This window comes from Leptosomus discolor, chromosome Z, assembly GCF_034619465.1.
Source record: "Leptosomus discolor isolate bLepDis1 chromosome Z, bLepDis1.hap2, whole genome shotgun sequence".
NCBI classification, from domain to species: Eukaryota; Metazoa; Chordata; class Aves; order Leptosomiformes; family Leptosomidae; genus Leptosomus; species Leptosomus discolor.
In genome coordinates, this window is record NC_141419.1 from 80,652,943 (window position 1) to 80,797,121 (window position 144,179).

At 42.6% G+C, this 144,179-nt stretch overlaps 5 protein-coding genes across 5 annotated transcripts; 2 read left to right on the forward strand and 3 right to left on the reverse strand.

The window, feature by feature from the left end:
- Positions 1 to 1,269: 1,269 nt before the first annotated feature.
- AGXT2 (alanine--glyoxylate aminotransferase 2) lies at positions 1,270 to 14,193 on the forward strand. Its single transcript, XM_086479542.1, has 12 exons — positions 1,270 to 1,370; positions 1,684 to 1,807; positions 2,908 to 3,002; positions 4,144 to 4,237; positions 5,328 to 5,421; positions 6,467 to 6,567; positions 7,672 to 7,764; positions 8,586 to 8,718; positions 9,400 to 9,488; positions 12,280 to 12,429; positions 12,778 to 12,876; positions 14,083 to 14,193. The coding sequence occupies exons 1-12, from the start codon at positions 1,285 to 1,287 to the stop codon at positions 14,191 to 14,193; spliced, it is 1,269 nt and encodes a 422-aa protein (XP_086335668.1). The 5' UTR covers positions 1,270 to 1,284.
- Positions 14,194 to 16,070: 1,877 nt separating this feature from the next.
- DNAJC21 (DnaJ heat shock protein family (Hsp40) member C21) lies at positions 16,071 to 28,239 on the reverse strand. Its single transcript, XM_086479191.1, has 12 exons — positions 28,143 to 28,239; positions 27,693 to 27,786; positions 26,625 to 26,748; positions 25,655 to 25,777; positions 23,287 to 23,591; positions 21,822 to 21,973; positions 21,373 to 21,460; positions 20,984 to 21,142; positions 20,277 to 20,316; positions 17,559 to 17,746; positions 17,084 to 17,159; positions 16,071 to 16,348 (listed from the first exon to the last, which is right to left on the reverse strand). The coding sequence occupies exons 1-12, from the start codon at positions 28,237 to 28,239 to the stop codon at positions 16,184 to 16,186; spliced, it is 1,611 nt and encodes a 536-aa protein (XP_086335317.1). The 3' UTR covers positions 16,071 to 16,183.
- Positions 28,240 to 32,847: 4,608 nt separating this feature from the next.
- BRIX1 (biogenesis of ribosomes BRX1) lies at positions 32,848 to 37,709 on the reverse strand. The gene is made up of 10 exons (XM_086479262.1): positions 37,548 to 37,709; positions 36,479 to 36,590; positions 36,041 to 36,084; positions 35,391 to 35,461; positions 34,961 to 35,010; positions 34,783 to 34,856; positions 34,634 to 34,684; positions 34,251 to 34,352; positions 33,561 to 33,689; positions 32,848 to 33,246 (listed from the first exon to the last, which is right to left on the reverse strand). The coding sequence occupies exons 1-10, from the start codon at positions 37,707 to 37,709 to the stop codon at positions 32,977 to 32,979; spliced, it is 1,065 nt and encodes a 354-aa protein (XP_086335388.1). The 3' UTR covers positions 32,848 to 32,976.
- Positions 37,710 to 37,910: 201 nt separating this feature from the next.
- Positions 37,911 to 46,487, forward strand: RAD1 (RAD1 checkpoint DNA exonuclease). The gene is made up of 5 exons (XM_086479422.1): positions 37,911 to 38,105; positions 42,039 to 42,147; positions 44,507 to 44,765; positions 45,117 to 45,215; positions 45,518 to 46,487. The coding sequence occupies exons 1-5, from the start codon at positions 37,911 to 37,913 to the stop codon at positions 45,699 to 45,701; spliced, it is 846 nt and encodes a 281-aa protein (XP_086335548.1). The 3' UTR covers positions 45,702 to 46,487.
- A 10,177-nt stretch (positions 46,488 to 56,664) lies between these two features.
- Positions 56,665 to 90,224, reverse strand: RAI14 (retinoic acid induced 14; the record flags this gene model as incomplete). The annotated part of the gene is made up of 16 exons (XM_009946711.2): positions 56,665 to 56,787; positions 57,046 to 57,111; positions 58,672 to 58,821; positions 59,567 to 61,093; positions 61,605 to 61,723; positions 62,065 to 62,122; positions 62,839 to 62,925; positions 63,577 to 63,663; positions 64,629 to 64,657; positions 65,347 to 65,525; positions 67,831 to 67,937; positions 69,292 to 69,362; positions 69,860 to 69,917; positions 72,540 to 72,604; positions 74,265 to 74,353; positions 90,088 to 90,224. Coding segments are annotated over 16 exons (2,907 nt in total), but the record flags the coding sequence as incomplete, so codon positions are not given.
- Positions 90,225 to 144,179: the final 53,955 nt, after the last annotated feature.

Here is a 144,179-nt window from a genome sequence, read left to right on the forward strand (position 1 = left end):
AGCTCAGCCCTGAGCCTTCAGCCCCTGCCCCAGCTGCGCCCTGAGTATCGCCTTGACACCAGCCCAGCCTTCGGCCCGGCCTCCTGGACCTGTGTCGTAGCCTTGTGTCCAGCCCTGGCTCTGGCCCCATCTGCCGCTGCTCCTGACTGGACCGCCTGGGTGGACCCTGAACCTGACTCATCGCTTCCACTTACGCGGGGCGTTCTCAGTGGACCCTGCTCTGCCCACTTTGTTTGAGTCTGTTGGGACTGTACCCTGGTCCCTGAGAGCACTGCCTGTGCAGCGGTCACCCTGGGCTCCTGGCTGACGCCCTCGGGGAGGATTCCTGCTCTCCCTGCTCCCAGATAAGAATTCCTATTAGAAGCTGATTTTTATTTTTTTGTTTGAGTCTCCTTCTGTCAAAACACAAGTCCACGTGAAACTGAAAAGTGAGGTTTAGCAGATAAGAGAAAAGCACTTTTTTTCGAAACTACGTGGTTTTTGCATTTACATTTGCATCTTTTTCCCCCCCCCCAAATTTGCATTTTTTTGCCCCAAGAAAATCTCTCAGACAACAAAAAAAAATACCAACCAAACTTTGACTGTAGCTTGTGTGTTCTCTGAGCAAGCTTATTGAGAAATTCTTTCAGACGTGCACTTTGATGAGTGTTTGATGATTCTCTTGCTGTTCCGTAGTTGCCTTTAGGCAGCAGAAATGGAAAAGCTCCGCCTCCACACAAGCAAAAATGCCTCCTTGTGATTTTGTACCTGAAAAATACCAAGTAAGTCACACGTACTGCACTGAATTGAAGTAAGCTGCATGACTAGATTTACGTGATAGGCTCGTCTGCTATAAACAGTCGGTGCCTTAAATATGAGTCTAAAATTCGCTTCTTTGGGAAAAAAAATCGTTCTGTTATAACCAGGATGTAACCTGCAGATATACCTGGGTGGCAGTTCTGTAACTTATGGCTAAACTGTCGATTTGGAAAACTTTAAGGAAGAGATATGCGCAGAGCATCAGTCTTATTTCAAAAGCTGTGTTTCAGAGGTGTAGAGAACCCTCTATGTGCCAGAATTGGTTGAAATCTTAGTTCTGTGAGCAACTGCTGTCGAGAGCTGTGGAATCTCTGTGATCCACTACAGGTCCATTAGTCTGGATCTTCAGAAAGTATAAATGGATACTGACTTTTTTATTCCACTCAGTCCTATCCATATGAACGCATGCAGAAAATTCGTGAGCAAAATGTTTCTCCTTCACTGCGAACGTATTACAAGAAGCCATTGCTGCTGCATCAAGGACATATGCAGTGGTTGTTTGATTATGAAGGACGAAGATACCTTGATCTCTTTGCTGGGATCGTCACTGTCAGTGTTGGTCACTGCCATCCGTAAGTATGCTACTCTTTGGTTCGTGCTATAAAATACTGGAAGGGATACCTATGTTGGTCTTGTTCTTCCTTAATCCGTTGCTCTGTGAGCCTAAAACCGGAATACAGTTCACTAAATTGTCACGTATCGCTTATATTAAGGTCAATTTCCACTACGTTTTGAAGAATGCATTAATTTTGTCTACTTTTTCACCCATCTGGCACATGGCATAGGGTCTGCATTTTCAGAATCAATAACAAGAAGGTGTGTGCCTGTGTGAGTGCGCGTGTGTGTAGAATTGAATCCCTTTGTCTCTTCTTGTGCTACATGCAGGAAGGTGACCGTGGCTACCCAGAAGCAGCTTGCTCGCCTGTGGCATACCACTAATATCTACATGCACCCGTCAATCCAGGAGTATGCTGAAAAGTTGACTTCCCTTCTTCCAGATCCACTTAAGGTACTTTGCTTCTGACAGCAGCAGGGGCTGGTGAGGGGGGTGTCTGTTCATAAGAAATATTTAATATAAAAATTAAATAAACGAGAGCCACGATACCTGTGGAGAGAAAACCTGTTTGGGGACTACAGGCTGTTAGATGAGGAGAGCGTGGTGACCCTTAAGGCCTTTTCTTTAGACCCAGATGTAGACAAGCATGATAGCCCAAGCTCCTGTTCTGTTTGTTCTCTCCCTCCAGTTGTCACTGTGAAGGGGCGTTGTCAACTTTAAAATTACCGCAGGAATTAAGGTGGTGCTAACTGTTCTCGTATGTAGCCAGCCCTAGTTTGCTTGATGTCATGAAAATTCCCAGGGAAAAGTATTTGACAGTCCTTTGTGTGGTGAGCTTTACTGACTTTAAATAAATAAACCACGTAAACGTCGTGTTTCGTATGCATAGAAACAATAAGGCAAGTATTGGTTTTGGGTAAAATAAACTGGAGATAAAATGAAGTTGGGCTAGCAGGGGAGTGTGAAGCTATTGCCATCTTGAAAATGGAAGGAAAGTAAAAAAAATTAAAAATTTAAAGCGTCTGCATAGTTTAAGCAGTGGAGAATCTCAATCACTTCTGAACATTAACTTTAAAAGAGGTGACGCCAGAATTTGATCTGTTTTCAAGTGTCAGGACTTGTATTCAGGATGTCCCCTTAATCCTCGTTTGCTCCCAAAACGCAAACTCCTCTCCCTTCTTCTGTTCCACCGTTGTGCCTGTCTTTGTCACTCGTAGTAACTCACATGCAGGGAGATGGCACAGCCCTCTTTACCTGTGTGAAGGTTGTTTCTGTCAGTCAGTCATGCTCGGTTTGACCCAGACACTTTCATTTTGCTTTGAATCTCTGTTCCGCCTTAGGAAAGCCCAAAGACTCAGCAATTTTTTCGGTACTCTCCCCGAGCAGATCAGCTTGATCTTAGTTCTCATCCGTAGTGTATGGGCACCACTAAGTTTATTGCGGTGAAGTCACCTCGTGGTAGTGGCAGCTTATAACTCGTAATGTGTCTTCAGTGACATGGTCTGATGCTGAACAGGAGGGTGGTGGTCCTGACCGTAAGCCTTCTCTTGTAGGTGGTTTATCTAACCAACAGCGGGTCAGAAGCCAATGACTTGGCTATGTTCATGGCAAGGCTATATACTCGTAACTTCGACATCATCGCTCTCAGGTAATGGTGATAGATCTTTACAAAACTCCTTTGTGTATGTGATCAGTCTGTCTGTGTCCCAGTCAAGAAATAGTAGAGGACCCTTTAGCCCCGGATCTGCTGGGGAAAATGCTGTAAAATTGTTTTGCTGGACGAAGAGGAGTAAAACAGGAGACGAAGATTCGAGACAGTATATTAGGACTAGTTTGCGTACAAAACACAACCGGCAATTTTCGTTTTTGTTACTCAAAAAAGGGTCTAGTCTCTGTGTTCAGGGTGTGCGTTGGTGGACCTCCTTTCACGCCAGAGCAGGTTTCATCAATTGCTTTCTTCCTTCATTCCACCCCTGCAGCAGCCCTCGTTGCGGGGATACAAAGGTACATCTGGACTAGCGGTGCAGTGAACTGCAGCAGGGAGCTGCCCTGGCTGAAAGCTAACCTGGCGGAAGGATTTTTTTGGTTTGTTTGTTTTGCTGCCTTATTTTTCTGCAGGATCCATGAACCATGGTTCACGGCATAGGTACACAAACAGTTCTTCTGGCTTAATGACAGAGGTGGTGCAGGGGTAAGTGCTAGGGAAGCAACAGTGTAAGCAGTTCTCTTTACTATGCAACCCAGGTGGCCTCAAATATTAGAATAAAAGGCCTTGTTACGAAGAGCTGTATTTTTCCGTTGTTCTGTTCGGCAGAACATTGGGTACCCACCTTGCTTGTGTATTCTCATTAACGAACTTTGGATTTGTATGTAGAACTGGCAGCAAACAACCATGTAGTTTAACGATTGGCAGCATCTGTTGGAGAGAGCAGCCGTTCCCAAGGTTCAAAGAACAGAGGCGTTTGCTCCGTAGGGCTCAGGTGCTCCGGCAGAACTTCACGAGGCACTGTCTGAATTGCTGTTGGTTGCAGTCATTGTTCTCTTCTCCGTGCAAACATTAGCTGACAACTTGAATGTTTTAAATTTCAGGAGACCAGTGAAGTTGGGCGGTCGTGGATCTTCCAAAACCAGAGCAAAAAATGGCAGTAGGAATCTTCTTGTTTTGAGTGTTAACAATGCACGTTTTCCCCGATAAGCTGTATCTCGGAGGCATGCCTTCTCAGAACTAATGTTGCTACAGTCTCTTCTTGGAAATGAGTGATGTCCATGTGCTTTGTTTGTCTGCACAGAGGAGCATACCATGGAGGCAGCCCCTACACGCTGGGATTGACGTCTGTTGGTCTTTATAAGCATGGTGTTGCCAATGGCTTTGGCTGTTCAACAGTGAGATTTTTGTTATTTTTTTTAAATAGTCTGGGTGACTAACACTTTGTCTGAATGTTTCAACAATTGGTACATTTTCTACCCTCAAAGCGCTGTGGTCACTAACTGGACTGCAGTGTAGCTGTTCCTGCTGTGTAGGCACAACAAGAGCCAGTCCCCTTTCCTTCTCCGTTTAGTTGCTTATGCTAATTTGGAGTCAGGACAGCCATAGCACAAGTGGTCATGGTTTACAGTTCTTTAGTCGTGCTTGGTGCTTGCATGGAAGTGTATGTGAGGTGCAAAGTAATAACGCTGAGAACCCCTTTTCTCAAGTTTGTTTTGGCAAATCTGTGCAAAGCTACTTTACGCTGGTCTGAAGTAGTTCCTCCCCTGGAATGAAGAACCAACCTACAGTGTCCCTCCTTTCAGGAGGAGACAGGAGACACATCTGTTAAGGAGATCCACTGGGGGTAAATGGCCATGCGTTGTCTCCCTGCCCTTGAGCAGATGGGTGTGACTTTCTGTCTACTAGAGGCTGGCATTGGCTACTCTGATCCGCACTGGTGATAGCTCAGCCGCAGCACTGGCTATAGAAAGGCTCCTTCATAGCAGCCTCCCAACCTGGCACAATAAATGAGTTGCCTGAAGTCGTGGTGTTTCGTCAGCAGTCAGGATTAGAAGGCTAGAGCCCCCAGTTTCCAGCCTGTACTTAATCTACTAAATCTGCTTGCCTCCCTGTGTTTTGCGGATTTTTGTCGTACTTAGGAAGGTTGAAGTACTACCAGCAACTCTGAAAATGTTGCTGTTGGTCTTAGATAAGGAAAACTGCTAGCTAACTTAAAGAACAGAATAAAGGAAATCATCAGTTGAGTGACTATCGCTGGAATAGTCTAAACTTGTCGGTTCCAAAACTGCCTGTTCACTATTTGTTGAGGGGTAGGTTTGTCGTTATGCCCCCAGTGTTCTTCAGACAAGTTGCTTGAACTAGGTATGCCCTTTGACTCTTAGCAGACTTTAAAACGTTTCTTTCATTAGTTATCCCTAAGTATGATTAAAACATCTCTTAGCGAGGTGTCATCAAATCTGTAGCTATTTCTCTTACGCTTGGCAGACAATGTTACCAGATGTTTTTCGTGGCCCGTGGGGAGGCAGCCATTGCAGAGATTCTCCTGTGCAAACCATTCGAAAATGCAGCTGTTCTGAAGGTTGGTCAATGGCAGGAAGTATTTACCTTTTAGATTAGGGAATACTAGAGGGCTGCGGAAATAGGTTGTGTTTACCTCTCGAGAAAGGTAGGCCTCTGGGTAGGATTTGCAAGGGCAACCAAAGAAAATATTGCGGAGAACCTCAGGAACCTGCTTCCCACTGAGAAGAATTTTGAGCAGGTGACACCCCGTGTTCTCAGATTCCTTCTTAAAATCCCAGCCTTTGTCTCCGGCATTTGTCATGGTCAGCTCCGGAAGCTGTGGAACTCAGTTGGGCACATCTGGAAGAACAGCAATGTTGATTGGTGTTTTCTGCTGTTTCTGAAGTTTTGACCGCTCTCCAGCTTTTGTTTTGGAATAGTATGAAGAGTAAGGACAACCTGAAGCCAGTGATAGGCAAAAAGTCTTAAATGAGACAAAACGTTCCACACGCAGCCCAGTGTGAAAGCTCCTCTACTGCTCGCCTGTCAACAGCAGTTTCAGTAAATTTGTTCAATGTTTCGGCAGACGCTCTTTAGTATTTTAATTCACATGGATACGTAACAGGATGTTTTCTTTTTAGCTTTCCCCTACCTAGTGAATGGGAGCATTAGCTATACTAATCGCTCTGTTCTTTGTTTCGGTATGGACTGATAAGTTGGCTTTGTTCTCCAGAAAATCGTCATACCTGCATTAGCCTAACGATTCCTTAGGTCTTATGCCGATGTTTATTAGCCCCTGAGAAAGTGTCCGCTTATTCCTTCTGCTAATGCAGGTGATTCACGGACACTTTCGCTAACCTGTAGCTTACTGACCTCTGTAACGTGTAACATCTTACCGTCTGGCAGCTTTGCCTTGCTGTTTTGGAACTGGCGTTCCTTAGAGTATAAATGGTGTAAGAGAAAATAAGGGACTCTCTTCTTTAGCCTTTCCTTGTGTATTTGAAAGGTGGTATTTACCGTGCGGTCAGATCATACTTGTTGCTTAGATGTGTAATTTCATGTTTTGAAGCTAGTTTTGTGTCATTTTAAGTAAATTCGCTTTCAACTATTTCCCCTGTAAACAGGCGTGTGTCATGCAAATGACCAGTACCTTGAACAGTTCAAAGATACTCTGAATACCTCAGTGCCAAAGACAATAGCTGGATTTATCGCTGAACCAATTCAAGTGAGTAGTTTGCCGTTTCTCAATTGTGGTAGCACAAATCGCGTGCAACGCTCAAATCTGGTATTCTTTAGCTACATCCTACAGACTTCCGCCGATTTTTATTCCTTTTTCGGTGCTTTCAACACCTCAAATATTTGAAGTATTTGAATGGGTGCATTGTCTTAAAATGTTGGCTTTTGACACAGATTTCAATTGAGCTAGAATGTTGCTCATGAAGTTAAATTAGCGCATCATGATTAAACATACAACGTTTTGCTGCGTTGAAATAGCGTGCAGCATGCTATTGTTTAGTTTCTAATGCTTTCTAGAGTTCATACTGCTTTTCTCCTAACTATTTCTGCAAACTTTAGTTATCTCAATCCTCCTTCCACCTCTTCCCAGCCATGTTGTCCACTGTATTTTTAGCACCTCTCCAGCAAGCGGTGGCTGCAGGATTCATTCCCTTGGTGCTTCACCCTAGTTTCAGAACGGCTGTATACATGTTTCTTAAATAGAAAGAATGGAGAGTATATCCCGGGAACAGGAAAGGCGAGGAAAAAAATGATGCAAATTGTGACCACAGAGAAAACTGGAGCTGTTCTCTGGTTTTGCTTCTTCTAAGCCATTGCATACTTAAGTCTAGGAAGCTGTTGCAGTCCTGGTGTAGAGTGGAATTTCTGATGCAAGTGAAAGCTGGCGAGGTGAACAGAAATTGAGGAAACAATGTTTTAAACAAATTAGCCAGACAAGGAGTGTGAATTCTCTGGTTAACTTTGTCATGAAACACGGTTTCTGGGTGTCTCAGTGTGTGAGTTTTCAAGGTACCTCTTTTGGCAGTTCGTCTTTAATTGGCTCTGTCTTACAGTGATCCACTTTACAGTATGACCTGACAAACATTTATATCCGCCCAACTAATGGAACAGCAAACTGCCCTGTGGGATGGGGATGAGTGACCTGAGCAGCAACTTTTTGAAGCAGTTCCACTCCTGAAGCAAGAAACTTGAGGCAACAATCTTGCTATTACCTGAGGGCTGCTGGTATTTTTTCTTCTTGTAGGATAGTCACACAGTGAAAGGCCTGTTTCTGTGTCTGTTCCTCAAGACATTGTCTCTTTTGTCTTGGCAGGGTGTTAATGGAGCTGTTCAGTACCCAAGAAGTTTCTTAAAGGAAGCTTATCAGCTAGTACGGGAAAGAGGGGGCGTTTGTATTTCCGATGAAGTGAGTTTTTTATTTACTAAGAGCTCTACAGCTTGGGGTACCTCTGAAAGTCATCTCAAAAGAATCAAAGTGAAGGCAAACTGGAAGCCTGGAAATAACATAAATGAAATGCTGCACATTTCATAGCTTGAGTGTAGCACGGTGCATCTTTGCGAGCAGAGGAGCCTCCCAGTTTTTACTGCCTCTCTTTTGCTATGTGGTGTTCTGATTTTAGACGCGGGTAATGTTAGTAGCAGACTTCAGCCCTTACCTTTTGGGAGCAGTAAATTTACACAAATACACAGCTACCAAATGCCAGCTGTGATGGGATATTTGTCACAGTAACGCTTCCTTTCTGAGTGTCACTGGCATACATAAACTCTAGAAGGGAGTTGGTTGCTGCACCTTTGCAAATATGTTTTATAAATAGAATTTGCTTCGCTACAGCTGTTTTTTGAAATGGTAGCAAATGCTTCAAAGTGACAGTGGTATGTAGCTCAAGCGTCGCAATAGTAGACATAAGCAATTATGGGGTTGGTTTTGAAATGTGGTAAGCAGCTGCATTTCCTCTCCAGTTTGAAATGGAAGCTGCAGCTTATTTATGCATCTCGCCATGCCTAAGGCATGGTGACATGTTATCTCTTTCAAATGAGAAAGAAAAACCCGATTACAATCAGTAGTATTTTGCGCAAAGCCGTGCGAATAAGGGTCCTAATACGAGTCGACTCCAGCTGTAGTTGCAGTTTAATGCAAGTCAGTAACAAGAGCAAGACAAGAAAAAGAAACCATACTGTAAAACGTGAGAAAGTGATGGGGATTTCTCGGGATTTTTCTTTTGAAAGGTACAGACGGCATTTGGACGGATGGGCAGCCATTACTGGGGATTTCAAACGCATGATGTAGTCCCTGACATTGTGACTTTGTCGAAAGGAATCGGTAATGGCTTTCCAATGGCAGCTGTTGTTACAACAAAAGGTATAAGCGTTCTGTTCTGCTAAGACTTCAAATAGAGCAATTACAGAATACGCTATACAGTAACTGCTTAGGGGAGAGATGTGTGTTCAAACAGCCGAGCTTTCTTAAAAATCTTCGTCTCGGTCTGTCTTCTGACAAATCAGTCGGACTCTCATGACTCACTTATTTTACAAAGTGCTGTGCCATACCAGTGCAAAGCTTTATTTAACTGGGGTTGGTTGTATAACTGAAGCAGGGATGACCTTGTGAGGCATTGGTAGAGCTGGTAATAGATCCTGGAAATCCTCACTGAATTCACCGTTTTACAAATCAGTGTACTGTGAGTATATAAGGCAGCACGTTAACCAGGTGCTTGATTCGTACAAATGACTGGCTGAATCTAGTGAAGAAAACTTGCAGATGTCAGTTTCAGTGGACAGCTGCCAGTGTATGGCAGGAGTGTGACATTTTTAGAAAAAGTCTGGGTTTAGCATCTGCTGGACACTGTAATTTTTTGAGATACTCGTATTTTGCACAGACTACTTGCAGGAGCAAAATAAATTCTTCCTATTGCATTGTCTCCGGTAGAATCAGGGTTGAAGCACGGCAGATGTAACTGAACGGTTAAGTTAAAGTGGATAAGTAGTGTTAGCAAACATAAGACAACTGTAAGAGTAATTAGTGTTGTTCTTTTGCTTCTAGAGATTGCAAGTTCCTTGGCTCAAAACCTTCACTTTAATACGTTTGGAGGAAGCCCTTTGGCCTGCGTAGTTGGAGCTGCGGTTCTTGATGTAGGGAGAACATTATATAAATTTATGTATTCGACAGTTTTTCTTGTAGCAAAAGATGAAAAATGTTTACATTTATTCTTACTATAAAGTTATAGGTGGGCAATGTTTCAAATAACTGTATAGAAAGGCATAAACATAGGTATGTATTATGCATACAAGGCTGATGGGCCCTATGAGTAGGAAAGTTCCAGGTTAGTTCCGTTGCAAAACTTTCATCCCTCTAGCAAGAATAGAGTCCTGTAATTATGTTTTCAGCATCGTCTTCCTTTGTCTCCTTGATGTTCTTTCCTTTAGAATCTTAGAATCGTCAGGTTGGAAAACACCTTTGAGATCGTCAGGTCCAACCCTCAACCCTACTCTACCAAGTACCCCCCTAAACCCTATCTCCAAGCACCACATCTAAATGACCTTTAAACACATTAAGGGATGGTGACTCAACCACCTCCCTGGGCAGCCTATTCCAATGTCTGACAACCCTTTCAGTGAAAAAATTTTTCCTAATGTTAAGCCTAAACCTACCCTGGTACAGCCTGAGTCCATTCCCTCTTGTTCTATCATTAGTTACCTGTGAGAAGAGACCAGCCCCTACCTCTCTACAAAGCCCTCTCAGGTAGTTCTAGAGAGCAATAAGGTCTCCCCTCAGCCGCCTCTTCTCCGGGCTAAACAGCCCCAGATCCCTCAGCCGCTCCTCACCAGACCTGTTCTCCAGGCCCTTCACCACCTTCGTTGCCCTTCTCTGGACACGCTCCAGCACCTCAATGTCTTTTCTTGCAGTGAGGGGCCCAAAACTGCACACAGCATTCGAGGGGCGGCCTCACCAGTGCCGAGTACAGGGGCACGATCAGCTCCCTGCTCCTGCTGGCCACACCACTTCTGATACAGGCCAGGATGCTGTTGGCCTCCTTGGCCACCTGGGCACACTGCTGGCTCATGTCCAGCCGGCTGTCGACCAGCACCCCCAGGTCCTTTTCTGCGGGGCAGCTTTCAAGCCACTCCTCCCCAAGCCCGTAGCGCTGCCTGGGGCTGTTGTGACCAAGGGCAGGACCCGGCACTTGGCCTTGTTGAACCTCATCGCATTGGCCTCAGCCCATCGATCCCGCCTGCCCAGGTCCCTCTGCAGAGCCTTCCTGCCCTCCAGCAGGTCAACACTCCCACCCAATTTAGTGTCATCTGTAAACTTGCTGAGGGAGCACTCAATGCCCTCATCGAGATCATCGATAAAGATGTTAAACAAGACCAAGGTCCCAATACTGAGCCCTGGGGGACAGCGCTGGTGACCGGCCGCCAGCTGGGTTGAACTCCATTCACCGCCACTCTCTGGGCCCGGCCACCCAGCCAATGTTTTACCCAGCAGAGCGTATGATCATCCAAGCCATGAGCAGCCAGTTTCTTCACTAGAATTCCGTGGAAAACAGTGTCAAAGGCTTTACAGAGGTCGAGGTAAACAATATCCACAGCCTTTCCCTCATCCATCAGGGTCACCTGGTCGTAGCAGATCAGGTTCGTTAAGCAGGACCTGCCTTTTGTAAACCCATTTTGACTGGGCCTGATCACCTGGTTGTCCTGTAAATGACTCATAAATAATTTTATTAACTTTGTTAATAGAAATGTAGGAAAGCGCTTTTCTCCAAAGCCTTAGCTAACTTTCGTACGACTAGCAAATCCTCAGCTAAACCGAAATTATTCTCTGGCGCACATTAACAAAATTGTTTGAACTCCACAGCTTTTACCTTATGCCTAGAAAGCCTTAATGACCAGATAGTTAAAAATATTTAATGTCAGAATTCCTTTGGGGAAAAAAAAAATCCTTCATGAAAAAGACAACAGAAAAATTTGCAACACGTTTCACTTATTACCCAGCAGAAAATCAGTGGCCAGTAAGTTGCTATTTAATATGTCTTGATGGTGTACACGCCATTTGTCCTTCAATCTCACTCCATTACAACAGACACTGTTCCTGTTTATGTTACTTTCCTGAGTACTGGGGCGGGCAGTGATTAAGCTATTTTTTAAGACGGTTGATCATATCAATAAAAAGATTTTGAAAAAATAGTTTACAAATAAGAACCCACGTTTTGGGGTTTTCTGGCTCTGAAGTAACTTGGGAGCCTGGATCTGAAATAAGTCCAAGGAGGTTGCCTGAGTCAGGAAGAATAAAACGGAATGAGAAGAGAAGAGAAGAAACACCCGCTTTAACTGCTGCAATTGTATTTTGGGGGGGGCGTTTCGTGTGAATGTTCTTAATGCAAGTCATAAAATGGTTTGTGTGTGTCAGTGCTGATAGCTGGCTGCATGTCAGAACTTTGATTCAGGAGAGCACGGTGACGAACAAACAAAAAGATGCGATTAAAAAGCATGGTCTTGATTAATCTAGTTAAAACACTCAAGTTGTTCCCTAAAAGGCTGCCTAGCATACGCAGGCATGCCTTCTCAAATGATATTCTTCTCATGATACTGAGAAAGAATGAAAATAGTTCTGGTAAGATTTTGAAAATAATCTCGCTGGTCAGGTATTTTTCAGTTATGGCTACATGTGAGCGTGAATTACTGGATTGTGTTTGTGAAATAATAAGTAAAATGTGAAAAACACCACAGCAACATCAAAACACTATGTTCGATTGTCCTCTGATGCCGTTAGAGGATTGTAACAGGAAAAAAGAAAGGAAGGACAGCAGTAGTGAAGGAACATAGTCTGCGAGGAAGTGAGATAAACGTTAACGCGTTATCAAGCGAAATGGGGATTAACTGACTGTATTAGAAGGTTTTCCTGCAACGCTGTCATTTTAACCAGGCTATTGAAGAAGATGGTCTACAAAAAAACAGTGAGGATGTGGGAACATATATGCTTTTGGAGTTGGCTAAACTACGGGATAAATTCGAGATTGTTGGAGATGTCCGTGGCAAGGGACTTATGATTGGAGTAGAAATGGTGACAGATAAGGTTAGTGATTTACTTTATTCCTTTCCATTTACAGTGCCATTGAAAGGCTCATCAGTTGAAATAATAGGCAGATTTTCTATTAAAAACTCTAGTGTAAAGTGAGAAAACATTGCTCTGGCTAAAAATGAGCCAGAACATTCCGGCATTTCAAGTATTTCCTAAGCTTTGAGTAAACAGTGGCTTGTGTACCTTAATTGCATATGCTCATCTTAGAAAGCAGATAAATTATGCAGCCACTGTTCTCAGCCAGAGATGGGGGTGGGATTTATTGGAGAAACTGCAGTATACATCTTTTTCATAGAACTAGTTTAGAGTATCTGAGAGACGTTTAATGTTCACTTTCCTTAGCACAGTCGCCACCCGCTTCCAGCTGAAGAATTCAGTCAGATCTGGGAGGACTGTAAAGACATGGGGGTTCTGATTGGCAGAGGAGGACTCTACAGCCAGGTACTGAACCTCTCTGAGTTTTATGTATTATTTATTGTATTATAAATAATATTTATTATTTTAGTATTTAGTATTACCTTTACCTGTAGGGTAATAAAAATTAAGATCTGCTAATAGCAAGTTCAGCAACGCGGCACAGAAGTGAGGATTGCACAAGAACGGGCATCAGCCCAGCCCGCACCAACTGAAGATGCGCCACGCTGTACCCAGGGCCCTGTGTCACCAGCTTCTTACAGCAGGCGGGTTAATAGCAGGGAATTGCCTCCGGGCTGGTCAGGTCAGTGAAGCCCTCTGGTGTAGAGGAAGCCGCTGAGGGAGATGCAGAATGGCTAAAATACCTAGGATGCTGCATCTGCCCCCTCAGCAGTTCTTGCAGAAGTGGTAGGCCAGAACACGGGTAACAGGCTGCAGCTCAGAGAAGAGTAAAATCTGATTCTGTCTCACGAGAGCGTTGTTTATCTGTGAGTGTTAGCTTCAGCTGGGGCTGCGGGTGGGAAAGACCGCGACTGCACTCTTGCTGCGTAAAGTCCTGCGAGGTGATGACAGAAAAATTTAAACGGAAAGTTTAAGATTCTTACGGAAGTTAAATACTCTTGGAAACGTTATAATACGGATCAAACATTTTGATTTCATAACCTACGTTCTTGACAAGGTAAACTGTGCATGTATCCCTTTCTGATCAACACGCTACAGTACCCTAACTGAAAGTTAGTATGTAGTGATTCTTTCGCAATACATTCTCTTAGAAGCTTTTAAAAAACCCTATAATGTAACAGCAAATCAGCTGACACAATGCAAGAGGCTGCCGTTGGGAAGAGATAGTACTTCTCCCTGTGGCAGAGCTGCCAGAAAGGAAAATACACCTGTGTCGTTGTGGTCCGAACCCATCCAAGGTTTTGTACTACCTCTGTCTGGAATAACAGGGCTGCAAACAGGACCCACTCCAGGCGGGTCTGTTTGGGAGGCGGTTGCTTTGTCATGACAGCGGAGCGGGGAGTTGGATGCAGTCAGGTACAAAGTTGCCCCACTTCAGAGAGCATTTATCAGAAGCCTCAGTCCATGCTCTGCTGTTCTCCTGTAATACTATTTGTCACGCTTCGGGTTAGATATTTTGGGGCAGAAGGTGAGTGCTGACCTAGATGAGCTGCTAGAAACGGTACTCTTTCCATACAAATTTAAGGATGTTTTTTTTTCTTTTCTCCTCAGACATTTAGAATTAAACCTCCTATGTGCATTACTAAAAAGGATGTCGACTTTGCTGTGGAAGTATTTCATACTGCTTTACAGAGACACACAGACAGAGCAGCTGCAAAATAGACTTCAGTTGTTTCCTTACACGAGGTGCACACGGAACCCCTGATACTTGCCACCTGGACTGGGCGCTGATTTCCAATGGATAAGAAAATCATAGTCTGAAGATGAAATACTTGTTCAGCAGTGTAAGAGCAGTCTGACAGATCCGGTGTTTAATAAAGCATACGCTCTAATCTGTTTTGTAAACATACTCATACCAAAACTGGTAAATTTTAGGAGTGACAGGAAAATTATAATAAAAGTGTTTGGGGGAAGTACGCTGTTTGGACTTCGTAGCACCCATGGTCCCCTCGGGGGTGGTGCCAGTGCTGCAATGGCCTGCCTCCTGCTGCCCTGCCCCTGTTCCTCTGTACCGCAGCCTTTACTGCCAGTTCTTACACACGTTTCCGCAGCGGCACCACGCGCTCCCCGAGGGCTGAGCGTTGGCGTGTGGTGGGGCAGAGCTGGCTGGCACCAGTGCAGGGTAGCCCCCAACTGCCTTCCGCAGCAGCCACCACTGCTGCTGCCCCCACCCCTGCTACCAAAACCTTGTCATTTTTACCCAACACCTACAAGCATTTGTAACACTCACAAATGGCAAGAGTATTCGGGTTTGTTTCAATAAGAAAAAAAAAAAATTGAGGCCAAAAGTAATACTGCAGGGTTCAGTCGGTGAGATTTCACTTACAGAAGCATAGTTAATCTCTGGCTGAAAACCACCCTGAGCAGAACCTCCAGTAACTGGAGGTTTTAAACAGTTAAAACCGTTTACCCTTACCACAAGGATACACTGTAATTAGAGCATAAAAACATATTTGCACAAAGTTGAAAAGTTTCCAACTACACTAACTATTTTTGTCATGAGGCTCTAATGCAGTCATCATCCTCTCCAGAATACGCTTCTCTTTTCCTCCTGCTGCTTTTGGGATTGCACAGCGCACCCATGAGTCACTTAGCAAAGCTGCAAACTCTGGCTGGTGAAATAAGATGCCATGTTTCTTTCTCACATAATCACTTCTTTTAACATTTTTGTTCACGACTTCCTTCAGCTTCCAACTAAAAAAATGGACAGTCAGCAAGAACTGTACATTCAAATTTTAACATTTGACTAATTCCTCCACCGTGTCCGCTTGTGGGGGAAGGAGGGTATTCTGCCATTTTGTGTCATGAGTTGAAACGTTAGAGGAACTTAGTTAATGCAAGACCAGTGCTTCTGGAAAATTTCACTCTAGGGGCTTCCTGAAGAACATACTGCAGCCCTTGCTGAGCGCTGCCTTGGCCAACTGCATTGACAATTCCCATGTAAAATCCACTTACACTCCGCAATCAGGTGTTTGTCACCACGCCCTTTTTTTTTTTTTTTAAGTTCTGCTCAAGTTCAGGTAGATTATACCTTTAACCATATGCAATACCAATTCCCATATCGTTCTTCATTAGAACATTCGTGGGGTTGTCTTTGCTCAAGGCCCTGGGTGCACTTGGTGGGGAACGCGGAAGGATGGGGAGACCCGATGCGTGCCTCAAGGAGACTTAACCTCTGCCGAAAAGTAAGTTGTCCGTTGTAGGAAGTAACGTAGCAGGAGCGACCTGAACTGACGAAGAGAGAGTTTCGCAAGGAACCAGACGAGTGCAATGACGACCCAAACCAAGCTGGCGCTGGTGCCCAACAATCGAACATCCTGCTGCTCCTGTCCTGAACACTCATCTTGGCAGATGGGACCCAAGTTTGGTGGGCACGGGCACCTGACACCTACCCAGGGTCAAACCACCACAGCAAGGCATCTCTGAATTACTGTTTCCCCACCCGCAATGTGAAAGCTGCTGAGATGGCAGGTCAAACCCAGTCACAAAAGAAAGGCTGAAAAAACCAAAAGCAAGCACAGGGTCCTTCACAAGAGGAGTGTGAAAATACTACTTTTTATCTCTGTTTCACTCTGAACACAGGCAATGTGCACCTTCCAGTTCTGGGAGAGTTGTCACGTTCGATTCTGAAGACTGTCACTGTAACACAGTTCTATCTGCTTTTACGTTTTTCTTTTTTGTTTCTGGTGTTTACAGCTTGACTTACAGCTGGTGCTTGTGTTGCTTTTGCATGTCCTGTGGCTTTTAGGTGTTCAAACAGTTTATTTCGGGATGGAAATGCACAGTTGCAGGTTACGCACTGGATGGGAACTTCACTCTACAATGAGGGGAAAAAAAACGCTTCACGTTTGTATGGAATCTGTAATAAGTGCCATACACCCATTTGACATACATCAACCATTCCCTTCGACAATGAAGTGCCAATAAGCCGTTTGTTTCTATCACAGGTATTCCATTACAGATTAACAACTAAATACATACATATTTTTTTAAAAAAATAAAAAAATCACAAGTATTACTTCTGGAAATTTCAGAGTACTAAGTGGAACCAAGAACAAGAACGGAAGCCCTGCAAATCTAATTCAAGATAAAAAAATACTCTTGATCTCACCTGACTGTACATACAACGCTGGGGGCTCTGAGATTTAGTGAACTTAGTATGTCTTAGCTGTAGTTATTACAAGATTGTGCTCTTTCTGGGGAGCATCCCTGTTGGGAAAGATGCAAATGGTTCTGCCTGTCACCTCTCTGATGACAACAGCTCTTGTCTTCGGTCGTTTAGTTTATTTGGTTTGAACTGCCCTGGACACAGAGCTTGAGTAACTCTCTCAGAACTGAAATGCAGTCCTGCTCTTCTCTGCGAGGACACAAGCTGCTGTTCCAGTCTCCTAGCTTCTAATAAAATCACAGGGATAGAAATACCTGTATGACTAAGAAAAAAAAAACGGGAAAAAACTGAACAGAGTTGGTGGACTGGAAGTCATCAGCCAACCAACCTTGTTTGTAGTAATACGACCACCAGCTTTTAAATAGCGTCAGTAATTTGACCTACCGTTGTCAGGTGCTCTGAAGATGCCTTAGCAGACTTTTTTGCATCCTTGGCTCTTTTCCCTTTAGGCTTAGTACTGCTGATAGACAAAGAGACACCAAGATCAGTGCACAGCAACATTCAACATTTAAGACCTTCTGATGGTTTTGAGTCATCAATAGCCCCGCTGCTTTCCCCTGCTCTTCCCTCACGCAACACCATGCAAGTGCTTCCAGCAAAAACTAAAGCAATTAAATATACACGATTAATTCTTCGTCTCTCGATTCAGCTAGATGAATCGGCTGAGGCGGCAGGGACCTACAGTCAAACACCATTTCCAAAGTAGATCCTAACGCTCCTTGCTTAGCATCATATTTCTTGAACTCTGATTTAGTGGAGTAGCCCCGAGTTCACGTCGCTGTGTAAATCTAGACTTGCATGACAGTATCAGACGTGACACAGGATGACACGGTGACTACATTATTGCAGGTCAGCGCACCTTTTTGCTTCACTTGTTGCTTCATTCACTCGGCCGACATCTGTCGCACTCGCACCCTCTGGCACCGCACATCCTGGGCCATCGTTTACCAACTCCTCTGCTGAGCCACTGTCCCTGTCCATGCCAGGCACCTGCTTTTGTTCAGCTGTTTCTTCATCAGCATTTTTATCAAATGAGTCCTCGTAAGCCTGTCCAAACAGAAGAATTGCAAGTGAACTATTTTAAGTTTATTAGTGATTCCGTTTACAGTATTACCCTCATTTACGTCAAACATGGGTGGGTGGGGAGAACGGGAAGCCATGGACCCCCTTAATTTTACGGTGTGTTTTTTCAGTGAGATTGTAACAGGTAAAACCCTAGTTCTCCTGTTTTGAAAGATGAAGCCACCTACGATGCAGGAAAGAAACACCAATAAAACAGCCTCTAAAACTACCGAAGAGGAGAACGAAAGTAGCTTTAATTACACACAGGACTCATTCTCTTCTGGCTACCATTTCACATTATAACATAGTGGCTTTCCTTGTAACATTGCAAAATGTTAATTATTTGGACGGAAGTTTTCTGTGACAGGCACCCGCATCAGGACACTTCAGCCAAAAATAACCGAGCTGACGAAAGCTAGACAGACCCGCTGTATTTTCCCTCCCTACCATTACAAACACTGCAGCCTTTTCCATGTACCAGAAGACAGAGTAGGGTCATGTTGTGGTTTAACCTCAGCCAGCAACTAAGCACCATGCAGCTGCACGCTCACTCCTCCCCACTCCCAATGGGATGGGGAGAATTGAAAAAGAAAATTTGTAACTTGTTGATTGAGATAAGAACAGCTTAATAACTCCAATAAAATAAGAGTAATGAAAAGGAATACAATGCAAAAAAAAAAAAAAAAAAGAGAGAGAAATAAAACCCAAGAAAAGACAAGTGATGCACAATGCAAGTGCTCGCCACCCACCGACCGATGCCCAAGCAGCGATGGGCCCCTCCAGCCAGCTCCCCCAGTTTATACACTGGGCACGACGTCCTACGGTACAGTACATCCCTTTGGCTCGTTCGGGTCAGCTGTCCCGGCCACGCTCCCTCCCAGCTTCTCGTGCACCTCCTCGCTGGCAGAGCACGGGAAACTGAAAAGTCCTCGCCTTAGGATAAGCCCTGCTTAGCAACAACTGAAACACCAGTGTGCTGTCGGCGTTGTTCTCACACTAAATCCAAAACACAGCGCTGTACCAGGTAAAAGGAAGAAACGGAACTCTCTCCCAGGCGAAACCAGAACATCTCAATACGTTCTGTTTGGCAAAAGATCAACCCCTAAGCATGTCTGAAGCAAAGCAGCTCAGCTCCCAAAAGCAGGATAATGAACTTGACCCAGCACTACATTGAGGCAACTCTATCACCTCTAATATCTTTCACAGAGTCCCAGCCACCTGAAAAGCCTGGCTGATCTCTCTACCTTCAGGAAAAAAACAAAAATCGTGGCGATTCCCTGCACTCCATACAGCTTGGTAGAGGATGCAGGTTATGTTTGCAGAAGAACCTCTCTCCACAAGATTCCAGCTCATGCTACACAAGAGTGGCACCTACTGTCTGGGCTACAGAAGACCTTGTGACCAAACTGAAGGAAGAGAGACACATCGCCTGTATGCAACCCATACACTGAGAACAAGGCCTTCCGCTTTCAAACGGAGGTGGCAAGAGTTGAACAGGAGCCTGACGGCCTGCATGAAACAACACCGTCCAGACGATACTGACTTGGACTCTGCAATACCAGCCAAAGTGAAGCAAGAAAAAACTCAGTTCCTTGAAAGTCTAAGGGAAGTTTCTTGAGGATGAGAGATAATGACGGTGTGGCAGAAGATGAACACATAATAAGAGACTAGAAGGGTTAGGCTGGGGGAAGAAGACAGACGACCCTCTCGGGCAAGGACGGAAGAGGCAGGGCCTGGAACAGATACCTCACCGGGACCAAGGCTAGTATTGAGGTAGTAAGTAGAGAAGAGGTAAGACTTGAAAAGGCTCAAGCTTGAGGCAGGCAGACAAAAGAGTTTGCTCACTATGGCACTGCCGCCACTCAAGCCTGAAACAGCTTGCAGTTCCTGAATTTCACCCTGCTGCTCTCAGCACGGATCTGTCGTATCACACACAGACTCGGATCCTGGAGTACAACAGATTGGTGTTACTCGTGTTTACAGCTCAGGTGAAAGGTGGAACGGATGCATTCATTCCAACTACTGTGATGGCAGGATGCCGATAATGTACGACCAGTTTTCTTTTTTTCCCTTAAGTTAGAGATTATCAAACAACACACGTTACCAACTCTACCAACCAAAGCAGAAAACAACCACCAAACAACTGAGCTACTAATGCACTAAGGCCATTGCTGATCTTTCTGATCAACTCCTTGCATTCAGCCTACCCGCCCGTTTCCATCTGTCTTCCTTACACTTCAGACGGTAGCCCTTTTAGAGCCAGCACCACATTTATTAGGCTCTGCGCAAACAGAACAAAGCGAAGTCTATGAGATTATCATCATAAAATATTATCATGATAGGTGTTAGAAGAATTAGTTTCCAGTCAAAGAAGAATTAAAAGCATCTTAAAACAGTCTTCAAGTTCTGTAGAGCTGCAAGTTCTCTCTTATTTTTCAGGACCAAAAAAAGTTAAGTTAGGAGATCACAAAACAGGGTTGTAAAGTTCCCTGCAGATCATTATATGACTACACACCATCATTGTTTTCTGTTTCTTCCTCTGCTTCTTCGAGAGTCTGTAAAGACAAGAATTTAAAATTATCTTTTTTCAAGCAAAGAGAAACAAAAAACAAATGAGTACAATTTCTAAAAAGGTACCAAGTTACATTTTTGCTTATCCTCTTAAGGCGATTATTAGGGGGAAGGCAGCTGCAAATAGAAAATTACTCATGCCTGAAATGAAAACAACAGTTCTCTTAAGCTGCTCATTGCACTTAGTAAAACATTTATTCTGCTGAGCTTGAAGATGCTAATGAGATACGTCGGTACTCTGCTTTGGCCGTTCAAAAAATGAAGTTGTGCATCTTACTTCATCAATTCTGACTTTAAGCGCACCCCTTTTCTACGTATGCCAGCACCCAACCAACAAGAAGTACCACAGAAGCACCAAACCAATAAACCCTGACCCTGCGCAAGTTCCCCTGTTCGAAATATAACCATCGCTGCTTTTCCTCAACATGTAACTCTAAGAAGCAGGGAAAATAGAAGACTACTACCCTACCACATTGAACCGAGTCAAACTAATGTCTGTATTTTACTGGAACTCTGACGTTAAGAAATATCTTAGATTGCACAATACTGGGGGTTCCAACGCAACTACAAATCATCAGACGTTCCCTCTGACAGCCTCCCAACACTTATTAAATCATTAGTCAGGGTAAAATTAAAACCAATTTAAAGTACTTCTGCTTGGGCATGTCTTCTGTTTCTTCCTCCTCTTTGATATGTATTCCGTCTGCATCATCCAAAGACACAGGAAATTTCCCTTCTTCTTCTTCCAGTTGCTGTCGTAACAGTGCTACCATCTCTCGATGCTTCTTTGATTTTTCGTGATTCTTCATGCTGTGAAGACCAGCAGATCGTTACTGCATGTAGCTCTGAGCAAACGCTGTTATATTTACGTCTAAATTAATAACGGGCCCATTATCCATCACCACCAAGTATGGCAAATTCTGCCCTGACAACGTCTCTACTGGAAGGATGACGCTGACCATTATGGGAAGTTAAAACACTTCTTTTAAAAAGTTAAAATCCAACACCCCCACCCCCAAATCCCAGCCACAAGCACTTACGCTTTCTCAGTTTTTAAGACTTTGTCACAAGCGGGGCAGTACAGATCATCAACAAATTCAGCTTCTTCAGTCTCAGCATTCAGTTTGTCTGAAGAGATCAGTGGGGATCAGAGAGACAAAGTCAGACGAGCAATCTCTGAGCAAGCTGCTCTTAAAGCCCCAGCAAGTAGTCACAACACCGACGTTCAACTTCTTTATTCTTACTGACACACAGACGGATCAAGACCATCTCACGAAATCATACGTTAGAATAAATTAACAGCTGTAGCTTGGTATCTTCTCATGTGCAACGGAAAACACCAGAGAGGGCCAGACTCCAGCCTAGCACCCTACAGCTGGAGGCGGAGAGCTGCACGACACTCAGAACTGTGAATCTGGGGCTTTAAGTGCAGCGAGCCGATACTCAGGCTGCAACAACTCAACGCGGATCACTCCCCCGCACCCCGTACCTTCCGTGAGTTGGGTCGCCTCTTCTTCTAATTCATCTTTATCACCTGATCCGTCTCCAAATTCCCTTTCATATTGTGCCTCCATCTGTTGCAACTCTCTCTCCAGGTCGGACATAGTTATCCAGCTCTGCTCTTTATACTGCTCAGCCAGCCTGTACGCAGAATACGGTAACTTCTACATTGCGTCCACGAGACGGGAATTACAGAAACATTATTTAAAACAGCACTTGTTTGTCTCTGCTATTTTAGGAGGAAAGTCCTGAGCACATTACGATGGAGCAAATAAATGTTTGTAGGGCCTGGAAATCTGAGCAGTTAACCTGTGATGTGAACGGGCACATCTACGCTGCAAGTAAAGAGGTATTAACGCAGGCGGGTCCTGCCTGAATTTCAGGCAGGAAACGCTACGCAGCGTGGTCAATATCAAGCCGACAGCGGGAAAGTCAGCTCAATCCTTAACAGCACAGCTGCTTTTACCTGCTGCAAGATCCAAACCCACAAACAGTACAGGACCACAAAAGCCACCAGCACGTTGCTCGTTGACTCTGTGCTGTGGGAGCGTACCAGCTCAGTTGGCCAAATCTAAGCGTGGCCCAAGTTATCAATCAGTGTACCACACTACGGCTGAATTTTGCTCCAGCTCGCTCCTGGACTCAGAATTATCAAGCCATTTGTCAGTAAATGCATTAAGTCCGCTTCATTCTCCCTTTAGAAAAAAAATAAAATATATAAACAGGTTAATTGTACATAATACATGCCATATCTATTATCATTATATCATTTTAATCATTACGCAATTATTTGGCAAGTGCACCCCTACTAAGAATTTAAGCTCCTTCCTCCCATTTGCAGGCAAAAAGCTCTTCCAGTTGGAAGAACAAATTGTGCTTACACTAGGGCGATCACCTCTTCCTTCTACTTAATTTTGGGAACAATAAAAGCATAAAAAAAAAAAAAACCAAAAAAACAAAAAGGCATTTGGTCCAATGAAGGGGTCCTCTCTGAAGTGTTACAAGGAAAAGTAAAACTAAGTTCGTTTTTCCCGCTTCCTTTTTGGCGGGTACAGTACCAAGGCAGATGAAGCTGATCTAAGCCCAGGTTGTCATAGTCCTATTCTCCCTCATTCCAAACCAAACTTTCTGGTTTCTTTAAAGCCACGATGATAACCATTAAATCTTACTTCCCCAGGTAAGTAAAAGCACACTGAATTCTGTGGTACTACAGCCGGTTACCTGCAGCACACAGATAACTATCCTCGGTTACCTTACATCTCTACACGTCAGTACAATGCAGAGACACTCAAGTTTTAAAAAGCTCAGCCTTGAGACCAAAACTAATAGATAAAATTTCCAAGGATGTTTAAAAGAGCAAGTGGAGCTACTGTCAGAATCTAACTCTATATTTCGTATCCTCATGGACAGTTTCTCCAAGTTTAAAAGAAAATATTTGGTCCACATGTACATACTTGGCTTGTTTCAGCTTCTGCTGCCTCCGAAACTCCTCTGCTTTCCTAGTTTTTTCTGCATTTTGTTCTTCTACAAGTTTTCTGTGAGCCTGTACTCTCTTATCCCTTTTACGAATAAAGGCTACGAGCTGACGGATGAGTTCATTCCTCTCTTTCCTTGCTTTATCTCTTGTTTTCTTGTTCTCCTTTTCCATAGCTCGTTTCTCCCACCGGTTTGAGGCTTTTCGTGTATCATATTCTTCCTTCCAAGCAAAGTTTTTCTGAGTACAGAAACTCTGCCAATATGCATAGAAAGGGTGGACTACCTGTAAGAAAAAAAAAAAAAAAAAATTAAACAAGTCACTTGTTTAGAGTGGGGGTCAAAAACCACACCAAATAATTGAGGACTTTTGTAGCTGTTTTGTGTCTTTAAACAGGCCATGGTTTTCCCTCAGAGTATGAAAAAAATCACAAGAAGTTTGAGAGAAACCTCTAATACCATACTTAAATTTTCAAACCAGGCCACATCAACAACCTTGTCTGAACTGTTCCAAAATGCAACTTCTGAAAAATAATCCCTTGCAGGATTGGATCATGCTGACACTAATGCCCAGTTATTTAGGTGTGCTGTACTTTCCCTGTCAAACTGAAAAGCACAATCAGAATCAGATATGCTGTCTGCAAGCAGGGATATCTGCACGTTATTGCCTAAAAACCACCACACTAAATTACACCAAAGGTCAGCCATACATTGCCAACAGCAGCCAATGACCGGCACAAAAAGAGCAATAAAACAAGCACATGTACATAATGCTACTTCTTCTCTGTATACTCTCTCTGCTTCCAGGGCAAGACAGAAATTAATAACCCTTGATGGATTTTTCTGTCATGAATTTGTTTAATGTTTCTTTTATTAAACCAGGTAAATTGTTGGCATATACAACAGCATGGAGCTGTGACTTAGTTTAACAAGGGGCTGTGTGTGAAGATGCACTTAGCCCTGTTTTGTTAGCAAATCATATGACTGCAGGTTAAAATGATGTCCTCTACCTCTCACATTAAAAGAAACAGTAGATGATTTTTCCTTATTCTCTCTCCTTTTACTATTCATGAGTAAATGTTGAATTAATAAGATGGCATAGTAATATTTTCTTTTGTTTTGTTCTCTATTCCTCTCCAAATAATTACTAACATTTGCATTTTGTATATTCAGGAAAGAAACTGTGCCTAAACTCCTTGTATTACTTGCCCCATTAACCTGCCTTTTTACTACTTACTCCTACGTGCACTACTGTTTATTTGTATTTTGGAATACCACACAAAGTACTTAACCTAACAGTTCAGTATCTCCTCATCTAGTATCTCCTGTTCTCCTCCTTCTGCCATTGGTATTCACATGGACTACAACTATCAACACCTCAACACTAATTTTTAACAGCCTATCTACATGCAAAGATTTGTGGCTGTGGTCTCTAGCAGGTAAGTCACTACAATTTTCTCTGCTATCACAAAAACCTAGCTCTACAGTAACTAAGAAATATTCACATTTAATCCAATAACCTAAGTGAGATTAGACTCCCTGTCTCAGATTCCTGCTTCAGAATGGGCTTTCTTCTGTGGAAAAGGATGAGTACCCATCAACTGATGACAGGGAGAGTACTCCCCTTCACCAGCTGCATGAGCTGCGGCTTTCCTCCTCCTCAGCAGCTACCTGAAATACAGGCACATCTCTGACATTCTCCAGAAGACTGTACAGCAGCTCCTGCTGAACTCGCAGCTGGATTTTGTTTTGCCTACTACTTATAATTGGAGCTGATCACTTGTTTCTGCATCTAATTGACCTACAAGTCTTGCGAAGTCACAGACTTACAAATACCTTTCCTGGCTCCCTGGCATCGACTGAGGTGTCTCTCAAGCTCCTTGTGAAATATGTCAGTAGACTGAACTGAGATCATTCACATCACAGGTTTTGAAGCCTCTGCAGAGTTTTTGTATCTCCCTTCTAAAACCCTTTTCCCACAATACTCCCACTGAGTAGAGAAGTGGGCACTCCATCCGTTCTTTTGTTCTACAGGCCTTGCACTACATCTAAGTTTCACTGGCATAATTGATGGTTAGCCCTGTGACGTGTTTCTCTGACAACCTACCCTAAAAGCCTGGGCAATAATATTGCCCAACAGGAAATACCAATTTTAATTAACCTAAATATTATGAATCAGAACACAAGCACTTCCTTTATAGTAATGGTCTACAGTACTAGAAAAAACAATAAATACATGGTTTTGTATTCACCTCAGAGATCAGCAGGAGCCTTTCCTTTGATTTCAGTGTGGGACAAAGCAGTATCTTAACTGTGTTACTTTCAGTTCAGATTTACAATTGATCTTACCGTATCATAGTCACTTTGGGAACACCCAAACATAGGGAATTCCTCAATATCTTCCTGTGTCATATATTCCATCTCTTCTTTTGCAATGTTTTCAAAAACTTGACGATAGACTGTAAAGAATCCCTGCAATAAAAAAATTGTTTTTTGCATGGCTCAATAGTCAATGTACAAATGCTCAGCTACAGTAGTGTATTTCAGAGAAATATTACAATTCTGCAACAGCAACTCAAAATCAGGGTAAAGGCCTTGTAAGCACTTGCTCTAGATAGCAAGACCCCTCTGTTTAACAAAGTTCCCGTTCTCTCGCATTCCTTCATGTAGCCTCTGTCTCTCTCACCCATCAGGCACCTGTATTAAAATCTAAACAACAACAAAAGTTTCAGCATGCTGGAGATGTTGATAACTTTCTGGCTATGTAGGATCAAGTTTTGAAGAAGTTCCATATATAAAATTCATTATTAAGTATCCTATCTCTTTTTAAATTAAAATGTTACTAACTCCTACTATAGTAACACAAAGACAGACAAGGATTTTTCTCTGGCATAGGTTTTTCTAACCACCTGGAGCTTTTTAAGTTATGAGTATCTTAAAATCCAAGACTGAATTCAAATACAGGCAGCACATTTTCTCCAAGAACTGTGATTTTTTAGTTTGAAGCATTCTAGCTTGTTAAAGTTACCTCTGAGTAAGCAGATGGTATTGCAAAGCACTGGAATGCTTCACAACATAACATAAATAAATAATACACAGACACTCTGTAGTTGTACGGTATAGTTGGAAATCAGGACTAAGTAATTGTTGGACAATAAGCAGGAACTAATCCAGCATAAGTTTTGTCTTCAAAAGATTCATGTAAGAATTATTACTATCCGTGCTCAACAATTCCACACGTAGCTTTTCAACACATAGCAAATGCCAACGCTTCTCATTAAACGTAAATTGACGCATTAAAGATTAATTAATTCATTACCCTTTCATCATCTCCATATCCAGAGTAACAGCTAACGGTGAAGTAGTGGAGCAGATCTAAACTATCATCTTGATAGTCTCCATCAACTCCTCCTTTCAGCAGAGCCTCCCTGTGATTATCGTACCTAGAAAAAATTCACAGTATCAAAGATGTGAGACACAGCACATGTTCCCCAATGCAGGTAAGCTAACACAGTACACCTATCACGTCAGTGTATAGCTCAGCCCAGTGTCTGGAATTTGTCTCATATTTGGATATGAGAAAAAAAAGAAAGGCTTAATAAATATTCTCTCTTTGACCTTTAGTTTACTGTTACTTTATCTGCAATATCTATAGCAGCAATTTCTTAACAGGCAGCTAGCAAACACATCCGAGCAAGATGCTTCAATAAGCTTTCAGAAATGGGTAGGACATTATTTAAATCATCCAATACTCACATACACACAAAAACCCCAAATAATATATTAGCATATAAAAACTGAAAAACAGTACTTAAGGAGGACAAACTTAGTACAGGTCCGGTAGATGCTTCAGCTCATTTGAAAAACAAGCTACACTGAACATCTACAGCAGCAATCTCAAAAAAAAAAAAAAAAAATGTGTGCACGTATGTCAAATTAGGACTGCTACAGAAACATGACGCTATGTCTGTCACTAAGGCTTACCATCCGCAGCAATCAACAGCACACTAAACGCCTGCGTGCACTCAGAGTGGTGGTGCTGGCGCTTTCCCCTAAGGCAGGGAGGACCGTGACAGAGGAACACCCATGCTGAGGTGTGAGCTGCCCCCTGGTCTGGGAGGAAGAGGAGAGGCCAACGCTGGCGTGTCCCCAGAGCACTCCTCAGCTCCCAGACCCCCAACACCTCCCGAAACACTGCGAGGAAGGTGGGGGTGCACAGCTGTGCCTCCCCGGGAGGCTGCACGGCTCTCCCAACGCACGACGCCAAGTGGCTGCTCCTGCCCCAGAGGCCCACGCCGACTTGCAGCAAGGCCCCGCGCTCAAAGTCCTGGCTGAGACAGGATTTAAAAAGCCTTTCCCGGGCCGCTACCAGATAAACGCTGCTCACCAGGCTCTCTCCTGGGGGTCGCTGAGAACGTCGTACGCCGCCTGGATTAACTTGAACTGCTCTGCTGCTTCCTCCGCGTTCTCTAGGTTTTTATCTGTAAGACAAATTAATGGCACGACGGCAGCACCGGCCACAGCGCTTCAGAACCCCGAGGCAGGCACGCCAAGCCGCGGGTGCTACCGAGGGCGCCGCCACAAGCACCGCCGCGCTGCCCGGGCGCCGCTGCCGGCCCCGCTCCCCGCAGGCCCCCGGCGGGGGGCAGACCCGGCTCGGCCCAGCCGGCACCACCACCGCCGCCGGAGCGCCCGCTGCAGCCGCCTGCGAGGGAAAGGGGCTTCTTTCCCCTGCGGATGGGGGCCCGCGGGGCCAGGCGAGGCCGAGGCGGGCCGGGCCCCCTCCTCAGGCCTGCGGCCGGGCCGGGCTCGCGGAGGGCAGGCGCCGCGGCCGTACCCGGGTGCCAGCGCAGCGCCAGCCGGCGATACGCCCGCTTCAGATCCTCCTCGCCGGCGTCGCGCTTCACCCCCAGCACCTCGTAGTGACACTTCATAGCGGTGGGGCGGCCGCTCCGCGTGGTGAGAAGCGCCGGCCGGCTGGCGGCGCGGCCAGGGCAGCGGGCGGGGGCTGGGCCATCGGGAGCCCGGGCCGCCGCCGCCACCGCCCCCCGCCGGGAGGAGCTACGCGGGCGGGGCGGGAGGCGGGCGGGCCCCGCGGGGCGCAGGCCCGGGGCGGGGGAGCGGGGAAGGCGGCCGCCGCTGCCGCTGCCCCACGCGCTCGGCCTCCGCGCCGTGTCCCCCGGCTGGCTGGCGGCTGAGGGGAGACACGGGGGGCTGCTGTGTCCCCCCGCGCTGCCGGAGCTCGGTCTTACCGTCAGCCGGTGTCAAATAACCAGGTGCCTTGAGCGGAATTCCCGCGAATGCTCCGGAGCTCGTGGGCGCAGCTCCCGTGTGATCCGTGATCCCGGTGATCCGTGTCAGCTTTTTTTTTTTTTTTTTTTTTTTTTTTGCATACCTGTGCCCTTCAGGTTTGGCCCAAGCCACCTTTTTCTCTAGGTTAGATGTGTATCAGTTGGCCCTGCGTGAACTGGACTTTGGATTAGACAAGGAGATCTGGGGGTTCGGGTTGATGGCAAGTTGGACGTGAGTCAGCATTGTGCCCTGGCAGCCAACCTGTCCTGGGGTGCATCGAGCCCAGCACAGCCAGCCCGTCGAGGGAGGTGATTGTCCCACTCTGCACTGCGGTGGTGCGGTCCCACCTCGAGCATTATGCGCAGTTTTGAGCACCTTGGTGTGAGAAGGACATTGAACTAATCGACTGTGTCCAGAGTAGGATGACCAAGATGGTGAAGGGCCTCAAGGGCAAGACTTACAGGGAGCAGCTGAGGTCACCTGGCTTGTTCCGCTTGGAGAAGGCTGAGGGATGCCCTTATGGCGGTCTACACCTTCCTCACGGGGCACAGTGGAGGGAGAGGTGCTGATCTCCTCTCTGGTGACAAGTGGCAGGACACGAGGAGATGGAATGAAACTGCATCAGGGGAAGTTCAGGTTGGACATTAGGAAAAAGTTCTTCACTGAGAAAGTGGTTGCTACCCGGAACAGGCTCCCCAGGGAAGTGGTCACACCACCGAGCCTGTCGGAGCTCAAGGCACATCTGGACAATGCTTTTAGTCAGATGGTTAGTGTTAGCTAGCTCTGAAAGGAGCAGGGAGTTGGACTCAATCCTCATGGGTCCCTTCCAACTCAAAATACTCTGTGACTCTATGTATTAGACTAGATGAACTGAACAAATGCCTGTGTTCACCAGTCTCTTTCCAATCAGATGGCATACAGACCACCTTGTTAGAGAGGTGACACTAAATTTCCCTTGCACTGCCAGGTGGGATAACATCTAGCACTTAACAGGTCAGCTTCCTCTTGAGCCAGCCGTGTGTGTTCAGCACTGACACCAGAGGCTGTAACCAACAGGGGAACCGAACCGAACAGAGCATGAACAAGATGTTGAAACACAGGGAAACTGGGGGAGCGAACAAAGACAGCACTAGAGTCAGTGGAAAAGCCAGGTCTGGAACTGGAAAGCAGGTTAAAGAAAGGTAGTGCAGAAATAGCCCCAGAGAGGACTGTAACTATTTGCTAACATAGTCAAGAAAAGTTTCTTGAAATCAGACTTTTGCTGAGCACTATACAGAAATTCTCACCCAATTAAGGTTTAAATTTTTTAGTCTGGTTGGAGGTTGATGCCGTCAGACTTTCTGTGAGAGAATAGTTGCATGCTCCTTTCACCAGACTCTTTTAACTGCATCTGGCAAAAGAGCACACTCACAAACAGCAATTTCCTAAAACCTTCATGAAAATGCAGCACCAAATTAAAGCTGACCTCATGCTGCAGCTGAGGCAATGTCAGCAGTCATACAGCGGGCAAGAACTACAGTGAACCAAACTCTGGACTTTCTGCTGCTCATCGGCATGCAATGAACACTGCTGCATTTAAAGTACAGGCAATACCCATGAGCAAGATCAAAGCTTTTGGTTGTAATGACTTTTAAATGATATTGGAAGCTTATTTGCCAATTTTATCTGGAAAAATCTATATGGACTCCCTGTACTTTGAAACACAAGACCTTACAATTGCACTGAGGACAGCATTTTTGTAAAAAAAAAAAATATATATATATATATAAAAAAAAAAGTTCCTTGCATGTGCAAGTGTGTAAAAGTGTGGAATTCTGTGCTTTTAGGCACCATTGCTGTAACAGAGAGTCTCACAGGCAATTCTATTTCAGGCTACTGTAGGTGTACAGTTTTGATACCAAATTACACGTGGCTTGTACCTCTTGACTTTAGGAAACTAATCCCAAGTTAGCCTGTTTCTCCCCCATATCTACATTTCACGTCCTAAGAACCTGTTTAGGCACAGGAGCTACCACGGGCAAAAAAGTAGCCACTTTATTCTGTCAATAAAAAAAAGCAAGAGGCTGTAACCCTTTGCATTCCTAGGGATTATGAGGAGAAAAAAGTTACCATCACTCCCCAAGACAGAATTCCGATAAAGTTAAAACTTTTAAAAGGATTTTCTACTGCTGTCAGACTAGGAAAGCTGACTTTTGAATTCGCAGGATGTATTGAGTTGGAAAGGGCCTCTAAAGGCCATCTAGTCCAACCTCCCTACAATGAGCAGGGACGTCTCTAACTAGGTCAGGTTGCTCAGAGCCCCATCAAGCCTGACCTTGAATGTCTACTGGGGCTTCCACTACCTCTCCAAGCAACCTGTTCCAGTGATCCACCACCTTCACATTAAAGAACTTTTTACTAATGTCCAACCTAAATCTACCCTTTTCTAGCTTAAAGCCATTACCCCTCGTCCAATCACTACAAACCCCTGTGAATAGTTCTTCCCCTGCCTTCTTACAGGCCCCCTTCAGGTATTGGAAGGCTGCTATAAGGTCCCCCTGGAGCCTTCTCTTCTCCAGGCTGAACAACCCCAACTCTCTCAGCCTGTCTTCACAGGAGAGGTGCTCCAGACCCCTGATCATCTTCGTGGCCCTCCTCTGGACCTGCTCCAACAGGTCCACATCCTTCTTCTGCTGGGGGCTCCAGAGCGGGATGCAGCACTGCAGGTGGGGTCTCACCAGGGCAGAGCAGAGGGGCAGAATCACCTCCCTCGACCTGCTGGCCACGCTTCTCCTGATGCAGCCCAGGATGCGACTGGCCTTCTGGGCTGCAATCGCACACTGCTGGCTCATGCTCAGCTTCTCATCCACCAGTAGCCCCAAGACTATTTCCACAGGGCTGCTCTGCAGCATGTCTTCTCCCAGCCTGTATTGCTCCAACCCACATGCAGGACCTTGCACTTGGCCTTGTTGAACCTCATGAGGTTTACCTGGACCCACCTCTCCAGCCTGTCCAGGTCCCTCTGGATGGCATCCTGTCCCTCTGGCACACCAACTGCACCACCCAGCTTGGTGTCTGTAACAGTTGGTCCGAAAACAGACATGTCTCAACCTTGTCATCAGGGACATGGACCGTAAAGTACCCCGAAAGTTCGGCTAACATCTTGACATGAGTCTGCAGCGGTCTGCCTGAGACGCAGCTGCTGATCCTGGGAATGGAACGCCAGGCTTGTAAGGTCATTGTGCCCAGGGCAGAGCAAGGACGAGAGCCGCATCTGGCCGGAAACAGCAAAAGGATAGAGATGCTGCTCTCTGCTTCTCCCTTCTAGAAACCTTGTGGGGGAGAGAACAGCCAAAGGAGGGAGCCTTGCGCAGGCAGGACGGCTCTGTTTTGGCTAGAGAGTGCTGTGTCGTTCTCCGGTGCCAGGGATGAGCCCGAGAACCGTTATCAAGAAAGACTGATCAGCATCGATGGAGCCAAGAAGAGCTGGAGATGCAGAGGAGGAGCAAGGGGTGCCCCTTGGCACACAAAAGGGCTCCTCAGCACCCAAACTTTGGAAGCTTTCCCCACCAAGGATCACGACGATCGTTAGGACTGGCAGGACGCTGCCTGGACCTGGGACCATCGGGACGCCTTGGAGCCATGGTGGTAGCTATCGACCTCTTTCCTCTTCTCACTTTACTTTCCCCTTTCCTTTCACCCTCTTTACCCATTGCACGCCGCTTTACAGGCAAAGTTTCACGGTTTGATCGTGGCAAACCCCCTTGGCGTGGTCGCCTCAATTTGGCACTTCGAGATCACAGCAAAAGAACCATCGCGAGTCCACTGAATGGACCGTGACAGTGTCATCAGTAAACTTGCTGAGGGTGCACTCAATGCCACTGTCAGTAACATTAATGAAGATACTAAGCACTGGTCCCAGTATGGACCCCTGAGGGACACCACTTGTCACCATTTTCCACCTGGACATCAAGCCATTGACCACTACGCTCTGGATGCAACCATCCAGCCAATTCCTCACCCACTGAACAGTCCACCCATCAAACCCGTATCTCTCCAACTTAAGAGAGAAGGATGATGAGCAACAATGACTACCCAGTTACTTTTATTCCATGTATATGTTACAGCGAGTCATTCCCCAGAGGTATTCAGGTGGAAGAGGCCAATTCTCAAAAGCAGAAATATTTGGAGTATCCTATTCCCCCTTCCCCGTTGCCATGTTGTTTTTCAAAACCCAGAATCCTCTCAAACGGACGAAGACAACAAAAGAGTGCAAACTCAATCTTAATAAAGAAACTGGTATTTTGTTTACTCAAAACTGAAGTCCAGTTAGTTTTGCCTGTAAAAACAAGTATTTACAATTACTATGTCAATATAGCAAGCTTCATCACTTGTAACATTTATGCTGATGCTTCAGTTCTAAAAAGCTTTTTTTGCTTCTTCCTCTGAATTTTGCGTAGCTTCTTTTTATCTTTAACAATTGGCTTTGACTCTGGTTTCACAAGCTGTATTTCTACGGGCTTTTCTTCAGCTGGAGTTTCAAAGACCACTTCAGTGGGATCTTCTTCCATAAGCACCTTACTCCCTTTTTTCTTAATCTTTTGTACTTCCTTCACTTGCTGTTTCTCTCTAAACTTAGCTGCCACTGACAATCTTATCAGCCGTCGATGCTATAAAAACAAGAAGTTAAATTACATCAGGTTTCAAATAAGCAAGATGGAAGAAATCAGGTATTAAAGTAACTGGTGGTCATTTATCTGCTTAATTGTCAAAATCCTCAGTGTAATGCCATCTTTTCAGTGACATGAATTTTGCATTCATTCCATTTTCACAAAATTACTCTGCTCTCAAATTGTGGTCAGTTAGGGCACTCTTTTCTACAAAGGGTCCCAGGGAAAGGCCCATGTGATTCTCCTGTGCAGACAGACTGCAAGATCGGTTTTCAAATTAGTTGCCAAATGAAAGAGAAGATAAAGCTGCTTACCATATTTGGGGACTGGTAATGGGGATTTTCATACAGAGTTGGACCTCCAAAACTACCTTGGAAGATTTTTATGAGGTTCAGGACAAAACGAGGCCCAATTTCTACTAGAGATGCATCTTCTTCTATTATCTGCAATAAAAAGAATACTTCCTTCATTTCTCATGGATCGGATTGAAGTATATGACCTAGTAGGCACCTTGCATCCAGTGATACACAGCCGAATTTAAATCCAAGATATGATGCCACTGAAGCTGGTAATATAGACTTGTATAAACACAAGTCTGTATATAAAGCAGTTCTTTTAGGTTCAAGCAAGCGCTTGAGAGGGTACTATGTGTTCGTTAATTCCTCCTTTAAAGAGTAAGCTCCAGCACACTTGGGGCCTAAGCAGCAAGTAAGGCTAAAAGGCAAGCAAAGCTTAGGCTTTGGCTAGTACTTCCCACTACAGAGACAACCGCCACAGAGTCACAACTGACAGAACGCAAGCTCCAGTACGCAGAACCTAAACCAGCTCTCTCCGGAGATACGGGAGAACGTAAGTTGTTTTAGGTCACTGCAATTACTTTGCGCAAGTGCTAGGAGTTGGCACATCCTGATAGCAATGATTCTTCTCATTTTATTGTAATTATTTGATTTGGCATGAAATTACTCCACAGAGCTCCTATTGAAGAGCTAAGAGAGACCACTAACCTGGTAATTCCGAAACCAGATCCTCTCATCTGTAACAGTGAAGGTGAAAACGTGATCTACAAAAGGCTGGCTTTTGGGGTGATACTGCGGTGTACTAAATATCTGTAATAAAAGGCAGTGTTTCTAAATACCTGTAATTTAAGAAGCGAAACACAAACACCTGATTTTTAAATTAAATTTCCCAAGATCCCGATCCCAGGTTACAAGTCAAAACTCAAAACTTATGAACAAGTGTCCCTGTATTTTAAGCACTTGGCCCTAATCCATTTTTGCAATTTCAGAAGTGTAAAACTACTTAAAAAAACACTTGATATTTTTAAATGTGTTGCCAAAAAACATTCCCAATGAGGAAGGAACACTGAACAGCAGAACTACAGACTGACCTGAATAAACAATTCTTTCAGCAGGGCATAGTGCGGCTCCTTGTCAAATGTCTACAAAGAAAAAAAACGTAATTTTACATACAAAGCTAAATTAAATAGTCATGAGAACAAAACAAAACCATACTCAATGAAATAAAATCTATACTTACTGGATCAAATGACAAAAGGGGCCGTGAGCCCCTTAGGCAGTTTCCTGTCATCTTCAATTCAGCCAGTGTGTGAACTACGGAGAATTTTTTAAAAAGGTCATTTAGTCATTTAGTCACATACACATTTAGTACAGACAAGAAAGCAAGAGTCCAAACACAACCATTTCAACCAACTTACTGTTCTGCACTAAGAATTTAGCTGATGGTCCCTGTGGTGTATTTGAAAGCCTGCAGAGAACAGGTAGTTGGGAAGACAGAAAAGAAAAACGTTAACAGCAGCCAGAAGGTATGCTGGATTTCTACAGTACACTCCCACCAGTTACTTCTGTACTGAAGAAATTCCAGTTCCTCTTACAGCATTGCTGAGTTCCTTTAACACACTTATAAATACTTGCTTTTAAACAGTCTCGTAAAATGCTTCTGTAAACAGTCTACAAAAGCTAGCCACACATCGTAAATTTGCACTGCTCACAGAAGTGCAAGGTTAGTACAGGTTTACCTAAGCAACACCATTTCACGCATCTCCACTATTACAGTCAGAAACTTCAGATAGGCAGAATCATCCCCAGCTATATACAGAAGTGTAAGAAAATGTAACATTTCCTTACCACATATAGAGATCCTGTTTCTTTTTTGCTTCAAAAAAGATGCACTTATTGCAGTTTTTCATTTCACACACCTACACAAGACACATCAGACACTTTCAAAAGCTTTCCACATTAACCTCTAATATCTTCCCCCTTCCAAAATATAAGTCCAAAAGCAAAGGTCCTACTGATCCCCAAACATAAGCTAAAGCACTTGTTATGCTGAAAAGTCTCACTTATTTGTTACAAGGAATAATAATTTCACTAGAGCTACAAGCAAACTGATAAGCTCTCCATGACAGAACATTAGAGGAGGAGCTGTGACATTAGGTTCTGGCTTCAGAACCACCAATGTCCTACCACATTGTTTGCCCTGGCTGCCTATTTGTTCCCTGCCTTCTTCAAGTGTAAACTGTGACACACCTTTCACCTACACAGAGAAGCACATTCTGTTTTATTTCTTGAAGCAAAAGTCTATGCTTAATTAAAGGTTTTATTTTGTTTTTATTATTCAAAAGTCAACTTTCAGGTTTAACGTGAGCACCTTTTGAACATCACTAATTTCCATCTATGAAGTTATACAACTCCTATAACTAGCATGAGATCCTTTGAACGTGGTTGCCCTTTTCTCTTGCACATTGAAAAGAAGCACTAGTTAAATCCTGGATTACCTCATTAATCACAAACAACTGGTCTTTACGGTCCATTTTAGTATCTGGAAGACAAGAATGACATTTAGAAGGCTGGAAAACCAATTTAATACAAAAAGTTCTTTAACAGTCAGCCCTTTTGCAAAAATTTTACTGCTTAACTATCTAAATAACTCAATATTAAAGATTAACAATATCAATTTGATTCAGCCATTTTATGCAGTAAATAAACATACCAACAAAAGTATCTGGGCACTTACAGGACTGAGGCCACAGGAGAATATTAAAATACTGCAACAGTCACTGTATTTGTTGGCTCCAAATGGGTTTGGTGTTTGTTTGTTTAAGATAAAAGTTTCATTAAAAGTTATGTACCACATTTTTAAAAAGACCAGTTTGTTAGAAGTTTTGCTTAAAACTGTTCTGAAAATGTAAGTTAGGGACAATGCCTAACCTCACCTGCTTTAGAGTGAGGCATCAAAGTCCTTAAGTCTTGCATTAGGTGCCTTGTTCTGAAATTAATTCCACGAGAAGAGAAAATAAGCACTCGCTCCTTGTTTTTCCATTTACCCTAGGAAAAAGACACAAGAGTTGAGCAGGAAGTTTCTAGCCTTAAAACTACTACAACACAGCAATAATAAACGTTTGAACCGTAATTACAGAAAAACACAGTGAGAACATTTGTTATTAACACCATCTGCTCATCTGCATAGTCACTCTCTCAGCAAGAGTAATGACTTCCCCACAGAACACAGGAGCGTAAGTTTTGACAGGAAGAACTGTCATCCATCCTACTTCAGTGTGCTCCCACTTTCGCTGTACAAAACACAAAAGTATAAGGAAGCCACATGCGTTACTTGTTCGCAAAATGAGCTGAGCTACAGTCTCAGAGCACAGTTCAGCTTTTCCTACAGATAAGCGTGTGACGAGACCTCAAACTTCAACGTGCTGCTTTTGCTTTCCCTTTTAAGCAAACTACAAGGCAACTATTGAAGCCTTCTCAAGATGACTCCTAAATGAAACGGGCAACATTTCCATAAATCCCTTGTACATAACAGAATTATCTAACTCCCTAAAATACGTTTGAGATTAAGGTAACGAATCTTATTTACATCAACCAGAGCAACGGTCCCCGTGTATTCCACAAAAATAACACACCCTTGCATGTTACTTTTCTTTGTGCTAGGATTATAAAAAAACTACGAACAAGCCTCTCTATTCTCGCTGAGCACCTGTGTTCCCCCCAGACACTCCGACTCCCGGTGCCCTAGCCCTGGGAGCAGCCAAGGCCGCAGAACCGGCCCTCAAGAACCACGCCGGCTGACCGGGCCACGGCACCACACCGTACCGGGCGACTCGGATCTCTGCCGCCCGCTGCAGACAGCGCCGCCTTCCCCAGGGAGGCGGAATACCTCCCTAACGCACGGCCCGGGCACGGAGACGAGGTGCCCTTCCGACGGCCAAACGCCGGCCCGGGCAGGGGGGGTAGCGGGGTCGCCCGGCCGGCGCGGCCCAGCCCGGGAGATACCTGGGAGACCGGCGGCGGGATGCTGTACTCCTCCGGGCCCGCCCTGTCCGCGCCCGCCTCGGCATCCGCCTTGGCGCCTGGCTCGGGCGCGCCCAGGGCCCTCTTAGCTCGCTTCTTCGGCCGCGCAGCCGGGGCATCGTGCTTCCTCTTGGCCGCCGCCATCTCAGCCGCGCCGCGCCGCGCCCACGGCCTCCCGCACTTCCGCCTGCCCGCACTTCCGCCTGCCCGCACTTCCGCCTGCCCGCACTTCCGCCTGCCCGCACTTCCGCCTGCCCGCACTTCCGCCTGCCCGCACTTCCGCCTGCCCGCACTTCCTCCCGCCACCACTTCCGGTTGCCCCCGGAAGCGGGGCGGGTGGCCGCCATGCCGCTCACGGGCCAGCCGCCGGCCAGCGGCGAGCCGTACGTGCTGGCCGCCAGCCTGGACAACGCCCGCCACCTCTCCAGCCTCCTCAGGGCCGTGCACTTCCAGGACCACGCCACCTGCTTCGCCACGGCCAACGGCCTCCGGGTGACGGTGGAGGACGCCAAATGCATCCAGGCCAACGCCTTCATCCAGGTGGGGGCTGCGCCCCCCGCCCGGCCCCGGGCCCGGCTCCTGTGGCGGGGCAGCCCCTCCCCGGCGTTAACGCGAGGAGGGGCCGGTACCGCTGTTATCAGGGCCCCGGTCCCGTGGTGGAGGGAGTTCACCCGCGGGGCCGGGGAAGCTTTGCTGAAATGGCGGTATAGCTGCGGGCGCTGACGCGGAGGAAGGCTGCGATGAGGCTGTGGGCGTTGGTGGGATGGATGTCGGTGCTGCTGAAAGCCCCGGCGAGCTCGGAGCCTGGTTCGGTACTGCGTGCCTGTTTCCGTGATGAGCTTGGTGCGCCCTTGTTTGGCGTGCTGGCACCTGCTAAGCCCGCCGCCCCTTCTGACCACACCGTTTTGGGATGCATGAGCGACTTCATAAAGTATCTGTCTGTCTCTTAAGTGTGTGTAGTGTGTTTCGTCCCAAAGCTGAAAAGGTGACTTTAAGTGAACTCTGAAAGAGAGCACAGGTTCACAGACACTCACCTACAGCATATCTGATGGGCTAAGCTGAGAGCTCCCACCTGCAGGGCAGGAGAGGCTGGAGCGGTGGTCTGCCCGTTTTGCTCTCTGACTCTGCCTGTGCTGAACCTTGTCCAGAAAGGGTGCATGAGAGGTTATGCACAGACAGAGGGTCTCAGCTGCACTGAACTGTCCATATAGACAGCTTTAAGTAGCAATCTAAATAATTTCTTCTTAACTTGCATTCAATATAAGAGCAAAAGCAGCCTCGCTCGCTTTCCTGCTCCCTCTTTTTGTAGCTGTGTCTGCTGGCTTTGCTTCATTTGGGTTTTTAAGGTGCAGTTTTAATTTTTTTTTTTAGTGGTGGGTTACTTTCTGAATGGTTTTGTTTTTATTTAACGCATATCTAACTTATAAATGCTTTGTTCGTAAGAACAGGTGTCATGGTGGTTCCTGGTTTTGAAGGTGTGTAGGACACTGGGGATGAAATGGAAGGGGCGAGGATTATTTTATGGTAGTAACTCAAACCCAGCTTTATGTTGCTTCTGTCCTTTAGAGTCTGTGTCTTTGCTATCTGTGAAACTGCAGCCTGAGCTGTGCGTGAAAGGGGAGAAGCCTGAGTCTGCCTGTTCCTGCATCTCCATCTTGCTTGCTGCACAGTCCTTCTTTACTCTAGGGCTGTATTTGTTTGGTTAGCTTTCTGCTATTTGAGTGAGTTAAGCTGGCTCATGAAGTGGCCAGCATGTGCTAGTGGAAGTTAAGCAGTGGACATGTGTGGGCAGGAGCAGAGGAACAGTGACTGGAGGTTCTTTTGAGAGTGTTGAGCTGTTAATTACAGAATAGAATATCTCAGCTGGGAGGGACCTACACCGATCACCTAGTCCAGCTGCCTGACCACTTCAGGGCTGACCAAAGCCTAAGGCATGTTACTGAGGGCATTGGCCAGGGGCCTCTGAAACACTGACAGGCTTGGGGCATCGACCGCCTCTCTAGGGAGCCTGTTCCACTGTTTGACCACCCTCTCGGTAAAGAAACGCTTCCTCATGTCCAGCCTAAACCTCCCCTGGCGCAGCTTTGAGCCATTCCCATGCGTCCTGTCACTGGATCCCAGGGAGAAGAGATCAGCACCTCCCTCTCCACGTCCCCTCCTCGGGAAGCTGCAGAGAGCGATGAGATCGCCCCTCAGCCTCCTTGGCTCCAAACCAGAGAAGCCCAGACTCCTCAGCCACTCCTCCCAGGACCTGCCTCCCAGCCCTTTCACCAGCTTTGTTGCCCTCCTCTGGAGGCGTTCAAGGACCTTCACGTCCTTCTGAAATGGTGGGGCCCAGAACTGCACACGGTGCTCAAGGGGAGGCCGCACCAGCGCTGAGTACAGCGGGACAACCAGCTCTTTAGGCCGGCTGGCCGTGCCGTGGGTGATGCACCCCAGGATGCGGTTTGCCCTCTGGGCTGCTAGTAAAAAAGTGTAACTGCTTTTTCAAAAGCAGCTCACATCACCCTGCTTTGTTTCTGAGATACTGTGTTCCTGCTGTTACCACAAAACAGCTAGTGCCTAGTGGCAAACAGGGTAGCCTGCAGTAGTTTACCCACAAGCGTGTTTCACTGTGGTGAACTGACTATTCTGTTCTGTTCATACATATTTTTATTGCTTGAAATGTTTATTCATGCTCCGAGTGAAGAAAAGTAAGTATTCTTTCTGGAGAAGGGTGACAATTACACTGTATAGTTGCACTGGTGGAGTTCACAGTCCTGAGGGATATGGGTCAGGTGAAGAGTAAAGTCCAGACGCTGAATTGTAGGAAAGCAAACTTCCAGCTGTTCAAGAAGTTAGTCGGTAGGACCCCCGGGAAACTGCCCTCAGGGACAAGGGCACAGAACAGAGCTGGCAGATCTTTAAGGACACTTTCCATGAAGCGCCAATCCCCAGATGTAAGAATCAGGAGAGGAAGGCAAAAGACTGGCATGGCTGAGTCTAGACCGGCTGAGTCAAGACCTGCTGGTCAAACAGAAGGGCAAGAAGGAAATGCACAGGCAGGGAAAGCAGGGATGGGTACCCTGGGAAGAGTACAGGGACACTGCCTGGGTGTGTAGGGATGTGGTCAGGAAGGCAAAGGCACAGCTGGAGCTGAGCTTGGCAAGGGACACAAAGAATAATACGATGGGCTTCTGCAGGTGTGTCAGCCAGAAAAGGAAGGTTAAAGGAAGCGTATGCCCCCAATAAGCAACACTGGCAATCTGGTAACAACGGACAAGGAGAAGGCTGAGGTACTCAGTAATATTTTTGCCTTGGACTTCACTGGCAATCTCCCCTCCCACACCTCTCAAGTGCACGGACCTCAAGGCAGGGACTGGGGGAGCAAAGTCCCTCTCACTGTAAGAGATGATCCGGTTCATGACCACCTGAGGAACTTGAAGATACGGCAGTCTATGGGACCTGATGAGGTGCATCCCAGAGTCCCAAGGGAAGACTGATCACATTGCCAAACGACTGTCCACGATGTTTGCAAAGTCCTGGCAGTCAGGTGAAGTCCCTGGAGACTGGAAGAAGGGAAATACTGCACCAATTTTTCAGAAGGGTAGAAAGGAGGAGCCTTAGAACTATCAACCTGCCAACCTCCCCTCTGTGCCTGGGAAGATCATGGAACAGATCCTCCTAGAAGCTCTGCTATGGCACATGGAGGACAGGGAGGTGATTTGAGAGAGCCAGGATGGTTTCACCAAGGGCAAGTCCTGCCTGACCAACCTAGTGGCCGTCTTTGATGCAGTGACTACCCCAGTGGACAAGGGAAGAGCTATGGATGTCATCTCTCTGGACTGCTGGAAGGCCTTTGACATGGTCCCCCACGACATCCTTCTCTGAATTGGAGAGAGACGGATTTGATGGGTGGACTCTTTGATGGGTGAGGAATTAGCTGGATGGTCACATCCAGAGAGTGGTCGTCAATGGCTCAATGTCTGGATGGAGATCGCTGACAAGTGGCGTCCCTCAGGGGTTCATACTGGGACCAGTGCTGTTTCATATCTTCATCAATGACATAGTCAGTGGGATCGAGTGCACCCTCAGCAAGTTTGCAGAGGACACCAAGGAGGTTGATCCGCCTGAGGGATGGGATGCCATCCAGAGGGACCTGCACAAGCTGGAAAGTGGTTGCGTGTGAACCTCATGAGGGTCAACAAGGCCGAGTGCTTTAACATTTGTAGCTTGTTTTCAAACTGCAAAAGGCCAGTGTTCAGGTCTTCAGGCTTATGCTGTGCTACTTTGTTTCAACTGTGGCCTGATTTTGTTTTACAAGTTTTGAGGATGAAGACCCATTTTTCTTCAGTTGCTACTGTTACCTGTAGAAGTGACTTTGTATTGTGCTGTTCTCTGAAAGCGAAAGTGCTGAATTTAAGGAAATAAGTGTAAACAGTAAAATAATTGCAGAAACTCCCCTCTCTTCATCTCCTTTCTTTTCTCTAACAGGCAGAAATTTTTCAGGAATTTGCTGTTCAGGAGGAATCAGTGACGTTCCGGATCAATTTGTCTGTTCTTCTTGACTGCTTGACCATTTTTGGTACCAGTTCTTTGCCAGGTATGATGCGTGTTTACCTTGACAGTGTATGTGTATCACCTGTACTCTTATAGTGAAACCAGTCTTGGCAAGACTTCTGACTTCTTCACCTTCAGTTCCTCTGAGCATGGCAGCTACTGCTGTTAAGCAGGATCCATCCTGTTTGCTTGAGCTAATACAGATGTGTGCTGTGGTAACAGTTGGTGGAGAGAGGGAAGGAGCTGATGGATGTCAGCCTAGCCAGTGTGTCAGGGACCGCTGCAGCAGGAAAGGCTAAAGAGGCTGTTTCAGTTTGGAAGGTGGAATAAAGGTGTTATGTCTGTGTGATGCTGTTGGGGTAACTGAGAAACAGAGGAGTCTTCCTGTGAAGATAATGTTTCCTGCGTCTGTGTAAGGCACAAAAGAACCAATTGTTTTGGGAGAGAACCCTTTTGTGGCACAAGGTCCCATAAACAGCCCCAGCTTGTGCCCTTTGATTTGGGGCTGACGATCTCAGATAGTTTCTGTAATCTTGATAAGAAAACGTGTCAAGTAATTTGTTCAGCCATCTCTTGCAAGTTGTGTGGTGTTTAGGCTGGAGTTCTGACTCTGAGGCCAGTGCTGTACCCTAGGACTGACGCGTGCCGTGGCTGCCTTTCCTGTCCTGTCGATCTGTTTTCAGTCCAGGGCCCAGATCACACAAACACTAATTTGTTACCAAGTGCCTTTCGCTTAGAGGGAAAGCCTGGGCTGGCAGAATGGTTCCTCTGCAGCCAGTTCAGGGTGGTCGGTATGGGTGTAGAGAGCGCCAAGGTTCCCTCTGCTAGGGACGGTCCTTCACACTGTCACGTGCTTTTAAGTGGCCAGCAGGGCTGGCTGCATGTACCCTCAGCATCAGGCTAAAAGACTACTGCTTTGGCAAGCTGGGGCAGCATCTTACCAGAGCTGTCACTTCGGGCTGAAAAAGCATGAAAGCTGTCAGTACATCTTAAGGCCACAGAGCATCTACGTTGGGCTTACACGGGACTCAGGCTGACCAATTGCTGTGAACTGTAACAGAAGTCACCACACTGAAAGAGACAGTATAAGATGTAGCTTGGAATTCTTCTTGCTAACAAACCATTTTTATCCAGTCAACAATAAATGTGATCTCTTTTCCAATATTTCCGTGGCTTGTGCAACGTGGAACATCCAACTACCTCAGAAACATTAACATGTGTGAATTAGGAAATGTTCTGGTGCAGTTTTACTGGGCTTGAAGAAGTCTGCAGGGGTTCCAGGTAGCGCCATCAGTTCACTGTGCTGTTGCTCCCAATGCAATAGCTGTCCCTTCCCTTCTTCTCGCTGCAGCTGCATCTGTTTTGTATTATCTCCAGCTTTTAGATGAGATGCCGAGGAATGACACATTTTAAAGGTCACATAAGAAACCTGTGGCTGGACTGGGTAGCACTTCAGGTGCTGTAAGTGCACTTTAGATCTTGCTTGTCAAATGTGCGAATTACAAAAATCAAGTAGAATGTACTATTGGTCCTGTTTGTAATCTTTTCAGTGACAGAGGTGCATGGGAAGCTGCCTTCACAATTATGTATACAAATATTGAATTACATGAACCCATTTGTTTAAACAAAAAAGTCAGGTCTTAGCAGATTTTGTTTCTTGTAAATTAATTTTTTACCTATTTTTGTTTTCCTTGATTCTTTTTCCCAAAAAATATTTTCACGAGCAGAAATAACTACAATTTAGCGTGACTGTGTGTGTAGTACAGGATGCACTGTGTACTCATGTGGAGCAGAGTGATAGTATGAGGGGTTTTTGGCAGTTCTACCATTGCAGCTGTGTGTTGAACTCCACATTCCTCTGCTGTTTCTGTTGTGACTCTGACCTAAAGACCTAAAACAACTGTACTAAACAGCACTCTGCTTTTGGGAAGCCAGACGTTCAGATTGCGATTACCTAGCAAAAGGAGGATGTGACCGTCACGCCAGCTAAGCTGCAGTAACTTCAGTTCAGGCTGCACAAGTAACGGGAGTAGTGGAGAAAGGTGGTGTGAGCCAGAGAGAGCCTCGGGACCGTGGAGGATTTTCCAGTTCCACTCAGCTGTTTGTAGCTTGTCCAGCTCTGTTGTCCCAGATAGTGCTGCCTGCTTGGTACGTGACACACGTGGGATTTGAACTGGTGTCTGCACAAGGACCGTTCCGTCTTGCTGCGTGACCATTAGCACTCTGCCGGGAGTCCAGGAGGCTGCACCGAGCGTGCTGCATGAGTGTGTTGGAGGCTGGACCAAACGTGACAGGTGGAATCGATCTGTGCCCTCTGCGCCAGTAACACAGTGAATTTTCTAAAGGGATCTGATGTGCTTGCTGGCTCTCTGAGGAATGTGTGTTTCATTCTCTTTTTTCAGGAACATCAACGGCCCTTAGGATGTGCTATCGTGGTTATGGTTATCCCTTGATGCTGTTCTTGGAAGAAGGAGGAGTGGTGACAGTGTGCAAAATTAACACTCAGGAACCTGATGAGTTGTTAGACTTTGATTTTTGCAGTACAAATGTTGTTAATAAAATCATCCTGCAGTCAGAGGGGCTACGAGAAGCATTTGCCGAACTGGATATGACCAGTGAAGTTCTGCAGATTACCATGTCTCCAGATAAACCCTACTTCAGGTATGGGAAACTATGCTTTCGACTCAAATGTTCATGCTTGGCCTCAGTTGGTAAGGACTGGAGGTTTTCAGGGTGAAGGGGGGGAGCTGTTTTAGAATATTGCTTATTTCAAGAAGCATCGTAATAACTACAGCAGATCGTATATGTAATCTAATTAGCATAGTGATTAATATATTGACAGCCTGGTAAATGTGACACTGATGCGGACAGTTTAGCATTTTTAATTAAATAAAGCAAAACAAATTGTAGTATTTTGTGAAACAGCCACTGAGATATGCAAGATGACTGATTCCGACGAGTTTTTAGAGAGCTGTGCGCAGGCATTTTGAGATGGTGCCTTTTGTCTTCCAGGTTATCCACTTTTGGAAATGCGGGGAGTGCACATCTGGACTACCCCAGGGACTCTGATTTGATGGAAGCATTCCACTGTAACCAGACCCAGACAAACAGGTTGGGAAGTCCATGACAGGTCATGCATTCTCACTGGGAAGTTTAAAAAACTGGTTTTGCATTACTGTAACATTTATTTCACTAGTACAGGGGGGAAAAAGTACTTCCCACCTGATATTTTGTGCCTGTGATCAAAAGCTAAGCAATAACAATGTTTGTCCGATGTCGTTATCAGGAAAAGATCAAATTAGCACATTGCAAATTGTTTTTTTTATTCTGTGGCTTTAATTGGGAGTAAGGTTTCAGCTCCTCCCTACACAATGTATTTTTTTCAGTTGACTTCTTTTTTTCCCTCCCTGCAGGTACAAGATCTCTTTGCTTAAACCATCCACAAAGGCGCTGGCTTTATCTTCTAAAGTGTCCATTCGAACAGATGCTCAAGGATTCCTTTCACTGCAGTATATGGTTAGGAATGAAGATGGACAGATCTGTTTTGTGGAATACTATTGTTGCCCTGATGAGGATATTACCGAAGCAGAGCTGTAGGAGTATGTTTTGGTGTCTGTATTGTATTTATGGATATATAAACTACTATATTTTTTTATAAAGCTGAATGAAAGCTGTACAGATTGATAGACTTGATATTGTCATTCTTTTAAAATCTGGAATTAGAAATATGAAGACTTCCTTTTTATTCCCTTGCAAACATTTCTTAGCCTTGAAAAAACTTCTTTTTAGCCTTCAAAAAACTAAAGCTGAGAAGGCAAAAAGGGGAGTTGATCTCCTGTAGCCACTGATTCCAGCACAGATGTTAAAGTGGCGTTTGTGTAATATGTTGCTGTTTGTTACAGTGTTGTCCAAGAATTTTTGTTTGTGTTTTGGTTTTGGCTTGCTCTAAGCAATAACAGAAGGGAAGATCTGAATGCTAGCTGTGTCTTAGGCAGTTAACATTCAATGACTTAAAAATAAAACCAAATATGTCTTGAAAGAGGATGACATTTTCAAACTGATTTCTTCATAGCAGCAGGTGGTTTCTTTCTGGCAGATGCTGACGTGTTTTGCTGCTGAAGCTACTAGGCTCCTCCTCATCTTGATTAACTCTTAATATAACTCAATTCCTTAGAATTTTGTCTGATACCTGTTTACCCTTTCTCCTGCAGTACTGGTGTTGAATTGGTAAATTAAGGCAGAATTTACTTACACATAACTGTTCTGGCAACAGTATTGTTTTGTATCTGGTAATTTATTACACATCCACAAGGATGCTGCTGCCGAAGTGTTTCTGCACGTACATGTCCCTGCTGCTCTCTACTAACGCTGGTAAGAATCAGAAGAAGAAAGTTTCATATTCGAAATTATTTGTGAAACCCATTTACCTTCTCAATAGCCTTTTTCAGCAACAGGAGGGACACCTAAACTGAGGTAAAGGAGCATCTGCCTGTGCCCCATGGAGTCGTGTATTCGTATCACTGCAAAAGCTGGGTGTAACCTCTTACGCACTGAAAAGGGAGCGCAGCTTCTAGAGAGTTTTTGGCAGCGGCCAGCTTTGCGGCCAAAGGCTGAGGTGGGCTGCGCTTAGGTCAGAAGTTGTGCTTCTTTCAGACCTCTCCATTAGAAACAACCGGCTCGAAATGGGAGGTCCACCGAACCAGCGGGGCATTGAACCAGCGGCAGAGGCTGCGGATCCCCCTGCGAGAGGCTGAAGGCTTCCTGCCTGGCTGCCATGGGATGTGATCCAGGAGCCAGCGATCTGCGGGTGGTTCCCGCAGCTTCAGCCTGTAGTTGAGTTTTGATGTTCTTCAGAAGTTGAGGTCCTGCTTTGCACATGTGGAAAGCAGTATGTTCACGTGCTACCAAGTTGATTGCTCCACAATTCAACAGAATCCAAGTCCTTTGGGTATATTTTAAGCTTCAGATGCTATTATTGGCCATTTTTCACCTCTTGTTTATGTCAGCAAGAGTGTACTTTCAGAGTATACAGTGTCAACATTTAGTTTTTGTTGTCTTCCATGTGGATCATCCATCTATTGCAATAAATTTTACATTTGAAAAACGATGACAAATCTTTGAACTACAGGACAGATTAAGATACCTAATAATATTCTAAATTACTCTTATTTACTGTCTTTTCTTCTTCTTCCCCAAAGTTAAAGTATTCAGTATAGGTCAATTTCCTCTTGGCTTACCGTCTCAGTTTTTTTCATGAAAAAAATTATTATGGTCACATTGGGAATTATTACTATTATCCCAGACTCTACTGAGTGTTAAGAATGATTTACATAATCTCCGGGTGACAGGATAAAAATGAAACAGAACATGTCACTTTCTTAATAATGTGATCTGTTTTAGAATATCAGAGTTCTTTGTATTGTGTTCAAGGACATTACTGTGGCTGACATTTTTACTTGTATATAATTGCCTACAGATGTACCATATTACTTCTTAAAATAGTACTTTTAGCAATTTTTTCTACAATCTATGAACAGTGATCATGGAAATAACATCCTAAGAAGTTAGAACACCACAAAATACCAGAAAGTAACTGTTGCATTTCATAAATAACAGCTGTTACTGACATGTGTGATTCCGTAGTGTCTGTACCCCAACTGGCCTAAGTCGGGGCCTAGACTCACAAAGGTGAGGAGGTGCTTGTGTGTCTTGTGCCTTTGTGGGTGTGGCTCTAGGTGGGCAAAACCACAGGAAGTCTGGGCTTACAGACTCCTTGGAGTGAGGCAAGGAGTGGATTTAGGGTCCACCTGTGATGGATTCTGTTACATCTCTGCCTTCAGAGAGGGTGAAGAGGAGAATGACTGGAAGGTCACTGCTTCCGTTTGACAATGCGAATTCTGCAAACCTCCACTGTTGGATTAGGTTTCATTTCCTGCCACACTTGGCATGAGATCCAGAATTTGGGTGACAGTACCTTTGATACGCTTCATATCTTCTACTTGACAAGTCTTTTCCCCTTGCAGACAACGGGAAATCTGCAGCAGAAGAAACATTTAGGTCATGTTTTTTTCCTTAAGTGGTATCACAGAACGGACTTGTCATGACTCAGACTTTGCCCACTTGCTTTCCTATAAAGTGGTATGTGTAAGTACTCAGAATTACTAGTGGTGTCAACTAGGAACAGCTTCTGGAGGTAGGAGCAGGAACCAGCGTTTTCCACCCAGGTTCAATATAGCTGTAGCAGGTGCTGCCTGGCTGCTCTGATTTGCTGTATTTGGGGCTCTGGGCAACCCAGATCAGAGGCCACAAAAATGACAGTGCCTTTTCCTCTGATAATTTTGATTTGTGCATTTCAGCGTAAGAACTGACCTCAAGTCTTCAAGAAGGCACCTCTTTTATTCTACCTGAAAACACTAGTGATGCCAGTGCTAATGTTGATAACCTTCCAAAACATTGAGAAGTTCTTGTGTCTCTCTGGGTTTCACATGTTGAGGCCCATCCACAACCGTTTGGATCTTTAAAGGCTGTTGAGAACAAAATTCCCCAAAAGGAATTGAGTTCTATACCTCTGTTTCAAAGTTAGTTATGGGAAAGAATCAGTTGTGTAATGTCTAATTACATGTGGATTTGTAAGGAAATACGTTCTTGTATTCTTGACCAGAGTGGTCTTTAGTGAGGTCTGCGGAGTAGCTGCAGTGCCTCTGACTGCTTGAAAACTAGGCAGCTGTTCAAGGAGACAGGCTCCTCTGGAGATGTCACACACAGCTCAGTGCAGTCCAGAAATCAGGAGCAAGCATTTAGGTGCAAAACTGCTCCCACAAACCCCAGCAGTGCAGGCTGAGGGCCTTGGTGCTGGCTCCTGGGCTACACCTGCCCGTGCAGATGCTGCATGAGATGCTCCTGGGCATGGAGGGTTTAGGGTGCTGCACAGCCAGGGTCCATGCTGCAGAAACCTCACCTTGCAAGGTGCAGGGCCACCAAAGAGGAGCAGGCTGATCCAGAGCCGTGCTGGGCAGCTATTTGCAAAACCTGCTGGTTGGCCTGGGCGAACACCATGGCAGGGCCTGTCCCAGGCGGGTGGGCTTGTTCTAGCAGCTGAGAGTATTCCCAGCCACTTTCATAGCCGCAGCCTGATGAATCACTAAGAACACGTTTCTTCTTCCCATAGTTTTACAAAACTCTACCTCGACACAGAGAGCTCTGTCTCTCTCAAATGCTGCCATCAGCTGGTTGGAGACGTTCACTCCGCTAATAAACTGGAAGCATAAAACAGGTCCGGAGGAGCTGGGCTAAGCCCAGGCTGTTAATTGCTTGCAGCACTGGGGAGTGAGTCCCCTGCAAGCAACCACTCTGTGGAGGTGACCAAAGCTCTTGGGAAGGCTCCCAGAGGCACACAAGGCTGTACAGAGCTGCTCGAGGGCAGCTGGTGTAGCTGAATACTCTCCTCTTCCGTGCTACAACCCAGTCCGGGCAGCAGCACACGGCTTTGATTATAGATATTTGCGAGGGAACATAGTGCCAGAGACCAACCAGCCAAAGCACCTGCAGAGGAAACTCTGCCAGCCTGCCCCTTGCCAGTCGTCAGATGGTGACGTGATTTCATCATGGGGCAGGAATCTTAGAAACACTGTGGATACCGCGCAGCCACCGTCAGGCAGCACAGGGCTTCAGGGCCATCACGCTCCCAAACCCTCTGCCCACGTGCTGTGGGGGCTCGGCAGGAGGAGCACTACTGGAGGGGGGACGCTGCTTTCCCCAAGGGCATAGGGACCCCGCTACCCCCCGCACTGTGACCTTCCAGCAGGCACCCAGCTCTGCAACATCTGCACAGGCATGTTTGCACCTGGGTCTGCCACATCTGGCCAGCCGTGCTGACACCCAGCCGTGGCCCCGCCAGCTGCTGAATGCAGCGCTGCTTTTTTGAGAGCTGCACTTTGAACAGCAAGAGCCCAGAGGAGCAATTTCTGTGAACGGGGCCGTGCAGACCTTTGTGCTTTCTGTCTTCACTCCCCGCACGGCTGTCCAGCTGCAAGGGAGGCTCAGAGCGGAATGAACATCAGGTTTAGCTCTCTGCACCTCCCCTGATTCTTTTTTTTTCTTTCTGCGGTCTGGAAAATCCAGCTTAATCCAGCTCCCCAGCCCCTTCTTTGGGGGGATGCATCCTGGTGGGCAGCAAAGTGCTTACAGAGAAGCAAACGCGCTCAAACAGGGGGCAGCAGGGGGTGGGTCGGTTGCTGCTTTAGGACAGAGGATGCAAGAAGGGTGCTGTGGGTCTGAGCCCAGCCATCAACGGGGAGTGTTTTGGCTGATCCTGACCACACTGGAGTGACATTTACTCTCCCATACGAGCACGTTGCAAGGGCTGCTTGCCTCCTGAGAGCCGCCGAGTGCAGGGTCCTGGCTGTGGCATTGCTCCTGGGCAGGGTTAGCACACCGTGAGCGTGCGGGGCCCAGCTGGGCAGCCAGGAGCAGACGGACAGCAGCCCGTCGGGACGTGGGGAGACAGCTCCAGCCCCAAGCTCCTTGTAGGGAATGATGTCACCGAGATGTGCCTGTTTCCAATCTCCAGCTGCTGGTAGGAGGCCCCATTACCAACCGTCTGAGCATTTCAGGCTGTTGGAAAACGTATGAGAAGGGCCAACACTGTGAACCTGGACAGATCAGCATGAAAGCAGGCTTCTAAAATAATAGACTGCAAAACTGATGATTGTGTAAATACCTGTGTTAAACTCATCAAGTAAGAGTCTTTCAGGGCAGCCACAGGTTTGTAAACAGTGACGGAAATGTTGCCATAAAATGCCTCAGGATCTGCAAGTTGTGTCACAAAGCAGACCCTCCTCAAGCCACTGGTGGGACTGGCATCTGCAGGACTGAAAGCACAGACCTCTCAGGCAAAGGGACAAACCCAACCATCAGAGGAGCCTTATGTTGGTTACACACCACCCCAGGATCCCATTACTGGGTCCAACAAGACAGAGACTGTCATTTCTCCTAGAAGACATTTTGTCATACACTGTCACAACCTGGGGAGCCTAGCACTTCTAGGTGTTGAGCAAAGCACATGGCTTTCTCACCAGCAGCAGGGTCTGTTGGTAGGACTATTTTGTAGCTGCAAAAATTGTATCTATCTCGGGCTTCCTCAATTAAGTAGAAACTTAGTAAATCACAGATTTTAATTTACTTCAGCTGCACTTCACTGCGGTATATAATTCTAAAACAGAGCATTTCTGTAAATGACTGTTAATATGAAGAGAATTTATTTGTTACTGCCCTGAGAAGAACAGGACATAAAATCAAAAGAAAGTATGGTTCTAGTCAGTAGGTAGTATCTCTTATTTTCAAAAGGATCAGTGAAGGATCCAAACAGAGGAGGAGGCAGAGATGAAGAAAAGCATTTTGAAACTTCACTTTTATGAAACATTTTGCTGAGCGTTGGATTGCACCCACAAGCACCCCCAGTGACCCACATTTGCAGAACCAGACAGTGTTGCTACAGATGGTTTCAAGGTACTCAGACAAACTCTTGAACTGTGGCTTGACATTAAATTCAGAGCACTTTTAGTGCTCCCTATGGCAGACCAAAACCACAGTGAATAGAGGATTTAAACCACTGATCTGTCCTAAAAGCCTTGCATCTGCTCCTATTTGTTTGAAAAAAATTTGCTGGGTTATGCTTGGGCCTGCAGAATATGTGCTGGGTTACAGGTTACATCATGTCTGCCTACGCTGCTGCTCTGAAACCTCAACACCTAACTCCTCTGGGAGCTTTTGTGTGAGTTTGTTCTATGTGCAGCACCACGACCCACCATGCAGCTGCTTTGCGGCCTGGATCCCGAGACCTCCCGCAGCGGCAGGCTGAGGCACTGGCCCCACGAGCGGCCAAAGCCACAAGAGGCTGCCTCTGCTGCAGGACCTGCCCCGTACCGGGAGGCCTGACCACACCACGTGAGCCAGCGATTCTTCCCTGCAGCACGTGGGTCTCTGCCATGTTCAAGGGCGGACTGCTTCAGCCTTTCATGCCTGCCTTTTGCTGAGATGAAGGCTGGCACCAGCGTGGAGAATGCTCCAGGACACTCTCGTTGACCCAGCTCAAGCCAGAGCCTCCCTGGGGGCAGGTCAGATGGGCAAAAGCTCACGTGGACATCCCTCTCCACTGCCATGAGGCATGTCTCCTCCTGTGGCCCACATGAACCTCCAGCCTCTTTGGTTATCCCCCTCCCTCCTGGGAGGAGGCTGGTACCCCACACTGCCAAAGCCCCCCGGAGAGCAGCTTTTATGGTCTAAACACAACAGATGTGTAGCAACTGTAATTTACTCAGCTCTGAAACGTTCGGAGCGGCGAAACCACACACCACCTTCCCCCAGCCAGCCATTGCTCAGGAAAACTCACACAACATGGAGTGGGCTCTAAAACTAAACTGCAGCTCCACAGAGGGGTGTAGAACCTGCCACATAATTTCCAGCCAGCTTTTCCACTGGCCCTCTCTTGGTTGCTTCTCCTACTGCACTGTGCTGTGGTTTATGCAGCACACAGCGGTGCGACCGCCCCTTGGCTTTTGCGGTCTTGTGCTGACACGTAAGACAGTCATTTAGTTGACCTGAGGAGTGGCGGCAGGGAAACCAGCAGGCCTTCCTGCCATCGCTGAGCCCCCTACTCACCCAGCGTGGGGAAGAATTAGCTTCTTACCTCATGCCTCTATCCGTGAGGTACCCGAATAAACTGTCTGGCAACTGTTGCTTTTACTCTCAATGTCCTGTTCCTCTGAAAAGCCAGCCTCAGGGGAATGACACTTACTGACACTCTCCGTTCTCGAGAGGTAGGACTGTGCAGAAAAAGCCCCCGAAACATTAACAAAACCAGGCACAGGGGGACCAATGACAGCTTTACTTTTTCTGCGCAAGGGACCTGTGAGCAGGAAAGAGCCACAGGTCACAGCAGGAGCATGCACAGACCTGGGCAAAGAAAGGAATGAGAGGAGGCTGCTGACCTGCTGGTGTGGAACACGCCCAGGTAGCCAGGCTCATCCAAGAGGGTCCACCACCCTTGAGCTCAAAGTATTGGCTATGTGCCACTACGTGTTGCTTGCTGCAGCCAAAGGATGTGTCCATTAAGGAGACAAAGCACACTCCAACATGTTCTTGCCTGATTGCTGCTGAAATCTCCTCAATCATTCCACTTCACTCTCCCAACATCTTCTCATGCCCACCCGGGTTGGCAAAAGAGGGAGCCTGTGACAGCCAGACGCCAAATAATGAGGGAAATACCGGCTTGCAGGGACTTGCACTTCCTTTCTCCAGCAAGAGAAAAACAAACAAACAAATCCAAACCCAAAACCAAAACGCAAAGCAGGTGGTCTTAACGCAGATCTGAACAGATGTCTCCTCCCAAATTTCAGCCCACTTGCAGTCCTCTGAAGTCTGCCACCACCATTTGTCGCTATTCTCTACTGTGACAGGGCACGGGATGGGTGAGAAGTGCCAGTACGCTCCTGGTGACCAGCCTGACCAAATTATCTGTTGCATGCGAACTGCAGTCATGAGCTTGGTAAGAGGATTGTTCATCCCCAGTACTTGTATGCTTAGGGGGGAGGAGGGAAGAAATCAGCTATAAAAATGCTGCCCAGGAGAAGACCCATGCTGTCACGACTGCCCATGCAGGAGGCCAGAAATAACCACCAGACCAGTGATGCTCGGGAAGCACGTGTGCTCAAGTGCGGCAACAGCCAAGTTGGAAGGCAAAACGAAGGACCGCCATGGGTCTGCCCCTAAAAAAAGATCTGTGAGGCAACAGAGCTGGCATCCAGCCATCGACAAGGAAAACAAATGGCAACTCAGATGGGAGATAGTAGGCAGCAGGTCCGTTGCCTGTGATGGCACAAAAGCCACGAAAGCAGATTTGATCTTCCCTGCCAGGTGATCTCGCCATGCGTACCAGTTTGTCAGCAGCCTTCTTCAAAGGAACCCAGTACTGAGCAGCTCACGGAAATTTTCTACAAGAGGCGGAAGAGCTACTTGGCCCCCAGGATGTAACCAAAACAGGTGCAATTCCTGCCATTTGTGTGTTCTGCCCCCAGACAGTAATATATTATTAGCAAACAAGTTAGTGAAAACCTGGTTTCTCAAATAAAACTGAGGAAAGGAAGAGATGATAAAAGGCAATGGGGCTGGCTGTGTAACTATCGCTAAGTTTAAAGAGGAGTGTACACATCCACGCATCCATATGCATATACGCATAGACAGGCTTCCAACTGCAGTTCCGTGCGTGAAGGGCTAAGTGACAAAAGAACTGTGGTTTTGAAAAATTGTGGGACCTCACCAATCTGTTTTAAACTTAGTTGGAATGCCTCCAGTGGGGAACGGGAAACATACCACCTCTAGCAGGATGTCCACGTGAGAAATGGCTCTCAACTTATCAATCAGAGAGAAGGCATAATCTGCAAAACTGGTTGCACAGGGTTTGGAGTGGATTCTCTTCCACCTGACAGATGAAGGAAGTTAATAATCAAGCTGCAATATCAGGGAAGAAAACCCAGTACATCTGACAGCTATCTAAACATGAGATATAGAACACACTTGCACTACATTAAAACAGTGTAGTGAGATCTCCCTCAGTACAAAAAGTAAATGAAGGCACGAAAACAGCAAACATGAAAAAAATTGGAAATAGTTTATTTGCTGCATAAGGAAACTTCTTGTAAATTACATATAAAGAAACTTGCTATGCTGTAGTATATAATTTTCAATATTCCACAAAGATAATTGTAATAAATATACAAACCAAAACAAAGTAGAAGACTAAATCCATCAGGCAACCTACAAAATGGTTCATCAAGTTTTATTCTTGGCAGCATTAGCATGCTTAACATCTTGTTGTTCATTCTGAAGTGCTGCAGCAAAGTTCTTTTCACATTTCTTTGGAGCATTTTCAAAACCACCTTAACTATAAAATACTGTTACAAAATTAGCAGGCATTAGTTAAACAAGAAAAGTAACACCAAGGTCTAACTGATGCAAAGGTGTGATTTTTCTCTTTGCCTTTAAAATCCATTTTAGTTTTGCCATGGTTGGAATTATCTAAGTGCACTATGAGTCCAGTCAGCCCGAGGCACAGCTGACCCTTGTCATATTACGACTCTATATAAACTTCATAGGTTATACAGCTCTGGAAGATTTCTCTATTAGAGACATATCCCCTAACAAGAATTAAAAAAATACCATAGTGAAGCTGCAAGCTAGGTAGAATGGTTGTACCCTCAAGTGCAGTGTGTGCTGAGAAACATTTTTTCCATAGTTTCATACTATACCACATCAGGCATTTTTATTTGACTTTAAATTTAAAAGTGCTGACATAGGCTTTACTGACACCCCTGGCCCCTAGAAACAACATGTAGAAATTTGTGACACCTTTTGCTGTTCTCTGCCTCTCACTTCTACATTTGTTGCAACAGCAGGCTGAGTTGCATTTTACACTTCACTGCTCTGGACCACACTGACAGACAGGTCTATTATTCTGTACAGATCTGTTACAAACTCAAAACACTTCACTATGCTTCACTATCACTGAATACTCGGGGGTATAAAAAGAAACTCTCTAAAACACGATTACCTAAATATATTTGTTAATAATGCAAACATTATGTAGAAAAAATGGTTTCATTACAAAAAAGTTCATTAGAGGGCCAATAAAAATATACTGAAGAGAAGATCTTTACAAAAGCGAGGTTAGGAAGTATGAGGCATTGACATTCACTGTAAACATCCTGTGTTCACTAGAATCCCCTTGTCTAAAGTTTATGTTCTGGTTTTGTTCCTGAGCTTCATGGCCAACACTTGCATAGATAGCTAAACCTATCATAAAGGGTTGTTTATACAGACGTTTCTGTTTCTGTACTGCTTTGTACAGAGCTTCAATAAACCAATGATTACCTTTTGAAATAGTTTCACTTCACTACCAGGCAGTTCAAGGAAACTATGAAGCACGGTATGATTCCTGTGTACTCAGTGCATTGGATGGGTTGGGAGAGCTCCTTCACGGTGCGTTAATCTTAAGTAACGCTACACTAAGAAGTGTAGCTGCTTGATGTCCTGGCTTGGCATAAACACCTACTTCTGCTCACTGCTGCGAGGCTCACTTCTGCTCTGCCAAAGACTGCATATGGCAACATGTCAGGAATCTGAGTGCTACGACATCAAGCAACTAAGGTACTCCCCAGTAACAAGGTGCAGCTTATAAACAGCACAGAAGGCCTTACGGAGAACCTCACCTTTACCCAGGCAACACGAGTGCTTTCCCCTAGATTAACCTCCTCTGTGGGAGGAAGCTAGAAAGTACTTTCAGGGTAAACATGACATGGAGTGGCCTATGTAAAAAGTCTGAAGAACATACTTGCATTTTGGATAGGAAAAGCAGGCATGTGTTTAGTTACTGCACACGCAAATGCACATGCGAAGTGGTAAGACACAGACAAAAAAAAATCCACCTCACAAACAGCACAATAACACAAAAGCAGCAAATTGCCAATTTTAAATCTTACGGTAAGGCAAATCTAGATAAACATCTGTAACAGGATTAATAAAAATGGGGAGTTTTCCTTGGCTTTTTCGTTTACTTTTTCTGCGATTGGCTTTTACACATGGATAAAATTTGTTTAAGAACTTTCTGGACATCTTCATCCATTTGACCCTAGACAAGGGGAGAAAGAAGAAAAGATGATTGAATTCAAGCATCTCTCTACTCTTTAAGAAGATTTACAAACCATTTTTGAGGTACAGTAATTACAGCAACTTCCCAAAAGGAAGCAGTGTTAAATTTCTGCTTAAACAGTCATACCTTTTGGGTAGGACGCCTTAGACAAAACATGCAAAGTTCTTACTAGACCTGCAGAAGAAACACCTTCCATTAAAACACCAATGCTGTATAACTGACAACATGCAAACATACCTGCACAGCATAGAGAAGATGCATCCTGTAGACTGAGACAATTTCCTGATGTTGTTTCTTTGTTTCCTAGAAAATAGTTAAGCAGAAATTCACAGAGCATTCAGAACTGTTGAATTCAGAACTCTTCAACTAGATGTAGAGAGCTCTGGGGAATTACAAACTATAGTCTTACGCATTCATGCAAAACCAGCTCAGACAGTACTGTGCCACCAGCCATCCAAAACGTAATTTGCTTGGAAGCATGGGCCACAGAAACGCTGTAATTCTGTCCATCCCACTAAAAAAGATAGTGAGATGACATCAGAAGTGCTGAGCTGCAAAGATGTGGAATGAGCACCTACTCTTATAAGCAACCAGAACTGAGGAAACCAAGAATATTCTGACAAATCAACCCTCAAATGCAGCTGAGCTCTCCCTTGAAGCTGGTGACCCACCTGTCAGACAATGCCTTCCCAGGGAAGAGAAAGTGCTTACAAAGGTCTTAACCCATGAAATCCGCAGTTAATTATTATACATTCAAACAAGGAAAGCCAACCTCCTTCTTCACGATCACAGACTGCCACATCCCAGAAGCCATCTATCCAAATAAATGTGAAGCTGTTAAGAAAGCTAGCCTATAAGAGGGAGAGAAGGCTTCTGTCCTGTTTTAAATCCCACCTACTTTCCTAATGTGTTGCCTATCTTTGCACCTGACACTACTTTGCTGGTCCTTGAACAGTGGGAGATGAAGGGCCCTTTCAGACTTGGTGGACTGGAATAAGAAACAGTCTGGGCCTTTACACTGACAGGACGCAGTGTTTAACCGTCTGCCTACTTATTTCTCCCACTGCAAGTGAATTTTGCTGGCCCATATGCACACTGAGCCTCCTTTCTGTCTGCTGGGGAAGGCAGGAAAGCAGACACCGGGTAAGCCATTTAGCACGTCAAGCTGGGAATTCTCCTTTCAGAGTTACTCCAGAGCTCTCACAAAGGCCTCTGGTGGGCAGTACCTTCTTTTCACCCTTTGCAGTGAATTAAAGTGCTCCTTTGGACAGGCAAGCTCTTGGAAACAGCAATTATGACTCAACCCAGCTTAGAAGACTGGACCTTTCATATACAAACAAATACAATAAAAAAGAAATCTTAAGCAGTTCAGAATTTCAGAGAATAAATGGTGCTCCCTATAAACTGGTGGACTTGCTTGAACTTCAGGGACTACTTTCTTCCATAAAGTTAAACTTATTTTAGCTTAAAAAAAAAAAAAAAAAGACTTCAGTTGATTAATGTTCTTGAGAAAACACACAAATCCACTGCACATTGGCCATATTTTTCACAAATCAGGGTCTCAGCAGCAGGTCTGGTCACTACATTCCACTACAAGTATAGGAACTTTACTCCACTATTCATCTGAGGAAACATATTGGGGAAAACCAGCTTTCTTCAGTTAGGCTATTTCTGAAGAGCAATCTGTGACTTGGAGAGTCCTGAACGTTTCAGAGAAACAGAGCTATTATAGAATTTCTGGATGAAAATTCCTTTCTTGTACCAGTACCCTGTGCTCCATTTTAAATAAGGGAGAGTAAAGAATGACATGCGTATCTCTGGAGAACTGGGAATAATGGTGGGCTTACAAACTATCACACTTACAGTCAGTTGGTTTTGCAACTGCTTCACTTGTTGTTGTAATGCCTCCAGCTGCTGGCTTTGTCTCTTGGGGGCACTGGTTGAGTAGGAAAGCTGAGAAAGGCTGTTCAATGCTTCTTTTAATTTGCTAACTTCCTTGGACATTTCATTGATCTAAGGAGGCAAAAAATAGGTCTTCATGAAAACCTGCAAGGCACACTGTATTCTTCCAGGTCTCATCTTGGGTTATTTGTGACTTAATTTTAAGAAGTGGGGAAAAAATCAATGTACAAACACAGACATCATGTGAGCAAAGGGTTACAATGCTTCTCTATCCCCCCGCCTAGCCCAGTCAATTCAAAATGCATTTGTTGTTCTGAAAGCCAGCAAGGATTGCATTTACCACCTTTGCAAATACTGCTGCTGTACACATAACAGAAACACACCAAACCAGCCAGCTATTCACAGCTAGCAAAATACATAGCTTTTTTGTAAATAAATTTGTAGGGGTAGATATGGTACCTGCAGAGGAAAAATAGTCAAGTCATGCTAAGGTGAACGGTGAATTTTTGCACCTTTCTGATCCTTTATTTTCTTGCCTTCTCTCAAATCTCTTCCTGCCGTAAATCCCACCTCTTTGAATTCAGCTGTCTGAATAGGGCGGACCCAAACTAAGCAGAACTTAAAAAAAGGTAAACTGAAAGATCATGCACATCTTCACAGGAGAGAGAAACCAACCATAGAGTCATCATACTGAAAACTTCTTTGACTTTGATATCTGAATTTTTAGATGGGCAAACGCACTCAAAAGTTACTCCACTCTGTGACTCTTCACATGACATCGTCTAAAGGGTCACGCATGCACCATCCAACATGTCTGAACTCATGTGCTACTGCTCCACTGTAGTGAATTACTAACCTTTTTATCTTTATCCTCTTCGAGTTTTGATGAGCTTTCAGAATATCTTTTCATTTCAAGAAGATCTTCTTGAGCTTGGTGGTACTTTTGCTGAAGACCAGTCACCTCTCGTTCCTTTGCTTCAAGCAGAGTACACACACCTTCTTTCTCTTCTTTCAAGCGCAAAACTTCATTTCTCAGTTGCATAGCATCTAAGGATACATTTTCCTTCTCTTGGATTACATCCCTCAGCTTGGATGACAACACACTAACTTCACCCTCTAGTGACGACTGGAGCTTTTCATATGTGGCCTTGGGTACCATCGCTTCATTAACTGCAGCTTTTTCTTCCAGTAATTCCTTCTGTAAGTTTCTTACTTCGCTTTCCTTGTTGGTTATCAGTCCTTTAAGCTCATTTATTTCTTCCTCCATTTCCTTTACAGTATTTCTGAGTGCTTTCATCACCTGATGGTGTTCAGTAATTGGCAAAGAGTTTTGTTTCTGAGCATCTAACATCTGCTTTAGTTCTTCTGCTTCATCTAATACTTTTGTGTACTGGGATTTAATTTCTGATAACTCATTCTCTGCTTTGTATTTCAAAGAATTTGTTACCTGCATCAGTTTATCATGTTCATCTCTAGGAATGTAGTCCAAAGCTATATCATCTAGAGTTTTTCTCTTCTTATAGTCTTCAAGCTCTGTTTGTGCTTCTTTGTACAACTGAGACAATTCACTAAGTTGTGTGTTGAGCTCATCTACCATTCTGTGCATCACATCTTTCATTTCTCCAGCTTCAGCACTAGATTCCAACTGTGTCTGATTTGTCAGCTTGTCCTGCAGCCTTTTAATTTCCTCTTGCCCTTCTTTGTACCTCTCAATCAACAATGCTTTCTCTTGATTAATGTTGTCAATAACTGAACAATATGAATTCTTCATTTCCTCACACTCTTCCACAGAGCATTTGCTTGCCACATTCTTCTCTCTTTCATCAAACTTTTTCTGTAGCTCTCTCACTTTCTCTTTTTGTCTTTCACTTTCCTCCAACGCTCTCTTCAGTTCTTGCTTAAGCATTTCAACTTCTCCACACGTAACCTTCAACCTACTCAGATCAGAACTGGTTTCTTCACTTTCTGAGGAAACAAGACCCAGCTTCATTTGCCTTTGTACATTTGAAACCTCTTTCACAGCTTCCTCATACCTGTTTTGAGTTTCTTGGAACTTCAAGTTAAGATCAGAACCATTTTCTGAAATGTCTGTGCTATTTAAATGATCTGTTTCTGGGACTCTAGACTGGACCTGAGCTTCTATGTGCTTTCTTTTGGCTTCAGAATTCTCTAATTTCCTCTGCACGTCCTTTAAGTCTTCCTGGAGGTACTTCTTTTTTACTTCACTGGGGCTTGTCAACTTTTCTTGAATTTGGGTGACATTTAATGTAGACTTCAGCTCCTGAGATGCGAACTCACTTTGTCTATCTGCTATTTGCTCAAACTCTGTTTGGACTGAATGATAAGATTCTACAGTTGAATCCACTTCTTTAGGTGTTCTTTCCTGTGCAAAAAGAAACCCAAACAATTGCACAATGAAAACAAGTAGAGGACTGTATTTTTTCAAACAGAGTACACACGGAAATCTTGCCACATCCTATAGAGAGAGACAATTAAAGTACTGTGGAAGAAAGTTACAGAAAATTTCAAAACCCAGCTGCTCCCATTTAGTCACCTACAGAGAGAGAAAGCAGTAAGTGCCAAGTTCCTCTGAAAGTCTGAGCTGATCTCCATAAGCTAATAATCAAAGATATGCAAATTAAAATTCTGTTAACACAACTGCTAACGTCTTCTAGAATGTGGTTATCATAATGAACAAAGTTATTCAGTAATTTATGGGAAAAGTGAGAAGATCAAAAGAAGTGATTTAATCCTTTGGGTCAGAGTGTTTCCATGATCTTACCACCAAAAAGCTCATTAAATTATCTTCACAGTACATCTCTTTAAAACAGTAAGCAGCTCTTTGTTCTACTAGCAGATTAAGAGAGTTCTAGAACAGCACAAAAATATGCCACCTGTAATTTGTCCTGCAGCTCCTTATTGTGCAATGTCAAGGAAGCAATTTTTGCTTGCATCAACAGAAGTAGATCTTGCTGGTCAGCTTCAGAACTCACATCCAATAAACTCTCAGCACCTTTGGAGAAAAATAAGATTCAAAAGCTTTCAAAAAGCTGAAATGCTAGCTAGTTAGTTATTCTAACCTTTCAAATTAAACAGTTAGTTTCCATGACTACTAAGTACAGGAGCAAGCAAACTGTTCCTAGAAACTCCTTCCCCAAAAATGGGTTAGATCACCCAACAGAAGCAGAAGTTCTGGTGGGAAGCTGCTAGTGAAATTACAAAATGTTACTCCCAATACTTACTGTGTCTCAGATTCTAAGCAGAAAGGCACAGAGGATTTCTAACCTGATTTCAACATTTCACACCACCTAAAACACCTAACCAAACACAAAAATAAGGACTGTTATTGTATACCTGTTGTGCTGTCACTCAGTCTGTCTTTACTATCTCGGTGCAAGGTGCTGAATTCTTCCTGCTGAGACACAAAAAGAAAACACTTGCATAGAAAGCAGATGTAAAGTTTGACAGCTCCCCAAAGAAAAGTATAGACAGTATAGAACTTGCTGGATAAAGCCTGGCAGAACGTGTTTCTTTTATTTCTAGGGTCTTTTTAAATTACAGTATGTGGCCAGTATTTCAAAATCTGCTAAAGCCATTCAAGTTCTATTGCCCAATTTTCATTAAATACTACTGAAATGTGCACGGCTATCTCATAGGTAGCTTGGAAGGCTGCAGCCCCTGTGACAAAAAATAGCAATATATTGTCATGTATTAAAAAAAAAAACCCTCTTCAATACCATAAGGTAAAGATCAGACACAACATACTCAACCATATCCCTGCTGTCTTTTGGTGAAAGGGTCTCTACTATCTCTATTGCATAATGCCATGCACTTTGCTGGTGTTGGGTAATGAGCTCTCACAGCATTAATACTTACTTTCATAACCATATTAATAAATATTGACTAATTTATGACTAATTCTATTTATATAGTCAGTAAACATTAAAGTAATCCACACTTGCTTTATAAATTACATTGAAATAGATTTATATTCCTTTTTGTTCCTAAAACTCAGCACATTAATTCACAGGAGACTCTGCAGACAGCAAAATAGATTATTAAGCAAAGTAGGTTATGAAGATACTATACTGTCCTTCCCAAAGCTTCATAAGAACAGAAAATTGCTACCTTGCACACTTGATCAGCAAAGAAAGCCTGCCCTTTTCCAGTCATGGGAGTTGAAGTTGATGAGTGTGGAGAGGACAAATCACTAGGCTGTAAAAGATTTTACATAAACAGGTACGTATACATATATGTACATATAACCACCTCTCTAACATGTGCTCATATATATATGGGCACACACACATTAAAGAGTCTTTTTCTCTGCACTAACATTAAGTCACAACTCCAGGTTAGTTTCAAAGAGCAGATACAATTCAGTGCTCTTCTGAGTCAGTATCACATATGCAGTGTAGCTGCTATACAGGTAACATTCCAGTTTAACATTAAACCTAACTGTTAAACTGCATTTTGATACTATATAAATCTACTGAAGTATTTTACTTTCATATGTATATATGCATATAATAATGTGTACATGTATATCCATAATTAAAATACGCATAGTTATTTACCTATGGAAGTCGGCAAAATGGGGAGACCTTCAACTTTATATGGAAGAAGCAATTGTACAGTAACATTTGTACAGTTCTATCTTAGACCATGCTGTATTTCAAGCAATTTTGCTTAGTTAACCTAACCAACATGTGCTTTCATGGTGTCATCCTAACGTCAGGAAAGCACTCATGGTAAGACAGGCATATGAAGTAACAGTGACAGAGGAAATCCAGCCCACATCATTCACATAATGTTCAAAATGCTTTTCACCCCCTAAAAGCATCTCAAAATTGGTCTTTTCTTTACCTGAACAGGACTGATAGGAGGAGGTGGGGCTTTGCGTTTTTTTGGAGTTCCACTTCTTTCTGAACTTAATTTAGAGCCTTGATCATGCTGAAAGTTTCACCAGCCAGAAAAGGTAGGTTTGTTAGTTTGGTTAGTAAAGTCCGAGCAAGTCGTTTTATATTAAAATAAATACAGAAAAAAAAATAGAAAAAAAATCCCACATTAATATCAACTTTAGCAGCTCATGCAGTGCCTTTTTTTTTCTGTGTAAAGACTACATCTCTACTAACACAAAGATATTAAACATGCCTGACAATAACAATCCACCCCCTTGTAATCCATGCTTCAGTGAAAACAAACAAGATTTAGTGAAAAAGCAGAAGCTGACAATAGGTTTAGCACTAGTGATCCTAAATACTTCCATTCATACATAGACCAGTCACGGCATTCTTAACAGCTACCATCTTTCTTCTCCACCAACTTCTGCCTTAACTCCCTGAAAAACCCACCTCTCCACTCGGAGAAGGAATGGACCAATGAATTGCACCCTTGTCCACTTTCCTGCCACCGGCAGGTCTACAAGGTCTACTTGCACTCTGAGATATGATACTAAACAAAAAATGTAAGAAACTAATTTAATTGCTTAAATCTCCTGGGATTCTCACAGGTAGGGATCTCCAGTCAGATGTAACCAGGGATAACCTTCAACAGTAAGTTAATGGGAAACTTTTCTAGGTCTTCTTCCCTGCAGCTTAAAGAGGAAGGGAGTCCAAAAGCCAAGCTCCTGCATCACACATGAGATCTTCCTGGTACACATGTGCACACACACACACGCCCTCCCTTCCTCTTCTCACTGAGGGTGCTGGCTGCTGTTACAGAGAGAAGCAAAGTCTAAAAGCAATGTTCCCAAAACACATTTCTTAAATAAAAAACCCTTCACATTACAGAGTAGTCAATGGCAGTGTATATTACAATGACATTTACTAGTGCTTCTAGTCATGTTAATTACCGTTTTTTTCTTAAGTTACAAGTCTATACAGCCCAAGTATTTTTAAAACCAGAAGGACAAATACCTGCTTTGCTTTTATTGGTGACTTTGTATCTGTGAAGCAGAAAAGAAGTGGAATTAAGAAGAGCTATCAAAGAGAAAAGTTATTTACCATTCCTAACCCATTATCTCAGCACTACTTCCCACACCATAAATACTTTGCTTGGCTTTTGAATTCCTCTCTGAAATCTGAGAAACGTACTTTAACTTCCGATTCCATATGAACCAGATCCTTTCTCAGCTGCTTTTTGTGTTTCATATTGAGACAAAATTTGAAGGACTGTGAGCATTTTTATTCTATTATAGTCTCGTCTCGCACCATTCTTGCACATTAGCTTCCTACTTTAGAAATTTATCTTACTTTGAACATAAAACCCTCTGCCTCCATTAGTCCCTTCTCCAACCCCTCTACTGAGGAGCTGTATGGTCCACTTACTCTTTCACACAATAAAAAAGGATCTGTTTCAAATTGTACGCAAGACTTCACAATGCTGCCACATCAGCTTACCTTTCCTTTCTCCAAAACACCTCTTTTTGCCCTGCTCGGTGCTTTATCCCATGCTAATATTACCACCTACAGCAAAGATCACGCTTTCCCGCTTTTACGAAGCCTCAGCCAGACCACCTTGAAGACAGCTTTTGAAACTTTTCAGGCTACTTTATGAAGTAAATTTGTTCTTTGTTAAACACACATGTAGCCAGTTCAAGAAGTGACAAACTGCAGATTTGCATCTCTTACATACCCACATCCTGAGATAACTTAGATGATAGGAGATTTTGGATCTCTGTATTCTCGGAGAGCTTGGAGTAATGCAGGGCATTCTGTCCAAAGACATCTACTAAACTGACATCTGCACCTTTCCTAAGGAAGGCTTCCACCATGTTAATGTTACCAGCTTCACAAGCCATCATCAAAGCAGTTCTGGACAAAACAAAACACACACAAAGTAAGTGTCAAGAGCGTACTCTTTAAGAGACAGTTCGTTTTTTTCAGGAAAAGAAGTGTGACGGTTATTGTACAATAAAGTCCAAGACTTTATCGACAGGTGTATTGACACATTTATGTAACTGTTGTTTCTCCGTACGAACACCTGCCTGCCCCTTCTCCTCTTCCCCATACTCCCCAGCTGGACATTCTGCAAAAACCTGGCATGCTTTGCACAGGTCTCCAAACACTTCTAAAAATGGGTTCCTGAGGCTAAGAGGAGAATCATAGACAGAAATGACTGCAGCATGAAGTCAGACTATCAAATCTTACTGCCACACTCCAATTACAGTTCTGCAAGTGGTGGTACAACACGAAAGCATTTATTTAATTGATGGTCTCCTTCATATGTTGCTTTTAAGACAAAATAGAGACAGACATTTCAACCAAAAAGCCAAACAAATCTCAAAGCTCTTCAGTGAGACTGAGAGATGGGTTGAACCTCAAATCCTAATCTACTCAGTTTAAAAAACCCAAGAAAAGTCCACTAGGACACAATCAACTCGCTCTCCAACACAAGGCAACTAGACAGCACCAGATCCTAGATCTAAGGGCAACAGATCCTAAGGGTAACATATAGAAGAAGTATTTTCCTAACAGGTTGTATGTATTTTTCTCAATTACTTGAACGGGTCATAAGAGATGTACAAAATAATTACAAACACACAGAAACCACCACCTTTCAAGCAGGCTCTAATACTGCTTTCCTGCTTGGCATAATTCTCCCTTCTCAACATGAAAACATGCCTAATAGGTTGGCCAAGTTCACTGTCAAACACATTCCTCAGTGCAGATATGAAACTGGAAAGTTGCTACAGTGGTAATATTTGCTAGATATTAAGATAATAATTTCACTGATTAATTAAACATACTCCTAGTAATGGGAAAGCCCTGGAAAGCGATGGCTGTTCCAGTGCTGTGCTAAAAAGTAGTGGTGAGTGGCAACTTGGATAACACCTCCAGAGTCACAGGGATCGTTTTAGATTACCAAAATAATTCACTTAGTCTGGACAAGATTGGAAATTTGGGATACCATTTTCAAAGTTTATCCTATCCCCTACCTATCCCAGTAAGTCTTCTCCTTTTCAGAAAATCCATAGCCACTTTCGTGAACACAAGATGCCAGAGTAGTCACTCTCCTCACCAGAAGGAAAGTGACAAGTAAAACGGTATATTCCATGTCAGATCATTTTCTTGCTTCTACACACAGTCCTTTCTTAAAAAAGAAAATACAAAAAAGCAAGTCTGTCCTACCTGTGAGAGAGACACCTTCATCCACTTAAACTAGAAACTCTTAACACTATCTTTTGATTAAACAGTAAGAGAAGCAGCAGAAGGCAGAGGTCTCAGAGTGGGCAGCACTCCAGGTTCAAAGCACTGACGAGGCCATTCAAACCAACCAAGAGGACGTAAGGGTTTTCTTTAGACAATGTAAAACAAAGAGTGCGCTAATAAACTTTGGACTGACAAAAAACCAAGTTAAGTCCCAGTCTTATCCTTCCAGGTGCTGCCAAAGAACAATATGAGCATTGTATCACATATAGTAATCAAGACTGCCATCAGGTGTAAGTGCCAAGTCTTCTCAGCATCCTGCTTTACCTTCACAGTTTAACCAACTGTTATAAACAGTTCATAATTTTCAGACTCTTGATCTCCATCAGTATCATCTAAACAAGTGCATTTTTCACTACAAAGATGTTGCTTTTCAGAAACAGCTTTCTGACACGCTCACTATCTATTAAGGCAACAAATTTCTAAACAGCACCTTCTAAGACAACAGCATCTCCACTCCACAGCTTTACTGTATTTTTCTCTTGCTGCTATGGCTGCATCACAGCAGAAAAAAAGAACGCTCCACAGATGTCACTCCCAAGTAACGGTTTTAGGATTTAAGTTGGAGAAAATATCTTATGCTAAGAAGAGAGCAGCATTTAAAACTGGGACATGTACATGTGTGGGTGATGTGTGGGCAAGTGCTATCAATCAGATTCTTGTAGGAATTATTTAAAAATGGGATTTACTGCTCTCGTAGCCCAGGCTCATCTAGTTTTATAGTTTCATGGTTTCTATTTCCCCTTTCCCTTTCGGCAGAATTTTGTAAGCCTTCTCAACAACCAGGATATGCTGTCTAGTACAGAAGGCATTATTTCACCTAGCAACAACAGTTTGGGGAAGGATTTGAGAAGAAAGCTTCTTTTGACAGTCAGCCTGGGGGAAGAATTAACATGTTAACCTGCTGTACCTTCCATTTTTATCCCTGGTGTTGATGTCTGCTCCATGATCCAGAAGGTATTTGCAGACTTCCGTATGACCATTTTGTACTGCAAGCAGCAAAGGTATGTTCCCATCCTAGGAATGCATTTAAAGAAACTATGAACAATAATCCATCCACGTACAAACACCTCTCTGAGATTTAAAGGTCAGCTATGAGCTTTTCTTCTATATAGCACAAACGATGCACTATCGGTACATTTTTCTCGCATACCATAAATGTAGCTGGTTTTACTTTATTTCCTTTCTTGACCACTGGGGATGCAAAGCATCCGGAGCAGGAATGCTTTTTGCTGTTCCTACTCTCTTTGCTGTTTCCTTAATGCTATAAAATGATGCTCTTGGAACTACACAATAACTTCAAATAGCCCCACAACAAATATGATAATCTTAAGTAAGTACAAGGCAAAAAGACAACATTTCATATAATCACAGAAAAACTTAGTTGGAAGACACCTTTAGAGGATATCTGGGATTTCTCCCCTTTGCTCTCAATCCAAAACTAGGCAAACTTCAAGTTACAGTACATTGTTCAGAGACTTGTCCAGTCAAGTTTTAAGCATCTCCAAAGGCAAAGACAGCACGATGTCTCAGCACTAGTTCCAGTGCTGGACCACCTTCAGGCCCAAATTCCAGCCACTGCTTGATATCATTTTGTCATGCACCTCTGAGGCTGGTCTCACTCCCTCTTCCCTATGATCACCAATGACATAGCTGAGGACATTTTTAAGATACTCCTACAGCCTTCTCTTCATAAGATTGATCAAATATTTTCTGCCTTTAAAATGTATCTGCTGAAATTTTAGGGCTAACCTCTGCGACAGATTTTTTTTATTAGAAGCACCAGACAAGGAGATAGATCCAAGTCAAAAACAAACAAAAAAATTTAAATATTTGTATGCCTTTATTTTCCTTTTGTGCCTCATTTCTGTCAGGTCCTCTTCCTTTATCATCAGAGGGGTTTCTATCAGGCAGTTGCATCATTCCCAAAACCAGACCCGGTTGGCTGTAAACATTTCATAATAGTGAATGTTGTGTCCCTGAGCCTTTAGACTACATCAAGTATAATTCTTCCCCTCAGGTGTATTATACTCTGGCTGTGCTTTGTAAGCATTTCACAGCACCTAGCCACATAACGGTCCTTTTCCAAAGCCTACTAGAGCCAACGGACTTTTAATCATGTTTTGAATATATCAGAATTCATTCTAGCTACTTGTACCAAGGCCTCAATTTAACGAGCAGCAAATTCTGCCACTACTGTATTAGATTGTGAAGTACCTCTGCTATAGCAAGCTGCAAAAGGAACTTCCTCCACCAGAGAAATCCAAGGTAAAATATAAGCACAGTATTGCTTTGAACTGCTGCACCTGAGATTGACTGGAGTAGAGGGCGGTAAAAGCTCTGAAGTATCTGAGGTAGAAAGGGTACGTACCAAATCTTTGATGTTAATTGGGCATTTGTGTTCACACAGAAGCTGAACTGCCTGAAGACAACCACATGCAGCTAAAAAGAAAGACAAGCAAGAAAGTTCATTAAATCCCATTTTCAAAATTTGTGTTCCACATTTCCATTTGCAATACTGCAGCATTAAAGTGGGGTCCAAGAAAAACAAATGAAACTGTATTTCTCTGTTTTAAGAAGGAGGGAGAGAAAGACTAAAAGGATGGACAACAAGTTGTATGCAGTTGAATACAACCAATATTCATGGTCCTAATTAACATGAAAAGCTATAATCTTTAAAGACTGAAATCAAAATCGACCTAATCTTAAATATTCCAATGGCTCTGTACTTGCAAGTGTACAAGTTAAGCTGTTAACTGTAATTAACTGAAAATCAGTATTCACAGTACTTATTTAAAAAAATACCTGAAATTTGTAAAACATCAGGTGGAGTTACTAGATTTACATAATTAGAACTGAAAAAGCTCCAGCAGGCTGAAGGGCTAGGAATACCAAGCACAGACAAAATAGATAGTACAAGCTTTCAACAAAGAAGTTACCTGCATAATGTAAAGCTGTTTTCCCAGAATTGTCAGTGCTGTCTGCTGGACACTTACTCTTCACAGTTCAATAAGGAGAAGGAAAAAAAAGCAATTAGACAAGCACCAAGAAAATAAAACCTATGTTTGATGCTAAGGACAGAGTGCTGAACATCTTCACGAAAAGTTTTATGAGCTACTTCAGAAAAGAATACTGAAGAAAGGCACAGCTTTCCTCTCCTCCAATCTGGTCTCTCCTTTCATGGTACCAGCTTATACTGAAGCCATAGGAAATACTCATGGTGAGAGAGATATCCTAAAACATGTTATAGTTTTGGAACAATTTAAAACAGGAAATAAAAAAGGAAAGAAACTCCTTTCCTTGCCTCAGAAAAGCTTCTTTTTTTTTTTTTTTTTTTTACATTACAGTAAGAGCTAAAGCAACATGTCCTAAGGCAATTAGTCTTGCATTATTTCTGTTGAAGGCAATAAGGCTTCATTTGCACTTGTAAAAACTAAAACATCAACAATCTGGTTATATTTTGTGGTATTATAAGCCACCAGCTACTACTCATCAATCTGGACTTCAAAGTAATAAATAAATGAAAAAAAAAGATTTAAAATCTTTATCAAGACTTGTTTTGGTACAGAAGATTTTAGTTTTAGTTTACAGTAAAGAAAGAGAATCATAGCACCATTCAGATTGGAAAAGACCTTCAAGATCATCAAGTCCAACCATTAACCCAGCACTGCCAAGTCCACCACTAAACCATGTCCCTAAGCACCACATCTACGTGTCCTTTAAATACCTCCAGCGATGGTGACTCAATCACTTCCCTGGACAGCCTGTTCCAACAGCTGATAACCCCTTTGGTGACAAAATTTTTCCTAATGTCCAACCTAAATCTCCCCTGGTGCAACTTGAGGCCACTTCCTCTTGTCCTATCACCTGTTACTCGGGAGGAGAGACCAACACCCACCTCCCTACAACCTCCTGTCAGGTAGCTGTAGAGAGCAATAAGGTCTCCCCTCAGCCTCCTCTTCTCCAGACAGAACTACCCCAGTTCCCTCAGTTGCTCCTCAAGGACTTAGGCTTTAGACCCTTCATCAGCTTCATTGCTGCTCTTTGGACACGAGAAGATATGAACCTAAAAAACCAGGCTTCTAAAAAACAAACATTAGAGCTTTTGACTTTCAAATGTAGCACTGCCTCCACTTCCGTGATTTTCTAGGGAAACAGGTTCACATAGATTACCACATTCTGTAACAAAAATGTCAAGGCTCTGCCTGTGTAAAATAATTATTTAGCCTCTTTTAATTCAACTCCAGCATGTAAGGATTAGACATTCCTCACATGTACAATTTATATCACCAAGCTGGTGCACAGAAGCAAGAAAGCAATCCAAAGATCATGAATTATTGGAGAATATTACCAATGGGTTTGCACTTACAAACAAATTTAGAAATATTGGAATAAAATTAGGAAAATATCAACAAAAGCACTCTGTGGTTGTAGCTAGGAAGTGAACGGGCAGCAGGTAGCTGGTATTAAGCACACATCTAGTTGCCAAGCTGATCATGCTGCTGCATGCGATACCATCGGTGACAGCTTGATGTCACTGTTTGTGCTGTAAACGTGTTCGCGTTAGACGTAGTAGGTACTCGCAATGAAATACCAGAGCGGGAGCCTCAGTGGCTAATGATAACCCTTTCCAGGTGTGAAGGAACAGGGGACTCAGCTTGCAAGGAGTATAGAGGCGGGAATCTGTGAAATTGGACCAAATATTGCCAGAGACATCGACAGGGTCAGTCACAGGACAACTACAAAGACCTGCGCCCGAAAAGCAATTTAGAGGTTGGGAAATGGGATCCATTCTCTTCCTGTACCACTGTGCTGGAGCAGGGTTATTATTCATTATTTCATTTGTAGTCTGAGCCACAGTCTTACTGGTAACTCCAAATTCCTAAAAATATGTCCCAGTCCTCTGACTACGTCCACCAAAACTCACCTGGCTTTCTGAAACGGAGCTGATTGGGACAATGTCTCTCCTTGCTTACTAACGCGCATCTACAGCCTGAACACCACGAGAATCTTCTCTTCATGTTCACTTTTGGTTTTTTTTATTCTTTCCCCATTCTTTCTACTCCCTTTCTAACCCCTCACTGTCCTTCACCTCATTTCACTGAGGATTTGAGTACTTCCATATTTTAGCAACTAAACTACTTCGGTTTCTTCTCCCTTTGACTTTAAACTGGACAGACATTTCTGTGGTCAAAAACAGACAGAAGGCATTCCAGTGAAACAGTATCAAAATCCCCCCAGAAATGAAAAATCCTTTTCCCCTATACCTCTTAATCCATCTACTTCCGAGCCACCCAACCACACAGACAAAACACAGGAAGTTAGACAGAACCTGCAACGTGCCTGAAACCCAAACCTGCTACGTCAGATCAGCTGCACATGGAAAACTGTATTTGTGGACCACTCAGGGAAGATACCACACTGTTCTCTATCATCCATTCAGTGCCTAAAAGGTCTTCAAACTCAAGCACCTCTCTTGATTGTAAGGAGACAAGACAACAGTATTTTGTGTGTGTGATGCAGATTGTTAGCAGGAAATGTGTCACTATCTAGTGGAACCAATCTAGGGGAGCAAAAGGAAAACTTCAAAACTCAAAATTAATTTAATTTTTACTTTACCTGAAGTAACCTCTTAATGCAATCAGGGTGGCTGTTCTTTGCTGCAAGATGTAAAGCACTGTGCCCTAAATGAGTAAGAGCAAAGCAAATTCAGTATCCAGTCACGCCAAAGCACATGAATAAACTCTGTCATGAGAAGGGCAAAAGTCTGAATCATCTATCTTGTTCCTATCATGACACATGAAAAGTAAGGATAGAGAAAATAAAAGAAAAACCTGTATCAAGCAGAATGTATTTATGACAGAGTGTTGTTCAGGCAGGTAAGAGAATATCTTAATGTCTAGCTTTATACAAAGGAATGACAGAAACAAAACCTGTTTTCCTATGTTACTCAGCCTCCCTTGCAGAGAGATGTCTGTCATGTATCCTCATGATTTCTTCCATTTGGCAATGGAAAAGGAACCCAGCACCAAGAGCAAAACCTGCCAAATTTCACCAGCTACCACTACAACAAATTTGTATCATCCATGGAGTGCATGTAGAAGAGGATGCAGAACACAATCTTACTTCAGTTTGCATCTTATAGATACTATTTTCTGTTGATTTACTTAGCATCTGTGAGCTCATACTCAGCTATGCAATACAGTGATTTACTGACTATAGATTTATGATGAAAGACTGCAGACTCTCCTCTAGTTTCATCTTACAGAGCATCTGAAAAATTAGAGGCCAAGAAAGCAAAAGAATAAATTATCCATGTAACTAAGAAAAGAAGAAGCCAAGATTTAGTACTCAATACAGACAGAGCCACTTGTGACAGTAGAATCTCACTGTAAATAATGTGACTATTACAGACAACACTATCCCTAATGAATACTGGGTCGACACTCTCAGGTGAGAGCAGGCAACCTCTTATCCAATCAACTAATAAATCCTGAGGCAAGATGAAGTATGGATTCTGTATCAGGTACATACACTCACATCATTATGTATAATCTGAATGCCTCCTTACAGAGGAAAATCATTTCCACGTATGACAGAAATTCCCTCAGGCTGCAATCCATGGCTGATCCCATGAGTGCAACATTTACAGGTCATTAAAGGAGAGACAGAATTCTCAGAGTGCTGTCAGCTCATTCAGGTGACTTGCTAGCCAGAGAAAATGCTGGGCACAGATTCCACAGATATGTCAATCGAAATCTATTAAGAAGAGTTTCCCAGTTTCAAATTCAGCTCCCATCATTCTCCTAGTGGAGCAGTAATTAAGCCATAGGACTTCTGAGGGCTGAAACAGCATACTTAATAGCTCTTAGCCCTGTTTTGGCCTGTATCAGCTCTTTTCATTATGTCATAATCCTGAGGAAATGTCTTACTGCAACTCCTGTACAGTTAATGGAGTACACATAAAAGCAACACTGAAGATCCTCATTTAACCTACAAAAAGCCTCAAATGAAGTTAACAAAAAAGAGTTGGGAGAGGGGGATTTTATTTTTTTTTTTTTTAAATTAGAAAAAAAAAAACCAAGCAGCTAATTTGCATCTGGAGTCCACTATAAATGCTGACATTTATAGCATCAGGGCAAAAGTTTTTAAGGGCTTTAGAATCTGAATTCTATGTGCCGAAAAGCAAGTAGGACTAAACCTGCAAGTGTTACAACTGCTTTTCCTATGGGAGTGTATAGGGAAAAGCAGTGTTATCAAACCTGTGGTTGCACTCTGCACATCAACAACTATATAGGCAAACTGAGTGTATAATGCTATGTGTGTAGGTTCACAGAGGCATACCTGCACCATCTTGGGCTGTCACATCTGCACCATGTGTCACCATGATCCTGAGGCACTCTGCATGCCCTTTCGTGGCTGCCAGGTGAAAACTGGAAGAGAGCATTTACACGTCACTTTTCTTTTATTACAACCTCCCTTTCTCTTTCATTTACAAACCAAGTACTGGCAAGTTCTCCCCTCCCTGTCCTTAGATCTTCTAGCACCCCTCCACTGCCTCCCAGGAAGATAACAGCTGTGAAAGTGAGAAAGCACATCAAAAAGTTTTTGTACTCTTTTGTACTCTTACACAGGCTGTTGTCTCATTACCCCATGCCATACACCTTACATGCATCTAGTCCCATCGAATTTCCAAACTAACGTCCCTAGTGATGTAAATATGGTAGGCTTGGGGAATTAATGAAGAAAATATTCACAACGACTGACTTTGCTCTAGTCACTCTAGTCAATCTTGATTTCCCCCTTTCAGTGGACAAATTTTAGTTCCTCTAAAAGGTGATCCAGCTCCTAAATTAAACTAAATCAAGTTGTGCTTCTGTACTGCCCTTTACAAAACACGTATTTCTTCTGTGCAGAAGGGGGAAAACCCCTTAGTGTTTGTGAGTATCACCTGAAGAAATCAAAGCTACTGGATATTTGTGAGACTATGCTAGAAAGGTATTTTTTTCAACTTTCGGTTTTGCTTTTCACCTCAAGCACCTGCTTGTTTGAACACTAGGAAATTGCAGAGGTTACGAACCACACCATGGCAGGAGACACTTAACAGCATCAATTACCAAAGATGTAAGTACAGAACAAACTAAAGAAGTTATACTGAATTCAAGCTTTTTTCAGCTGAAGGTTCATGCTTGCCATCCTTGGCACCTCAAGATTCACAGAAGCCACCCTATACTTATGCTGCTGATTGAATTTTGCCAAGAAGCAAAAATGAAGGAAAAGCTTATAAAACCAAAGAAGTTTATATCCTCTTGATGCATATTATGCCAGCATCGGCGAGTCTCAAGATGTGGGCACAGTACAGGCAGATATACTGCTTCCCCATGGGTCCTACCAATACCAGCTTGATATACAGAACTGTTTTCCAGTGAGAGTAATGTAAACGACAAATTTAAGATAAAACACTTCCAACTACTGTTAAATTGCATGTGAAAAGTGGGGCATGTTGATGAAGGGCCCAAAACTGAAAGAGGCAGTATTCCCAGGACAAAGGCTATCAAGATGGTCAGAGGGTTGGAACACCTCTCCTGTGAGGACAGGCTGAGGGAGTTGGGGTTCTTCAGCCTGGAGAAGAGAAGGCTCTGGGGAGACCTTATAGCGGCCTTCCAGTACTTAAAGGGGGCTACAGGAAAGGTGGGGAGGGACTTTTTAGCAGGGCCTGCAGTGATAGCACAAGCAGTAATGGCTGGAAGCTGGGAGAGGATAGGTTTACACTAGATATAAGGAAGGTGGTGAGACACTGGAACAGGTTGCCTAAGGAAGCTGTTGATGCTCCATCCCTGGCAGTGTTCAAGGCCAGCTTGGATGGAGCCTTGAGCAACATGGTCTAGTGGGAGGTCTCCCTGCCATAAGAAGTGGATTGGAACTGGATGATCTTTGAGGTCCTTTCCAACACAAACCATTCTATGATGCTATGATCTTTTAAAGGAGAGTTCCATTCCTAACATCATGCACCCATGTGTTAAGGGGATTTTCCCCTGGAATCTAAAGGGAACATCACTAATCACGTAGTCACATCAACTACCATATTTAAGACTTTACATTTTGAACAACTGCTTCCTTTAAATGTTAAAACTAAAGTTCAGCCTGCTAGTCAGGGAAACTGGGAATAACAGGCAGGAATGAAGCTGATATTTCTGGCACGTAGTATGTGAACTGCAACACTGTGTTTCTCTAGGCCATGGACTTTTTTGCAGCATTCTTGAAAACTCAGCAGAGAAAAAGACCTACAGACAAGATTTGGCAAAGGGCAGGGAGAATTAATCAAAACAGGATAGCTCCTGGAACAGAGTCCTCTATCAAGTACAGCAACTACCCCACTTCCTACAAGGAGTCCTTCCACGCTGCCTGCTGCTGATTGCAAATGGCAGACAGGCAGCACTTAAGCTTTGAACCTTTCTCTGCAAATATAAAAATATTCTGTGTGCTCATCCTCATGCTTACTACTGCCATAAACAAAGTGAAGAGTAACACTTCCAAGACCATAAGAAGCACTGCTGCTGGCTGTTCTCTAGTCATTCAAAAGCAAAACTTCATGTACTTGGCGACCAATGCAAAGTTGTGTAAACATTCTTCTTTAGAAGAAGAGGTTTCTCAGGCTCTGGGAAAATGGCTGGGGGAGAGACACAAAAGGACTCTGACAAATTCCAACACCTCTAATTCTGCCAGCACAACACATCAGCAAATATGAAATACTGAAACACAAAACACATTCAGATACATTTGTGTGGGCATACAATACAATTGAAGTCACTTATATATTGGGAAGGGTGTGAAGTGCACACTTGGCTCATACATTTGACAATATTGGTAAGAATAATAAATACTGGAATAATAATAAATTGTCTAAATCTGGGACACTGAGGTTTTATGGACAGACTGTGTAGGATGGTGCCAAATGCAACATGAATATGCAAGTGTAAAAGTTTTATTTAGGTAAAATCAGACTGCAAAGAAAGTATCAAAGACAGAAAAACTTAACCCCTTTCAGGCCACACACCTATGAACACATCAGTCGCACTAAAACAAACAATTCCCATGGCAGCTCTCAACAAGTCATCACACATGCAGGTGCTTTGTTTCACACAGACAAAAATATTTTCGGTAAGAAAGGCTTGATTAAAAATACTGCTTCTTCCAAATTGATGGGATGAAAAAAATATTATCTGTAAGCAGTACAGGTTGTGTGAAAGATGAGAGAACATGTACTGATGACATAAAGACCTAATGACAGCAAAAATATACAAGCTATGTGGAGAGTCCCATGAAAAGAGCATGATAAGTTTCAACTGTCAGTCATTTATACAGTGACCTTAGCCAGACAGCATTGGGCTGCTACCGCTCCCTCCCAATTGCTTGCTTTGTGTCCCTTCCCTGCGTCCTTGTACACTGCTACCATCTCTCACATAACCCTGTAGTGAGATCCTTTTTCTTAATATTCTGAAAGCAATTGGGAGGGGAATGTGGGACATGGTTAGCTAGCTGCTGGTTTATTAACCTGAACTAGCTTACCAGGAAATCAGCTCTGCTCAAGAGAGAGAGAGGAGAACGACTCCAGACTGGGAGGAACCTATTACAGTGACATTAAAGTCAGAGTATCTACAGAGAGCGGGGCAAAAACTTCCCCCTGAGGAGTAATTCTAACTGATTCGGAAGTTAATACCCCTGCTCCTTTTTTTTCTTTTTTCTTTTTTTTTTTTTTAAACTGGAAAAAAACCCAACACACCACCACCAAAACAAAAATAACCAAAAAACACTTCAGTGGTAGATACTGAGGGCTCCTGTGTAGCAAGGGAGAGTCTTGAAACAAAGAAGCCTGCAGAGATTCATTTCAGTACAGAATAATTCCCTACAAGCTACACAAACTTTCCTGAAATATTTGAGGCAAAATCTGCAGGTTTCCAAACACTGGAGTTCTCACCATCTGGAAGCCTTAAGCAGTGGTGCATTTTACTTGCATCTTTCATGAATAAACTTCCCTTGATATGAAAGCAAACAACTTTTCCTCCCACTTCCTGGTTGTGCAATGACTTAGGCAAACAAAAACAAACATGTAAGGCTTGATTTGGAGCAAGGGCCACACTGAGAGCTGGATTCTTATTCAGCCTAAAATCCCATTACAACATAGTTAATTTTCTCTTCACAATAGATATAAGACTGTTATTACCACTTAGAGCCACATCTTGATATGCCAGCCTGGACTGATTTGAGATAGATTTCTTTCATTGCTGTAAAACAGTTCTATTCTTCCTGAGGGGCAGGATGTTCTTCCATTATTGTCTCCAGACCCTTCAGTGCAGCAGAGGAACAGCTACCCTTCCCACTGGTTTTCTCACTGGATCCAGAAACGAAGTAAGTCAGCAATTGAGACCCACCTCTGCAGCAATTGATTAAGATCAGTTGATTTGACTGCTTTTTCCTACTGGGAATGTACAGGTCTCATAACTACTCAGTCCTTAATAAGATAAAGTAAAAAATTACATTCTTCAGAAGGAACATAGAGCCCAGCTGGAGTAAACAGGCCTTGAAAGTAATAGTGAATACACAGCAAAATTTCATCAGATTTGGGGTCAAATGGAGAACAGCTACAAGACTATCACTTCAAAGTCCTGACAGGACCTCAAATTTCCTGGCCAGAAATGTTACTCAAATAACATTTTCAAATGCACTGATAGAGGGGTGCTTTTTATGAATGCTTGGTGACTTAACAGAGCTGTATGTGACGTCCCTGAACTAGTTTTAAACAGCAGATTTCTTTCTTACGGATAGATGTCAACCGGTGAAGCACTTACAACCGCCCTAAACAAGCCCATCCCTTATTCAGGGCAAAGGACATTTCCCACATTTTGGTTATAAAGTCAAGCTAGCAAAGGAACTGAGACTTCTTCAAACAGTGCCTGACTGACAGAGCGTAAGAGTTCAGATAAAGCTGGTCTTTGCTAAAAGGCCAAAAATTAGTGTTTCCAAAAATCATTTAAATACCAGATGGTCTAACTCAAACAGAAAAGGGGTGTAATTTTTACTACTTAGCTCACATAATCATTTCATCATAGGTAGAAGAACACAATTAATCCGTATTTAGAGGTTAGACTTGTAAGCTAATTGAGCTTGATAAGGCGGTGTTAGCAGTAAGACATGGGTTTGCCATACCCAGGTTCTCTGCTTAACCATTTGCACAGCTACATCCTGCAAAACTGAGCACAATCCTCTTACTGAATGTTATTTTGACAGCTGGCTTGAAAAATCTGGGTGGTCCACATATCTAGGGAAAATGCCACAAAAGCAGAGTGGAACATAATAAAATGAGAAAAAATAAATATGGAGTCTTAATTTAAGACAGTAACCTTGTAACTAGGAAATTTTCATCTGTGAAAAGAAAAAACAGGAAAAAAAAAAAAAAAAGAGCAGAATTACAGCCAGTCAGGGAGCTCCATCTCTGTTTGGCAAGGTCACACTCCGGAGTTCTTTTCAGGGCAGAGTTAGTATTCTCTGTAACACAGATTTCCTCCAGGACCTCAAAGAAGCCTGACACATTACTTAACAAAATCCAAAGCAAATAAAGAACATGGTTGAATTATGGATGCTAAATGAATATTGTATCTGATATTTTCTATTACGACAAGCATGGAACAAAGTCAAACTTACATGCAAGCATTAATACTATTGTCCTCTGCCATTTTAACCTGAGTGCTCTGAAAATATTTTAAGTGCAAGAATGTTTGAAATGCACTATGAACTCACATACACTCATTGTCAAGGTTTATTTTGAGTAAAAACATCCCTCCCCAAGGCAGATCATTCTTCTTCATTTTCTAATGTACGTCAACTCTTTGCCGACTTCTGAAAAGTCTGACTTGTCTACCAACAGTTTCATGATTTATAGTTTCCTGACCAACCAATACCTTCACACAAACAAACAAGAATGATAAAATAAGGATACAGAGCTGCTGGGGGTCTTTGTAATGCAGAGTAGAAGGGTATAGACAGAGAAGACATTCAAGCTTTGCTGCTCCAGATCAGATGGACAAGCAATTTGCCAGCTATCTGAGCAGAGACCCACTGATAACCTAGCTGATAACATGCACTGACTTGAGCTTTCACAAATTTTAGAGGCAGCACCTAGCTTATAGTGTCTATTATCCCTCTAAGCATCAAATCCTACTTCAATAACAACAGGAAAAATAAATACATTAGATGGTACCTGGCTTTTGATTGTTTTCCACCACAGGCTGAGTGGCAGAAGTGCTAGTGTTGAGACCTGACCTGGAGGAGAAAAGGACAAGAATACCACCAGAGCAGCATATTCTGTGCATGAAGGAAGTGCCTGCTGTCACTCAGGAGGAAGTCCAGTGTGGTCTCCTCTCTCATGTAGCACGATGACCAGTAATTACAAGAAGAATACAGTTTACTTTTCTGTGAATGGTTTGAGATTTTATTGGCATAAAAACAATAATGAAAGTCAGCCTTTTAAACAAAATAAATTTTTGATAAATTCTTTCCTGTGGGGCTGGTGACACACTGGCACAGGTTGCCTAAGGAAGTTGTGGCTGCCCCCTCCCTGGCAGTGTTCAAGGCCAGGGTGGGTGGGGCTTTGAGCAACCTGGTCTAGCGGAAGGTGTCCCTGTCCATGGCAGGGGGGGTGGAACTGGGTGATCTTTAAGGTCCCTTCCAACCCAAACCATTCTGTGATTCTACAATAATTCATTGAAAAATTACTACCTTCAGATTTAAAGATTGGGAAAGTCCCAGAATGGTCCTGAAACTGGACATGTTTTCTGCCTTCCTCTGCTAACCCAGACAGCGCTCTCAGCAAAGTAGTAACTGTCTGTTCCAGCAAGGAATAGGCTTCTATGAGCAGCACATGCCCGGTTCTGCTTCTTCCTTGCACCAGCACATGTAGGTGGGTACCTGTGTGGCTGGTGAGCTGATATGGGGAACAAAACCAGTTGAAAAACAAAGCTGCCTTCCACTGTTTCATCACGCAGTCACAGCTGCACACACCCTGTCAGCACAAAGAAAGGAACAGGATGTAGAATTTCACCTTAAATCTAAAAACTAAGATTAAACCATGTAAGTTTCCCTGTGAAAGCCACAGAACCTTTATTTTTCCCTGACTGCATTATCAAGAGACAGTCATTCATTTGAGACTATATATGTCTTAGGAACTGCCAGTGACTTAATTATGGAGGAACCATCCAGATGTTTGGCAAGAAAGGAAAATCAGACATCTACAGGTACCACTATCAATACTTACTAGTTCTTTAGTTTTTTGCGTCTTTTTTTTTTAAAAATAGAAGTCATAGCTTTGCACTGCAACCATTTCATCTCCTCCTAACAGTAAATGTAATAAATGTGGCTTTTCATTAAATGTGACAGTCCATGTCATGATGCTGTCACACACATGCATGCAGCTTAATGAAAATCAGCTTAGGACAAACAGTTACAGGAAATACATTTTGTTTTCAAGACAGAGCTGGCACCGTCACAAACAGAAAATTAAGCATCCCGAGTTTTAACACATTCAACCAATGAGTTGCTACTAATATTTTCCAGAGTACAGGCAGGTTAAGATTTTAAGAAGTTGACACAGGCAGGATGGATTTACTAGGAGCTGTGGGAGATTTTTCCCCTCTCTCCTGCTTAGCACCAGCCACTGTGAAGTGAAGTGATGCACACAGCCTGTGTTCTCCTATCTTCTGTTTAAACACGAGATGGCATCTGCCCTCCCCCAATACATACAAAACCCTCCAGCAAAAAACCCCTATGTGCCACTTCTGTGTTAGCATATATTCTGGAACAGCTTTCAAAAAAGAAAAAAAACACAAACACAAACAACAACAACCCCAAAAAACCCAAAACAAACAAAAAACTTCACACATTTTCCATATAAAGTTTCCAGCTTTCCCTCATAGCATAAAAAGTCTTGTTTCAATCATACACACCTCGATCAGGACAATAATAAAAGGCAAGCCTCCTGAACGGCTGTTTTCTTAATAGGAAAGAAGCAATTGCATCATGCAACACAGGAGTTGGCAAGCTACAGGCTCCTGGTTTTAACCTTCAAACTCAGCAAAATATATCCACCCAGCTGCTCTTCAGAGAGATTTCTGGGATCCCCAGAAGCTTTGTATTTTTCATTCTCAGGTTGTGTTCCAGCAGTTCTATTTCCATACATAGTTTTATTTGGCAAACTCTATTACCATTAACATTACATTAATGTAATTAACACATTAACACAAACTCACACTCAAGTCTGAAACGTACAAAATTTTCTTCCATGTACCATTAACTGTAAATGTAAGTGCTCACAATTTAGATTTATCATATGAAGTTTCCTGCAGCATGTTAATTTTTAAAGTCCCTCAATAACTAACATCAGCAAATTGCAACAGAGATTCTGCCAAGGGCGAGCTTCAGGGCACTCCTAGGTGTTGACAGAAAGTTTGAAGTTTTGAAATATTAATTTTTGGTGGTTTTGGGTAGGAAAATGGACAGAGTACAACAAACAATGAAGTCTCAAAAAGCTTAAAGAGCCAAGAAATGAGAGCAGCATCAAAGCCAAGTTCAGAGGGATGGAGGAAAGCAGAGGAATAGGGAATACTGTTTCTGACAGTTTCTTTAAAAAGACATCCCATACCTAAAGGCCAAAGGGGTGCACAGTTCGCTTCTCAATAGAAACATCTTTTTAGCATAGGGTGAAATCCCTGAGGATGTCATAGATGTGCCTAGGTCAACATAACTTCCTTCCTGAGTTAGGTAAAACCAGCTAGCCATCTGCTGCACTTTCTTGCAAGGCTAGATTAGAGTTCAAAGTTAAAGTTAAGCCCAACAACAACAGCAATGACTAGCATCATCCTTGACCTTTATCCTCCAACACAGCCCACTTGGTTTTGCTGTCTATGGGCCAGCAAATGCTAATAACCACCTCAGTACATGAAAAGTCATGAAATTAGAGCAAGAAAATCCCAAACCATGTTAGCATAACAAGAGGCCAGGAAAAGGCTGTAAATGCTGAGAACAACTGAGTAAAAGTTAATCTAAAAAAATATTTTTGTTAAAATCCAGCAAGACTTAAGAACTGCATATAGTGCTCCAAGAACCAAAGAGCATGGATATCCTTATGTGACATAATGGATGTTGCCAAAGGATAGCTCGGGGTTACATGCTGTGTTTGAAGTTTCTGTGCCTTTTCCACTTACAATACTTCAGACTTCTTCAAACTTAGAGCAACAGAACTATTTGGATTGAGGGGTTTTTTTTAATTAAATTGTATAAAGTGAACTTCTCTTACTTCACAGGGGAATTGCAAAACAAGTGAAATAATACATACTTACAGTAACTGATCGACCAGTAACACATTCTTCAGACACCACTGGTTAAGATGACTTTTAACATTTGTTTTTATAAACTTTTTAAATTCTTATAGCAATATGCTTTTATTTTGTATTTCAGAATAACTGTATTACTAAAGCTTTTAAGATTCCACATTTCCTAACAGGACTACGGACTTGGAGGAAAAGGCAACTTCAGAGCTTTCCTACATTTTCCAGTCGGTACCTTACTAACACAGAATGCACCTCTAAAGCAGGTAGCAGAAAATGCAGAGTGATATATAAGCCCGATAAATAAGCAGCCACCAGCATAGCCTATTGCCTCAGACCGCATTCTGAAGCCAAAAAAATGAAATAAATCCAACATTTGCACACTGCTCCGTTTTGGCTGTCTGTTCCCTTTCCCTTCCTAGATTAAAGTACATTTTCAAGCCAGTAGCAGCCAGTTGGTGTAATTAAAATCTACACATACAGCTCATTTGGTTGCATAAGTCTTTGAAAAACACGTAAAACAACTGCAGCCCATTATGCAGATATAAATCTGAAAAACAACTGCAGTCTTAGCTCTGTCCCCTCCAGCCTTAGACAGTTTGGTTCTGGCCCAACCCACGAGAGGCATGCTTCCCTTGTGCTCCCCTGCCAGCTCAGATAAGACAAGTACAAGGAGCAGCCAGTGTTGCACATGCAGAAGCGGGGCGCTGGGTTCTGCCTCCACACCAGCCAGGTTGCAGCTGTTTCAGCCAGGCATACAAAAACTTCCAACCATCTAGGCTATGCTCTGATCCAAGCAACTGACAAACTTCTTGAAACCTGGCCAGGTCTGGTAAAATCTGGGTATTTGGCAACTCTGTGAATGGAGCTGCTTTACAGGGAATTCCAGCGGCTGCCTGATGCTGCATTACAAGTTTGGCTGATCCTACCTGTGAGTGGAATGGGCAGCTCACAGGATATCCAAACACGTGTACAGGGGGGCCCTTCAGAAAATGACGGGCGTTCTTCTGAGATGACAGCCCTATACTAATAGATAACGAAATGCAACAGTTTATTAAGGATAGCCACCCTATCAGCCTGTGTGAAAAAGCAAGTATAAAAGAGAAGACACAAGCTGGCTCCTAGAAGAAACTAATTGTTTCCCCTTTGAACTCCAGCTATCATCTGCAGGAAGTCCTGCGCATGTAAGATGTAAATTTCATTGTGATGTTTCTCAGTCCTCAAAGAACTTTATATGAAATAGGGTGTTTGTTCTTTAAATAAGTGGAATTTCTTTGTTTTACAATATAGGAAATCACTAAACAGAGAAACTAAAAAGCTCCAGTTTTTCAGAAGTGAAGTTTAGTTTGAATTCAGTTACGAAGATCCTAAAGAGCATTAATTTCTGTCTCTTCCGAATATGGCCTCTTCTTTTTTTTTTTTTTTTTTAAATAACATGAAGGTACAAAAATTCTAAAGTGTCTTATAAAAAATTGCTTCAAAAATGCATGATAGAACATGAATGCTGTTGATTTCAAGTTCTGTCAAAAGTGTAGCTAAAAACTAAAAACTGGATCATGAAGTCTCCAAGTCTAAGTGAGGGGTCATGTACTCAAAACCATCAGAAATGGTCTATACAGTTGCAGTCAAGAGTCAGGAACGAACCACTAACATGAATTCCACTCCACAGGTCTCATTTAAAAGCCTGCATGACTGTCAATATAGTAATGTTTGTACGTAATGCAGATTTTTTCATGTATTGCCAAATTATAAAATCAAAGTTAAGTATTACTCCTCTGTTATGGAGATAAGAGCATTTCCTCTCACCATATGGTAACAGTTGGCTCATACTGAAACTAACAGAAAGTTAATTAGGTCAATTTAGTATCCTGGCAGAGGATGGCTTCACCAAACCATGTCCAGATGTTTCATTAACATTTCTAAGTGTTAGTCTAAAGTAGAAAGCAATTTTTCAAGAAACTTAGTATCGACATCTTAATTTAATTATATTCATATCAATTCTGTAATGGAGGGGGGGACAAAAAGAAATAATCAAGACTTGACCTTGAAAAGAACTTCAGAAAAGTTTTGGAGAGGCAAAAGCTTTGAAATCTCCCATGGAAATAAACTTTACAAGAAATTTTGGAATAAGAACCAGACTTCAGCTATCTGTTGGCTACAGATAAAACACAGGTGGAGATCATGGTGGTCTTCCTCATTTTGTCCATGCTCTGAAACGTAGACATTATTGTGATGATTTGGACCACTTGGATCATCATAAATTAAATATCATGACAAAAGTAAATGAAAATAAATTTTCTGTCAGGGATCACATCAGGTCACTGGAACACCAATGAACTCCATTCCTGAAGAGGTGACAATCCTCAGGCACCTTTCTTGCAGCTCCTACCCTGGTACAGTTTTCAAAAGACAGTATGCTAGTATGCTTTTCTACTTAAGTGTTCAGGCAATTTTAAGAGATGGCACAGAGTCTGTACAAAAGAAACATCTTCTAGAGCATGGTGTTAGACAGATGACTCCCAACATGTGCACAAGAAAATAATGTAGAGATTGCATGAACTTCAGAGGTCTCCTAGAGGATTTACAGCAATTTGTAATCAAGAAGGGGAGAATTCTTCTTGCATTTCATAGGCACTGGGCTCACCTGACTTCTCCAATTTTGAAGCTGGAAAAGCTTTTGAAAAGTTTTTGAAGTTTTTGATCAGCTGTTTAAACCATTTTCTACGGTCTTCTTTCTCAACTAGAATAGTTTAACGACTGTAGTAAGTCTGTATTCTTCCAACTAGCTTCCTTTAAGATAAATAATATTTTGTACAAGGAAAGACTCTCTCTCAAAGGTAATTAAAACCTATTTACTTTTTGAACAGTGATGTCCTTCATGCCACTCAACCCATCTCCTTTTACAGTAAGATCCGAAAGAAAGACAAGAAAAATGAATACTATGTACATGATAAATATAAAGGATTTGGGGTTGGAATATTATCCAAAATTTATTTTCAGTGCAGCCTCTAAGGAATGAACATTCTGGTTCAAATGAAAATATATAATTTCGACTAACTGCCATTGACAATAATTTTGTGAAACACTCCTTAAGGAGTGCATTTTTTAAGTTTCCTAAAGCTTTTTTACACCATTGTCAGATTCATTTTATTAAACAACAGCTGATTCAATTGCAGTTAAAAAAATTTACAGAGACCTGTTGTTTCATTTAATAGCTATAAGCATTTAATTCTAGTTCAGTACCTTGCAGAAACATGCAATCATGGCAGTGATGGACTGGCACACAGACAAAACAACTTGATGACAAGGAAGTGCTGCAATTTATACATTGTGAATCCTTTCCAAAATTCTCCTGCCTGAACACCTCTTCAATAATAGCAGCAGCTTCTTTAAATAACAGTCCATTTGAACACTTGGTCTTGTGGAAAGTCCAGTACATGAATGAATCCTATCCCCTCCTGAAAAGGCTCTCTTTGAAAACCGTTTTTTGTTAGTTTAAGTGGGATTTAAACTAGCAAATTCCAAACTGGAAAGAAGTGTTCTGTTGTTCAAGGAAGCTGGACAAAAAAAATCCTATCCGGCAGAACAAGACTACAATGGCAGAGTCAGGTTTCCAGATAGGTTTTATTACAAGTGTGCTTGGCAATAGTCTGTGCTGTGTAAAGTAGGACCAACAATGTGGCTGTGTCAACTTATGCCAAAGGTGGATTTGCTCCACGGCCTTCAAATTGATTTATTGTCTATAGAAAAGACTAAGTCAGAGGCAGGGTGGTGGTGTGGAAAGTCAGGCAAGTTTTAAAACTCATTTCATTACTCTGATGATATTTTTTTAATACCTTTTTAAAGAGCTACTACTGGAGAGTTAAATCTCCTGCTGAAAATCTGTAAGTATTACCTCTTAGAAATTTACTGGTACTTAGACCTTATTAATTCAAGCATCTCTATTTTATTGCATGCAGGCAAGCCACAAAGAAAAGGAATAATAGGACAGAGGCAAAAGAGGACACAGGTTAAATTCAGGTGGTTATGTCCAAAACTGAGCCAGAGCTGGAGCACATCACAGGAGGACTCTGGGGCATGATATACAGAGTAGTCAACAAGACAAATAAAGAAAATCCTGGGTTCTGGTCTCTGTTCCTCTCAGTTTACGCATTTTATATTAAGAAGCCATTTGTTTATAAAACAAAAACTTTAAAAAATCCCTTTAAGCATGAAAAATTAGAGCCCTCTCCACTTTTTGTTTAAAATAATGTACTATACCACTATACTTCAAAAAAGATCTGGGCAGCGTCGAGAATTTTGTTTGTAGGGTTATTAACAAAAAGAACGAAAAAGAAAAGATCTTAAAAGAAACATGTCACACCTTAAGGGAACAAACAACTACAGACTTAACAAACCTGTACTGCAACATGTAATTGTTTCTCTTTTTGCTTTCAAGCACATTCCCAAGTCTTTAATCACATCATGCGCATTGTTATATAATTGAATCCATCACGTTCTTCTGGTTAGCCACCTTCAGCCTAATTATGTAAACAACTGCATCAATATAGACTCACAGGGATCAATAGACCACTCAACCAAAGAGCTCCCTTCCCACATTGGCACTGTAAACCACTTTCTAAAAATGTAACCAGTGAAATCTGAGCATGATGGTGGCCAGCTGTCCCCAAAAGACCTCTCCAGATTGCGCTTTCCCAGCATGACAGTTTCCCATGTTACAGATGAGGCAGCTGGCAAACTAGACCCATGTTTCTGCTGGACTCCAACAGATCTCAGTGCTGGGCTGCAGCAGGGTCTATGCTTTTAACCAGAGCTTCTACGACAGGGCAAAACAGCTATTTTAGGCACCCAGAATCACTTTGCAGGAATCGTACTGCGAACACAGGAGAAACAAAACTCCCTATACAGAAAAGATGGTTGTAATTCATTTTGCACACACATTATAAAAGACTCTGAAGTGTGAAAAACACAAACAAGACACTGCCCATCATTAATAAGCCATACTGGAGAACATTTCTGGGTCATGATACTCTTTGGTAGCTATGTCTCTCCAGATCAGTGTCATTGTTTCTATGCCTGTCAGTCCCTATCTTTCAAAACTAAGAAATAACCTGAGCAGGTCTGCTAAGTTTTCCAAAGCATTGGAAACAGAATGAGAGCTGACATGCTGTATTTCTGCACCACGGCAATACTATTTTTCTTTGTTCTCGCTCAAGCTTTCTTTTAAACTACTACACAGAAATAACTAAAAAAGTAAATGACAACTAAATGAGCATATGGAACAAGCAGAAGCAGAGATCTTCATAGCATTAATTCTCATTTGTTCCAAGCAATTAAAAGAAGTATGTGTACCTGCATTATTAGTAACAGCATTATTAATATAAATATATGGTCACTGACTACTTTGTAGTTGCAAATAAAGAGGATAAAAAAGGAATTTTGTAGTATACCCCTGTAAGATTGAAAATCATTGCACCAGATCCCTACAGTTAAAACAATCCTGTTTCTTAGAGTTAAGAGGCTTGTACGTACATATTGATAATTTCAGTCTTGGTTGGTTCCATAGAAAAATTCATATTATCAAATCATATATGAAATGTGCAAACTAGGTGTTACTCTGGATACAATGCAGCTTCTAGCTCTGAAGAAGTTACAATGACTGTAAAACAGGAGATGCTAAACATAGCTGTAATTCAGAAGATTCAATGGAAGTCATGTTTTGATTATGTTCAAAAGAAAAACATGTGCATGCAACTTTTTAAAATTAAAAACATATTAAAGTGTGGAGAAAGCCCACTTGAAGTAATTAGAGGACTTGGACTGCTGCAATAAGAAGTCGCAGGTCATTATGAGTCACTGCCATCATTCGGTTTCCTCAGATGCAGAACAGAAATAGAGCAGATGCAGGAAACTGAAACAGACCAAGCAAGAAGCAGATCTTGACCCAATAAATGTAACACAGAGGTAATTCATTAGAACTTACTATTTGGTATAAACTGCCTTGTGCTGCCTCTCCCAAGACAAGGAACTGTTTTCCTTTCTCCCCTTTTACAGAATTTTACAAAGGCTTTGGTTCTGTCAGGGGATGCCTATTTCTCATTTATACATTTAACCATCTTTCTGTGCCACGAGAAAGTTAAGGATAGCAATCTCCTGGCTGTAATTTTCTTACTGCAATGTTTTATCTTCCACGATTCAGAACGTTCACAGGAGAACAACAGGAAGAATAGAAGAAGAAAATGCTACATACAAAATACATGGAGACTGCAAAAGGAATCGCATTCACACAAAACTTACATTGCCAAACTTCAATCAAAACAAGGAACAGTTGTCTAAATCATTAGCATCTGCAAGATTTTAAAACTCAGTCACCATAATTTTGGTTCAAACTAACCCATTAGAAAGAAAATTTGTCTTAATTTCTGTGTCATTGAACTGAAGTCCATGGGGAAAAATAGCCTCAAAGATGAACGCTTTTTGGAGCGTGCAAACTGCAGGGTGCCATGAAATTCCCAAGTCCCAAAATACCCTGTCCTAAAATTGCCCCAATCTATCCAGCAATCCAGCTTCAAGTTACCTTAATGGGTTTCTGATTCTGAAATGCCATTTTAAATGTAGAATTACGAATATAGATTACCACAAAGGAGCTTTCCAGAATGTATTGTGCTTCAGATGAAAAAGAAATCTTCATTTTCAGGACAGTTCTTGATTCGTGTAAGCGGCGTACGCATTCAAGGCTGTTTTTTCCCCTCCCTTGTGCTTAAATCACAAGTTTAAGTTGGACTTACGCAGTTTTGCCCTCACTATCTTGCTTGGTGGCACTGGCTCCCTTTTTACCCAGCAGTGAAGCCACTTTCTCAGGATCACCATTCTCCACTGCCTGCAACAGCCGATCATCATTCTTATTCCACTCATTGGTCTGTAGTAAAAGAAAAAGAAGGGAGAAATATTATTAGTAGCAGCACTCAGTCCAGGCTCTCCTGAATGATCCTGCACACATTTGTCACCACTGAAAGCTGAAACAAAAGTCCAACCCAAAGAAATGGCACAGAGAAAGGCGCATAAAAGTAATTTGCAAGCTGTGCAGCACAGGTTCCTAAGGACTTAACGGCTCAAGCCAGGGCCTAAACGATCACTAAAGATGACCCCTAACAGGGAAACTCTGCAGAATAGTAGCGCAGGAAAAAATCCATTTGTTCTTACTGCATTTTAAAAAAGTTTCCCTTCATTTTTCTAGTCCTGGTTTCTATTTTGGAGCTGCACTGTCCCCATCGGCCCTTCATCACATATATCATGTGGATACGCAATGAGGTGCCTCAGCTGATTCACACCCCACCCTAACAACACAGGCCAGCCAAAACTTTCCATATTTAACGCTCTTCCCTGCTCACACTTTGTAGAGAGTAAGAGGTTAAGAGGCTGTCCTTTGCAGACTGTAAGTACCTTTACTGAGCTTTTATCCCCCACCCTTGTTTTTAAAACAAACAAATCAACGACTCAGACAGATGGCACATACCTAGTGCTACTGAAAGAAAGGACAACCACCCTACATTTAAATCTTTCCAAACTTAATCCATTAAGTCTTTTTGCTCCTTCTCATCAGCTGGATCAGGGAAAGGACCCTACTTCCTAATGTGATGATTCTTCCTCCCTCTCCGAAATCTCAGGACATGACCTATTTCCTCCACCAGACCAAGCTGGATCTAGCAAGATACTAAGAAAACAGAGGACAGTTAATCTTCCGTATCCCATGTGATTACAGCAAAATAAGCTCTGGAAAATGAGTGAAAGTTGCATCCCTGCCTTCTAGTTTGGACAGACAACAGGGTTCAGTCTTCAAGAAGAGCAATGTGGTGCAATTAAAAGCTGTGTTTGGATTAGTGATAGCTCCCTGCTAAACTCAGGAGAGTTATCTTCAACAGACTATGGCTTTCTCTTTGACATCAGTCAGCTCATCTCCAGCATGACTGCCTATTCATTAGCACTTGATTTCTACACAACTTTTGGCATGACAAAATACTTGAGAAATACTCAACTTAAAAAAAAAAACACTTTGTCCTCATGTTCTACAGACTTTTTTTGCCCCGCGCTGAACAAAAAATTGAATGTTTCTCTGTCTGGACTTGTGAGGAAAAGCATACAAGGTGTACACTGACACAAAGTAACTCCACAGGCTGTGCACACCCTGAAAACCTGAACTGGAGAAAAGCATTCCACGGGTCTAGTTATTTAAAACCAAATCAAAAAAACATTAGGGAGAGTGCAGCCTGAGCAGGAGAGCAGACAGGAGTTGAAAGTACACCATCTGGAACCAAGAGTACGAACGGCAGCTCTGTCAAAGGAAGTGGTATGCAGAAGACAAAGAGCAACTGCAGTCTATCATGGCAGTGGTATGACTGGTGGGTAAATGCACATCAAGCAGGTTATATTCTTTATTCTTATAGCACTGGAATAAATCTCTGCCGACTCTAGAGCATTAATTACATCAGCAAAAAAAATTGTTTCCCCTAGCAGTATTTAGACTCCATGACAATGAGTGGCCAGCCAAGCAGCAAGCTCCACCTAAAATGAAACTCGTTGCATATTCATTTGGGGAATTTCATGCTTTAAAGAGAGTCTATTATCAAAAGCAGATGTTAAAAAAAAAAAAAAAAAGTATCTTACTTGTAAATAAAATCCTTTATTTATTATTATTAAAAGTTAACACTGTTTTTTTGATGGCATATTATGCTTTTTGTTTTGGAGTTTGTCCTGTTTCTGTATTTATTATTATTCAGTCATATAAAATAATTAAATATAGGATATTTGATGAATCATCCTTACCCACAAATCACCCAGATGACTGTAAAGCATTAGTAGCATCTAAGTACTGCACTTTTTCTTTTTCTTTTTTTTTGGGGGGAGAGGGTGTGTGTGTTTTGAATCTTGGAAAAGAAAGAAGATGATGGCAGGTAACATTATAATCTACACCACCTCCACCACCACCCTCAGTCTAACTCAGTACTAACCCATACTTTGGAAAAGAAATACAACACCTAGTTTTAAGATTTCCTCATGATCTGAAATAACCAGTTTACTTCTGAAATATGAAACATAATAAGCTACAGGAAAATCCTAAGACTAAGGCCTGCTGAAAATCTTTGGCAGAACAGCTTTGAGAAGATCATTTAGCATTTAGTACAAAAATGGCCATGTCTTCAAGAAGCAGTTAGAAGACTATTCCTCTAATATTCAGCTATTAAATTGAAACATTATTGACATATAATCCAATATCCAGTATTCTGGTATCAGCAAGCAAGCACACTAATGCCAACTCCCAAATTTAAGAAAGAACTGAGATCAAGATACAATATCCCCATTTAGAAGATGCTGTGACAACTATATCCCTGTCTACAATCACCCTATCATTAACATCCCAGACTCAAGATAAACTAACTCAGCTGGGTCCCAAATTACCCCTCAGTACTTATCTTGTGTGGCAGCTGCACCTAGGAGATATACAGATATTGAATAGGGAAGCTTAGAGTTTCCTAAAACTGATTCTGATGTTGAGGAATGATGCCATGTTCATGCTATCAGCAAAACATTTTATGACATATGGTGTTAGTCTCTTACAACAACAGAGACTTTAATTCATCTTTACTGTACTTTTCAACCATACCCTTTTTGGTAACAAAAAATGCACACTCACACACACACAAACACAATTAAAGAAAGATTTAACAATGCCTCATTTAAAAAATTGCTTCCTAGTTACTTGTACAGTTAAAGAGACTCCCTTACACTTAAAAACTAAACAGAACCAAACTTAGACAAACTGTTAAGTAACACAATCTCTCACGCGGACCCTGAAAACACTCAGTTCCATCAGATTCATCTCAGTGTCAAGCAAAGGCTATCAGTGTACACTTCCTCCTTTTTCCACACAAAGCTGGTAACTCTTTTTCCTGCTTAGAGGAAAGTAGTAGAAGTTGAAGGCTAGGATAGGAAGATCTGTACTTGCTAGTCATTTTAGACCCTGTTTCCAGTTTTACATCTCACTCGTGTCTCTCCTTCTAAGCACTGTGACTCGGAGTTGTTAAAGGAATTAATAATTTTAGAGACTGCCACATATCTAATCTGCTTAAATTAGTTCCTCCAATTGCATGTTTTCAGATTTCCTTACTGATGCTATAACATCTTTAACACTACTGTACCAGCAATTTTGTTTTGCTCCTGGAAAACGAAAGGATACATGTGGTTTCATTTCATCATTGTGCAGCAGAGTTATGCTCATTTATAAACTAAAATAGATGTGTTCTACATAAGATGCTTAAAAGCCACCATGCTGTATTGCCCACATAAAAGTTCTGCACTTTTTCATTAAAGCAGTAAAGATTCCATTCCAGGGCACCAATAAAGGTGTCATTATTGCAGATGAAATGTTGATTTCATACTCAAACTCCCTCAAAATTATACTCACTTAACTACAATGCAAGTTACATAAATCTATTTACAGACCTCATTTTATTTTCAAAATGACATAAGGGATAAATCCGTCCACACAGAAGAAACAACTATGCAGGCACCAACTGTTGCTCGTGTTCCCCTGATAGGACTGAACTGTTTTTTTCTTCCCCACTGTGTTCAAAACAGCAGCACTGTACAGTACAATCCATTCGAGAAGTTAAAGGTACAGCTAATAAAATAAATAGAATGCAATGGACTCTCAAAAACACCCATTCCAATAGGGAATTGTAGCCCTACTACCCATACTCTTCAGGAAAAAAAAAAGGCAAGAGAATACAAATGACACAGAGAAAGACACTGTACCCAGGACTTGGCAAGCAAGTAGGAGGCATTGAAGTCATAAGGCTCTCACCGTGCCTCACTCTGAGCCACAGCTGCTCAGAGCAGACCATAAAATACAGATCTCTGAACAGAGGCAATGACTGTTGCATTACATACAATCTCTAAATCTCTTGTAATACTAGTCTGTTTTTGACCCCACAAGTCACACTTATCGTAAAGTATCCACCAAAGACTTGAGAGGTAACTTCTGTTGGAATGACACAGAACACAGGTACTCCCAGCTATGGTTAATATTTTTCAGTGTAAAAGCCACCTTGAACTGCCATTTATCGTGCAGCACCAGCATTTGTTTCTCCTGGAAAACATGCATATGACAGATGCTCTCTTCTGCCAAGAGTACTGGAAGGACTGAGGTGGCCAGCATAACTGGTGACATTAACTTCAGAAACCTGCTGCATCAAGCTTCCTTCACCACAACCCCACAAACCATCCCATTCCACTTATCCAAGCTGCCCAAACATTTCTGTAAAGCTCCTTCTTCGGCTGCCCCAGTGCCACATCCTGCCCCCTCTATCACAAAGCTCCTCAGCGCTCTCCCCTTGCTTTTATCTACACACACTGACTCAACTTTCACATTTCATTCAAGTAGCACAGCACCATCCACCAAATAGCCCTTAGGAAGTTTCAGCCCTGTTACTACCACTCTTTCATGCAGGACGACTGTTTCCTTTTATGTCAGAGATGCCTAGACATGTAACATTCTGAGCAAGCCCCTCTAAGGCACATCAAACTGAAGGTTAACACGGAGTAGCAGTAGGGTCTTCAGGAAAATCTCTAGTATAGCACCAGAGCAACGAAACCATCAGACTCAAGCAGCTAAGCAGGTACTTTTCATCAGCAATAAAGGTAAGGCTTTTGGGTTTTTTGCTTTTTAGTGTTAAAGAGTGCTGCAAATATGCAAGTTAGCCAACTGAGTAGTACAGCATGACACACGGTGCTATACATGTAGCATACAAATAAAACAAGCTGAGCAGCTCAGTGTAAACACACATGTGTTTGGAAGAATCTGATCCTAGAAAAGACTACACATGTGGGGTTTCTTTACCTCCACCCCTCCACCCCCCTTCATGCTGGCTTCATGCCATGTAGGCTACAAGCCAGACAGTTATCAACAGCCTTCCTCCAAACAATTAACATTGTGCGACAACAATGCTTTGTGAACACATCCAAAACTGAGCTGATGAAACACACATTTCAGCTTCATGTAACAGAACCGTACTCTGCTCAGTACTTCTTCATGTTGCGGGGGGTGGGGGTGGTTTGTTGGTTTGCCTTTTTTTTAAGCATTTGTATACTATTCAGCGTAGGTAGCGACAACGAGCATTACATATGAAGAGACAGAGTAAAACTGATCAAAGATCAAGATGTGCAAGTTTTCAGATAAAACAAGAGCTTTTCAGTCACACATAAAAATAGTCAATCTTTTCCTATTAACAGTAGTATACTTATGCAGAGGATCAGATAACCCATCATCCCTAATAAACCCTAACTGCAATAATCACCTGCCATGCTGAAGCAAGGAAACACTGTTCTGGGTTTGGCTGGGATAGAGTTAATTTTCACAAGAAGCTGAAAGGGAGCATAGCCAGGGCAGCTGACCCTAGCCAAGGGGATATTCAATACCGTATGATGTCAGGCTCGGTATATAACTGGGGGAGCCGCCTGGGCAGAGGAGAGATGGTAGCTTGGGAACCGGCTAAGCATCAGGTTCCAGGTGGTGAGCAATTGTATTGTGCATCACTTGCTTTATACACTGTTTTGTTAGTATTATTGTTATTGTTACTACTTCTCTTCCTGTGTTGTCCTATTAAACTGTTCTTAACCCATGAGGTTTTACCTTTTTCTTCTGATTCTACTTCCCATGCCACTAGGTGGGGAAGGAGTGAGCGAGTAGCCGTGTGGTGCTTAGTGCTGGCTGGGCCTAAACCATGGCAAACACAAATACAACCCAGTGACAGCTGAAGGTATAGTAAGACAAAACCACCACAACATCAGATAGCTTAGCAGAGCTGGGTTGAAATTTCTGACTGAAAGGTAATATCCCTCTCAAGCATGCTCTTTAGTCTTAATTTCCATTTTTCACATAGGAATTGCCTCTCTCAGAAGCATCTCTCCAGTAACACTTAAGTGTTTTCCATATTCAAACATTTAGGAACCTGAGAAAGAAGTTAGCAGGAAAGAGCTAGCCATGCTTAGGGTAGAAAGCCACTCCTGCACAGGGCACTGTCTGGTCAAGGTTAACAGCATGAGGCAGAGGGCAGGAGAGAACTGATTGACTTGATTTGCACCATCAGTCTATGATTAGTGATTAAAAAGGGCACGATAGTCAAGCCAAAAGCAGAGTGCTCACAACACCTTCAGCAATCACCATCAAGATAGGTTGAACTCCCAGAACTGCAGCTCCATCAGCCACAGACACACACTCTGGCAGCAGTTACTGACAGTAATTGTACTGACAGTTGTTGACCGTATGTCTCCTCTAAGCTTCCTCTATGCACAGCTTATTTCCTCTGCAAACCTAGAGATAGTTCAATGGTTGCAAGATACTAACAAAGTAGTTACCATTCTCTTGGGGCTGCAACTGCCCAGTAAAAATCCTTCATCACCGGGATCACACACAGTGTGTTGATGAGCTGACGTATCATTTTTAGTCCAAAGAGAAACCTTCATATTAAAGCTTTTTTCAGGTTTTTTTTTGTTTTGTTTTGGTTGGGTTTTTTAGTTAAAGTTTGCGCTACCTGTTTTACACATTGCTTTCTCTGTCACAAATTGAACGTTTTCCTTTCCAGACAAGAAGCTCAAGAATTAAAAAATGTGTTCAAAAAAGGTACCCATTCTTTCTTCATCACCACCACATCCGGATATTAAGCCGCAGTTGCCTTTGGTATTACCAGTAAACGCCATGCAAGAAATAGGAACATACAACAAGAGGTGATAGTTCTACTTAGTACTTGTGCACAGTGTTTTCCATGTGCAAAGACCTGAGCAAACATTAACTGGACAACAACTTTGTTTCTTTATCTTTGGCATGCAGCCTACAGGACATGATTTAAGTGACCTTGCATTGTTGCAAACCTACTGAAGACAGAGTTATGTTATCTCCGCTGAAATCAGAACTGCAGGGAAGCTGAGTAGCAAATTGAAATTCCTGATAATTTCAAACTCAGCAACTCACTGTCTGAAAAGGAAAGGAATACTTAAAGACTGGCGTCACAAACAATCCCATGGCAAAGACACCGAACACCACTGCATCACAAGGTCATCCACGAACGTCCGCATATGCTGGACTTCCCAAGAGAGTCTTAAAAACAAGAACAATCCTGTTGTAGGGAATGCACAAAACATCCCTCAAAAGTAAAACAACAGATGATGGTTTTTCTCAAAAGAATGGCTTATCTGAAAGTATTATAACCCAGGAGTCAGTGGTATGTGGGTAACACCTTTCCCTGCTCTCCACCCCCTATTTAGAGACTGTATTTGCCAGTAGCAAACTTGTGTTGTGGGAGTGGAAACCCCCCTTGCAGAGGGGCAGGATGTCGTTAAGCTCATCAGCAACAGCTTATCCAAGTCTGTGGCAGCAGGTCCCAGGACATTCAGAGCTTAGCAAATGCCAGAAGCTGCTGCCTCCCAGGCCCCTTTCAATTGCTTTGGCTCCAGCTCCTTCCTTTCAAAGTCTGCCCATGGTGCATATATAGCACCAGTGGCATTGCAAGCTGACCTCTGTTGCACGGCACTTCAGAGGCAGCACCCTGAAAGCCATGCCAAAAGATGCTATGTTCATTAACTTCACCATAAGTAAGGTCTTGACCTCTAATTAAGTTGTCAAAAAAGCAAAGCCTGACAATGGCTTTTAAAGTAATTCATACTGATATTATCTAAATGTCACTAATTGCTACAACAGAAATAGTCTTTTCCAGTTTCACTTGGCCATCCATGTACCCTATTTTAGGTGACTGACAGATAATAATATTAATTTTATTTACATAAGAAGACAAAACATTGGCAGCTCACAGAGCTTACACAGGCATTTCTTTAAAGATGGAAACAGCAGCAGCAATGCAAGCAACTTGTGAACATTTTACAATCAGAAGTGTTAATTCATTGTTGTCCTCTTGCTTCTTGAGCTACTATGCCTAGTTGGGGTAACTGTTCGTGCGAAGTGCATGAGGTCTGTTTGACACTGGAGACTGTATTCGTGTCAGACCATGGATGCCATTTGAACAGGAGATAAAAAGCACCATGAGGAAGGCAGGAAGCACTTGCAGGGAATGAACAAGGAATGGTAACAAAAGACTAACGGTGGATTGTCAGTAAACTTTGATAATTACCCATTCATTGAGTAGCTTCTATAGATAAAGAAGTCATTATTATCCAAGCAAACCATTTTTTCATGCTGAACCCCAGCATAATGCAGCTGAACAGCAAGTCACTCAGCAGGGCACTTCTATCAGCCAGCGAGGCTGCCCGGAAACTTTCCTGGCAAAAGGGGACAATACAAGCAGTGAAATGAAAAGGTCTTTCACCAGCAGAGAAGGGGAAAGATGACCTGACTAAAATGGTCATCTGGGACTGCAAGTTTTGGGGGCAGGGGAAAAATTGTAGAAAAAAGTTAATCTGGTCTTTGTTTAAATAATAACTGGAATTTGTACCACATGGTGAGCTGTGCTCCAAGAACAGTCTAGGGAAATGAAAATGGAAAGAAATGCATTTAAGAATTTGCCGTTTTGCTGAGATATTTGTGTTTCTTGGGGGTTTGTTTTGGTTTTGTTTGTTTGTTTTTTACAAACCTGTGTTTGGTTTCACAATTTCAGGTTTAAATGCGGACTAGCCATAAGGTCAGCATAGGGAATCTTCACATTTAATAAAGCATAGACAAGGGGCCTCTTTTTGACTCAACTGTAAGATTTCATTTCTGTAAGAGAAAGAAAGTGAAGAGGCTGAGCCCAGAAGTCTGCAAGAGAGACCAAGAGAGTGTGGCACAGTCCATGCAGACCAAGGAGTACAGCTGGGCCACATCTAGTGAGCTTAGAGGCACATGGTGGAGTTCTGTGTGGGTTCGGAGGCACACAGCTCACACACGCTGTTCATTCCATCGCCTAGTAAAGGTCACAATGTATTTTTCCTTCAGATACTACTTTTAAGTCTTTTAACAAGATAAAAGAAATCAATCTTTGCATTTGAGGAACAGTGACATTTTCTGTTAACACCACATCTATGTACATCAGGGCTTCTACTGTCTTTTAAGCAATTACTGATGTTTTCATGTAAGCAATTTAATTCCGGTGGAGATAACAAAAAGTGATGAGCAAAAGCTCACAATGTGTGAGAGGCACTAGAACAAAATAAGAAAAACATCTAAATCCTTAGTAACATCAGTCAGAGCACTGGCAACAAGTCCAGCTACTGCCCATTGTTTATCACCACACATGACCAATACAGCAACTGGAGAATTATCTTTACTTTCAGATACCAAAGGATGTAGCAGTAACCACACCACATGCAACCAATCATTCTCAGTAAGACAGAAGAAAGTAAAGCCAAGAATTAACTTTGTATATTTGTACAAATGAAACAATGTTTATCTTAACACAGGAAAAAAACACAAGGGACTTTTTAAAAATAAAAAGGCTGTATCAATCCTGTCTACAGTGACCATCTCCCATTGTTCTCTTTTCTCATAGTTCTAAAGATTTGAGCTACAATGAACTCAGATGACTGTTCTCCTCATCTTGAAATTATTCAGTAAATGTTACCAAAACTAAAATACATCTTATGGACTACTGTTTACTGCTGGACACAGCAGCTCTTTCCTTCAAAAAAAATCCATGGCGTGTCAAAACACAGACTTCAAGAACAACCCCCACACTTCCCAGATGGTATTCAAGGACCACCAAGAATCCTCAGGTTTTCCTTACACTTCAAAAGATAAATACATAAATAAGAAACTGATCAACATGAGGTGCGTGGAAAAGACTGCTTTCTAATGAAGTTTTAAGACTGAAGAACTACTGAATCAACAGATTTTAGCTATGTGTCAAGGTCAAATATCAACTCACATAAGGTCTTTCAAGTTTTTATGATTTCTGCTGCACAACTGCTTCACAGTCAGTTGGGAAAAAGAGAAATCATGGGATTTAAAGTGAAATTGGCTGGACAATCTAATCTTACCTTTTATCTCGTAAGTATATTTCAGTGGTAAGCAGCCTGTAAGATACTGGGACAATGCCAACTATGCAAGCAAAGTTTGTTTATTCACTATTGTGTTGACTATCTTGCATTCCTCAATACTGCATTAGACACAATGGTTTGTGAAGATCAGAGTGTGCCTAATGACCAGGGCATACATATGAACTCTTTGGTTAGAGACAGTGACGGGAACAGCCTGTTAACTTTCAACATTCAATGCCATACACATACCACTTCCTTAGTGGATTGTTTTTAAATTCAGCGCCACTTATTTCTTAGTATGAGCATCTGACCTGACTATATCTATCTAGATTTTCAGCAACACCCTCCAGTTTCTGTTGACTAGCAAATTTAGGCAGAGAACACGGGTCCTTGATGGACATCCATTGTGCTGGAACCCACTCAACATTACCTCACTTACTAGGACTCGCACTTTAGACTCATGGCTCCATCTTTCCTCCTGTCTACTGCTAAACCTCTTCAAACCTTGCTTAATTTGCCACTTCTGCATAGTAAACTGGTTCCACTAAGTTCGGCACTTCTGCCCTTTCTTCCCCATTATTCTGCAAAGGGGAAGAGACACACAAAGGCTAAGGATGAAGTCTACAGGCAAGAACAAAAATTTAACACCAAGCAGAATTGCACACAGTCCAGAATTACATTAATTGATGAGTATTACTACTGGTGTAAGATGTATTCATAAGGTACTAGCCACCTTATTTTTGTATTACAAATGTCTTCATGTATCACAGCTTACAATGAAAGCGGTTTAATTTTTTTCCCCTCTACTAGCAAGACTGAAGTAGATTACTTGAGAAAGCTTTACCATCTTAATATTCTCCACAAGAGACAGAAAACATCTTTGATGGTTATTTTTGAAACCACTTCATATTATTTTTTGTACCTACTAGAATGCCATTGTAGGAAGCAATACAATTTAAAAATTTGTAACAAAATATTAAAATCCCAAAACTATTTAGAGTAGCAAACCAGTCTATTTATAGTTGAACTTGTCATTCTTGTAAAGGACATATCCACCGTTAGTGGGTTATAGCCTTCTATTCTGAAAACCATGACAAAGCCAAACAAAACACAGTGCATACATAGAGACAAATCCTTCTTCCAAGAAATTATTTTGTTTGGAGTCTTCAAGGGCTCAACTCAATCTCCAAAATACTTCATGACTACAAAAGAAGGCAAAAATTTTCACTATCTGGCTGATCTTCATAAGACCACTGATAGATGTTCGTGCTGTGCATTGACTTCTAGATCTAGTATTTGTCAGTCTCCAAAATCAAATATTAAAGCAGCAAGCTAAGCTTAGTTGCTTTTACTTCCATGGGTGCAATGAAGGATAATCCAAAAGTCATAGGAAAGTTATACCTAAGATACATTCCCAGTTGAACTTAAAAAATTGGGAAAGTAAGCAATTGTTTTGCATAAAAATAAAAACCACTTCAGCAGCCAGACAAGAGCATGTGAGATTTCCCACCACCACGTCTTCCCACATTGTTTATCCTCCACATCACATGCACTGAGAATCAGACAAGTCTTCTGTGCGTCAGACTCTCTGTATGGGCAACATGAACTGCCCACGTGTGGCAGGCCTTGAGTAAAAGGAGAGAAAGAGCAAGGAGGCACTCAGCCTGGTTCCTTCCCTTAGGCCTCATCGTCACAAGGAGCTCTGTTTCTCTACAGGGATGAATAATAACAGCACAGCACTTACACAGATTTTCTGTTCAGCAGGCACCTATGGCCTCACCTCTCACCTGACAGGGTCACAGCTGGCACGCCATCCTCCAGGCAGCCTGTGGAAGCAGTTTCAGCTGATTCAAGCTACTGCTGGGTTTTAACTCTTGCATGTTGGAACAGTGTTTGAGCTATTTGCTGCCTGGTGCAACCACCCCAGCTCAGTATTAATGGACCAGTCTACACATAAATAAGCCTCCAATTCTCATCTGAATATTCTTATCCATGTGTGATTTAGTAGAGTGCTAAGCGCTATTGCTGCCGTGCTCTTACTAATTTGCACCTCACTAAACGTTCTAGGATTATTCACAAAAGATGACAGAAGTCACAAACAGATATCTTTTTTTTTAATTAAAGAGTCACTTGGTTCCTATTAATTACTTCTAGGCTAGATTATATTTCAATCATCAAGTTACTTTTCTCTTACCACAGATAAGTGCTACCAATGATTTGTCTGTTACAGTCTTGATCCCCGTCTGTGAGGAATACTGTTGCTGCTACATTGAGAAACCGTACATGGTGTTGCCTAGCTTATATCCTGATTTATTCGTAAGATCCACGTGCATTTTCCATAATATGAAAGCTCAGCAGCTCAGCAACCTAGAGCTTTTCACCTTCCCAGTACAAATCCACGGCAAACTAAAAATCTACAATGAAAAGATGCACAAAGCATGAAACCCTCAAGGGCAGTACAGTGCCCAGAATCTGTCTGGAGAAGAGACCTTAGAGCAGCCTTCAGTACTTAAAGGAGGCCTACAGGAAAGGTGGGGACTCTTTATCAGGGGCGGCAGTGATTAAATGAGGGGTAATGGCTTTAAACTGAAAGAGGGTGGATTTAGATTAGATGTAGGGAAGAAGTTCTTCACTGTGAGGGAGGTGAGGCACTAGAAGAGGTTGCCCAGAGAAGCTGTGGCTGCCCCTCCCTGGCAGTGTTCAAGGCCAGGCTGGATGGGGCTTTGAGCAACCTGGTCTGGTGGGAGGTGTCCCTGTCCATGGGGACTAATGATCTTTAAGGTCCCTTCCAACCCAAACCATTCTGTGATTATATGATTCTTTGGAGACACAACACACAATCCCACATAAAGTATGTTGGCCTGTGGTACTACCAGCCCCTTTCCCATCATTAAAAACATCCCTGTTACAGCCATAACCTCTTTGTCAGGGTCCACAGAAGGCTGACATGAGAGAGAAATGCCTAGTAATAATATAAATTTTATAAAACTTTCCTCTGACAAATATCCCTAGTCACACTCCCTATCACATTCTGTTTAGTCTACATACATTTCAAAGATTGAAACTGCACACCAAGGCTATGCTGGATTCTGCAGAGTATATCTAATGCAACAACTATGAATGAATAACTGCTGAATTCAGATTGCTCCCAGGAGCAAATGGCCAGTCAGAAGAAAGGTAATTCTCATGCTTTTCAAAGCATGCTTTTCAATAATTTATGTGAAAGGGTGGAGTGAAAGAGGGAGAGCAAGGATTTGTAACAGGTTTTAAGTCTTCAAGGAAGAAGAGATAACACCTAAGAGCTTTGTGAATCATGACAAAAATGCAAAGAATGCATGTTTGTTGGGGTCTTTTTGGTTTCTCTTAGGAATCTACATCACATATCTTTGGGGTTCCCTTCCATCTCATGAGATAGGAAACCCAAAATAACATACAAGCATCTTTTTTGCATCCTGTAACAGCATCTTTAATAGGTTCAGTTATTAACTGTAAAGGATTATACAAATAATAAGCCAAAAATGGGGTAGTTTTCATTGCCAGAGACAGCAGAAGGTTTCCAAATTTTATGAGTTAAAAAAGCCAATAAATTTAACAGTCTTTTGAAGATGCTAGTATAATCCTTCCAAAACTGAAGAGAACAGATGACTCAACCATATGGCCGAGTTCCACTAAAATTCTGTCTTGTAATCATAAAATATGATGTAATGTAGCTTGGTCCCAAGAGAAGGAAAGGCGTTAGACATATGTGACACGCACAAGCATTCCCTGGAAACATCTGGCTAGCTATTTTAAAAAGGTATTACACAAATAAGCAGGGTTTTTTTAGAAGTCTCCAAGACAAATATTCTTAAGCCTTCTCTTGGAAAAGAAATGCGTTCTGCTCTTAAAATCTACATTAATGCATCAACCATTACTGTTGCCAATATTGCCCAGCCAAATAGGTATAATGAACTACTTATTTGTTACACCTTTCTGCAGCAGTGTGACTTTTAAAAAGTTTGCCTTTATAAACTTCAAAAGCAATCTGTGCGTTATTACTACTTCACACTTAGTTAACATGAAATGCTAGGAAAAAAGTTTAAAGGACTATTTGCAAATAAAAGAAGCTTCCCTTTTAAAAGTATTTAATGAAGAGAAAATAATACATGTCACCTAAGAATACACATAGACTAGTGGCAAAAAATATTATTTTCTGCATCAGGTAAATGTTGAATGAAAAAAACTGCTGAGAAGGAAATCAGAGCCATCAACTGTAACAGCTAAAATACTCTTCAATTTATTAATTACCCAAATATGCACAGCAGAAGTCATCAATACCTTTTACTTGAATGTTTCACATAATCACTTGAAATTAATGGTAACCATTCAATACATTGTTACCACTCTGGTCCTCGGTATATTCAGAGCACGATTTAAGAAGGTATGTACAGATGCCTTAACTAAGCATGTAATGTCTACCAGTTCTATAAAAAACCTCCATTTTTTATTGTAAGTAGTTTAAATCTACCCACAACTCAAGTCAGGCTACCAGAAAAATAGACTGATTCCAGCAAAAAAAGTAAGAAAAAATGACAAACAGCAATTGTTTCACTTCCCCTGGTGACAAAACTAGCAAGGCAAAATTACTGGGGACTGACTGAGATATAATTACTCCAAAGCCCATCTAAAACTACCATGTTACAATTCTCCCCTATGTAATAATAACTTGCTCCGTAAGAGAAAGGTCCCTGGCAGCCACTAAAGAGTATACAATGAGTATCCTTTCCCACAAGAGTATGCACACTTAACCACGTCAACATAAAAGTTTAGAGTAGCATCAGAAACCAAGAATCCAAGTGACTACACAAGTGAGCCAGGAAAAGCACCCGTGTTTCCCAACTTGCAGTCCAATCCCTACAAAATCAAAGTGTTAGGAAATGTAAGTTAAGGCATAAAGAAGAAAACAGATTAACTATGGATTGTACACCAACTGTACATTCAAGCTGTTCACCCACGTGCAATATCGATCTCTTTCTCTAAAATGGCATTAGAACTGGAAAAGTTTCAAAAGTGCAAACCCGATACAAACCAGCATCTGTATGAAGAACAATAGGCCAGGGTGCCTCAGCTGCAAAAGAGAGGCAAGTTAAGGGTGATACAAAGTCGCCAAAACCAAAAATATAGGGAAGGTTGTTTGGGATCATCTGTTCAGTGTCTTTTCCAGTACAGCTGAGGGACCATCACATGAAAGTGGAATGAGGTCAAAACCAAACAAAAAAAAAGTGAACAGTAGACTTGTGGAACTCCTTTCAACGGATGCTGCAGACACAGTAACTTTACGTGGGTTCAAGGAGGCACTGATCATATATCAGGTAGAAAGATTCACTACAGATGTAGAAGACAGATTAATCCAAATCACAAGGAACGAATTTCCATGTTCAGGAAACCGCTTGAGCTGAAAAGTCAGCAGATAGGAAAGTATTATGGAGAAGTGTCATGCACACTTGCTCAGTGCTTGCTCTTCCCTAGATATGCACTGACAGGCAGTACTACAAATGAAAGACTAGAGACCCTCAATCTGACCCAGTACCCACTGTTCTGTTATTAACAGAAATCTGTTCAGCCCCATTACTTTTTGCACCACAGCTCCTATTCCCGCTCCTGCTCTGCAGAACGAAACCCAGTGACATACTGATGTCCATACAGCCTGAGAGGCATCAGGACCAGGTCACACTGGAAACACTGCCCTAAAGAAGCAGCTAACCATACATGGTGGCACTGCTTTTCTTCAGTAGCAAGATGGAAAGTAGAGAGAAAAGATCAGCATTGCTATCCCTCATCTGTGCTTCACCTCACCAACAAGCATATTCCCAAGGAAGGAACTCCCGTGCTCACGTAACCTATATGCTATAGGTCCCTACCGATCTCTTGGTTCCTTCTCAAGTATCCAAAGGCAATCAAGAAAAGCAAGGCAGTAATCTTGAATTCAGAAGGCCAGCTCTGTATTGCCAGCCCAACATTTTTTAGATGATTGCAGAACAAAAATGATTTAAAGCCACCAGATTTGGCTATGCTGCCTTAACCACTCAGGCAGAAAGCTGGAATACTTTCGATTGTATGGTCTTCTCATACCCCAGCCACTGATTCCTATAATCTTCTGGCAAGAGCTTTTAATGATAACTTGAGTCAAGGGTTGAAGTCTAAACGGAGGACAAGCTACAGCCACACTTTAATTCAGGGTTTGAATAAAAACTTAAGGATGGATGAAACAGTTATTCTGACAGAGACTGAGGACACATCTTTACTATGAAAGGATACAACTTCAGTGGACTATCATTTCTTACATTAAGTATATTTTATGCTACACAGATCCCACTATAGAAATACTGACCTATCTGTTGAACCAGCAATTTTGAAAGTTAAATATCTTGTTTATGTACCTAAATACAGATTTGAAAAGGAAGCTTTGAAAAACTCAGTCTGCATGCTAGCAAAAAAATATTTTTTTAAACTGTTGGAAGTATCAATTACCACGTATCAGTTTCAGTTTAGCCTTCTAAAAAACCTCACTGCACTAAAAATAAATTTTAAAAAAAATAAATCAAGGACTTCTAGTTGGAAAACTCCACATAGTATTTCACAACATCCCTGCAATTACTTCTGAGAAATCAAATCTTAAAGATTTTGGCCTGGTATGCTGTTTGAATGGGAAGAGACTGACAAAGCTAAGAAAGTGAAATGAACCTCCTGTTGCTTTTCCAGAAAAGGTTACAGTGATGATACTGCTATTAGCAAGACACGGGAGCAACATGACTGTAGTGACTATAGAAACTACAGTGAAGTGTGAACAGACAAGCCTTCCATAATCTCACCACATCACTATCCACTTGAGACAAAAACCCGAAGTGCTCTTCAGCATCTCCAAAGGACTCTACAAGGCTGAAAGTCTATGCACTGAAAGTGTCTCCTTAGGAGTGAGGAAAGTTTTGGCACACACTCTGCAACGTCACTGTAAATTAAACCTCTGTGCTGCAGCTGTCCAAGGCTTTGTACTCAGTCCCTGACACAACACGTTGCCTCAGGCTGCTTGCTGAATGCCTGCCCAGTTGCTGAACTGGTTTTACTATGCTCCCCTTTATAAAACTAGGCTGTTACGCTATAGGCTGGCCACCTCCAATGCCACCTGCTTTTAGCACAAATGCTGTTGATGGCAGAAGACACCAAACACTGGGCCAAGACTTCAGGATTGCTGGAAGGTTACCTGCAGCCTCCAAGTCACGTGAAAAAGAGCTGGGAGGCTTTTATGCACTAACTTTTCACATTGGAAATTAAAAGAAAGCAGCAACATCAGGTATAAATGAGAGGAAGGAGAGCCCCATCATTCCAACTCAGTTTTGTTTCAGGGTTTTGTTTTGTTGTGGGTTTTTTGGAGTGTTTTGAGTATACTTTTTTTCAATGAAGGCAACAAACATTGTGACAAATGAAAAACATTTTGAGAATATTACATTATTTGGAAATAAATTAGAAGTTTTAGATTAATATCAAGCTTCATGCCGGGTAGCTAGCCACTTCCTTAGCTTTGTTTTATTTTAGAGTGCGTCATTCTATTATTTCTATGCCTATGCAAAAACTTTTCCAAACATTTAATGTCAAACAGGAAAACTGAAGTGGAAAGTGGATGACAGCCAGTCTAACTGGGCTTTATCAACACACTCCATACATCCTGACATGCTATACATGCTCCGAGTTACCGCAAGTACTATAACCAGTCATGTCACTGCTATTTTAAAAGACGTCATATTTTGCAAACAGAAATGATAGAATTTCAACGTAAAGTCCAAAATAACTTACTGTGTTGTTTATGATTCATATGTTGTTTGCATGAGACCGCAACATACAATAAAAGAGCAATTAAAAAAACCCATGCATGTCAGTAGACCTAGAAAAATGAGATGGTGTAGTACAACATTTTAATATTTTTAAGCCATCAAAAATGATTATGTTTACAAAGTATTTATTTATTCTGACAAAAAAAAAAAAGGCATGTACAATTCCAGCTTTCATTATTTATTTCACTGGTTGCATATGCACCTCCCACCAGGCAAATCAACATTGTTTTTCAGCTGGCTGAAGGAGAAAGCACTGGGGAGACAAGCACAAAAAGATTTATTCTCAACCCCAGAAGTTCAGCATGCTTCAACACACAGTCTCTTCTGACCCTGGGAGCTTGGGGTGGAACTCTGAACCCTTTCAGAGAGGTGACAGAGCCTGTCTCACATGGGTGATCTCCAAATAAAACACTGGTCCATAAGCAGAGAGCTAATTACTTGTGTCTAATAAAAAATGATGTGTTTCTTGCTACTGCACCAAGACAGCCACTACCAGCACTTATTTTAGACAGAGCTGTCGAGTTATGCCAGGAAAAGCCCGGTTACCGTGGAGACCACTCCCAGACAGCTCTGGCAGAGCTCACAAGATGTATTTTACCAAAATACATCTCTCCATTGGATACAGTCAGTCAACTTCTATGTGCTTGAGCAGAACACAAGGACACAAAAGAAAACATCCATCAAAGTAGTTAGTACTTAAATTACCTTCCCAACATACCTAGAATTTCAACATAAAGATGAAGGAGAATATAATTGTGTCCAGATCCTAAAATATATGGGACTATTAACACCATGGTGCATTAAGAGCCTGCTACACACAAAGACTTTTTGTTTGTTTGCTTGCTTTTGTTAGCAATTGTACAGATAACAATATATATCATACTGAAAACATTCATCTAAGTAGGCTTTCTCCCCACCAAATGAGAAAACACATCAATTATTTAATTGGTTTAATACAATCTCTGGGACAGAAAGAGAGTTGGTACTTAGGGATATATACTGCTGCAAATACTTATTTTATTTTTAAAAGAACAGAACTTCAGACTCATCTTGAAATTGCTCCTTCTAAACTGAGCCTGAAATCATTTGTATCTGGAAAATACACTGTGCAATAAACACAGTCACATGAGAACTGGAAAGAGCTATGAAAAAGGAGCTCAACACATCTATGATGATGCACAAGTATCCAACAATACTTTTGTTCTGTTTCTGAAGACAGCACAAAAGGCCATTTTTTGCATCAACAGCTGAAAAAAAAGAGCAAAGAATCCATTCAAAGAGTACAATTATATCTGATTTGTATGGTTAAAGCATTCCAGTTTCCTTAACTCCTTTTACATGGGAGGATGCAGCATGTTTTCATGGTGACCTGTTCCATGATCAGCCAGACTTAGCTGTATTATCTGTATTTACCTGTATTCCAGAGCTGGGTAGGCCACAGGTAGTCATCAAAAAGGTACAAAGATTAACTTTTTTCAAAACATTCACTTCACAGTAACTCTATGAACAGACAGGAGAGAGAGAAAATTTATAGCAACTGACAAGTCTCTCAATCATTAGCCTTGTCCTCATGGGGGACTTCAACTTACCAGATGTCTGCTGACACAGCTGGTAAGGGAGCCTACCAGGGGAGGTGCCTCACTTGACCTACTGTTTACGAACAGAGGACTAGTGCGAAATGTGGTGGCTGGACGCTGACTTGGACTTCGTGATCATGAAATGGTAGAGTTCTCTGTTCTTGGTCAAGTTAGGAGGAGAGTCAGCCAAACCACTACCACGGACTTCCAGAGGGCTGACTTTGGGCTGTTCCAGACACTGGTGGAGAGAGTCCCTTAGAGATAGTCCTGAAGGGCAAGGGGGTCCAGGAAGGCTGGACATTCTTCAAGGAGGAAGTCCTAAAGGTGCAGGAGAAGGCTGTCCCTGTGTGCTGGAAAATGAACCGGCGGGGAAGATGACCGGCCTGGTTGAACAGGGAGCTGTTACTGGAACTTAGGGAAAAAAGGAGGGTTTACCACTCTTGGAAGAGGGGGCAGGCGACTCAAGAAGAGTATAAGGAGCTTGTTAGGTCATACAGAGGGAAAATGAGAGACGCAAAAGCCCAGCTAGAACTCAGGCTGGCCACTGTTGTGAAAGACAACAAAAAATGTTTCTACGAAAACACTAACAACAAAAAGAGAGCCACAGAGAATCTCCATCCTCTATTGGATGCAGGGGGCAGTATCGTCACCAAGGATAAGGAAAAGGCTGAGGTACTTAATGCCTTCTTTGCCTCAGTCTTTAATAGTCAGACAAGCAATCCGCAAGGTAACCAGCCCCCTGAGCTGGAATACAGGGACTGAGAGCAGAATAAGCCCCCTGTAATTCAGGCAGAATCAGTTAAAGACCTGCTTTGCCACCTGGACACCCACAAATCTACGGGGCTGGATGGGATCCACCCAAGAGTACTGAGGGAACAGGCAGAGGAGCTGGCCAAACCACTCTTCATCGTTTATTAGAAGTCCTCGTCAACAGGGGAGGTCCCAGATGACTGGAGGCTTGCCAACGTGACACCCATCTACAAGAAGGGCCAGAATCACAGAACGTTAGGGGTTGGAAGGGACCGTGAAAGACCATCTAGTCCAACCCCCCTGCCAGATCAGAACCACCTAGAGTAGGTCACCGAGGAACGTGTCCAGGCTGGTTTTGCATGTCTCTAGAGGAGACTCCACAGCCTCCCTGGTCAGCCTGTTCCAGGGCTCTGTCACTCTCACAGTGAAAAAGTTTTTCCTCACGTTTATGTGGAACTTCCTATGCTCCAGCTTGCACCCGTTGCCCCTTGTCCTATCATCGGACATCAATGAGAAGAGCCTGATTTCATCTTCCTGACACTCGCACTTTACATACAAAAACATGAATGAGATCACCCCTCACTCTTCTCCAAGGATCTACAGGCCTGTCAGCCTGACCTCAGTGCCAGGGAAGGTTATGGAGCAGTTCATCTTGAGGGCGCTCACATGGCATGTGCAGGATAACCAGGAGATCAGATCCAGCCAGCATGGGTTCATGAAGGGTAGGTCCTGCTTAACCAACCTGATGTCCTTCTATGACCAGATGACCCACCTAGTCGATGAGGGGAAGGCTGTGGGTGTCCTCTACCTGGACTTCAGTAAAGCCTTTGACACCGTCTCCCACAGCATTCTCCTAAGAAAGCTGGTGGCTCATGGCCTAGACAGGTGCACTCTAAGCTGGGTTAAAAACTGGCTGGATGGCCAAGCACAGAGAGTGGCGGTGAATGGAGTTCAACCCAGCTGGTGACTGGTCACCAGCGCTGTCCCCCAGGGCTCAGTATTGGGACCTTGGTCTTGTTTAACATCTTTATCGATGATCTCGATGAGGGCATTGAGTGCTCCCTCAGCAAGTTTACAGATGACACTAAATTGGGTGGGAGTGTTGACCTGCTGGAGGGCAGGAAGGCTCTGCAGAGGGACCTGGGCAGGCGGGATCGATGGGCTGAGGCCAATGCAATGAGGTTCAACAAGGCCAAGGGCCGGGTCCTGCCCTTGGGTCACAACAGCCCCAGGCAGCGCTATGGGCTTGGGGAAGGAGTGGCTGGAAAGCTGCCCGGTGGAAAAGGACCTGGGGGTGCTGGTTGACAGCCGGCTGGACATGAGCCAGCAGTGTGCCCAGGTGGCCAAGAAGGCCAACAGCATCCTGGCCTGTATCAGAAGTGGTGTGGCCAGCAGGAGTAGGGAGGTGATCGTGCCCCTGTACTCAGTGCTGGTGAGGCCGCACCTTGAATGCTGTGTGCAGTTTTGGGCCCCTCACTGCAAGAAGGACATTGAGGTGCTGGAGCGTGTCCAGAGAAGGGTAACGAAGCTGGTGAAGGGTCTGGAGGTCTTATGAGGAACAGCTGAGGGAACTGGGGTTGTTTAGCCTGGAGAAGAGGAGGCTGAGGGGAGACCTTATTGCTCTCTACAACTACCTGAAAGGAAGCTGTAGTGAGGCTGGTGTTGGTTCTCCCAAGTAACTAATGACAGGATAAGAGGTAATGGCCTCAAGTTGGACCAGGGGAGATTCAGATTGGACATTAGGAAAAATTTCTTTACTGAAAGAGTGGTTAGACATTGGAACAGGCTGCCCAGGGAGGTGGTGGAGTCACCATCCCTGGAGGTGTTCAAAAGACTTACAGATGTGGTGCTTAGGGACATGGTTTAGTGGTGGGCTTGGTAGTGTTAGGATAATGGTTGGACCTGATGAACTCAGAGGTCTTTTCCAACTAAAATGACTCTATGATTACATGATTCCACACAGATATTTTGAAACAGGCACAGGGAGACTGAGCACAAATTTCACTGAGTATTAAGGTACATGAATCCCTGTACATCTCAGCAACGATCAATAAGCCAGAGTAACAAGGTCAACAGAAGCAACAGGCTGGTTAGGACAAGGAAAGCATCATTTACCTAGAATTCATTGCATTGATTTTACAATTTCCTCCTATTTCAGCATTTCTGCTGAACAGACACAATGACCCAAATTTAAGTTTCTGCCTTTTCTTACTGCATCTGTGCAGCTCACCTACTCACAGATCAAAACATATGAGGTACTTGCACTTTTCATTTTTAAGCAAAGGAACATTTACCGCCAAATTCTGTCAGAAGTGAATTCCTGCATGAATCAGGCTCTAGGAAAACAGAGAGCTCCACTGCCTTGCTTTAGTTCTGTACGCAGCATTGCCAAGCAGGACTTCTAGATCCTTTCAACAGAGCTATATTCCCTATCATGTTAGTATGTGCAACATCCTCCTGCTTCATAAGACTGCTTGAGGATATAGAAGCAGCAATATACGCCATCTCTACTGCTCTAATGACATGTAGCATTATTCCAGTGACACGCATTTCAAGGTGGATATGCTTTTGCAAAAAATGGATGTTCCTCTTTGGAGAAGTCAGGTAGAGGTTTCTAGCACTCTACAATAGTCAATCCATCACCACAATCTAAGCTCTTTAGCTACTCACACCCAACTTCCTCCTCAAACTCTCCACCCTTAAGTTTTTCCAGAAGTACAGCACCATTTTGTACCTTTATTACTACTGCAGCACCTCTTAAGCTGCTCAATCCCTGAGCTACAGAAAACTGCAACCAGATCACACCAGCAAGAACTTCATATCCCATTAGGCAAACTGCTTAGCTTCCGCTTGGAACAGAGACAGATTAAGTAGTAAGCAATGGATACAGCAGGAGTCAAAATTAACCAGCTCAACAACATGCACACAACTTGCAGATAACATGCTTTATAAGGCGTGAAGAATTTCAGTGCTTTCAACGGAAAGCACTGATTGTAGAATGCTCCCCTTCCTCTAGACCAAAATGCCAAGGCTAAGCAAGACCATCAGTTATCTTTATCTATTATACGTAATTACACACCTATTTTTAGCCCACAAAGGTGTATTTTTCCCCCCACATCTAAATACTGTGAAGTTGTACACAAAGCGTAAGATAGTTTTTAATTCATTACTTACATTCCATAGCCTCAAACAAGCACCAAGTTCTTCTCAAGAGAAAAACTAATTTTAAAATTCTTTCTGGTTTTCATTTCTTTTAGTGGGAATGCTCTAAAGAACACAGGGTTGGGAAACGAGCACATTTCTGTTCATATTTTCTGAGTTAGCCTCCCCCCTCCCCCGAACTTTCACCCCCTTGCAGAAGTTCATGCCTGTTGAAAATTAAAATGTCTGCATCGCAGGATGGGCCATTATAATTCAACACATGCTGCTTTGGTGGAGAAAAAGCATGTTTTTGGAATAGCTCTGTTATGGGTCAGGAATGTAAAGCAGAGTTCATATTTCAGATGAAAATGGGAACCAGAGCTTTTTCTTGCAAACCCAACTCAGCTTTCCAGTAATGAAGGAAAAAGAAGTCTGTGCAGTAAGGTCTTTGTAGTGTCCTGCATCAGGCATTTATGTATACTAATGAAGAGGTCACCAACTGCTTGTGTTTTACAAACGGCAGCACTGCAAAGTCCTGTTTTTACCACTGAATGCAAGTTTTCAAGATTTGCTTTGGAACACACTTTCCTGCTCCAGTCTTTGCACTGCCACAGATGACTCCACGGGCAATCACGTGCTCTGTATCACTCCAGAGAGCATGTCAGGTTCACAAAACAACTGTGCTACTGAAACACCACAACTAGAAACAGTATAGCTCAAATGAGATGGTATCACAACTACGTATTCTATTCCTCAAAGCTAGGCAGACTGTGGTTTGATGCGTTTTGCTACAAGTCCCAACATGTCCCCACAGAAGAGAGCAAAAAATCTCTTCGCGCCTAGTCTCACAACTGTTTCGGTTTGTATACAATAACAATCCTTTTTACACTTAGATTCATGTATGAGAGAGAGAGAAAGATTGTGAAAGTCACTACATGTAGTGGTGCATCTTGCTTGCTGCCTTCTCAGAAGAGGGATGAGAAGCCAAGGGACAGGAAACGAGACTGTGAAGAGCTCATTCTCACAAAAAGAGCATCTTCCAAGCTATTCAGCAGAATGCATGTTGCAAAATTTGTCCATCCCTTATTTGTATTTGTCTAAGATGCAGGAATCAGTCTGATAGACTTGCTAATAGAATAGCACATCTGCACTTTTCACTAGATTACAGCATATTACAGCATCTTGTTCAGGTAACAGGCTCATGGGAGAAGCTCCTGAGGGAGCCAGTGAGAATGCTATACATATCTCCCATACAGAACATGCACGTTTTGAATGTAAGCTATCTAATCACTGCCTGGTTTTAGGCAAAGTCTCCCTAGACAAGGCACCTCAATACATTTCGCCCCTAAAACCTCCACTGCTCTGACAGGCTGGAGGAGGCAGCAACCCAGACAGAGTAGACACCAGACAGCCAGCATTCCTGAAAGCCATGCAGACTGATGCATATGTGAGACACTTGTATCTTCAGACGCTAAGAGTCAATAATCGCCAACTCTGAAGGTAGAAGCAGGAAAATTTATATCGTACAACAAAACAGGATTATGATAATGACAAAATACCCTATGCTACCTCTTTCATTTCTTGTCTGCATCAACAGTGTAAAAGTAGCAAGAAATAGCAAACGAGATGTACCATTTAAGTTCTCAATGACAGTGACAGAATATGACTGCACCCTTTGGGCAGAGGTTATGCCCATCAACATAACTTGCATGATGGCAGTTAGAAAAAAAAACCCATTGCAATGTAGCAAAAGGTTGAGAATTATTTATTTTACAAGAAACTGTGCAGATAGATATATGTCAGAGTTCAAATTATCCTAACATTTCAGGGCCCCAGTCATGGCTGAAAGTGCCATTACACAGAGCACTAGAGAAAACAATCTACCCTTGATTATTCTCAAATTGCAAGTGTAGCCAGATGCTTGCTGAAATATAGTCTCGAGAGCAGCCATGTTAAGCAGCTTTATTAAACAAGTTCAATGCAACACTACTTTTAGAGTTCCATCTATTTTACAGAGTGGAATTGGATCTCCTAAGAAGTTTATTTAGCATAGGCAGAAACCACATCCCTGTTCTTGAATATGAATTGTCAGCTTTAAAAACTGATCCCAGCTGGTAGCTTTCTGTTAGCACTACTGGTATTCATGACCAAGTGTCAGAGAAATCTACAGCCCTTGGAAACGCTAGTTTTAGCAAACTCAGTAATACAGGTCCGAGGGTCCTGTAATTGTTCCAAAAGCTATTTCAAAAGAAATAGTTCTAATTTGGTGTCACTTCCTTCCCCTCTCTACCCCACCAAGATATTTATGCAATCATTCTATACCAGTACACCTACTCCAAGATTACTGAAAGCTAGGAAGCAGTCTCCAAGATAAATATGCTCGTGCAAGGTTCACGAAAAACAGCAATTATGTCAACAAGAATAATACAATGATTCCACCAAAAGCTGCAGCATGAGCTTAGCTGTTTCGTTTGATCTGTCAAATGCCAAACAGCTAACCACACTATGTGCTTTAGCAATTTGGAACAGTCCCATCAGACGCTGCCTGATGCCCAGCAGGCACATCGGGGACACCGGAGACAGTTGCCTCTATACATGGCAGAGAAAGAGCAGAAAGGACACTGAAGGCCAGAGTGGGAAAATGACAGGTACTGTGATGAGGTGGAGTACAAAACAACTGTGCAGGGAGGCCAGGTTTCACTAGTTCATGAAATCTAAGAAATATAAGGCTGCTCAATCTCAAGAAATATGGTAAAATGCTCACATGATGTTTCTTAAAAGGGTCACTTTATTTTCTGACAACTTTTACAGAATATGTAGTCATATTTACAACATAAACCAGGCAGACTTTTTACTAGGACAGGAGGTTTAAACTGGGAGATCAAGAAGGAAGGTACGGGAGATCGCAAATGGAACATAGTTGGGACTTTTAAGACCAAGTGCAGCAATTCCACCCCATCATCTTGCATACAAAAAAAATCAGTTGATTAACTCCCTTAAAAATACTCAATAGAGTCACTGAAGATGGAGAACTGCATGAACACTACAGAGTTAACCACACTGCTTTCCACTACTGGAAATAAGATTCTCTCCCCATTATTCTCATCAGCTGAAATTATGTTCTCTCCAGCAACTGCAGTGCATGGCAGGTCTGGCAAGCTTACACACTAAAAGACGGAGACAGTTAAGCACTAAGAGAACACAAATTAACGTCAACTGCTGATTTTCCCCACCACTAGGCTTTCTTGTAATAAAGACTAAGAACATTGTAATTAACTTTGCTCATGAAATGCTATGTTCTAAAGTTGGGTCTAATTAGATGCAATGTAATTCTTGCCAGAAACAGATAATGTGTGTCTTTCATCAACTTGGGTGATTGGAATTTATTAATGTTCAGCAAGTCTGCATAGCACAAATTATGTTTACCCGCTACTCCACAAACAAGCACCATGTCTCTTTTAGGTGTGATCAACTGTATTTGGTATTTTATGTGGCTTTCATTTTAGAATGAAACTTTGTAAGAGAAGAACCCCTCAAACTGCAAGGGCAAGAAGGAGGAATAAAAACAGCAGCACTAAGCATAGCAAGATCCTGGCCCAGTACTAGCTTTCTGTGGTACAGATACATAATAAGCTTGTGGGGAACAGCAAAGGGATACGGAAAAAGGGAAGAAGGCAGGGCGGCTTAGCAATGATGCTTTTCATTATAGCAGTTAACAACAACTAAGATCTATTGGTAAGCTCAATGCCCCAAGGGCAGTGTGAAAAAGCCACATGAAGAAATGCCAAAAACATCCTCAAAGCTGCAGGAGGACAATGGAAGCCTAGGCTGATGATAACTCTCTCCCAAGTCAGTGTCTTCTGAAGTTAGTTTAGCTTGAAATACTTCAGAACTCCACCCACTATCAGCTAAAGAGAAAACAAAGAACAGAACATGGATGATGACTCATGTCAGTGTAAGCTCCTATTTTTTCTATTTCAAATAAAACTCAGGCTTCATGTCAATAAACATATTTTCTTTTCCTTTGGTTTTGTTTTTGTTTTTGTTTGTTTGTTTTGCTTCCAACCAAGAACTTTTCTCCAGGGCTCAGCAGTAGTAGATGATCTCAAATGTCCCAACACTTTTCCCATAAAGAGAGACTGAAGTGACCTTCCCACCTCTTCAGGAGGCAAGCAGTGTTGAAGATTCAGATAAGGTCTCAAGCCAGCTTTGCCAGAGTAGTCCTGAAGTAGAAAGAAAAATGGTAGGCTATCTCCTCTCTTAATGTCTTCCCCTACCAAGACAGCCTAAGAACAAACAGCAAACTGAACAGAAATGCAGGGGGAGGGAGGGGTGTAATACCAGTGATTCCATCATTTTGAGTCTCTCCTTACAACCCAAAGCTGCAACAAGTCACATGTTTGATAAGGATTAATTGCATGGAAAACCAATTAAGTCTAGAATTACGACTGTCAGAAAGACTGGAGAAGACCCTCTAATTTCATTATAAGGTCCTGCCCACATGCCTAATGAGTTACAGTATTCAACAACCAAGGTTTTGATGTCATGTAGCAGGCACTCAGTTCTAATTGTAGATTCTTAGCATATTACATGCCTTCCACCCAACCATTCACTGTTAATTATTGTTATAGGTGTTGGATTTCATAACCAGAGCTCCTAGTCCTCTCTTTAATAATTACTGTTGTGCAAATATTTCTGACTTCTGTAAACACTGTTACAAGAGATCATCTAACCTAGGCAGTTGGCAAAGCTGCTGAACTCTGGAAAGCCAAATCATTGCGTTCGAAAGCTACAGAAGTTACAACTGCGTCTTCTGAATAAGACGGGAGTCAAACATTAGCATGTTTAAACTCCTGAATGTGTACCAACACCAGCTTATCTAGTTTTGTCATACTTTAGACATCTTGGGTTGATATCCAAGTTTGAAAGAGCACAGGATAATGTCTAATGTGACTATTTAAGGATATTTTAAGATAAGCAGTAGGTTAGTTTTGGAACTTACAGTTATGTGTATGTGTTTGAAATGACTCATGAAGAGACAAGACTAAAAAAACCTCACTTCATACACATTCTATGAAGCAATTTAGTACATTTCTGACTTAGCCTTGCATATTCAGTGTGACAGCACGCTGGCAAACAGCGAGTATTTGCAAGATCTGCCCTGTTAATCAGCCAATAGGTAGAACCATCACATACACCACTTGTAACAGCCACATTGGCTATGAAAAGATTTATGAGCTTTTAGACTAGAAGCCAGGTGTAAGACAGTGCTCATTATATCTGTTCAAAGCCTCAGAAAGAGGTGACTTGCTCTAGCAAGTAACCTTCCCCATAGAGGAAGTGACTTGCCTCACCTATGAATAACAAGAAGTCCAAAATCATGCTGCATACAGGTCACTGCACCTCCAGAAAGCAAGCTATTCCCCCTGCAGCTCTTTGGAGCGTGTACTTCCAGTTTCTCTTTTCTACAGGGAGGTGTGCTTTGTGTTTCTTAACTGGGTATTCAAGGTTACAAGCAAAACCAGCAAGGAGACATAAACATAGTCTTAAATAGTTCATTAAGTGTACTGTACAGAAACACTTCAAAGAAATCTGGATTTGGTTTTTTTTGTTAATTTTTGTTTCTAATAGTTCAGAAAAGCATGGGTCTCGCAAATTTTTAATTTTTTTTTTCAATTTTCTAGACCTATTTTTGCAGCCCGAGACTTGAAGACAAAAAGACTGCTCTGAAGAAAACCTAGCTAGAAACAGAAAAATTAAAATTCATGGAATAAAGTGAATAAATGGGGATTGTACTGCATAAATTCAAATCGCAAATACCTGAAAATGGTAATGACTTGAAATTGCAATGAATATTCTTGTCACGTTAAACTATCACCATTTCTAGTGTTAATAAGGTAGCACTCCCACCACTTATAACAGATCAGGGATGCATGCAGCAAAATCTCAGTTTCCTCACACCTGGTCTGTCTACAGTTGTATTTAAAATCCAGTCAGTTTTCTTCTTTATATTGCAGGCAAAGGAACTTGGATGATGTAACTTAAGAACACACTGAAACTCTCCTCTATTCTCAATCCAGAAATGCTCACAGCAGGTAAAGCATGCAATGTGAAATAGAGATGGCTAAAAGAAGACAAGGAAATTGGTTAGGGAATAGGGGCTTCTTGGCATTCCTTTAAACCATTTCCTGTTCACCCTTGTGGAGTGTAATATAGCCCTAAGAAAATATATCTGACCTCACTCTTTTCAGTTGCATTAAAAAAAGTTTTAAAAGCAATTTAAATATCAGATTGCACATCCATAAATGAAAAAAAAAAAAAGGTTATACACATTATTGCCTTTGTCTTTCACTAAGACAAGTTGCTTGCTTTTGCCTTTTTTTTTTTTTTTTTTTTTTTTAATGTAATGAGAGCTTTGGTTTTCCCTGGGAGATGAGGTCAACAGACTAGGGCACTTCCTGTCTGCAGCAATGCCGTGTGCTTATGCAGACATGAGCCTTCTGACAAACAACTGATTTATTTCAAAGAGGGGGTCATTACAATCATGGCATACAGCAAGATCACATTCTTTCCTGCTTGTTTTGCTTAATCACTGTGGATTACTCAAACATACTTGAAAAGAAGATGCATTTCAGCTGTGTGTGAAAACCAACAATTCATCCAAAATCCCACACACATACTGCAAACAAAGGAGGAGGGGGCATGTTCTAGCTCAGGCTGTGATCATGCATTGATGAAAACTGTGAGTAATCCTACTGAAAACAACCAAGCTATTAAAGTGTAAAAGATCTGGTCCTACAAGGTCCCGAGCACCTTGTCACCAGAAACATAGGCCTCTACTTTTCAGAAAGGATCATTAAAGGCGAGTATCATCAGGGCCATTTAAAGCTTCCATATTTAAAATCACCCCTCTGAATCTTACTGATGGAAGCATCTATGCAAACCTCATGCAGTCCTGTTACACACATTTGGGACAAACTGAAGTGCCCTGCAAGGAAGTTCAGATGCAACACATGCAACAGCAGCATCTCGGCTAACACAGATTTTAAACAGCAGGAAACTCCAGAGACATAAGCTTACAACAACAGCCAGCAGACATACCAAGGTCAGAACAGTTGGAGGACTCTCAAGCCTGGTAGAGCTGAGAAAGAAGTTAAGCTGGGCATGGTAGAAGCTAGTTGTCTCTCCTTAAGAGAATTTACACAAGCCCCATGTTTCCACAGTATTTCAGCACTACAGAACTACTTTTCTATATACCACAATTACCCATAACAACATTCTTACCCACTTCTCCCTTACTTTAAAGGTATCAAAGTGGGATAATCAGCCCCTGCACAAGATTACAGAAACTTGCACTGAAAGATGAGGGGTTGAGCTCTGTTGCAAATTAAATACTTTTATACGACTATGATTTGGCACCAATCTTCCAACCTTTCCTTCCTTTACTGTACTAGCTTGGCAGTTCTCATGCTGTTCAACTAGGAGCTTAAGTCAATTCTGATGGCAAGTCTTACAGTATCAGTCACCCTCCCTCTATATCAGGGTGCACTAAGTTTGTTTACAATCACTTTCAGTGCATGTACAAGCTACTTAAAAATGGTTAATTTGTTTTCCTTGTATCAATGAATGTAATTTTGTATTTGTTCGCTGTAGGTACAGAGACAAAACAATTCTACATGCATAGAACTGAAGCTACTAAGCAGTATATAGGTAATTTACAGACCAACAAAAAAACCAGAAAAATTATGAGTGTTAAAAACAGAAACATAAATCTAACAAAACTAAAATGCTGCCTTGAATGCAGTCATTAAACCTATGAGAATTATCTAGGAGTTGGGAGACAGGAATGACTGCAAGAATTGCTATTGCAGAAGGACAGGAAGAAGGAAGAAATCTGTCATTAAGTAGTATTTATGTATAATTTCTAGATAGCAGACTTTTTTCTGTTAGCTTATAGACAGACACAACCCCAGTCACCATTGCAGGAAACAGGCAATTTAGCATTTCAAGAATAAATTATAAAGTTACTTGGCCTTAATCTGAAAGTATCAGGATACATTAGGGGGGGGCGGGTGCGGGGGGGCGGGGGGGGGGGGGGGGGGCGGGGGGGGGGGGGGGGGGCGGGGGGAGGGGGGGGGCGGGGGGAGGGGGAAATTATAAATCTAAATTCCAGGCATGGCAACTCCCTTGTAGGGATTGGGAAAAAACACACAAGGACAGAACAATTACATTCTTATGCTACCAAAAGAAAAACACTAAAAAATGCCAAGTACGTTTCAGCTACATGTTAACTTATTAAACTCACCTTCCTGGTCCCTGAAGAATACGTACTTAACGTTCTTCCATTTCCTATCAGAAAATCTCAAGATTGGACTTGGTGCCTTCCCTTCAACAACACTACACAGCTACACAAAGTAAATACCATGTATTTTACAGGCCGAAACAGCAGTCTTTGCTTATTTGCCCAAAACTATGCAATGAGTTAGTGAATGTAAGAGTCTGGAAACATGGCCAGAGGACAGTCCCATGTTCCCCCAGCTAGCCTAAATTTAAAAAAAAAAAAAAAAAAAAAAAGCAAGTCTGGTTTACCATGTAATGGGCAACGACTGAGCAAGCATCCGCATTTTAAAATGAGAAAAAACATATCATACATTATCCCAAAGTCCTAGTCAATGTAACAGAAAGTGACAGTCACCTTTCAACAGGCCTAAAGAAACTTACCTGTAGCCATTTTCCCCACACAACGCTCATGTTTGCCATGTCCCCTATCACAGTGTAGCAAGCAATATAAATATAATATAAATTACTTTCTCCCTCAAATGATCCCCTAAGGAAACCAACATCATTCACAAACATAAAAAAATCCATCCTTCATCTGATCTCATGCATCTTACCATCATCTGATTAAATGGAGATAGCTGAAGTGCACCACAACAGGAAATTTTAAAGAATTTTTTGCTGTGATGTTAATCCGAGCTGATGGTCCTCACAAACACATGGATAACACAACCTTCCTCTTGAGAGCACAACAAGCTAAATAACCAGCACAGTAATCTAGCTGAAGCGAGACCTGGCTTGCTAACAAGGAACCTACACTATGAATAACAAAACCAAAACACCCTGAGCAACTTCAAGTTTACAAGCAAACAATATATGCATTAAGAAGTGGTATGCACTATGAGAAAAAAATTGCTGCCTAACACAAAGCCTAGGGCAGCTTCTTGCTGTACAGTGCTTTACACCGATAGCCTTGTTTGCAACACCTATTCCACATAACTGCAAGGATGCACACTCGCTGCTTGTTGTACTTACCACACTTTGACACACGATGGGAGACAACTGAGAGGCAAATCCAGCAAAAGCAGAGAGCAACAGGATAGTTGTACCAAGAGAAGTGGGACAGAAACATAATTGGGTGAGCAAAAAGAAATCCACAAAAATCCCACCCTTAAGTATGCTACTACTGTGCCAGTGAATGCAGTTAACACACTCCAAGATAGCTGGAACTTGCAGTCCTTCTCCAACAACTACATAAGGCATAAGCTCATGATACTCTGTTCAGGTTCCCTTAGCCACAGCCAGAATAATTAAAGTGTCCAGGTTCCTCCCCCGATAAACACATAGAAATGACGTCATCTACACACAACCCCCCCCCAACATCCTTTTCTGTAAATTAGAGAGAGATAGGTTTGATGGACTGTGAAGTGGATCAGGAATTGGCTAGATGGTCATATCCAGAGAGTAGTGGTCAACAGCTCAAAGCCCAGATGGAGACCAGTGATGAGCAGTGTCCCTCAAGGGCCCGTATTGGGACCAGTACTTAACATCTTCATCAATGACATAGACAGTGAGATCAAGTGCAGCCTCAGCAAGTTTGCAGATCACACCAAACTGAGCAGTGAGGCTGACATGCCTGAGGGACGGGATGCCATCCAGAGGGACCTGGACAAGCTTGAGAAGTGGGCCTATGTGAACCTCATGAGGTTCAACAAGACCAAGTGCAAGGTCCTGTACCTGAGTCAGGGCAATCCCCAGTATCAATACAGGCTGGAGGAGGAAGGGATTGAGAGCAGCCCAGCAGAGAAGGACTTGGGGGACTGGTGGATGAAAAGCTGGACATGAGCTGGCAATGTCTGCTCACAGTCCAGAAGGCCAACCATATCCTGGGCTGCATCAGGAGAAGTGTGACCAGCAGGTCAAGGGAGGTGACTCTGCCCCTCTACTCTGCTCTGGTGAGACCCAACCTGCAGTGCTGTGTTCAGCTCTGGGACCTCCAGCACAAGACAGACATGGATCTGCTTGAGTGGTTCCAGAGGAGGTCACAAAGATGACCAGGGGGCTGGAGACCTCCCCTATCAGGACAGGCTGAGAGAGCCGGGGTTGTTCAGCCTGGAGAAGGCTCCAGGGGGAGACCATATAGCGGCCTTCCAGTACTGAAAGGGGGCCTACAGGAAAGATGGGGACAGACTCTTAAGCAGGGCCTGATGTGGTAGGACAAAGGGTAGAGGTTTTAAACTAAAAGAGGCTAGATTAAGAGTAGATAGCAGGAAGAAATTTTTATGATGAGGTTGGTGAAACACTGGAACAGGCTGCCCAGAGAGGCGGTAGATGTCCCATCCCTGGAAACATTCAAGGTCGGGTTGGATGGGGCTCTGAGTAACCTGATCTAGTTGAAGATGTCCCTGCTCACTGCAGGGGGTTTGGACTAGCTGACCTTAAAATGTCCCTTCCAACCCAAACCACTGCATGATTTATGACATTACAAAGGCCTTTAAGAATGAACCTCCAAATTAAGTACACGTTTACAGATTAAATAGCTTCTACACCTGTATTCACAAATCACTGTCTTCAACCCAATCCCCTCATCTCCCATTAAAAGAGTTTTATATAGATTTACAATTTCAAATCTCATTGCATTACTACACAATGTCTTTCCCCATTTTGTGCATGTTGACAAGAAGCAACAAAGGCAAAACTGAAGACATGAATCTGACAGTGCACTAGTTTCTCCTCACTGACCTACATTGCTTTTCTTAATGATTAACAAAGTGCTTGTGCATGATGCAGCTTTCTCTGCTTTTAAAATGCAGCAATCTGTCTGTAACTGTGGTGTGTAATAAAATTGGTCACAAGCAGTGCATTGACTAACACCCCAAAACCTCGTGTGATCTGAAATACACATCAAAAAGCAAGGGCACTGAGGGGTTGCCATTTTTCTCATTGAACAGAATCATGTATCTTGAGCAATCACCCCTCAAAGCAAAAAAAAAAAGCCGGCAAAAAAAACCATGACAGAAACCCAACACTCTCTAGATGCTAAAAAGAAGCCACTCTGAACATCCTCAACAGCCACATGTATTTCCATGCTAGATTCATGGGAAATTCATGCCTCACGGGAGCCCCACCATATGCTTCCATGGAGCCAGCATTTTCATTTTGGTTCTTGATTCAAAGTACAGTCAAGCAGACTGAAGTCTTTCTTCTGACTTCAAAGGGCACTGTTTCAGTCTCTGGATAAGCAGACAGGCTACCCAAGTTTACAAGATTCCTAAGAGGTTTCCACCACACACAGCAAAGAAGTAAAGATGAAAGAAAAGAGGTATGCACCTGTGAACAGAGCAGAATAGGTATGTCTGACACATACATATGCATTGGTAACCACATTATTTGTGAAGTTATTAAAACACCTTTGCTTCTATCATCATCATCAAGCCAATGCAAGTGTTCTGGACAGTTAACTGTATATTTCACCTGAGATATGCACATGCAGCATATCTGGGGAATGAGACTCCTCAAACACCTGTAGAGCAGTAAACTTACCTTGAGCTTCAGATTATGTTTTGCTAGTTGTACCACATCACCTCTCAAAACCTGAATAGTATAAAGTAGCACTAGTGTTAAGCGTTATACCAAAATGATGTGTACCACTGAAAGAGGTTCCTACCTCAAAATACTTCAAGGTGAAGTATGAAGTCCCTGTTACAAGCAAAATACACGAACAGAAGACTATGTGCGGCAAGAATACACATGAATACAAGCTGCGAGTCTAAGACAGTAAGACATCCTGCAGCTGTAGCTAAACGACATTCAACCACAGCAGTTTTCCCCAGTACAAAGTTAACAATATTTTTAAAAGCTTATGGCTGCAGCTACTTCCAGATTAGGTCTAGAAGTAGGAAAAATAGCTCATTAAATAGCTTTTCACGTGTCAGAATAACTACACAAGTCCAGGCAGCTATACTACTAACATATGGGCAAGGACACCATAGCTTTTCCTGGGACTAAGCCTCAAGGTTTTTCAGGCAGCTAAGAGCCTAGAATAATATCTCTCTAATTTTTTAAGAGTGCTTTGTATCTTCCAACATGACTCCAAGCTTTCTACGTGACGTGCTTCAAGATATTAATCTTTATACAGGATCACAGAATGGTCAAGTTTGGAAGACAGCATAGTCCATCTCCACTGCTCAAAGGAGGGTCAACTATAGCAGGTTACCTCAAACCTTGCCAGTCAGGTTTTGACTATTTACATAACCAAATTACAGTCAAGTATGAACAACTGTAAATCCCTAGCCTTGCATCGATTCCCAGTGAAGTGATAGATTTAAAAGTCTGTAATATTTCAAAAGTTCATTAGAGTAGGATCAACTGTTAACAAAACTTGAGCAGTTGTTCATAAAACACTTGTACCACTGAGCTATAGCCTACACACAAATTGTCACAACAGTAAGACATACACTGTGGTATTACAGCTTTTTCTAACTAGCAGAAAACTTTGTTAGCTTTCAGCCTTCTATTCATCCCAGCTTTGTGTTTTTCTCTACATGGATCTGCAGTTTTTAAACACTCCTTAATCACTGTAGCCAACACGAAGCGGTCAAGCCCAAACATCACCCCTCAAACCTCACCTTGCCCAACAAACCTGCCTTCAGCCAACAGAAATCACCTCCTCACAGCTGCATTGAAAAGCATAGAGCAACTCTCTTGCACAACTACAGTACGGGAAGGCCTCTTCATCCTCATTCCTTCTACCTGCCTGCCCCATGCAGTGCTTCAGTAACTTGACCTGCGAAAAAGAAAAGGTACCTATGAAAGCTCAACTGTCACAACTCTCCCTAAACACCACATGGTATTTCCTGGGAAGAGTGGCCACTGACACCCTCATTCTCCTCTGTGCTTAAGCTTCATGGATCTTCAGAACATGCATGGCACGAACATCAAGCAGACGCAAGTGTGGCAAGGAAGAGAGCAGAAAAGGGCAAGCCCTAATGTCCCTAATGCTGGGCATTTGCCTGGACTATATGCAATCAGAACAGGACTAGAAAATATTGCTGGAATAAGGTAAATAATATACCTATTTCAGCTCCATTAACTCCTTAACATTTGTTGGCTGCTCCTATCATTCACAGGCTCACAAAATACAAGCCTAGGATGAAAAGGCTCACACCTCCAATAAAATAAAACATATGGGTGTTACATTCTTTAAGTAATACTACAGCACCTATTCACGGCAAACTGGCTTTTGTTCTTAGTAAAGACAACAGTCTTCAAACACAAAGACTGGACCATTCATTAAATCCTCTCCTTTACAAGAGTTTTAACTGACAACTTTGACAGCTGGACGGAATTATTGCTTTTTTTAAACTGGATTAGGAATGAGTAGTGCCAAAAAGGAAGAGAGAGGATATAGCATACCACAGTAAGAACACACAGACTGCTCATTTATCATATTTTTAATTTGTTTTACTTTACATTTAAATCTTACCAAAGATAAACAAATAAATGAAAAAAGTACAATTGCTTTTTTCCAACTCTTCCAATCTCAGGCCTTTGAATTTTTGTGCTCTGTTTAAAAGGACACAAAAGACATGTTTCTACAAAAAGGATTCCTTTCTTGTTACCAATATATTTTAAAATACTAACTTTTTCAGTTTATATATGGCAATTTGCCTTTCTTCTTCCCACCCACTCCCCACTTCATGCTGCTTAATTTTGGTATTTGATTTAGTAATGAACTGCCAACAAACTGGCTAGCTTCACATGTGATTCTTCTGCGCTTACGATTTTGTATATTGCTGCCCATAACACTACAGGGTTTAACGCCATTTAAAACAATTTTGTAATGGGAAGGTTCCTCTTCATCTTCACAAATGTTTTACATATATTCCTTTTAATGAGGGATCACATGAGGATGGCCAAACCAGCCACATTGGCATGATAAAAACACAGACGCAAAGTGTCCAGCTTGCCAGCCACTGCTCAGGCTGGCAGGGTAGACCATTATTTTTGGCCAGCCAGTGACTAATCAATGTTTCCTTTCACAAAGCCTCCAACCCTTCCTCCAGCTCTAGACAGGTGAGCAAGCAAGAAGTCTGGGATAACAAAGCTGATAGGCCTGGCAGGCAGCACCCAGGAAAAGGAGACACCTTTCCCTTTCCCCAGCCTATATTTACAGAGGAATCATTAGCCCCATGTCATTCTGGGTTGGTAAAAATATGACTCTAGGGCCAATAATAATGGAAGATATTATTCCTCACCTAATTTGTGGCACAAGCATGGGTGGAGGTGGAAGTCAAAAGGAAAGCAGTGCAGAAGCTGCATGTCATTTCCTTAGGGCAGTGGTTCTGGGAAAACACACATGATGAAAGCAGAGCCCAGATGGCTGCAATGTGCCACCAACAGGACGAAGAAACTGCAAGCGGGTGCGTGAGGTCAGCCCTGAGGTCTGACCTGACACTCGTTCATCCCCAAAGCTTCTTCTGACTTCAAACACAGAGTTTAATAGCACTGTACTTGCTATGCAACTACACTGTAAGACTGGCTGATCTGGACTGTAACTGTCCGTGACCAACCCAATCTGGGGATGAACACTGCACACTTAACAGACATGGGACTAGCACCAGACAAAGGAATCATGAATTTAAACTGACGATGACATTTTATTACAGCCTGACAAAAACTGGCTGGGAACCCAACCAAGATGTTCTCTTATAATCCTGTTTTAGGAAATAATTATGTGTTTATTCAAAGTAAGCCAACTCCAACCCGAGTTCCTCTACTATAATTCCAAACACGGCAGCAGAGTTCTCATTTAACCTATTCCCTTTCCTTTCTGTCACAACCATTTGGAGATGCTGCAGGTTGTTTCTAGAATATCTGCAAGTTATCTAGCCTCGAACACTCTGCCAAAGCTGTGTACTTTCCCATCCAGACAGCTGACCAGCAGGCATCCCACAAGAGCCCAGTTATTCCTTCTCACAGAACAGTTACCAAAATAGTAGCTCTGACCCTACAACTTCAACTGTCCCTCCTTTGCCGTCCCTTTCAGATCTTTTCTTTTTTGCTTCTGTTTTCCTCTACTCCCATCTGTTGGTCTTTACTTTCCTTCTCCAATATATTTTCCTTCCATCATTAAAAAACATGCTACATAACATATGAGCTGATGTTGGCCCCCTCAGAGGGCTCAAGTGCACCAGAATTACAGTTCTCTTGAATACAGCAATTTAGAAGCACTCTGAGCACATTCCTACTGTCAATAATGAAGAAAAGACACTACTTGATGGCAAGAGGTTCACCTTGAACCAACTGCAACAGTCTGGTCTTACTCTATGTACTGTAGGATTCAGAACATGTTTATCTTCTTTCCCACACAAAGCATTTAAGCTTTGGCTGGGAAAGCAAGCTGACCAGAGCAGAGCCTTATGCTGTCCAGAACAATCAGCATGAAGTCAAATAGCTCCAGAGAAAAAATGAGGTGGAAGGTAGAACCCTTGACTCCTGACAGAGGGAGGCAGAAGCAGGAGCCATGGCACTTGTATCAAGAGGGAGAGAAAGCCAAATCCTCCTTTGCTGAGAAGAGGTGGTTGAGGACAATCTGCATGTTCCAAGTCTTCCCACCACACTGTATAGTGGAATCAAAAATTTATTGTCGAAGAACACAGTAAACTGAAAGAAAGCTACAATCATGATGAAGCATTTCAGGTTGATTTAATTCAACACCCAATAAGAGAAGGACACCTAAGTAAAAGCAAGTTTCAATAGTTCATTTTCTAAATAATTAGGTAAAGTGGTCAGAAAATATTGCTATTTCACTTTTTAGCCAGAGTGAACCCTATATGCATTTTTTGGTCACAACTGCCCCAAAACAAAGTAGTACATGTACACAGGGTGGGTAGTGCAATTTTCCATAATCCCCTGCTCCTTATGTTAATCCTAACTTTCAGTGGATAAAAGAATTTAAGGGCTGTTTAAAGGAGATCCCGCTTTATTATTTTTAAAGTTGCCCCACCCAAGTTTTGTTCTCCCACACATTCAGTCCAGAGCACGTGGGAACACAGTGATTTCAATGGAATGTATCCCAGCAATCTTTCCGTTCCAGATCCCCACATAACTCTTTATACTTTAAAAACTATTGAACGGGAGCCTACTACTTAGAACACTGGGCATTAAAACAAAATGCCAAGCTTTAATTAGCAGAGTGTCTAGATTAAGACTGAGATTTTATACCACAACATACCTAACTGCCTCATCATGTTGAGATTTATGGAACAATGACTACAGCACAGGCCAAAAATCAGAAATTTTTATAAGAACTGCAAACTTTTCAACCCCCTGCATCATAGTACAACAAATAAGCATTTCCAGAAATACCAGAAGTTAGAGCTGGCAATTAGCATTGGGAAATCCCAGCCTGCCTTGGCTCTGCTTTTGACAATAGCTACTTTTCTGCTGAACTGCACAATTTTAAATTTTAAAAGACACTCTACTATTTTAATTATTTAATATTGAATTTACTTGGAAACAAATCCCAATTCTAATCTTTGTCTTGTCCACTCAACAAGCTAGCAATCAGGAGAAAATTGGTCCGTTGTTAAATTGCAAGATGTGTTTTCCACCTGGTCTTCAGTATTTGCAGAAAATGGTCCTAAAACTTCTCAGCTTTTGCCTATAGACATAACTCAGGAGTGAAAACAATCCAATCCATCACAGCCTTTGCACATTATGCCTCTTCTGGAGTAATCAAAACCACAATTAAAACCAAATCTAGCTAAACAGATTATCTAGGTTCCTACAACATCTTAGTACCAAAAGCTAGATATTTAAATATGTGTAGGTGCCTAAAAATGTTGATGAACATCTTGTCATATTTAAGAAGCAGACAAAACATGCTTAGGCAGGCTTAATACCTTTGCACATTTGAAAATCCACTCAGCCCTCATCTGACTGTTTAAGATTCTAGATGCTTTTGAAGTCAGGCCACAAACTGAATAGTTACTACGGAAAACACTCCAATCTCAAATATTAGTAAAAGGCCTAATAAGACATCAGTAGCACTGTTTTTGTTTTAATTTGACTATTGCAAATTCTGCTTTTCCAAGCAGAAACAGTGAAAAACTTCTGTCTTACTGGGTAGAGATGTTCATTCTCTAACATGTGAATAAACTACAGACAGCCTATAAAAAAATTCAAGCTCCAAAGGGATAGTTCCACTACCTGGATTATCACATGGACTTTTTCAAGTGTTACATGCAATAGTCTTTTGAAACAAGTAAAATGGCCATCCTTTTAGGTTGTCAGCTTTTGGGTGCTACTAATAGTAGATTTTGAATTTGATAATAAGGAACAAGAGGTGAGGAAAAAGCGGAGGAAATACAGCTTCTCAGGCAGAAGAGACTAGTTGCTTTGTCAAGAAGTAAGTGCAATCTCTGTTGTTTTGTCTACACCGTTGAAGTGTGCGCATACACTACTTAGCTTCCAATCTCAGCATCTGCTCCCACCTAGGCATCGTGTTCACAGATTTCTGGTCTACAGGCATCCTCCTGTAACTACACATCACACTTTGACAATACTCATTTGTGACAAAGCAGTAAATCTCATTCCTCCACTCCAAATATGCATGTTCACATAGCAACAGTCACCCCCAGAAAGGATTTCACAGCGATCAAGTGCATCAAGAAAAATGATTCTTCAGTTAATGGAGCTGCTTGTGCACACAGAGAGTGAATCAGGTGAAGTACAGGGGAGCTGAACAGCAAAAGCATGAAGTGAGGACTCACTCTCCCATCTAAGAAGAGTCATGCTGCCATGTCTCAGCTGTGGACTACATCAATTCTACTGAATATCAGAATTAGCAGCCTTACTTACTTGTGTGTTCTTGCAACTCCTTTGCTGCCATGCCTACCCCTGTGCTTTTTTAGGCCAATAATCTCAGAATGTGATTAGACAATGCAGCTAAGTCAAGGAACAGCTACAGAAAGGTATGTCCTGCTGCTCTTCCTACTTTTCATCATTCCTCTCAGGGCTGACCTTACAGTGAACCACAGCAGGGAGTTAACCAGCTAAAACTCGCCCCACAAAACAATTTTCCATCACTTTATGTCCCTGAATTGACTCACTGCAGGGTCAGATACCCTCAAAACCAGAAGGGCAGAGATGAAAGAAGGGGCAGAGACATCTCTTTTGCAAGCTGCAAGACTGGTGTAGCTACAGCACCAAAGCAAAGCCCTGTAGCAGTTACACAAACACATGCATGAATATCAGCGGTTGTGCACACTTTCAATTCAGGCACTCCAGAACAGTCTAGAGAGTTTTAACACATCTCCTATGCAGTCTTCATTCCAGCATACAGTTTTGTGTTATCAGCCTTACTGCTGGATAAGTGTTTGTGTAATTCCAGTTTCTCACACACACCTTGAAAACTTAATCCTACTCCTCCTCCTCTGCCTATTTTTTTTAATACTAACAGTGAGGCTAAAGAGAAGGGTACCATCCCTTCCCCAAAGACACCTTCAGTTCTACAAAATAAGACATTAAAAATTTGGTCCAGAATGAAACACAAGGGAGGTGGGATTAGAAAGAGTCCCTCCATCCCTGCTGACTTTACCCTTATCCCCAATCCAAAAGCAGTTACCACATTTTATAAACTGAGATACAAATAAGACTAATTCCAATTAAAACCACCTCCTCTTCCCTCCTCCTCACAAATTACAGCTAAGGGCAGCTTCTGGAAACTAAAGAGAAGGATAATTTTCCTTGCTTATCTTGCACAAAATACAGAACAGCTCCTGTTGGCTGTTTTGAATTATGCCCTTAAGGTTTGGCTTCAAAACAGAGGAAACCAGACTGTCATGGATTTAGACTCTGTGCTCTAAGAGCTGCATATCTAAATTTTAGTATCTGAAAAATCCTTTGTGGTCAACTTTGTCTCCAGCCAGTAGACAGCAGCAGTATCAAAACAGCAATTACTTTCAGACTCCACTTGGTTTTCGGGAGAGACGTGAGCAAGTCATCAAGGATAGATAAGTAAGGAATAAGTGAACCAGGGCAATTTATAACAGTGGGTGAACTAGCTACAGCAAGATCTAGTTGCATCACGCATATCACTTAGCCTTTGCTCTAGAGCAGCAGCCCTGCCAACTAGCATAAAAGTGTGAATGAAGTCATCCTAACACACAGGCACACCTAACTTCCATAATACCAAGCGTGTTCATGTATTAGCCAAAGGACTGGTCTCATTACTCAAGCAGATGCCTATAAAAAGTTTCACTGGTGTAGGTAAACTCAGAATAGCAATTGCTGCTACTCATTGTAACAGAAGCAATGTCTGACCACAAAAGTCTAGCAGTTCTAAACTGAATAGCATATTCAGTCAGATGAGACACCAGAGACTTGTGGCATTATTTTTTATTTGTTGTGAAGTGGCAGAAGACACTGTCCCACTGGCTGATTGAGCCTGGTGACCAGCAAAAGCCAAACACTGCTTAAGTAGTTAAAAGTGTTTCCCTCTGCTCCCAATCGTCAGTTGACATATTTAGCTCATTTATAGAGGTAGTCTTTTTAGAAAGAGCTCTTGCTAAACTGAAGGAGTAGAGCATTCACCAGTGCTGCTGCCAGGAAGCCAATACAGCAACTGCATCAAATGCTAACCTGTAGCTCAAAAGACCTTCTAAGTAGTAACCAGCACATCTGCAGATTACACCACCACAACATCCCTACCTTCCTCCTAAATACTGAAGTGCATTACAAGCCAGCTAAAAACATCACTCCAATGGCCATGAGGCCACATTTTTATCAAAGCACAGCCTGTACTATTCTTTAGTGCAGTGTGTAATTTTATTCCTGAACATCAAAACTTATGAAGAAGCTCCATTTTCAAACCTAAAGCATCTTCAAACATGGCTGCTCCAGGACCCCACGTGAATCTGGCCATTGACAAACAATACATCATTTCTTTCAAAGCAGCACACAATTTTAGGATGAAGGATATAACAGTGCATTCTTCACAGATCATGGAAATTTGTTACAACTTCCACTCAAAATCTGAAAAGTCAATTGAACACAAAGTCACCAATTTCACTGACTGCTCACTGCACTATCAAATAAGCATTAACATTAGTGCATGACAAAAAGCTGGAATGAGTAGCAATAGGAAAAGAAAGAAAAGAACGGGACTGGACTACACCAGTTACACTGCCCCAAGTGAAGTATGCTTACTACTCAAGTTGAAGCTTGGGTCTTCAGTGATACTCCTACTATTAGCAACAAGCAATACATGATGTGCAGCCTAATGCCTCTCTAAATGCAGTTCTGAAGTCTCCTATAGGACCTCCATATTTATGCCTGTCATCCTCACTGCTCAAGCCTTATATCCACCTCTCCTGTTGCACTAGAACTGATAAGCCACAGCTGCCCTAATTGCACAGCTGGTTCTTGTATTCTTGCTGACAAAGAAACCCTGCCATAGACTGCAGAGATATTTTGTTAAATGCTCAAACACCACACTGATAAGAATGGTATTATGCTCAGACAGAAATATGATTGGGTAGTAAACTCCTTACTAGGCTTAATTCTATACCTGGAACAAAGCTTCAGTCTGGGCACCAGCATAAACACAACTTCTGCAGACGCCACGCATAGGTGCATGATTCAGTAATGGGGAGCAAGGTAGTGAAATGCTCTTAGTTTGCACAGCAGAGAATTGCACTCCGAATAGAAACAGCCTACTCCATATTGTACTCAGCCGTTGCCTTTGTGCTTGGAAAAAGTTTTTGTTCTCTGTAATTCATTAACCTACAACCTTATCAAGGTGGGAGTGAAGAACTTGTTTCCAGCATGGAAACCAGCAGTCAAACTGAGCAGAAATACTTACGTCACTCTTCCTGAACTTTGCTTTTAAGCTCTTCATGCTGATCACATTCAACTTTCCAAACCTCTGAGGAGCTTTTTATCCTTCTTCAATATCTAAACAAAAAAGAAAGAAAAATAAGATTCCAACTTGATACCATTCAGTTCACTGGCAGCCAAGTCTGAACTGAATTTGCATACCTATATCACCCTTTGAGGATTTAGCCCTCAAGCTCTAAGACAGATTAACAGCCAGCTAAGGGAAACTTTCTTTTTCTCCAAACTGAAAAGCAAGCCTAAGTCTGACCACAGAAGAACAGAGCAAATCTTTACCAAAAACTCAAGTGTGTATCATGTTATACTAGCTACCTTTCAACATCACCGACACGTTCACACATGTAGCAGGTTTCTCCGCCCACCGCCTATTCTAACATTATCATCCGGGCAGCCATTTGTAAAGTGGGAAAAGGAGAAGTAAGTATGCAAAATCATTCATTAAAGCTTCACTGTCCTACAACTGTGGGTCTACAGTGGGTAACAGAAGTACCACCACTACTGTATGTACAAGTCTAACCACCAACCAAATTCAAAACTATACTTAAACCATACATTACACATACTATGACAGCTCAACACAACATAGCAGATAGAACCATCTGAGCAAGAACAGAGCTTATCACTGGAAGAACTGCTTTATTCTTTTCCCCACAAGAAGTCGTATGTGTATTCTTGGAGTCATAGCTGCTTTTAACTTGGCAGTGCACCATCACAGTCATGTTCCCCTTTCCTCCCTTTCAAGTGAAGAAAAGCAGCAGTTGCACCCACACAAATAACATCACAGACAAGCTGCAAGCTCTCACAGGGGAACAGGGACCCAGTGCCTAAGAAAGCATCAATATACCACATATTACCAATCCAAGACAAACGTAACAGCAAACAGCATGTTAAAGTAGCACAGCAATTTTTCCTTGGGCACAGCAGAAAAACTTAATGGAAGAGCAACACACACATACGTCTGGACTGGGCAAAGCCATCTATGCAAAAATGTTTCATATTTCTAGTTTTACAGTGTGGGCACTGGAACAGCCAGTCACTTTCATCTACAAGTTTTAAGTGCTATACAAATTCCTTCTGAGGGAACAGTTTAAAGTAAAGGATGTTCAGCTGTATAAACTTCCTCCCTCCACCCTAGAAAAAAGGAGAAAAAATATTACAAGTCTAGCCAGATAAATAAATAACTGAAAAGAGGACTGGAGCATAAATTCAAATAGGTCATACAGGGTCACCAATGTTTCACATCACTCTTCAGAATCAGTAGATTACAGCTTGATAAGCAAAGTGAGATTTGGTTCTTTCATAAAAGGAAGTCTCATTATTATGAACCAAGTTCACAGAACCACAGAATCACAGAATGTACTGGGTTGGAAGGGGCCCCTAAAGGCCATCTAGTCCAACCTCCCTACAATGAGCAGGGACGTCTCTAACTAGGTCAGGTTGCTCAGAGCCCCATCAAGCCTGACCTTGAATGTCTACTGGGGCTTCCACTACCTCTCCAAGCAACCTGTTCCAGTGATCCACCACCTTCACATTAAAGAACTTTTTACTAATGTCCAACTTAAATCTACCCTTTTCTAGCTTAAAACCATTACCCCTCGTCCAATCACTACAAACCCCTGTGAATAGTTCTTCCCCTGCCTTCTTACAGGCCCCCTTCAGGTATTGGAAGGCTGCTATAAGGTCCCCCTGGAGCCTTCTCTTCTCCAGGCTGAACAACCCCAACTCTCTCAGCCTGTCTTCACAGGAGAGGTGCTCCAGACCCCTGATCATCTTCGTGGCCCTCCTCTGGACCTGCTCCAACAGGTCCACGTCCTTCTTGTGCTGGGGGCTCCAGAGCGGGATGCAGCACTGCAGGTGGGGTCTCACCAGGGCAGAGCAGAGGGGCAGAATCACCTCCCTCGACCTGCTGGCCACGCTTCTCCTGATGCAGCCCAGGATGCGACTGGCCTTCTGGGCTGCAATCGCACACTGCTGGCTCATGCTCAGCTTCTCATCCACCAGTAGCCCCAAGTCTTTTTCCACAGGGCTGCTCTGCAGCATGTCTTCTCCCAGCCTGTATTGATACTGGCAGTTGCTCCAACCCACGTGCAGGACCCTGCTATGTTCTACATGATTACTCTATTATGAGTTTTAAAACACAACTACATGGTATACTCTTGGTAGAATATATATGACTGCTTCCACCAAATACAACACTAAGTACCATTCAGGAACAGCAGGTAGTGCTAAGTAAACATGTCATTTAATCTAACCCCATATTTATCTGACAGCCATTTAAGACAAACACAAGTACATTTCTTCAAAAAAACCCAAACACACAAAAATCTCACACACTACATACACATAAATGCATTTCCCACAGAACACACACCTCCAGTAGGTAATCTGGATGGGATAATTTTGTAGGCTGTTAAAATATCACTGAATCTAATTAACTGACTCTAAGTCATATCAGATTCCTGACTGCTTTCAGGTGTATGAACCAGGGGTTTCATACAAAGTTCTTGCTTTTCATCTCAAGGAGAATGGGTTTATGGCATTTTGTTTAATTCTTTAGCATGTAAAAGGAACAGGGAAAAAAAAAATTGTAGAAGCTTTTCACTCCCTGGCTTAAGCGACAATTTCTTAGCTTTTTCCTGGGCTGAATGGAGTATTTGTAAAATAGTAACACTATATAAAATAAAATAAAATAAAAAACAACAAGTTTTGAACAATCAGAAAGAAGGAATTATTTTTGGTTGTTCTGAGAGAAGCATATCACTTTATTTCTGCTACACCTACTGAAACTTCAGAGAAAGTGTTTAAATTGCATAACAGCTGTCATAACCTGCACTGGAAAAGAGCCTGAACCTTGGCAAGAGCCCGATAATCTCCTAAATCGTTCTCTAGCAACATCAAGGATGATGAGCATTGCAAAGACCAGAAATGCCAGGGCACAGACAAGACAAATACCATTTCACTTATCTGGCCTTCTTTACATACCACACCACAAAAAAAAAAAAAAAAAAAAAAAAGAAAGAAAGAAAGAAAACGGAGGACAAAACCCCGAACTGTTTTCAAAACAAAACCAGAATTTAAAGGAACTTTAAAAGCTGAGAAACATCATACAATACCCCATAAAATCCAAAAGTTACAGACTTTTTATTTTAAAATGTAAACATACTTGACAAAAAAAAAAAAAGAGTAAAGTTTAATTAGACCAGTTAACAAGATATACAGAAATCCTGTGCATGGGGAATTGAAAACAAGAAATCTTTCCTCACACATAGGTTGCCAAAGAATTGTCTGCTATAGGCTGTCTTTCCCCTTCCCACCCTCTCAGCATTTTTGGCTCCCGTGAACGAAAGATTTGTTACAGCTCCCATGGAAGATGAAGTACTCAAGTATAGTGCTATGGGGGAGATGACAACTCCTTGTAGCTATATGCACAGAAACAGCTGCAAGGCTGGACTGTCTTCCATGAGGAACCTGTAGTAAAGTCTAACCAATGAGGTTTGCAAGCACTCCTAATATGCTACTTTTGCCCCTTTTGAGGAAGAAGGGAGGTGAGCTGTGTCTCTATTAGAAGCCAACCTATTTTTCCCACAGGATACTTCACCTCTTGCATAAGTGCATTTTATATATTGAATGTGAAACTCAAGTCCTCAGCATAATTAAAAAAGCATGCACAAGCACAGAAAAACAGCATTCCCAAGTTTAGTGTGTGTCACATCTGTATTTTTTCTGTAAGAGACAGTTAAACACAAACATTAAGATTACAGCTTGTACATCATAATGCCCATAATCCTTCAGCTGTAGAGATAAAAACCTGTGAAACGGTGAGGGCTGCCTTTTCTTGGCACTGTTTAAAGGAGGAAGTCACCCTCAAAGGGTGTAATTATTGGAATTGATGCAAAAAGAGGTCAGCATCCTGATTCAGCAGAGCTTTATGACAACTGTTCATTTGCCAAAGGGGGGATAAAAGAAGAGCCATTAATACACTCCCGTTTTACAAGACAGGAAATGACTACTAGAAATTCACTAGGGAGCATCAAGACACTTCAAAACAGTATTTCTGCAATGAATCACACATACTAAAAAGAAGCAATCTCTACTAATAGTGGCATTTCTCCACTTTCAGAACGAATATGATAATAAATACTGAGCACTGTCATTTTGTAGCTGCAGCAAGTTAGCAGTAGAGAAGTGCTTAACTCCAGGGATTCTCAAGAGCTAAGGCTGATCACAGGCTTTTAACCATTAGCTCCAAAATTAAATATCTAGTCCCCTACCTCATCTTCCTTCAGCTTAATGTTAAGAAATAGCTTTCAGGAATACAAGCCACGGAAAGCATCTTTAGGTTGGTGGTAAACATATCTAGTCAAAACAGGAGACATTATAGTAGTGGTAATCTTCGGCCTCAATAATTTCATTTAAGCTATGTTTTAATACACAATACAATCTTTAGGTTTAAACATGGGAAACCGATTAGGATAATCTTCCCCACTGGTTTACAGTGAGATTTGTGCAAACCACAGTAAACAACAATACTGACACATTTTTTTCCTTTCATTAAATTGCATTAAAATCAGAGCAAGGCCTTTCAAACAATGTTACAATTAACTCCTTGAATGGCCGAAGATCCACTGACACAACAGTAAAACAGCCTTAGTTTTACCAAGTAACACTGTGCACACTGTTTATGCCAATGGCAGTTACCCTTTACGGCTAAGTGCTGAATTCAATTAATTTAGGTGTCAAAAATCTTTCACCTCTTTCAGAACACACTGAAAAGCCTCCCTCTCAGGCAGAGCTCTTCTGCAGCAAAGGACGATTCAAGTCATCAACTTTTTTCCCCTTCCCCTCCCAAAAACACTTTGAAAAAAAAATTTTAGCCTTGTGAGGTTACAGGAAAGACCTAGAGACTCCATGCAAGATGTGGAGACATAAAAAGAAGAGGGGGAAAAAAAAAAAAAAAGTAAAAAGGGTCTGGAAGAATTGCCACCATACACTTGCATCTCCTTTGTGTGCATACCTATGTTCACAGAGGAAAATAAAGGGCCCCAGAAGTGTCTTCTCCCAAAGCACACCACAACCATTTATTGTCTGGATGATCACCTTCTACATCAAAGCCCTGCTCTGACCCAGAAGCACAAGCCTTTGCAGCAGCCCGCCGTGCACAGCAGCCAGAGGCATCCACACTACTAGCACCTCTTCTGCAGCCCACCTTCAGCACCCAACTTCTCAAAGGCTTCATATGCCTGAGCTCCCCTGACCTACTACCCAATACCAAGAGCATGCCCAAACTCAAGCTTCTCCTCAGCATTGCCAAGCTACAGGACCACCTGGAGGCATTGGCCACTGCCCAGCTGCTTTGGTTGTTCATACATAAATGCATCAAGACCACGCTGTCCTAAAAAAATCCACCCAATAGTTCATCTCTGACTACCTTCTCACTTCCAGCCAGCTGAGCTTACTCTTCTCTCTGTTCCTCAGGCCAAAGCACAGAATCATGTATGATGTGACCAAAAGCAATGGGAACACTACCCCACTCTTTATCAGCACAGCTCAATTTTTCCATCTTGAGTAACCCATCCTCCTATCATAGGAAAAGTCAAATGGAACAGAATTTTTTTAAACTTAGTGTCACCTATAAAGACAAATAATTCTTGGCTTGGTTAATCTACTATTACTTACTAAGGAAAACACACTGAAAAATGCACTGAGAAGCCCAAGCACTACACAAGAGTGGGAGTGATTTATATACAGTTAATCCCACTCTAAACAAAATCAGACATCAGAGACAGCAAGGGCCTTGGGTAACCCAGTACAATCCCTCTATCTGTTCACAAATCACTGGCAAGGATGTGCTGAACCGTACAAATTTAAGCATTTGAGCCCAAAAGTTAGAGCTCCATAGTTATTGCATCACTAACAAACCTACAGCTATCGCTCCTCCCTCCAGAACGCTCTGCATCAACTCTCTACCCTTACACTTCCTTCTGATACTCAGAATTTGCAAATGTTAAACTTCATTTTTAATGGATTCAGCTGAAGCAGTACTAACCTCTGTGGATGTTACACAACCAATACAAACCCAGGCAAGACTGTCGATGTGGGGACATGTAAAGTTGGTTAAACGGTGTTTTCAAAATCAGTTCTAGACAGCTACGAGAAAGCTTGCATCAACAAGGCCTTAGACATAGTGAGTTACACAGAACATTAGAGAAAAATCAAAATGTGACACTGCCCTTATTTGTTTACTGGGCATATTAGACAGTACTCCAGGCAAAATCCTACCTCAAGCAAAGTCCAGACAAGTTTGTCACTCATTCATCACGTACAACTTTATTCTTACTCCAGTTCTTTTGTCTGGAAGTGTCTGTCAACACACATTCAGCTCACTGAAGAGCACAGTAAAAGAAATAAGACTTGCTGCACAAACTAGGACATGTCTCTAAAACAAAAAGGCCCCCTCCTTGAGTGTCCCTCAATTTTGAGGCCATATTCTCCGGTTTGATCATACATAAGATACAGCCTCACCTCCGTCCCTGGAAAGGTGATGGAACAACTTAGCCTTGGCGCTGTCTCTAGGCATATCAAGGAGAAGAGGGTCATGAGGAGCAGTCACCATGGCTTTACTAAGGGGAAGTCATGTTTGACCAACTTGATAAGCCTTTTATGAAGACGTAGCCAGGTGGACAGATGATGGTAGTGCAGTGGATGTGGTTTATCTTGATTTCAGTAAAGCATTTGACACCGTCTCCCACAGCATCCTCGCAGCTAAACTGAGGAAGTGTGGTCTGGGTGATCGGGTAGTGAGGTGGATTGTGAATTTGTTAAAGGAAAGAAGTCAGAGAGTTGTGGTCAATGGGACAGAGTGTAGTTGGAGCCTGTCCCACAGGGGTCGGTACTGGGACCAGTGCTATTCAATATGTTCATCAATGACCCGGACGAGGGAACAGAGCACATTGTCAGCAAGTTTGCTGATGACATGAAACTGGGAGGAGTGGCTGACACCCCAGAAGGCTGTGCTGCCATTCAGTGAGACCTGGACAGGCTGGAGAGCTGGGTGGGGAGAAATGTAATGAAATACAACAAGGGCAAGTGTAGAGTCTTGCCTCTGGGAAAGAACAACCCCATGCACCAATATAGGCTGGGGACTGAGCTGTTAGAGAGTAGCGTAGGGGAAAGGGACCTGGGGGTCCTGGTGGACAGCAGGATGACCATGAGCCAGCAAGGTGCCCACGTGGCCAAGAAGGCCGATGGCTTCCTGGGGTGTATTAGAAGGGGTGTGGTCAGGAGGTCGAGAGAGGTTCTCCTGCCCCTCTCCTCTGCCCTGGTGAGACCGCACCTGGAATAGTGTGTGCAGTTCTGGGGCCTTCAGTTCAAGAAGGACAGGGAGCTGCTTGAAAGAGTCCAGCGCAGAGCCACAGAGATGATGAAGGGGGTGGAACATCTCCCTTCTGATGAAAGGCTGAGGGAGCTGGGGCTCTTTAGCTTGGGGAAGAGGAGACTGAGGGGTGACCTCAATAATGTTTAGAAATATGTAAAGGGCGAGTGTCAGGAGGATGGACCCAGGCTCTTCTCAATGATGTCCAATGACAGGATAAGGCAACGAGTGCAAGCTGGAGCACAGGAGGTTCCACATTAACATGAGGAAAAGTTTCTTCACTGTGAGGGTGACAGAGCCCTGGAACAGGCTGCCCAGGGAGGCTGTGGAGTCTCCTTCTTTGGATGTATTCCTGTGTGACCTACTCTAGGTGGTCCTGCTCTGGCAGGGGGCTTGGACTAGGTCATCTTTCAAGGTCCCTTCCAACCCCTAACGTTCTGTGATACGCCTCAATCCTGAAGACTTTGCCATGTTCAATGCTTAGTCGAACAGGGCTAAATTGGAATTGAAGCATCCAGCTACAACTAGAAGTAGATAAAAATGATGCAGGGTTCCACTTGTGAAACGCCGATTCTTAAATAAGAAACCCACAGATAACAACAGCTAGTACTTATTTATGCTTACTCCCTAATATTCTCTATCAAGCATGCAACTAGGTGCTCTTCAGAATAGGCAAACTCAACAATCTGTACAGATGCAATGTTAAATCTATGAAGAGACACAGTCATGACTTTATGAATGAATATTCTGAAATAGTCTAAGGCAGAACAGTCACCTATTAGGGCAGGAGTTATGGAATTAAATTGATTGCATTTACCTGAGACACTCACCAAGCCCCACTCCCATAAACTCTGCCATTATACTGTCAAAAGGCCTTGGAAGGGTAGCCTGCTGAAAACTCCTGTAGTCTACAAACAACTTCAGAGACTGTGCTGATAACACAACTCCCCTATTCAGCTTCCAAGTTCTTGGGTTGGGAAAATATTTTAGCTGATGAAAATGCAGTACCTTTTAAACATTATCCAAAAATGGAAAGAGTTGGGTGTGTTTTCACCCCTCAGAAAATAAAAAAAGTACTAGGAATTCAGATATTTTCTCTCCTGGAAGACTATCAATGCTATAACCTAGCAGAACATTGGCATGGCAAGATCAACACCTACATCTTAGTGATAATCAAGTGATTTTTATCAGATTTTATTCAGGTAGTTGTTATGTTCAATAGCAGCAGCACTAAGTGTCATACATATATTGCAGAAGAAGACCTAGTGTTTAAGATCCTTCTCCCAGCCTTCAGAGACCTATGAATCTCTAGATCTCCCTTAGAGTTATCACGCTAGTGTCTCAGCCAAATCCTTGTAAATGAGGTCCTCAGAAAGCACTCGAGTGTCACGTTCCCCAGAGACATGTCAGTGTGTCCTAGTGCCTTCAGGAATCCAGACATCTGCAATAACCTACAGTAGCTCCCTGCTTCTCAGCAATTACGAGGAAAGAAGAGGAACATCCTCAGCTACTGAATTTACGGAGTCAAAAACAGAGCAGCATACAAATTCTTTTTCTATTGTAATGACTGAACAAACTTGACTCGCTACTTTACCCATCCTCCCTACAGATTCAAGTGAAAAAACAAAAGAAGAATCTTGGTTTACAGTATTTTGAATACCAGCAATGGCTTCCAGACACAAAACCAAAAGTGGACTATGGCAGGTTTGGAAAATATATGCAAGTTACTAGCACTCATTCAAAATGCAAGATCTGCCTGCAGAGGAAGGACTTGAGTCAAGGTCTAACACTTCCCAGGCAAACACACCAGCCATTAGGCCAGAGGCTCTCTCCTCCAGAGGTGGTCTCACATTCAGCACATCAGCTACCACCCTCACCTCCAGGCAATACTGCCCATTCCGGTTCTATATCTCAAGACAAGAGAAAGATGCTTTCTTTCACTGCTGTGTACTTCCACTCCAGCAGTCCTCTGCAAG

What these genes read in the sequence shown, in the direction of transcription:
- AGXT2 (XM_086479542.1), top strand. Translation starts at nt 1,285, where the DNA reads ATGCAGTGGTTGTTTGATTATGAAGGACGAAGATACCTTGATCTCTTT. An exon ending in AAAATGCAGCTGTTCTGAAG is followed by an intron (nt 5,422 to 6,466) that starts GTTGGTCAATGG and finishes CCCTGTAAACAG; the next exon opens with GCGTGTGTCATGCAAATGAC. An exon ending in GAGGAGGACTCTACAGCCAG is followed by an intron (nt 12,877 to 14,082) that starts GTACTGAACCTC and finishes TTTTCTCCTCAG; the next exon opens with ACATTTAGAATTAAACCTCC.
- DNAJC21 (XM_086479191.1), bottom strand. Translation starts at nt 28,239, where the DNA reads ATGAAGTGTCACTACGAGGTGCTGGGGGTGAAGCGCGACGCCGGCGAG. An exon ending in GATATGGAGATGATGAAAGG is followed by an intron (nt 25,778 to 26,624) that starts GTAATGAATTAA and finishes TTTTTATTGCAG; the next exon opens with GGATTCTTTACAGTCTATCG. An exon ending in GTCTTAAAAACTGAGAAAGC is followed by an intron (nt 21,143 to 21,372) that starts GTAAGTGCTTGT and finishes TGGTCTTCACAG; the next exon opens with CATGAAGAATCACGAAAAAT.
- BRIX1 (XM_086479262.1), bottom strand. Translation starts at nt 37,709, where the DNA reads ATGGCGGCGGCCAAGAGGAAGCACGATGCCCCGGCTGCGCGGCCGAAG. An exon ending in TCCCGCCGCCGGTCTCCCAG is followed by an intron (nt 36,591 to 37,547) that starts GTATCTCCCGGG and finishes TCTTTTTCCTAG; the next exon opens with GGTAAATGGAAAAACAAGGA. An exon ending in ATTACCAGTCCCCAAATATG is followed by an intron (nt 33,247 to 33,560) that starts GTAAGCAGCTTT and finishes TTGTTTTTATAG; the next exon opens with CATCGACGGCTGATAAGATT.
- RAD1 (XM_086479422.1), top strand. Translation starts at nt 37,911, where the DNA reads ATGCCGCTCACGGGCCAGCCGCCGGCCAGCGGCGAGCCGTACGTGCTG. An exon ending in TGGTACCAGTTCTTTGCCAG is followed by an intron (nt 42,148 to 44,506) that starts GTATGATGCGTG and finishes CTCTTTTTTCAG; the next exon opens with GAACATCAACGGCCCTTAGG. An exon ending in CCAGATAAACCCTACTTCAG is followed by an intron (nt 44,766 to 45,116) that starts GTATGGGAAACT and finishes TTTGTCTTCCAG; the next exon opens with GTTATCCACTTTTGGAAATG.